The 144179-nt window shown below is 37.0% G+C and overlaps 2 protein-coding genes, 1 long non-coding RNA gene and 3 pseudogenes across 14 annotated transcripts; 4 read left to right on the plus strand and 2 right to left on the minus strand.

Annotated features, from left to right (window-relative positions):
- The first annotated feature begins 5479 nt into the window (after positions 1-5479).
- On the plus strand, positions 5480-36106 carry LOC114274084 (uncharacterized; annotated as a pseudogene). The gene is made up of 7 exons (XR_014336778.1): positions 5480-5585; positions 6342-6463; positions 12030-12038; positions 12440-12470; positions 12776-12817; positions 13532-13608; positions 35280-36106. The product of XR_014336778.1 is annotated as an uncharacterized LOC114274084 (transcript).
- LOC114274117 (small nucleolar RNA snoR137) lies at positions 11874-12011 on the plus strand (annotated as a pseudogene).
- Positions 36107-36748: 642 nt separating the features above from the next.
- Positions 36749-77149, plus strand: LOC114260986 (putative inactive histone-lysine N-methyltransferase SUVR2; annotated as a pseudogene). Its single transcript, XR_014336779.1, has 12 exons — positions 36749-36949; positions 37724-37782; positions 38714-38951; positions 39149-39184; positions 39529-39913; positions 50192-50403; positions 50555-51381; positions 51752-52011; positions 52717-52783; positions 52900-52950; positions 57316-57412; positions 76989-77149. The product of XR_014336779.1 is annotated as a putative inactive histone-lysine N-methyltransferase SUVR2 (transcript).
- A 1828-nt stretch (positions 77150-78977) lies between these two features.
- Positions 78978-87714, minus strand: LOC114292644 (uncharacterized). Of its 9 annotated transcripts, none has more exons than XM_028236643.2 (8): positions 87485-87710; positions 87271-87358; positions 86424-86519; positions 85150-85221; positions 84481-84531; positions 80749-81559; positions 80342-80591; positions 78978-79495 (listed from the first exon to the last, which is right to left on the minus strand). In XM_028236643.2, the coding sequence occupies exons 6-8, from the start codon at positions 81543-81545 to the stop codon at positions 79304-79306; spliced, it is 1239 nt and encodes a 412-aa protein (XP_028092444.2). In that variant the 5' UTR covers positions 81546-81559; positions 84481-84531; positions 85150-85221; positions 86424-86519; positions 87271-87358; positions 87485-87710; the 3' UTR covers positions 78978-79303. The 9 variants fall into 9 exon arrangements, with proteins under 9 accessions (XP_028092444.2, XP_028092446.2, XP_082735102.1 ...); XM_028236645.2 differs by lacking the exon at positions 85150-85221 and adding an exon at positions 85009-85085 and having other exon boundaries at positions 87485-87702; XM_082878976.1 differs by lacking the exon at positions 85150-85221 and adding an exon at positions 85009-85090 and having other exon boundaries at positions 87485-87702.
- Positions 87715-98857: 11143 nt separating this feature from the next.
- On the minus strand, positions 98858-111271 carry LOC114292642 (uncharacterized). Its single transcript, XM_028236642.2, has 4 exons — positions 110234-111271; positions 105533-105823; positions 100008-102014; positions 98858-99427 (listed from the first exon to the last, which is right to left on the minus strand). Exons 1-4 carry the CDS (start codon positions 111147-111149, stop codon positions 99069-99071), a joined length of 3573 nt encoding a protein of 1190 aa, XP_028092443.2. The 5' UTR covers positions 111150-111271; the 3' UTR covers positions 98858-99068.
- Positions 111272-125723: 14452 nt separating this feature from the next.
- Positions 125724-128597, plus strand: LOC145794725 (uncharacterized). 2 transcript variants are annotated; one of them, XR_014334655.1, is made up of 3 exons: positions 125724-125896; positions 126634-126943; positions 128218-128597. It is a non-coding gene; the product is annotated as an uncharacterized LOC145794725 (long non-coding RNA). The 2 variants fall into 2 exon arrangements; XR_014334656.1 differs by having other exon boundaries at positions 126634-126678.
- Positions 128598-144179: the final 15582 nt, after the last annotated feature.

Here is a 144179-nt window from a genome sequence, read left to right on the forward strand (position 1 = left end):
ACACAATTCATTTTTGCATTTTCGATGGGCATTGATGGCAGGAGTTTTTTCCTCTCTCCCTCCATGTGTATAAAAGGAGGCCCTCTTTTTCCTTTTCATGACACAAAATGGTTATTCTTCTTGTCTTCAAAAGTTGTCCTCCAATTTTATTTTCTTCCTAGAGAGAGTGTGCTGCAAAGTTCTATTCGCCGAAACTACTCAATCGGTGCATTGCTATAGCTGGTCCAACCGTCGTATCCTGAGAGATAGACGTCGAACAACCTCCAACACCTAACCGGTGAGGCAGCAAATCTGTTTTAAGGACACTGTCTGGTGCAGGCTTCGGTTTGCTTTCCTTTGCTATTTTATTTTATTCTGTATTGTACTTTTCAGCATGGTTTGCTTGTTCTGAAATGTCAATTATCAATTATGAATCTATTTGGTAATTTAATTCCATAATTTATACAAAACTTAGGAAGACAGGAACAACAGCAATTTTTAGTAACCAGAATGAAGGAGAATGTTCTTCTTTTATACACATGGAGGAGATAAGGAGCCTTCTGCAACAAATGTAAGAATTAATTTTGCATTAACTTGAATTAATAATGCAAAACTGATGGGTTTAATTCCATCATCAATAGAGGAGTTACCAGCTATACAAACATGGTTTTGTGTATATATTCCTGCAGTTCAAACATCTGACTTAGCAAAGATTAAGATAGGTGGACCAAGCCCAGCCCCCACACTCAATCCATTCCAACAAGCCCAAGCCTAAGTCCCAAGTCCCAAGATCCATGATCCACGACCCATGAATCACAGATCACGGACCCGGAGACGACCCCATCCAGACGAACGGGCGGACGACGCGCGCTTGCGCGTGTGGCAATTTTTGCATAACCAACTTGGACCATAGTCTTGGCCCAAGTCCATCCTTGAAACATCCATAACTCCCGTCCTTCGAAAAATTTGAATGCCCCATAGTGCTCTTAAAACAGATTCATTGTCTCACCGGTTGGGTGCTAGAGGTTATTCGACGTTTGTCTCCCAGGATACGATTATTAAACCAGCTACAACAAAAGCACCGACTGCATAGCCTCGACAAACAAAACTAAGGTAGCACTCTCTCACTGGAAAGAATATAAAACTTGAAGGAAAAATTTTGAACACACAAAGATAGCAAAATTACATGTTTTGAAGAATGAACGAGAGGGTCTACTTTTATACATATGGAGGGAGAGAGGAAAAGGCTCTTACAACAAATGCAAGAGATTTATTCTTGTAAAACTCCCAATTGATGACAAGACTTAATTTTGCAAAACTCATAATTGATGGCAATTCAATCCATCATCATTATAGAGAAGTTACACTCATTTTATATAGATGTGTAGTGTGTACAGTTCTGCAGTTACCTTTCCCAACACCCTTTTCATGAGGCCAACTTAACGAGTCAATTTCTCATTCAAATTTTAATGGTTTTTGGTCATTCTTTTTGTAATGTAAAGAACATAAAACAAATAGATTCATATGGAACGAACAATTGGAATTTCATAAACAAGAACATGGTGGAATTTACAGAAATTCATAATAAAATAAAACTAGAAAAAGGAAACAAACCGAAGCCTGCACTAGACAGTGTCCATAAAATAGATTCATCGCCCACCGATTTGGTGCTAGAGGTTGTTCGACATCTATCTCCGAGGATATGATGGTTGGACCAGTTACGCAATACACCGACTGAATAGCTTCGGCAAACAGAACTTTGCAACACTCTCTCACAGAAAGAATATAATATAAAAATAAAGGAAAATTTTGATAAAAAGAGCAATAACTTTTCTGGTGTAGAATGCTGAAAGAGAGAGCTTCCTTTTATACACATGGAGGGAGAGAAGAAAAGGCTCTTGCAACAAATGCAAGAGATTTAATTTTGCAAAACTCTCAATTGATGGCTTTAATCCATCATCAATATATAGGAGTTACAACTATTTTATACACATGTGTAATGTGTATAATTCTGCAGCCACCTTTTCCAACACCTCTTTCACGAGGCCAACTTAATGAGTCAATTTCTCATTCAAATCTTAATAGTTTTTGGTCATTCTTTTTGTGGTGTAAAGATCTCACTACAAAGAATCCAAATCCACTTTACTCCACCTCAATTGAGGATTGACACCCACTTTAATATTGCATTAAAGTCACCAAAAAACTATTTTTTTCCAACAATTCCCCACGTGAATAAAAATTGATAGAATAACAACAAACGGACAATGCTTAACAACAAAGACCTGGAGAGAGTGCAACGGAATAACCTCGGCATCAGAAAGGTAGCTTTTGGCTTTGAACCCCTCCTAGTAAACTCTATCGGATTTACTGGCTGTCCAGTGAACACAAAGTCTTGAATTGTTTTGCCGTTTATGTAAACCAAGACAACAAACCTCACACAGGAATTACTCCAACTATTGTTCTGTTCTCACTATTGTGTCCGGTTGTGGGGGTGTCTTGCAAAAGTGGCAGTGCCTGCACCCAAGTGAGTTCGGATAGGACCGAAGTCAGTGGATTATGTATTCATTGGATATGTACATAATAGCAGTGCATATCGATTTCTTGTGTATAGGTCTATTATTCCAAATTTATACAAAAAAACTATCATGGAATCAAGAAAGGCATCTTTCTTTGAAAATGTATTTCCTTGTCGTCTCCAAAATGAGATTCCGAGTTCCGTGAAAGATATTGAAGGTGACAATGATCACATAGCTGATCAATCAGATGATCACTTAGATGATCAAGTTGATGATCAAAGTAAGGACGCAGATGAGCCAAGAAGGAGTAAAAGGGCTAGGACCGCAAAGTCCTTTGGTCCAGACTTCTTGACTTATATGTTAGAGGGATAACCTCAAACTTTCCATGAAACTGTGACTTTATCTTAAAGTCCATTGTGGAAAGAAACAGTTAAGAGTGAGATTGACTATATCTTTCAAAACCATACTTGGGAGTTGGTTGATCTAACCCCAAGCAGCAAGGCCTTGGGGTATGAATTTTTTAGTTCGAGGTTCTCCTTCTAACATATAAGTCAAGAAGTCTAGACTAAAGGACTTTGCAGTCCAAGCCCTCTTATTCCTTCTTGGCTCATCTACATCCTCAGCTTGATCATCAACTTGATCATTTAAGTGATCGTCTACTTGATCATCTACAACCTCTTTCATGGAACTCGGAACCTTTTCTTGGATATGACAAGGTAATACATTTTCAAAGAAAGATGTATTTCTTGATTCCATGATAGTATTCTTGTGTATATCTAGAATAGCAGACTTAAAACACAAGAAATCGATATGCACTGCTATATTGTGCATAACCGTTGAATACAAAGTCAACGAATTTTTAGGCTTATCCTAACCCTCTTGGGTTTAAGTATTACCACCTTTTGTCTGACACCTCTACATTTGTAGAATTTATACAAAGGCTTTTAGCCTTTTTCAAAAATTTATACAGCCTCTTTAAACAATTCCTTGTGTCACAATGATTATGAAACTCTCAAAATCATGTCGGAGAAAATACATTACCAAAATGTCATCAGCCGAATTAGGCACCCAAACATATTTGGTCCAACCTATCACTCTGAAGCCAATAGTCTTACTATTAGAAAACACAAATCCAATGTTCAATAGTCTACTATTCGGAACTTCATAACATGGCTAGTAGTCTTATCATTAGGAATCACTAATTTCTTAGCATGTGGTCAGTGGACTTTCTATTACTAGAAATCACAATGTTTTAACCTATGATCAGTAGCCACTTTACTACTAGGAATCACAACGTCCTGACATAGGATCAATAGACTCTTTCATTACTAGGAATCATCATGTCTTGACATATGATCAGTAGCCTCTCCACTACTAGGAACCATCATGTCTTAACATGTGATCAGTAATTTGTTCACTACTAGGAACCATAATCTCATAACTGTGTAGCCAGTGGTCTAACACCTCCTACGAACGACCAGTTTTCTATCTTTGTGATCAGTGATCTTGTACTCACTAGGAGCCACCAATTTAAGAATATATTTGGAATTTCAAAAAATTTCAAAAATATATTCACCCATCCTAACGGGTTGTCTCATCTTTGCTTTCAAGCAGTCACATAGCAATCATATATGCTATAATTGACACAAGGATAGCATACTAACTATCTCTGATTAATTCAGAGATATTTTCTTGCAATCTTATGATTTCCTTTAATCACACTTGATCTCTCTAGATCTTCTTTTAAGGACCTCGCAAGGCTTAAGGTTGTCAGATGGAACAACATTTCTGTTTTCATCTCTTGAAGCCATTTCTAAAAAATCACAACAGAATTTCACTATTCTATTTTTCCAGAAACTAAACTTAACCCCAGAAAATCCAAAGTTTGAAATTTAATTCAAAACTGATCTCACCACTTACCCTAGAATCAAACATGATCAGGAAAGTTTCCAGGAAGACTGGAAAGGTCATGCCGGTCCCACTTAAGACTTAGTTAACCTTAGATAAAACTTTCAAAAGCATGTTGACTACTAGTCCATGAGAAACAAATTTAGAATTAAGTTTTCCAAGGGATAAACCTAGTTAAAACCCACAAGAATTACAAACATTATAACTCCCAAATAAATTACAAACATTATAACTCTAAAATTAAATCAAAATTAATTGACAAGAATTTTAGGAAATTATTGCACAATAATCATGTACATAAATATAGCCAAGTTACAAAAAATTTATAACTCCAAAATTAAATTAAAATTAATTGCCATGAGTTATAAATGAATTTAATTCACAATAAATATGTAAATAATTCTAGCAATTAAAATCATGCAAATATATTAGAAAATTAAAAACTAATTAGCATTTCATGAAAATAAATTTAAACACTTATGAGCATGCACATTACATTATAAAATTACAACATAATAAGACATGCAAAGCATGGTAACAAATCATGAATCACGCTCACAAAATAAAATTATACTAAAATAAATAGCATAAAATAATTGTGACATCCTAAAACTAGAAGCACGCAATTTCTGTACACAAAATACACACTACTATGATACTATTATGATGACACACAAAATATACGATGGCAATGTGAGATCCAACAAAGAGTACAACCATGATACTATTATGATGGCGCACAAAATATAGTAATTTACTAACAAGGATGAACCTGAGCAAGAAAACATGAAATGTGTGCAAGTATATAAGGCATATATTAATTTAAATAAGTTGAACCAGTAACCTATCTATATAAAGTCATTGAATATGCAATTATAAACCGTAGCATGTAAATTAGGACCGAGGTCAATGAACTATATATTTATTGGATATGCACATGATAGCAGTACATATCAATTTTTTGTGTATAGGTCTGTTATTCCAGATATACAGAAGAATACTATATGGAATCAAGAAATGCATCTTTCTCTGAAAATGTATTTCCTCGTTGTCTCCAAAGAGGGATTTAGAGTTTCATGAAAGAGGTTGAAGGTGACAATGATCACATAGCTGATCAAACAGATGATCACTTAGATGATCAAGTTGATGATCAAGCTAAGGATGTAGATGAGCCAAGAAGGAGTAAGAGGGCTAGGACTACAAAGTCCTTTGCTCTGGACTTCTTGACTTATATGTTAGAGGGAGAACCTCAAACTTTCTATGAAGCTGTGACTTCACCTGAAAGTCCTTTGTGGAAAGAAGCAATTAAGAGTGAAATTGAGTCCATCTTACATAACCAAACTTGGGAGTTGGTTGATATACCCCCAGGCAATAAGGCCTTGGGGAGTAAGTGGATCTTTAGAAAAAATATGAAAGTTGATGGATCAATTGATAAGTATGAAGCTAGACTAGTTATCAAAGGATACAGGCAGCGAGAAGGCCGAGATTACTTCGATACATATTCACTTGTGACAAGGATTACATCCATTTGCATGGTGATTGCGATAGTAGCTTTACGTGGTTTGGAGATACATCAGATGGATGTAAAGACAGCTTTCTAGAATGGAGATTTAGATGAATAAATCTACATGGAGAAACCCAAGGGGTTCTTAGCTCTAAGACAAATTAAGAAAGTCTGTAAGCTTGTCAAATCATTGTATGGTTTGAAACATGCTCCCTAGCAATGGCATGAGAAGTTTGACAACGCTATGTTGTCAAATGTTTTCAAAATCAATGAGTGTGACAAATGTGTACATGTCAAAGACACTAACAAAGGTTATGTCATTTTGGGTCTATACATAGATGACATACTCATTGTTGGTAGTAAAGATGAGATGATTCAAACTACCGAGAGATTGTTAAACTCTAAATTTGACATGAAAGGTATGGGCCTTACAGATGTAATTCTAGGTGTTAAGATTACCAAAAGATCTGATGGTATTGTACTTTCTCAATCTCACTATGCTGAGAAGATACTTAAGAAATTTGATAAATCAGATACAAGTGTGTCTAGGATACCGGTAAAAGTGAGTCTACATTTGACCAAGAATAATGGTGAGAGTGTTTCTCAACTAGAATATTCTCGAGTCATTAGAAGTTTGAGATATATGATGAGTTGTATAAGGCCGGATATAGCCTACTCGGTTAGCAGGCTTAGTAGATACATGAGTAATCCTAATGCTACTCATTGGAGGGGCATTATGCGGGTGTTAGGTTATCTACGCTACACCCAGGGTAATGAGCTGCATTCCTAAACCCTAAACCCTAAAAAACCTTAAGCCCTAGACCTTAAAAAACCCTAAAAAACCCTAAGCCCTAAACCCTAAATCCGAAACCCCTAACCCTAAATCCCCAATCCCCAATCCCCAATCCTAAATCCCCAACCCTAAACCCTAAATCCTAAACCCTAAAAGCCCTAAACCCTAAAAACCCTAAGCCCTAAACCCCCAACCCTAAACCCTAAATCCTAAACCCTAAAAATCCTAAACCCTAAACCCTAATCCCTAAACTCTAAACCCTAACCCCTAAACCCTAAGCCCTAACCCCTAAACCCTAAACCCTCATTGTGAAATTATATATATAGTTCTACTTCGAATTGGGTAGTTGAAGACAAGCTTGTCCCTGCAGTACTCATCTCTGCTGCAGACGCGCCCCGAGGGCCTCATGCTACAGTTTGGACTCAAATGTCACGGTTCTAAATCTAGTCTCGCAAAGTGCAATGCAAGACCGATAAATCACCAAAGAGTCCAAATCCGGCAAGTCGTTTTGGAAAACTGATTTTTGTAAAGAAGTGCCAAACATGGACTACTTTGCCAGATACAGAGTCGCCACCTAAATATTTTATTTTTGGGGAAATTTAGGAAACCTTGACTCGTTGCCTAAGGCCACGTGTCCGTCATCACCAAAGTTGCCTCGACTCGGGAACTTGGGTACGATTAGGGAAGGTCATCTATGAGCACCCCCACTCGCCTGATCAAAGATCGGCCACTACTAAACATGATATCTTGTTTTTGAAAACACATGCGCTCTTATTCCGGTTAATTAGCTAGAATTACTATGTGATGCGCACAACAAAACAAGTATAGACTAGATCGCCTAATTTAGAACAAAGCATCGCATATCCGTTTGTTTGGAAAATGGTTTGAAGTTTGCTACTCATAAGTAAGCTAAAATGCGGATTTCAATGAATTTTTTCAATTCAAGCAATCCAACCTTCACCCACAGGCGTTCAGGCAGTTATATCATATAAGCAAATAGCCTCATGGCAAGCATGCTATCATAGCAGCACTCACACTCATGCAAGATGCTAAAGCATAAACACTTATAGTGTACTCCAAGCCAAAACAGAAACTAGTTAGTAATCAATTCATGATCCTAGTTTATGTTTGAAATGTCTAATGCAACACATACAAGATGCAATTAGAAATAGGCTCGGCTTATTCTAAAATGGCATGTGAGATGCAGCAATTGATAATCATGTATTCAACTTGGAATTGAAATACAATGCAGTTAGTATGATGCGCCGAGCCCAGTGCATGCAATACGGATGAATGATGCAAACATGCATAGCATAAGGATGCTATTTGAAAAATGACCTAGAACTAACCATCAAAGCAGGTAAGTAAAAGGGAGAAAGACGTGGGGTTGGAAGACATTCACACACTCACGCACACTTATTACAAAATTGGCCCTCTCAATGGAGGGTCCGAATAAATAATACACGCCGGCTAATTAACTAACTAACAAGATAATTAATTATTACATAACCGAATGAATAACTAGCTACGACTAATTATTACAAAACTTAATTAATTAACAAATTAATTAACTAACAAATGAAAAACAACAAATAAAGCTGCTCCAGCTCTGTTCACAGAAGCAGAAGGGTATGCATGCTCGCATTCGGTTTCTCGCCTCGATAAGCTCTCTGGTTGCTCTTTAGAGGCTCTGTCTGTAGGGTGTCCTCAAGGAATTCCTGCTGAACCTTACCAAAAACATGCTGGGGAGTGCATCAGTGGCCTGCCGGCCATGGGTAGCCACTGCCGACCAAAAATGAAGGGGTGCCAGCCAATAACAAGGCACTGCCGGCCATCTGCAAGGCACTGCCAGCCACTGATGTGCTGGGACACCAAGCTGCAGTAGAGCACAAAACAGAGAAAATGGAGGGTCTCCCAAGGGTATGTACGCACTATGCCACCCCATATCACCTCGAAACATCAAGGGAGAGGCATAGTCGGATCCACGACCATCAATCACGCATCCCGATACATGATGGTCAAAGATCCAACTTGTGCAAATCAATATGAAATGAATGCACAAATAAACACATAAATGCCTAAAACTCTATCATGAATCATCAAGAGCATCGACGGCCGAGAATTGAGACACGTTTCATCACTTGAAGTATCAAACGCCCCTCGTTCCTCGTGCTCGGATTAACACTTAATCCAAACAACAATGCAACACAAGCATGGCAAACATGCAATATAACTTAAGCATGCAAACATGCAATGCAATAACTCAAGCATGCAACAAGTATATGAGCATGATGCAATGCAACTGACATGTAATAAGCATACAATCCTAAACATGCAAACATGCATAGCATGCAACAACATGCAAAATGAAGCAAACATGCAACAACATGCAAGACAAGCATGCAACAACATGCAAAGATGGACTTAAACCAAAATGGACAGGTCTCGAATAGGCCCAAATCAGTGGCCATAAGTGATGAATTGATAGTATGAAAAGCATGAAAAGGCAAGGCAAACATGCATGCTAATTGGCTCAAGGATTAAGGCACAAAGATGCAATTCTTAAGCACACTTAAAGAGTGACAAGCATGGATATGTGACAACAAGTTAAGCTCTAAAATCTCATGTAAATTGATGCCAAATCAACTAAACAATGCAAGCATAGCATGTTAGAAAGCTCAAAGCTCAAAACTAGCAATAAGACTTAAGCCATGGCCATACAAAGCAAGCCCCAAAGGGCTAAGGGAACCTAAAACAATCCCAAGGCAGGTCCAAGCAAGACCCAAAACAAGCGCGAAGCTAGCCAACATAGGCTAGAACACAAGGCCAAACACATGGAGCATGCAAGGCTACAAAAGAAGCAATGCACTAGACCTATTGAAACAAACATGGCATGACTTGGACAGCATAAAATAGAGTTACATCATGGTATAACAAGACCAAAAATGCACTGATATGATGAGCCAAAGGCTTAGGCTTAATGGCATGCACAATGATTCATTCATGAGGCATAAAGAGCCAAACCTCCAAGGCATTCAAAGCATGTCAAATGCAGGTATATGACCACATTTCATGGACTGAAATAACATTTAAAATGATGGCAAAGCATGCAAACATCACATGTATGGCATGGTAGGGGCCTCAAAACCCAAGACTAGCTAAAGCATTTACACTATAGCTATACAAAACATGAGTGATATGACCATGGCAGCCCAAAATAGTCCTAGAACAGCCCAAAATAAGAATAAAATCATGTTGGAGCAAAGCCAAAAAATGCTGGAATGATGAGTCAAATCAACATGCACATAAGGCTAGTAAGCAAGATTTGTTCTACAAGTATCTGGAGCATGCAAAATATGACCAAACCAGCCATGGACAGAGTCATGAAATGGAAAAACATCACCAAAAACATGCTGAAATGGACTCAACATAAGCTAGGAAAACATGCTACTTTGATGAGCCACAAATGGGATTACACTACACATACAAGATGCATGCAAAAAGTGACCAAACCAGCCATGGACAGACTTAAGGCAGGTCCTAGAAGTCACAAAAAAGTGCCTGAGCTAGGCCTTAAAAGCATAGAGATGCAAGCTCCTTTGGAAGGCCAACAAAGCAAGCAAACAAAAACAAAAAGAGATGGGGTCACCCCCTCTGATTTGAGGCCTCAAAACCACATGCCTAATACTGAAAATCCACTATATTTCAGTGGTTAGAAGGCCAAATCAAGGCTAGCTCAGAGGCCTTAAGGCATGGCTCAAAATAAGGCCAAACAAGGCATACAAGAGGGTTGAAGACCCTTAACAGCAAAAAGACCTTAAACAACAACCAAAAGCACTTAAATACAAGAATTTTTTCAATATGCAAGGATGGGAAAAATGAGGTACAAAAAAGTGCTAAAAAGGGGAAGAAACTTACCCTTGAAGATCAACTTCGAAACCAGCAACTTCAGGGGGTAAAACCTCACTTTCAGAGCTCAAGTAACCCTCCCAAGAACCTCAGTCCAATGATGGTGGTGTATCTCTAAGTGTTATAGTGTAAAAGTACAAGGAAAATGGACTTCAAGGCACAAATCAACAACAATATATATATATATATAGAGAGAGAGAGAGAGAGAGAGAGAGAGAGATATTTCTTCTCAAAAATGGCTCAACCCCTGCTAAGGAGGGAGAGCCTCTCCTTATATAGAAGAAAACAATGCAAATCTTCTCAAACAAGCTTGGCAAGAGCTTCATCCCTCCATACACGTGTATGGAGGAGAGATAAGAGGATTCCAGCTGGCTCAAAAGATCTGGAGTGAAACCAGTTAAGACAGGGGTTCTGCCGGCCATCAGTGGTGGCCGGCAGTGGCTCATTGATGGCCGACAGGCTTCAACAGTGACCGGCAGAAACAAAGGCAAGGCCGGCAGTGCTAGACCATGGCCGGCAGTGCACCAAGAAAAGCATTCTGAAAGGACCAAGTCACGGTCCAAGAATGGGGCAGAAAGGATACAGGGTTTGGAAAGCTCAAACCTGTGATGTTCTGCCACGAAAATCGAATACCTGACGAGCAATCGAGCTAGTGGTTGGATGTACCTGCAAGCACAACCGAGTCTTGAGGACAGTCAAAAATGGGGTGTCTACATCTGCCCACACAAAAAAATATAACTATCTCATTTATGAATTAGGAGTCAATTTTGAGATCCTGCTCAGAAGGTGTGGTAATGCATTGGTAGCACTTGCTAATCTAAGTAGAGGTGTATGGCTTTTTTCAAACTCAATAAGAATCTTATTTCAAGTTGATATAATTTATTTTGATTTATTTATTTATTTATTTATTTATTTTTTGTGATTTGATTTTGATTAATTATCTGCTTCAAATTAAATGTTTCATACAGTATATAGAATTTTGTTAAGTTAATTAATATTGTAACTCATAAGTCAATACATTGACAGACTATTTAATGTCATTCTATATAGTCTCAAGTTTCATTGAAGTAAATATATTGTATATGTTTGTTTTGCTCATGTGTCCTCTCCCCCTATTTTTTGCTACTCAAGCATCCTATGAATCTTGCTTGCTTGCTTTTGGGTTAAGTTTTGATGAATACTTGATTATGTGTTTTTAGCTTTGTGAGAGGTTAAATTTAGTAGCTCGAGTTTTGTACTTTGATTTTTCTTACCCTTCTTTGAGGTTGCTTTTTTGAAAGGCGAATGACTATTCTAAAAGTTGGTCAGTCATATCGGGAAGCATATATAAAGAATGTATTGCCAGTTTTAAACAACATATTGTTCTTCTGTTGCATTGTGTTACCTGTCACCTGGTAAATTTTACTTAATATTTTTGCAGGTGAAATTGGTAACTATTAGAATCCCCCTATTCAAATCACAATTAAATTTGTGTTTATTTTAGAATCAACTAAGCTGCCTTAAGAAAGTTGGTAATTATTTTATTATTAGTCTTTCTACATGCCTAATCTTTATTTCTCATACAGCGAGATTTCCAAATTAAGGGGAGAGATTATTTTTAGTGTTTGCATGTGGTGCATTTGAATCCACATTTTATTTAATTCTTATGTAGCTTGATTGTATTTTTTTGGGTACCAAATTACCAATAAAGTTATGCTTTTTGAATCTAATGTTGTGTAGTTTTTTGGGTTATGGATCAATTGTGTAATAAGTAACTGAATGGTGTTTCTTTTTCTTTTTTTTTTTCTTTTTTTGTATAATGGCTTGAAATTGATTTTGCAATTGTGTTAGATTTTTGGATATTTCTACTGGAATCTTGGCAGTATGTGGCTTTAATTTTTTTTCTTTTGTTTTTCAGTTTTTATAATTCCCAAAGTGGGGGCATGTCAAGTAATATGACATAAATGTAATATTTATACGATCTATATCATAGACTAGTATTATATTTCTTTTTGTTGCTATTGGAAAATAATAAAACCAACCACTGTCATTGTTTATAATTGGAATGAGGTGTTGCTATCAACTTATTGCTTATTTACTTGCTTCTTTTGGGAGCTCTAAATGCAAACTATTATCTTATTCAGTTCTTCTTTTGGAAATGCCAAACTTATGTTTTTGTGTGTGCAGATAACGCTGGTGTCATTGTGAATCCCAATGGAGAAATGAAAGGTACTACTTACATGTGATGATGTATTTGATAGATGTGGTAAATGTGGCCCTCATAAATTCCAAGTGAAAACCAAATTGGACCACTTTGTTGAAGTTATGTTGGCACATGAAATTGGCAGAAGTTATGTTGTGGCCTGTGTTAAACTAGAAATGAAGTTGTGTGTTTACCTAGATTTGATTTGTGATAGCTTTCAGGTTGCAATTTTGAATATTTGAACAGTTCCATTTGCCTATATGGTGGAATATGCCTCTGGCTGAGATGTTCTTAATTCCTTACTGAGTTAATGACATATTTTTGGTGCACTCAGGACTTTTGTACAATTACCTTCATTGTTATCTTTGTAATTTCAAATATTCATTCCATGCTTTCTTTGCTTCATGTTGGTATGGAATCTCCATTAACTTGATTGGTTTGTTACTTGGGTTTTGTGATTTTGGTTGGGGAACCACTTTAAAGTTATCATTGATCAAGGGAACCATTCACTTTTGATCATCCGACTTTGGACCAGGGGTTATTAAGGAACTATCTCGTTTGACCCATCATATTTTTTTTCCCTATAGGTTGTTTGAATAACATCAATGATCATGAATCATGATCATATGCTTTTACGTCAGGACATGATTAATATTGAAATTATCTTGTTTCCATGAAACCAAGCCTTCATATTTTGTGTCGATGATTCTCATTTGGTTTTTTTGCATTGGTGTTTGTAGGTTCTGCAATAACAAGTCCAATAGGAAATGAGTGTGCTGATCTTTGGCCGAGAATTTCTAGTGCTGCAAATGCTATTGTTTAGGAAGTTGAATAGCAACTGATTTGGAACAATCAATTTTGTTTGTCTAGGTGTGGTATCAGGCTTGGTTGTTTTGGGCCTGTCAGAACTAAGATGTTTGGTTTTGAGCTTATTATGATGTGATGCTGGATTTGGCTATGGCTATTTTTGTTTGTGGCCTGAAAAGGTTGAACAATTTCTTAGTATCTTTAGTTTCATTGTGCTACTTTTTTTATTTGTTTTTTTTTGTTTTGAGTAATTATTCATTAATTTTGGAATATTATGTGTTTTACATGGCTGATATATGTCATAGTGTCGGATTTGATCAGTTAGCATCCTCACCCCATTGCTCCTTATTAATGTGTTAAGGTGCACACCCTCATAGCTAGTAATAATTTGAAAATATTAATTATTGTTTTATACAGTAACCCCATTAATGGCCTTATTGTTTGAGTTATGAGATTGGCTTATAATATAAATAAACTGTAAGATATACCAAATGCAATGGGTAAAAGGATTCAAGCCATACCTTAGGTGATGGAATCCGAAACAATGAACCTTGTGGGTAAATCACGTGCTTATTTAATCACGAACTAAGAACACCTAGTAATGGAGTGATACCACAGTATGAGTATCACCCACTCTAATCACAGTGCAAAGGCTGGATCGTTCTCTGATATGGGAGAGAGTTAGAGAGAGAGTATGAGAAAAATGTTATGGGTGAAAAACCAGATAACGTATCTGATGATCTTATATCATTCAGATACATATATTCAAATATATATCCATATCCCATATAACGTATCAGATATATAGGCTGAGTATATCATCTATCCATATCAGTTGATATGATAGATATAGATATAGATATCAAGAATGGGTTATCCAAATAGGTTTTGAATTGAAATTCAAACTTACATGGATAAGGTTCAAAAGGGTCATGGGTCATGCCACATGAGTGCCCAATTTCTAACATCTCTCACTCACACATGAGTTAGCATGACACTGCCACATCTATATCTTAATCTCCCCCCAAAAAAATGAACAATCTCATACTAGCCAATGAACCATGTGACCGCTGAGAACACCTGCATGTGAGAGCTCTATACTAGAAACTCAAAATGAGCCAGCATAGGGACATCAACCCAAAAAGAATAGAAATAGTGTCTCATATACCCCAGACCCATCTAATTACACTAATCCAAAAAACATCTCTAATCCCTCAAAAGAGCATGTTTGACCCTCTCAATTCTTGCAACATATTCGCACTCAATCTGCTTCTCATACAGAGCGATGTGAGTTGCCGACAGTGAATATACAACAATGGTATAATACTAGATGATCTTCCCTTTGCCCCTATGCCATTTAGTTTAGGATTGACCGCCTTCCTAGTGATGTCCCTTAAAGCCGAATCATACATGACCGTAGGCAACATACCAAAGTAGCAGAATATCAACCCCTTACCTTATGACATAGTCAAAGGTCACAAAAGGGTAAATAAATGAAAGTCATATCAATAATGACACGTAAGACTCACACAGTGAGGAAACAGGGATCCATTTTCTCACCTCATTACTTGGTCGCCAAGCACATGTGTAGACACCCCATTTTTGACTGTCCTCAAGACTTGGACGTCACCGTTTGAACACTCGGCGATCATCCTTGTTTGTGTTCATTTGAAGTTTCCGGGGGTCTCGGCTACGCGCCCTGCCTCAGGATCTCCGAACTTGACCGTTTTGTGTCTGGTTTTGCACCAAACACTTGTGTTTTGCCTTGGAAGGGCAGGGAATGCCTTGTGAGGCATCCTCACACACCACCGGCAGTGGCTAGAGGTCACCGGCTGGTTTTTGCTGCCATCGGCACTTTTTGTTACCGGTCGGCACTATTGATGGTCGGTCGGCATTGTGTTTGGTCGGCCGGCCACTGTTTCTGATCAATCGGCCACTTTTCCTAGCCGAGACCTTTTCTTGAGGGAGCTTGACCCTCTTGAACCTTTTTTTAGCTTCTTGAGGAAGCTTGAACCTTTTTAGCTTCTCCAAGAAGCTTGACCCTTTTGAACCTTTTTTTAGCTTCTTGAGGAAGCTTGAACCTTTTTAGCTTCTCCAAGAAGCTTGACCCTTTTGAACCTTTTTTTTAGCTTCTTGAGGAAGCATGACCCTTTTTAGCTTCTCCAAGAAGCTTGACCTTTTTTTTAGCTTCTCCAAGAAGCTTGAACCCTTCTAAGCTTCCAAGAGAAGCTTGCACCTCTTGAACCCTTGTCTAGCTTCTCCAAGAAGCTTGACCCATTTGCCTAGCTTCTCCAAGAAGCTTGGCCCTTTTGCCTAGCTTCTCCAAGAAGCTTGGCCTTCTTGGCCCTTTTGCTCCAAGCATCTAAGAGAAGCTTGGCCTTTTTGGTCAAAGCTTCTAAGAGAAGCTTTGCCCCATTGGTTTCTCTATATAAGGAGAGCCTCTCCTTCCATTAGAGATGTTAGAAAGATATGATATATCACATATATATCACTCCCTCTCTATATCTCCCTCTCTCTCTACATTTGTGTTGGTTAGAGGGTTCAAAAGGGTCTAGTTTTTGGCCATTTGAACCACAACTCTTGGCCTAACACCTCCATCATCAACCTAAGGAGCTTGGAGGCCATTTTCAGAGGTTGAGGGTTGCATTTTTGGGTCTAGAGGCTGCTGTCCCCTTTTGGCTACAAAGGTAACCCATTTTCCCTCTTTATTCCCCGTTTTTGCACACCATTTTAGCATGTCTTGCTTGCTGATTTGAGCTTTGTGTATAACATAAAATGTTCTGTTTTTTTGTGTTTAAGATACTTCATTAAGGACACTTTTGTGTTTGGGGTCGTTTACCCCCTCTTAGGCCTTGTTTGGCCCCATTATGTGCTATTTTTGGTGAACTTCGGGACCACCTTGCTTGGGCCTCCTCATCACTGAAATCTTGAGGGATTTCAGTGGTGAGGATGGTGGTTTAAGGTCCTAAGAAGGAGAGGGCCATCCCCTCTCCTTGTTGTCTTCAAAAAGTGCCATTTTAGCCTCATGTGTGAACACCTTTTTTAAGTTCATGTTGGCCATGTCTTAAGTAGTATTTGTGCTTATTTTGCCATGATATAGAACTGTTTTAAGTTGGTTTAGACACACCATGCTTGCTTTGCATACTTGTCTTGTAATGCCATGAAATTGCCTTAACATGTATCTAGCATTTAGACCACTATGCTCACTTGTTTTAGCTTAGCTTTGTGAAGCTTTTGTGCATGTTTTAGTGTGATTAAGGTCTGTTTTTGGTCATTTGGGCCATCCATGCTTTGCTTTGTATAGCTACCATGCAATCTCCCTTGTAGGCCTTGAGTGTTGACCCCCCCTAGCATGCTTTACTTGCTTTGTTTCAGTGGTTTGGAACCATTTATCATGCCATTTCAGACCTTATAGCATGCTTGTATGCTTGCATTTGATGCTCCTTTAATGCTTTAAAAGGTTGGTATCTTATGCTCCATGTTTGGCCCCTTTTGTATGCTTCCATGTATAGGCCATTTGGATGCCATCTAAGTGATCTTTAGGCCTTGTTTTAATATGCTAAAATTCTGTTTTTAGTCATTTAATTCATGCCATGTGTGGTTGCACTAAGTGTAGTTCAATACTTCTTTGGTGGGCCTTAGGAATTGGACCATATTTGCATGCATGTTTGCATGTCATTTTGCCCTTATTTCATAGCATTATGGCCACTGTTTTGGGCCTAATTAGAGCTGCCCAAATCATGTTTAAGTCCATCTCTTTGTTTGTTGCATGCTCTCCTTGTATATTGTATCATATTGGTGAGTTGTTGCATGTTTGAAATCACATGATTGAATGAAGTCACATGTTGGCTTGCATGCTTGAATGCCTACATTAGCCTTGCACACTTGTTAGTCGCATTGCTCTATGCCTTGCATTTCTTGCATACTCATTTGCATTGTCGTATTGCATGCCTAGTTAACATGCTTAGGTTGCATTGCATTGGCATGCATGCTTGGCCTCTTGACTATCCATGATAGAGGTTAAGTCCCCATTGGTTTGATTATTTGCATTGCATTTGACATGGAAATGCATAACTTGGTCTCTTGGGCCATCACGCATGGAAATGCGCGATTGATGGTCCGAGAACCAAGGAGCATGTCCCTTTGAGTCACTAACATGATAAGGGACATGATTGGTGCATATATGCCTTGAATTGTATTGCCATGCTCTTCCTTGCCCTTTGTTGCTGTCAATTGCAGATTCTGCAGGAACTTTCTGCCGACCGGCAATGCTAAGTGCCAACCGGCAATCCTCCCTCTGCCGATAGATTCACCAATGGCCGGTGATCACAGGCCACTGCCGGTGGGCATTCTGCTCAGCCGATGGCATTCCCCAGTATCAAGAGAAGTAATCCTGAGGTTCTAGCAGCCTCCAGAGGAGTACAGCAAGGAAAACAGAGGCAGCCTATGCATGGCGGTGCACTTCCGAGCAAGACCCGAGCACGTATTGCATCGAGCTCTCTTCCCGAGGCGGTTTACTGTTTTTCCTAGCTTAGTTAGTTTGTTAACTAATTAAGGCAATTTGTAATAATTAATTAGCTTGTAGGTTAATTATCTGTAATATTTATTTGGTCCCTCCGGGCGAGGGCAAATCTGTAATAAGTGTGGGTGAGTGTGTGAATGTCTTCCAACCCCCACTTCTTTCTTCCCTTTTATTTACCTGCTTATCATGGTAAATTAGGGCATGTTTAGATTAGCATACTTTATGCTATGCATGCGTGCATCCATACATTTGTTTTGCATGCACCGGGCTCGGTACATCATTCTAACCGCATTTGTATTTCAATCCCAAATTGAATACGTGCATTAATTGGTTGCATTTCACATGCCATGTTTAGGTTAGCCGAGCCTACTCTAATTGCATCTTGCATGTGCTGCATTAGTCAACTTGACATGAACTAGGATCACGCATGTTTGCTAACTAGTTTATTGTTTTGGCACGGAGTACGATGTAAGTATTTATGCTTTAGCATCTCGCATGCGTGTGAATGTTAACATGATAGCATGCTTACCATGTGGCTAAGTGCTTATGTGAAATAAACTGTTTGAATGCCTGTGGGTGAAGGTTAGATTGTTTGAGTTGGAAAAACTCGTTGAAATCTGTGTTTTAGCCTACTTGAGAGTAGCAAATTCCAAAGCGCTTTTTCAAAACAAACGGATATGCAATGCTTGTTTCCAAATTAGGCAATCTAGTCTATACTTGTTTGCTGTGCGCATAACATAGTAATTCTAGACTAATAAATGGAATAAGAACATATAATGTTTTCAAAAACGGATATCACGGTTAGTAGAGGCCGATCTTCGGATCGGGCGAGAGGGGGTGCTCATAGCTGACCTTCCCCAATCGTACCCTAGCTCCCGAGCCGAGACAACTCTGGTGATAACGGACATATGGCCTTCGGCACCGAGTCAGGGTTTCCTAAACTCCCCCATAAAAAATATTTAGGTGGCGACTCTGTATCTGGCAAAGCAGTCCATGTTTGGCACTTCTTTCCTAAAATCTGTTTTCTCAAAACGATTTGCCAGATTTGGACTCTTTGGTTCAGATTAAGAACCGTGACAACAAATCGAGTCCGAACTGTAGTAGCGGGGCCCCTCGCGGGCGCGTCTACAACATGTAGTATGAATATATGCTTCAGTGGAGTTACTCTTCCAAAAGAGTGACGTCATACTCAATACACCGTACAGATCTTAGTCTAGTGGCTTTCTAGCGCCTATCCTGATTTCTCTATTTGCTCGCCTTCTAGGCCCCAAACGAGATCCGCATCTGGCTAATCATAACAGGCACAACATGGAAAGTGGGTACTAACATCCATGTTTGGTGCTTAACACGACCTCATATTGGTTGTAACCAAGGCGACATACATAGTGGATAATTTAAGCCTCACTTAGCTCCAAATAAAAATAAACCACTAGTCTCATCTATGCTCCCTCCCAAGCGCCAAGGGCAATTGCTCGTGTGAGTGAGCCAATCTTGCTTGCTGACATCATCATCTGCTAATCATTATGACACAAACCATAATAGTGTCAAAGTCCTATCATCTCACAACAAATAAGTGATCGATTTAAAAAACCCGACCACAGTCTACGCAATTCTAGATTCCAAGCATAAGCCTTATCAGCACCTCTTGCGATAAGCATATACAACGGAATCCTCCATGTGCGCCTCACATGAAGTGATTCAACATCACTACCTCTTGCGCAACTACCTCTCTAAAGATATTTTGGTGACCAATCTGCATTCATTCAAGATGCGCCCAACTAGCGCATTAAATCTTACAAGGGGCAAATTTATACGCTACTAGTAAAGCATTCTATCCACAGTCTAATGAGCAAGGTCAATGTCTGAACTACTCAGTCAACCATTTACCAAAGATAACACTTATCATGTCGAATACGCCCACATAGCGTACTTCAGGCTCCCATAACAAAAAGAAAGATCAAGGAATATAGGCCATCTGTTTCTCCCAAAGACAATCCGAAGATTCACTTAATAGCTAAAGCTCTAGCTTTTACCGATAGGTAAGTCAATGGGTTTGTAATTTTGCATCTAGAATCATTCTAGGATATTCCTTATGTAAGTCATCAAAGACAAATAGGGAATTCTCCCAAAATAATCCCTAAGGATCGTACATCTGAGTATACAAATTACATCACCCATGTCCATCATATCTAAAACAGAGGACTGTCCACCCTAGGTGGCGACAACCTTATAAATTCCTGGCTTGTAATGACTAAGTAAGGAAAAACTTCTTTTGGACCATTGATCATGCCTCAGTGGTCTTCATCGATCATCATTGGCCTATCATGGCTTGACGAAATCTAAGAACCACTATTTGGATAACTATTTTAGGCTGTAAAAGATTTATTGGAACTAGCAACCTTCTGCGATCCTAACTTTTCACCATAAAAGCAGAAGGTAATTCTCTACAGATCTACTTATCCAATTCTCCAATAAGAAGTTAGGTTACAACGTCCACAAATCAATGTTCTGAACTTATGTCAATCATAGCCTAAGTCGAAATAACCTCACTCCCCAAGTGGAAGTCTTCTCATGGTCTACACATTCCTTAATGGTGCGACTTTTCGATATCTAGCGAGCCTTATGCCTCAACAATGACTATCCAAATTGTGCATAACTTTAGAATAGTTTCGCGTCATAATGGAAAGTCAACCAAATTATAGAAATGGTTAATCCTCAAAGGCTTTGTCTTAAACAGTGCAACATTGATCCATTTTCTAAAAACAGGCGACTAGAGCCTTTGGCATTATCCTAGGCTCTTTATCATCTTGCAGAGCAATCATGAAGGTTTCCCTCTCAATCACCCAGTGATGATGTGAAAAATTTTCACATTCGCTACCACACAACTAAGAATGTAGAGTATTCTTCTCTAATGGAGTAATCCATTAGTAAGCACATCGCTCCCACTGTCCCTAGGATATTGGAAATTTCTTTCCATTCTCAACTAAGCTACATTGAGAGCTATGCTTAGAATTCTCTATCTTATAGAGTTCCAAAACTCTATTCACGTCACCTTTACTAGGAAAACTTTATGTGACTTTGTTACACTCCCACAAAGCTACTCATCTATAAGCACATAACTTAGAGGGTTTATATGACAGCATACAATAATGCGCCGCATGACCCTAAGTGTTTACAAGACAGCATAGAATAATACGCCCTATAACTCTAGGTCTTAACTTCGTAACCTTATGAGAAGTAAAATAAAGATAAGCTGCTTAACGGTTACAGATCGCCCATAGATGGCTCTCCGCTAACCTATTACTCAAATGGAGTGCAAAATCTAATATGGAGGGCACTTAGTTAGGGATATAGGCAACAAACTAAAGTGTAATTCCCAATTGGAAAACATTTTGCGCCATCATCCACCTAACATTAACAATACTTAATTCCTTATCTCTACTACACCATTATGTTGCTGAGTACTGGGAATAATCAATTTTCTAAGCATCCATTTCTCTTCACAGAGCTTTCTAAAATAACTCAAATAGATACTCGCCACCTTGGTCAAAACTAAAAGCATGAAAGCTGTTATCTGATTGATCTCGACCTCATATGTGTAATGTCAAAAATCATCTCAAAAACTTTTGACTTACGGGAGATCAAATAGTCTTGACTAAGATGCTTATCATAATCTATAAATGTGTCGAGATAGCTATCATACCCTTACACATATCCAGTCACAAATATTATAGTGGACTAAATGCACCAATACAAATGCCCTTCTGTGGCTTTCCTACTTACTTATGTGCAACCATTGCGAACAAATTTACACATTTATATGAGAATAGGATGTCACAAGCGAGTGGGCCCGAGAGGGCCTACTCAAATCATCCATGTCATCTTCTCATTAATGTGATTAAGTATAATAAGCCACCGGTTCATGACCACTGTCATAAACTAATTCCAATCATCCTAATATGTGAGTTCTCAAAGACAAGTTTTAAAGGTTTAGGTCCAACTCGGTAATGACTCACAATTAATTCATATTCACTAGATCATAAAAGGATGTCATGGAGATATCAAGTGCACCTAAGTCACAAATTTAACTAGTAAGTGCTAATCCCCTGCACCTTCAAGTCAATTTTATTCTCCATACACTTTACTGCATCTAGTTAAAAGATGACGATACTCCTCTTGCCATCTCTGTTTCTTGCTTCATAGTTACTTGCAATTAATTCTACTATCCACAAGAATGAAAGAATAAGCTATCAATCTATGATAGCTTCTAAAGTAACTTAAGCGCGAATTAGGCTAAAGAGTCTAATTCAACACAATGCTCTCACAAGATATGCATCAAATTCTTAGAGTCATAACAACCTTGTCGGCCTTGACATTTTCATTACTATGCTGTAATGTTTGCGCTTAGTGGTAAACATTATTCAAAAAATGTTAGCCTAGCTAAGGAATCATACAAAGAAGCACCTCCTCATATCTCATACCCAAGTGTGGAAACAGTAAGTGTCCAGACTTAGACAAGTTGGCAATGCTGATAGATTTTGCAGCTACTTGGCGCTAATTTTTTCACTTAGTGTTAATGGATTTTGGTGCTACTAAGCGCTAATCTTTTAACTTCAAGTGATACTTTAATGCACACTATAATAGTGCGTGAAATTTTGCTCCATCCACTCCCAACAGTTGGATAGAGAGCAAAACACTGCTCATACTGGCTACTTGTCTTACACTTAATGTCGAATTCATTTAAGCTCACATTTCCTGGATGACGTGACTCTTGAATGTTACTTCATCCAATGATACAACATTATTACAAGTCAAATTACAAAGTCAATCTGCGCAGCTCAATAGTCAAGATCATATACAGATCTATTGAGGGCTTACTAATTTCATAACTCCAAAATTCTCCAATCAAAACTACATAGCATGTCGCCAACCGTAAGGCACACATCAGTTTTTATTGTGCCAAACAAGGTAACAAAACCATGGTAACTTTGAGTCATGTTTCCTTACTTTGGCGCAATTAAGGTCTGACCTAAAGTCTCCAAGACTTTTTGCTCATCTAAATAATAGGATTACATTGTTCACATTTGAACACTTCTAGTACATCTACGTCAACCAAATTAACTTCCATAAGCTAAGTCAATTTAGAGAGAAATTTGCATTGGGATTAATTTAATTAGCATAATATAATTTTGCCGTAAAAATCTAAATTAAATAGTGACAATATTACACAAGTTGCAAGATCGAAAATCCGCTATGCTCGTAATCATCTCTTGCACCACAAGTGACAATTATCCAAAATTTAATTTAATTCATGCGCAAAATTAGTTTTCGGGAGTAAATCTACAAAGATTTCTCTCAACCGAACAACCTCCAACTAGCTATGGCATGTCTAAAGCATGATAAAATATTTAAATCCACATGATAATATCTCAATGTAGTTCATAAAAGAACATATGTTAGAATATTTAATCATGAAATTAAAATTCACCAATATAAATAAATCATGCTATAACAATATACTATAAGTTGTAATCATTTCAAAGAACTTAACATGCTATATACAATATTTAAATAATGCCATAACATATTTTTATAATTTCTGCAATTTTATGAAATTTTTTAAAATTACAAGTAATTAATAATTGCACAGAAAATTAGAAATAAATATTACAGAATCTGAAAAAATACAAAAATTATTCCAGTAAATAAGGTTACATAACAGTAGTCTACTGTAAAAATTTCAAGTCCAGAATTCAAGTCATGCTCCCCCAAGAGAAATTTAACGTAAAAATATTGGATTTTTCATTAATGAAAAATATTTTATTTTTCATAAAATTCTGAAACTTTAATATCTTGTATAAAAATTAATTACAAACCCAATGGTATAAGCCATGCTTCAATCAAAATTATAACGATTAATTTAGAAGCAATTAACGTAGTTTTAAAATTAAAACAAAATAAACAGGGCCTTAATGCAGTTGCCTTTCGCGGCTTGGCTCAACCGGCAGCTTGTGTGTCACGATGACATCAGCGTGCAGCAATTTTGTCTTCTTCTCCATTTTATTCAAGTCTCGCCTCAAATTAGGACTCGAGTTTTTTTCTAAACCGTAAGTCGGAATCAAGCCCATAATATACCGTTTTGAAGGTATTAAAACAAGGATTCCAAATATATTAATTTTCATAACTTAAAAACAAAGCAAGTAAAACCAGCATGCAATCAAAGTTACGAAAATTAAATATGAATCTCCATTTTTCTCAAAATTCGACCGTTGGATTTTTATGAAACTTGACAAATATATTCTAGATGAAATATATTACAACATATATAAATTTCGAGTTGATCGAAGAAATTTCAGAAAAATAGTAATTTTTTATGCATATATCATGTGTATATATATATAATTATATACATATTTTAATGCATAAAAAATAAGCACAAAAATATCCATTTGAAGCTTTGATACCAATGTAAGATATATCAAACGCAGCAGGTAAAAGGATTCAAGCCATACCTTAGGTGATGGAATCCGAAACGATGAACCTTGTGGGTAAATCACATGCTTCTTTAATCACGAACTAAGAACACCCAGCAATGGAGTAAAACCACAGTATGAGTATCACCCACTCTAATCACAGTGCAAAGGCTGGATCGTTCTCTGATATGGAAAAGAGTTAGAGAGAGTAAGGGAAAAATGTTATGGGTGAAAAACCGCATAACGTATCTGATGATCTTATATCATTCAAATGCATATATTCAAATATATATCCATATCCCATATAACGTATCAGATATATAGACTGAGTGTATCATCTATCCATATCTGTTGATATGATAGATATAGATATCAAGAGTGGATTATCTAAATAAGTTTTGAATTCAAATTCAAACTTATATGGATAAAGTTCAAAAGGGTCATGGGTCATACCACATGAGCGCCCAATTTCTAACATAAACTAAATTTGAATTTATTTTGTAACTTGTTAAAATTTTAAGTTTAGTTTTTAATATTTGGCTGACTTTCTTTTGAAATCTTACATATGGTGAAAACTGGATTATACGGTGACTATTAAAAAAGTAAACATATGCATGATTAGAGCGAATCTGTTTAGATATAACATAGATATCCAATGTGGTAAGCTTCTCGTTCAAAATACTTGCACATAAATAGATTTTATTTGAAGTCTTATTTATTGTATATTTGTTCGGGATTATTTTTTACTTATTATATATATGTGAGTCTTATTTATTGTATAGAATTTTTTATTTTATTTAAATGAGTTGTATTTGATCTATCACGAAATCAAAGTAATATGATAAAGAATAGGGCAAATTACATATACACCCCTCGAGGTTTGGCTAAATTACAGATACCCCCTGAGATTTCAGAAATTACATCCCGCCCCCTGAGGTTTGTATTTTCATAACAAATTATCCCCTAATTTCTTATGCAAATATAGCATTCAGGGGGGAATTCGTAATTTCTCAAACCTCAGGGGGCATCTGTAATTTAGCCAAATCTCGAAGGGTGTATATGTAATTTGCCCTAAAGAATAATATTATTTCTATTATGGGGGTATCATGACATTTATGCGTAAAATACAACTTTAAGGTTAATATAGGTTTGTGTTTGTTTTTATTGAAGATAATATAGGTGTGTTTGGTTTGTGTTTTGAGATAAATTTTAAAAAAAAATTTGAGGAAAAAGTTTAGAAATTTTTTTTGATTTGTTTGGTTGTATATTTTGAAAATAGTTTTGGAGTTTGGGATGATTTGATATTTTGTTGTAATTGAGTATATGTATGTGAGAGAAAAAGTGATTGAGAGAGAGAGGAGAAAGAAAAAGTGATTGATTGATGTGTAGAAGAGATAAAGTGATTTTGGAAAAAAATTTCAAAAAATTTCCAACCAAACAAAATTTTGAAAATTTTTCTCAAAAATTGTATTTTGAGAGTTAAACCAAACAAGACCATATTTTTTGTCTACTATTTGATTTAATCTAGTAAAATAATATAATAATAAGATTTAGTTTTTGTAAATTAGAGTGATCAATTGAGTTGAAATCAAATATTGAATAACTTCATTCAATAAAGATTAGTATTACTAAATTGACTCGTGAAATTTTTTTTAAAAAAAAAATCATATAATTTTTAGTTAATGGTGAGAATTTTTTACAATAACATGTTAACGTGACACGAATTAGACACGGATCGAAAATGATACAATATAATAATACAAAATAATAAATGAGTAACACAAAATAATAAATTAATTGGTTAGTATTGAAGTAATTGTGATTTAAACCTGGAATAGCACGACCATGATGCAACATGTCATGATGCCCATTCTTAATTTCTAGAAAAAAAAAATTCAGAAAAAAAATTAATAATAATAAAAGCAACTTAGGTTTTTTCATATGATTTTCTGTTTTTGGATATAAATAATGTTTGAAAATCCAAAAATATATTTTTGTGTATTTATTAGTTTATAATTATAATTTTGATTTTTTCTCTTATTTTGTTGGAGATTCAGTTTAAGTTTTTGTAAAATTTACACCTAATCCAATTGAATAGAGCCAAATTGTAAGAAAATGCTTATCAATTAAATTAATGTTTAAGTAATTTTGATATGAATATAAATGACACGACATAAATACCATCTACAATGACATGTAGTCCAGTCAAAATTAATTTGCTGAAAAAAACATAAAAGCACTTATTAATTTTCATATATATTTTTTTGTAGGCATAATGTTTGAAAATTAAAAAAAAAAAAAATCTCTTTTCATTTTTTTTGTTGGCAAACAAATTTTAAAATTTTGTTTTCATTTTTTTTAAACTCTTCAAGTCGAGTCGGATTATTTATTTGTGTGAATTGCTGGTTTTTCAAGTAAAGTTTTTTGTCAAATGCAAAGTTTTTTCTTTTGGGATTAATGGGAGAAACACACTTTTTTTTGTGTGTGTGTTATTGTTCTCTAATGTTTGTTGAAAGGAAGAATGTAAGGTCATGGATTTAAATTGTAAATTTGATGTTTTCAATTATATATATATATTTTGTTTCCGATCTGGTAGTTACAAAGTTAATGATTTGATGTCAATGAGAACATAAAAAATTTGTTTCTAAGAAACTGTGAATATATTATGATAGACAACTTGTAATTTAACTTCAAATTTGTTGTCAACTTGTGATTTGGCTTCAAATTACAATGTGAATTTTATAAACACAAAACTCAAAATATTTAACTTTATTATAAATTAGTGAGAATTTCCCAAAACCAAATATTTAACTTCAAATTTAAATAATTTCATAAATTTTAGTCCCAAATTAGACCCAAAAATAGATGTACCTGAAAAATAAGTTGAAAATTTGTCCAAAATAGTAAAGCCCAAACTTCCAAACTGATGCGCGCATCCTTCCACCAACTTGCACAAGCTGATCAATTCTCATCTGCTAACTAAGCGGATGGATGTGGATTGATTTTTCTCAATTCGCCTAAGTTCAGACGGATGATAGATAGGAGGCCACTCGATCCGTGAGCACCCTTAGTTTTAATTCTTGTGGAAGCTACTGTGGAATTGAATCGAATTATGTGTAACCTGGAGTTATTTTTATATCTATGTAGTGTTATAGGCCACTTTAGTTTGATCTATGTAAGGTTTTTTTTTTTTTTTTTTTTTTTAATGTGCTAAGCATTTTCGAATGATGCATGTAATTTGCCTGATGAATTGAATTTTCATATGATCTCCATTCATATTTCATACATTGTTAATGTATGTTATATATTCTGAATTTGAGATGGTAGATGTGCATTTTTATTTTCAAACTGAATGCCTTAATCTCATTTTTTTTTTTCAGTACAGTATGCTTGAAAGGGATGCAACTTAAATTTTATTTACTTTTACACTTTAATCAACTAATTGATAGTGTTTGGTACTTGAGGAAACAAGGCTTTGTTTTGAAGTTTTTAACATTGATTGTCCATGCCACAATGCTTCTTATTCCCTTCTTTCTCTAATGAAAATTTCTTTTTAAAGATGATATGCTGACCACTACCTATTTGAATCGTAATTAGAAAGGTTAAGTGTTCTAATATGATAGGTATAATTGTTGTATAAGGAGTTAAATTGTAATCTATTATAGCTTATGATTTATTCTTACTCAAATTTTTTATTTTACTTGCATAGGTGAAATCATTCAAATTTATTCTCAGTTATCAAAATAAATCCCTGGGATCCACAGACAATAGTCAAATGGCCCTCTCCAGTGTTCGTACTGCTTCATCTATGTGAGAAATTGGGCGCCCATGTGGCATGATCATTTGAACCTTTTGAACCTGAACCCTTTGAACCTTATCCATGTAAGTTTGAATTTGAATTCAAAACTTATTTGGCTAACCATTTAAGATATCTATATCTATCATATCAATAGATATGGATAGATGGATAGATAGATATTGGTTGTTATATATCTGATTATATATTTTAGATAATGTATTAATACATCAGATACGTATATCAAATACGTTATGTGATTTTTTACCCATAACCCTTTTCCCAGACTCTCTCTCTAACTCTCTCCCATTAAACAACGATCGAGCCATTTTGTATTGTAACTTGTGTGGGTGATACTTATTTTGTAGTATCACTCCACTGCTGGGTTCGTTGTTCAGATTCTGGAAGCACGTGATTTACTCACGAGGTTCTATCACCTAAAGGTATGATCTAAATGTTTTTCCCGTTGCATTATAATACTTTGATTTACATTGGTATCAGAGCCAATATGGGTATTTTCGTGCTTATTTTTATGCATTAAAATATCTGTATATTTTTATATAAATATATATAGATGATATATGCATGAATATTAATAGAGGAGGAAGTTATCCGCTCTCATTAGATTAAGAATATAAAATACTTCATTTTTATGTTAATTAAATGTCATTTTTAATGCCATAAATGTATTTATTTTGAAAAATAGAGTCCGGCAGTACCAAAATTAGACCAAAAAACACGCTGGAAGGGGGCGCGTGTAACTCACGCGTTATATAACGCCACCCAGCGGCTCCACGTGCATGCACGCGCTGTCACGCGCCAGGGCGAGCTTTGCCACGCGCTATCGCATCTTCCATGCGCGCGCTGTCCGCGCCCTTCCATACTCGCGCGTTAACCGCGTCGCTTCAAGTCGCGCCACGTACGCAGCCACGCACGCGCCATGCGCCGCGCCGCGTTGAGCCGCCTTGCACCGAGTTACACTGCGTTGAGTGGCGACGAGCCGAACCGAGCCGTTTTTCTGCACTGGCTTGGCTCTAAGGCTCTGTTTGTTTTGTTTTAAATTTTGAATTACGTTAAATGGTCATAAATAATTCGTTATAGCTTTGTTTTAAGCATGGTTAGTACTGTTAGACTCAGAATTAAATTTTCTATCTTATGTAAAATTTTCAAAATTTTATGAAAATAAAAAATATTTTTTCTGAAATAATAATTCATTATTTCTGCTTTAAAATGCATCTAGTGTTGCATGATTAAGTTTATGGGGCTGATTTTTTTTTATTGTAGACTACTGTTGTAGTTTAATATTTACTGGTATGGTTATTGCATTTTACCAGATTCTGGAATATTTATTTCTAATTTTATGTGTGTTTATTAGTTATTTAAAATTCTAGAAAATACCAAAAAACTTCAGAAGTGATATACTTTCTGTTTTGGCATTATTTGAATATTAAATACAATATATTTTTGTTTTTTGCCTAGGGTTTCTAATATGTTGTAATTAGAATAGCATGATTAATTGTTATTTGTTTAAATTCCATTATTAATTATAACATAGCATGAATTGGTTGTGAATCTACATTATGATGCTATTGTATGGAATTAGATTTTTTTATCATGCTTTTAAAAATGCCATAGTCAGTGGGAGGTTATTCGGTTGAGAGAAATCTTTGTAGATTAATTCCCGAAAACTAATATTTTGCGCATAAATTAAATTAAATTTTTGGATAATTGTCACCTGTGGCACAAGAGATGATTACGAGCATAGCGGATTTTCGATCTTGCGACTTGTGTAATATTGTCACTATTTAATTTAGATTTTTATGACAAAATTATATCATGCTAATCAAATTAATCCCAATGCGAATTTCTCTCTAAATTGATTTAGCTTATGGAAGTTAATTTGGTTGACCTAGACTTAGTAGAGATGTTCAAATGTGAACAATGTAATCCTATTCTTTAGATGAGCAAAAGTCTTGGAGACTTTAGGTCAGACCTTAATTGAGCCAAAGTAAAGAAACATGATTCAAAGTTGTCGTGGTTTTGTTGCCTTGATTGGCACAATAAAAACTAATGTGTGCGCTATGGTTAGTGGCATGCTGCATAGTTTTGGTTGGCGAGTTTTGGAGTTATGAAATTATTAAGCCCTCAATAGATCTGTTTATGATCTTGACTATTGAGCTGCGCGGATTGACTTTGTAATTTGACTTGTAATGATATTGCATCATTGGATGAAGAAACATTCAAGAGTCACGTCATCCAAGAAATGCGAGCTTAAATGAATTAGTCATTAAGCATAAGATGAGTAGCTAGTATGAGTAGTGTTTTGCTCTCTACCCAACTATTGGGAGTGGATAGAGCAAAAATTTCACATATTATAATAGTGTGCATTGAAATATCACGTGAAGTGAAAAGATTAGCGCTTAGAAGCTGCAAAATCTATTAATACTAAGTGAAAAGATTAGCGCTTAGAAGCTGCAAAATCTATTAACACTAAGTGAAAAGATTAGCGCTTAGTGACTGCAAAATCTATTAGCATTGCCAACTTGTCTAAGTCTGAATACTTACTGTTTCCACACTTGAGTGTGAGACATGAGGAGGGGCTTCTTTGTATGATTCCTTAGCTAGGCTAACTTTTTTTAATAATGTTTACCACTAAGCGTAAACGTTGTAGCATAGTAATGAAAAGGTCAAGACTGACAAGGTTGTTATGACTCTAAGAATTTGACGCATGGCTCGTGAGAGCATTGTGTTGAATTAGACTCTTTAGCCTAATTCGCGCTTTAGTTCCTTCAGGAGCTATCATAGTTGATAGCTTATTCTCTCATTCTTATGGATAGTAGAATTAATTGCAAGTAACTATGAAGCGAGAAATAGATATGGCAAGAGGAGTATCATCATCTTTCAACTAGATGCATTAAAGTGTATGGAGAATAAAATTGACTTGAAGGTGCAGGGGATTGGCACTTACTAGTTAAATTTGCGACTTAGGCGCACTTGATATCTCCATGACATCCTTTTATGATCTAGTGAATATGAATTAGTCGCGAGTTATTACCTAGTTAGGCTTAAACCTTTAAAACTTGTCTTCAAAAACTCACACATTAGGATGATTGGAATTAGTTTATGACATTGGTCATGAACCGGTGGCTTATTACACTTAATCACATTAATGAGAAGATGCATGGATGTTTTGAGTAGGCCCTCTTGGGCCCGCTCACTTGTGACATCCTGCTCTCATATGAATGTGTGACTTTGTTCGCAATGGTTACGCACGAGTAAGTAGGAAAGCCGTAGAAGGTCATTTGTTTTAGCGTATTTAGTCCACTATGATATTTGTGACTAGATATGTGTAAGGGTATGATAGCTAAGCCTCAATCTCGACACATTTATAGATTACGATACGCATCTGAGTCAAGACTATTTGATCTCCCATAAGTCAAAAGTTTTGAGATGATTTTTGACATTGCACATATGAGGTTGAGATCAATTAGATAACAGCTTTTGTGTTTTTAGTTTTGACCAAGGTGACAGGTATCTATTTGAGTTATTTTAGAAAACTCTGTGAAGAGAAATGGATGCTTAGAAAATTGATTATTCCTAATACTTAACAACACAATGGTGTAGTAGAGATAAGGAATTAAGTATTGTTTAATGTTAGGTGGATGTTGGCGCAAAATGTTTCCCAATTGGGAATTACACTTTAGTTTGTTGCCTATATCCCTAACTAAATACCCTCCATATTAGATTTTACACTCCATTTAAGTAATGGGTTAGCGGAGAACCATCTATGGGCGATCTGTAATCATTAAGCAGCTTATCTTTATTTTTACTTCTCATAAGGTTGCGAAGCTAAAACCTAGGGTTCTATAGCGCATTATTGTATGTTGTCTTGTAAACACATAGGGTCGTATGGCGCATTATTGTATGCGATCATGTAAACCCTCCAGGTCATGTGCATAAAGGTAAGCAGCTTTGTGGTAGTGTAACTAAGTCACATAAAGTTTTCTTAGTAAAGGTGACGTGAATAGAGTTTTGGAACTATAAGATAGAGAATTCTAAGCATAGCGCTTTTATGTAGCCTAGTTGAGAATGGAAAGAAATTTCCAATATCCTAGGGACAGTGGGAGCGATGTGCCTACTAATGGATTACTCCATTAGAGAAGAATACTCTACATTCTTAGTTGCGTGGTAGCGAATGTGAAAATTTTCCACGTCATCACTGGGTGATTGAGAAGGAAACATTCATGATTGTTCCGCAAGATGATAAAGAGCCTAAGATAATGTCAAAGGTTCTAGTCCCCTGTTTTTAGAAAGTGGATCAATGTTGCGCAGTTTAAGACAAAGTCTTTGAGGATTAACCATTTCTATAATTTGGTTGACTTTCTATTATGAAGCGGAACTGTTCTGAGGTTATGCGCTATTTGGATAGTCATTGTTAAGGCACAAGGCTCGCTAGATACCGAAAAGTCGCACCATTGAGGAAAGTGTAGATCATGGGAAGACTTCCTCCTGGGGAGTGAAGTTATTTCGACTTAGGCTATGATTGACATAAGTTTGGAACATTGATTTGTGGACGTTGTAACCCAACTTCTCGTTGGAGAATTGGATGAGTAGAGATTTGCCTTCTGTTTTTATGGTGAAAAGTTAGGAGCGCAAAAAGGTTGCTAGTTCCAATAAATCTTTTACAGCCTTAAACAGTTATCCAAATAGTGGTTCTTAGATTTCGTCAAGCCATGATAGGCCAATGATGATCCATAAAGACCACTGAGGCATGATCAATGGTCCAAAAGAAGTTTTTCCTTACTTAGTCATTATGAGTCAGGAATTTATAGCGTTATCGCCACCTAGGGTGGGCAATCCTCTGTTTTAGATATGATGGACATGGGTGATGTAATTTATTGCTCGGATGTACGATCCTTAGGGATTGTTTTAGGAGAATTCCCGGTTTGTCTTCGATGACTTACATAAGGAATATCCTAGAACGATTCTCGATGCAAAATTGCAAATCCATTGACTTACCTATCGGTAAAAGCCAGAGCCTTAGCTATTGAGTAAATCCTCGGTTTGTCTTTAGGAGAAACAGATGACCTATATTCTTTGATCTTTTCTTGTTGTGGGAGTCTAAAGTACGCTATGTGGGCGTATTCGGCATGATAAGTGTTATCTTTGGTAAATGGTCAACTGAGTTGTTTAGACATTGACCATGCTCATTAGACTGTGGATAGAATGCTTTACTAATAGTATATCAATTTGCTCCTTGTAAGATTCAAAGCGCTAGTTGGGTACATCTTGAATGGAAGCAGATTGGTCACCGAAATATCTTTAGAGAGGTAATTGCGCAAGAAGTAGTGATCTTGAACCACTTCATGTGAGGTGCAAATGATGGATTCCGTTGTATATGCTTATCACAAGAGATGCTGGTAAGGCTTATGTTTGGAATCTAGAATTGCGCAGACTGTGGTCGTAAAATCAATCACTTATTTGTTATGAGAGGATGGGATGTTGACACTATTATGGTTTATGTCATAATGATTAGCAAATGATGATGTCAGCAGGCAAGATTGGCTCACTCACACGAGTAATCGGCCTTGGCGCTTGGGAGCGAGTAAGGATGAGACTAGTGGTTTATTTTTGTTTGGAGCCAAGAGGGGCTAAATTATCCACTATGTATGTCGCATTGGTTACAACCAAGATGAGGTCGTGTTAAGGACCAAACATGGATGTTAGTACCTACTTTCCATGTTATGCCTGTTATGATTAGCCAGATACGAGATCTCATTTGGCGCCTGGAAGGCGAGCAAATAGAGAATTCGGGTTAGGCGCTAAAAAAGCGACTAGACTAATATCTGTACGGTGTATCGAGGATGATGTCACTCTTTTAGAAGAGTTACTCCACCGTAACATGTATTCATACTATATGTGCTTGGCGACTGAGTAATGAGATGAGAGAATGGATCCATGTTTCCTCACCGTGTGAGTCTTGCGTGTCATTATTGATATGACTTTCATTTATGTACCTTTTTGTGACTTTTGACTATGTCATAAGGTAAAGGGTTGATGTTCTGCTACTTTTGTATGTTGCCTGCGGTCATGTATGATTCGGCCTTAAGGGACATCACTGGGAAAGCGGTCAATCCTAAACTAAATGGCATGAGGGCAAAAGGAAGATCATCTAGTATTACACCACTGTTGTATATTCATTGCCGACAACTCACATCGCTTTGTATTAGAGGCGGATTGAGTGTGAATATATTGCAAGAATTGAAAGGGTCAAACATGTTTTTTTTTTTTAGGAATTAGAGATGTTTTATTGGGCCGGTGTAATTAGATGGGTTTGGGATATATGAGACACTATTTTTATTCTTTTTGGGTTGATATCTTTGTGCTGGCTCATTTTGAGTTTCTAGTATAGAACTCCCACATGCAGGTGTTCTCAGCAGTCGCACGGTGCATTGGCTAGTATGAGATTGTTCATTTTTTGGGAGATTGAGATAGAGATGTGGCAGTGTCATGCCAACTCATGTGCGAATGGGAGATGTTAGAAATTGGACGCCCATGTGGCATGACTCTTAGAACTTTTTGAACCTGAACCTTTTGAACCTTATCCATGTAAGTTTGAATTTGAATTCAAAATTTATTTGGATAACCATTCAAAATATCTATATCTATCATATCAATAAATATAAATAGATGAATAGATAAATAGATATTTGTTATTATATATCAGATTATATATTTTAAATAATATATTAATATATCATAGATACATTATGTACTTTTTTTTACCCATAACTTTTTTCCTAGACTCTCTGTAACTCTCTTCCATTGAATAACGATAAGTCATTTTATACTATGACTTATACGGGTGATACTCATTTTGTATTTTGTAGTATCCCTCATTACTAGATTCGTTATTCAGATTCTGGAATGACCTAAATATTTCTCAATACTTTGATTTACAATCTACTCTCCTTGCCAAGGTCCTCCACCCAACTACCGGTTCCTTCAGCACATCCGCCAATGCATACGACTCGCTCACTCACACTACACCATCTCGCAAGACCGCCATGATGATGAACCAACGTTCACAGCTGATCTGAGTTCCCAAATCGGGAGCAGCATGCCAATCTCAATGATGCGAATTGGGACACTGATCCACATTGAGATGAACCTCGGTCAGGGCGGCAAGCTAGTCAGGGCTACTGGGACTTCAGCAAAGATTCATAAGGAGCCAAAGGCGTCAAGGCACTGTTTGATCAGGCTGCCCTCAGGGAAAGAGAAACTGATCGATTCGAGGTGCAGGGCCACGATAGGGACCGTGTCGAACCCCGAACACGGAGCGAAGAAGCTTAGGAAGGCCAGGCATAGCAGGTGGTTGGGGTGAAGGCTGGTGGTTCGTGGTGGGGCCATGAACCTAGTTGATCATCCTCATGGAGGTGGTGAAGGAATGAGTAAGAGTAGTGGGAGTCACGGGAGGTCTTCGCAAACACCGTGTGGTAAGCCTTGTAAGAGTGGGTGCAAGACTGGACCACTCAAGAAAAGAAGGTAGAGTTTGTTTTGGGTTTCATCTTTTTGTTCCCATTTTGATTGTCTTGCTGGATTGTCTTAAATTTGATGATACTCCGTGCTTGAAATGGATCCGTCACTGTTTTTGTACAATGCACACCAGTCGTCTAACTTTTTCCTGGAATGTAAGCACCAAATGGGTTAGTTTTTATTCCTTTAGTTTTTCATATGTTAAATAAAATGTAATTGTGCAAAGCCCGCATATTTGCTGAAACTGTTAATGACTCGATACGCACCAAGATCTTTTGCAGCAGAGAGGCGAGGCAATGATGATCCTCATCTACAATCACAATTCTGCAAGCGAGCATTGTAACCAACCCTTTGGGTCAGTGTTTCCAATGACAAAAGGCATTGGTAATCAGTATTTTTATTGTTCTTTCATTATTTGTTGAATTAGGATGATAATTGATGAGGTTGTATTATTATGATTGGCAATAGATTCATATGAAATATATTGATGAATAATAAAGAATCTTGTTATCAAGAGACTAGTTATGCTGCCATTGATGACCCCCCCTCAGTGCTTAAAAATCCCTTGGCTCTAAACAAATGTAATTAGAACTGTCTTTTTGGCCAATCTAATGATGTTGATTTCCTCTTGATTTTTACTAGAATAACTAATTGACAGGAACATTATTTTATTTATTTTGTCTAATTTGTTTGTTCATTGTGAATTTCAATTTTTTAGTGAAAAATATTTTTTTGATTTTTCATGGAAAATATATTTTCAAAAAACTTTTATTTATGTTTTGTGGTGGTGGGACAGAGGTAGAAGTGATAGTGGCGGCGGCGGTTGTTATGGTAACGGAGATATAGTGGCGGTGGCGGTGGTGATGGTGGTGGAGGTGATAGTGGCGGCGGCGATATTGTGGTGACATTGATAAAATTTTAGTCTGTGACATTGATAAAGCTGGTAAAATTCTAGTCTGTGATATCGCCCTCACTATCGCACACTCTCACTTCACTCCGTTTCAAATCGCTCTGAAAAAAACTGGTTAGTTTCGTCTTCGATTGCGTCTCAGTCTCTACATTTCTTCAATTTTCAGAGTTTCTTCTTCCTTTTTGATATCCCGATTATTAGTTTGAATGAAAAAAGAAATCAGTTTGTGTTATTTTATAATAATTTATGGGTTTTAAACTGTGAAATGTGTTTCAATCACTACCAGTTGGTTCTTTCTTTCTTCTAGGGTTTGTTTGAGCTTTGAATCGCCAAATACATTGCTCTTGTTTAGCTATATTTGGGGGAAACTTAAATGTTCCTCACATTTACAGTTTTGTTTTCTCTTTGCATGGTAAATAAGATTAGCCTTAAGAAAAATAAGATTATTTTTTTTTAATTTATAAATTTTAGTGCTGCATTGTGTTTATTTAAGCTCTATTTATCATGGAACCTAAAGATTTCTTTATTTTGGGTTACTAATAAATTATTGAGCCAGTCTTGCGGCCATCATATAGCGATCATGATTTCTGCTCCGTAATTGAAACTTATTGGTTTGTACATTAGGGAAAAAAATAACCAAACAATAATTTTTTATTTTTATTTTTTTTAAAAAAGGAAGAAAAGAAAGAAATAGTCAAAACAGTCAATTATGTTATCACTCTGAGAAAAATTTAGTTGGTAACTTTAATAATCCCAGTTTATTGTTAGTCTCGCTACTGAGAGATTGGTTTTTAAGTTTTGTAGTAATTGGAAAATCTGTAGCTAGCAATAATCATTTTATCTGGATATTTGAAGCCTTTCCGCATCATGGTTTTCTTGTTTTGTCAGGTTTTGATAGCTTGAATTATTCTCTGAGTGCTTCTCTTGGTGGTTCATTGGCAACTCAGGTACATATATATATATATATTTAAAGTTTTATAGCTTATTTATTGGAGCTTGAGGTTTGGAGTAAATTTCATGCATGGGGAATGTTGGGTGGGGTTCTATTCACAATATTTTATAGCATTTCCCTTTTTTGTAATTAATAATTGGTAATTATATTGTTCATCCATGTTTTTATTAAAGAAAAGGGGACTAAATTTTGTTTGGTTAACACAAATGTTGTAACTTGCATTGTGGTAGTTTAGATGATTTGTAAAGGTCTATACATGCCAAAGTGGAAGTGCTAAAAATGGGTAGTTCAAATAGAGGGCTGCCAGGGAGTGGACTTGGTGAAGATGGCGATGGGTATTTTTTCTTCAATACAGAAAAATGAGGGCATTTTTGTTTTTAACACAAAAATGAGGGTATTTTTGCCTATTATGCATGGATTTCAATCGTGTTCATGTCTGTATATATAAAATAAAGGCCACCTAAGCAATTCATTTACAATCAACTTGCGAAAGGGAGAATCATGAATAGAAAATTGAACTAGATGGGAGGTCAGTGTCATTTAAAAAATGGTAATTGTGGTTTCTAGAATTACCATGAACGTCAAGAGAGGTCAATGTAATTTATCTTCAACTTCTAATGGCAATTGATAGAAATATTTACATTATTTTCTTTCTCCTTCCTTCAAGATGTGTAGTACCTTGACAAAGTCATTATTGCAATTAAAATTTGCTCATCTATCTTTCATATTTGGATTAAGTATGATATTTTTTGCATGGTTCGTAATGCATTTTAATTTTGATGGAATTATGTGATGCATTTTTTTTTTTTTGATGTTTCTATCATAGGAAATCTGTTTTCGTTTTGTTTTTTGTTTTTTTTGTCTCAATGCATCTTATGTAGTTTTCTCCCACTGTAACCTTTCTCACAAAATCTAGGGAAATGTAGATGCATTAGAATATTTGGAATTCTGTTTTATAAAATATTGACTTGGAGATAAGCAATGGCACCAAATCCAAGAGTTGCGAGAGCATTTCGTGCTATGAGGAGTATTGGCATCATTGAAGAAAAAGTGAAACCCGTCTTGAAAAATCTTTTAAAATTGTATGACAAAAACTGGGAACTTATTGAAGAAGAAAATTACAGAGCCCTCGCAGATGCTATATTTGACCAAGAGGAGACACAGGTGCGTCTCTCTCTCTCTCTCTCTCTCTCTCTCTCTCTCTCTCTCTCTTTCTCTCTCTCTCTCATGTGCGTGCTTTATCTTACCTGACAGCCTTCTTTTTTTGTTTGTCAGACTGTTTGGCTCCTTTATTTTTATTAGTTTATTCCATCGGTTTATTTTAAAATTTTTGAACAAAGTTCATTTAATTCATCTTTCAGACGTCAGAGCAAAAGAAGAAACATGAAAACACTGATGTATGTGGCCTATCATCATATTTGTACTGATTCAAGATGTTGTTATCTCACTTCCTCATATGATATATTCACTTACTGGTTTTAATTATTGACTATTTTTTTTCTCTTTTTTTCCCTCTCCTTTTTTTCTTTTTTTGTTTGAGAATAGCAAGAGGAAATGGATTAAGAAGCTAAGATGCATGAGGAGCCCGAACGTCCCCTAAAAAGGTTGCGCTTAAGGAACCAGAACGATCATGTTTCACCTTATTTTGGATTGGGTGAAACTTCATCAAGAGGGCCACCCAAAGTGGAGGAGGCTAATCTGCCTGAGACTTGTCCCGAACAACAGTCACAGGATATGACAGTCACCACAGCCACTTGTTAGAAACAAAGGAAAGCAACCTGTCTTGCCAAAGCCCGTGTCAACACAAAATAGTTTTGAGCCATCTCAGCCAGGTGCTGCTGACAGAACTGAGCCATTTGCTACAAGGAGAACTGAATCTGATTTCGTTTCTCCTCTAGTACGTCACACAGGAAAAGGAAAGGAACCTCTCTTACCTCAAATTGCTCCAAGAATTTCTGTGAGGTCGCCTCATGCAGTGCGCTTGAAAGAACCAATGGTTGACACTGGCATTGTCCTTTCACCCAAGCTGCACTTACATGATTCTCGTGCTTTGATCAAGCCTAAAGATGAGCCATTCACTGATGACATACTGCAGTCAGAGGTTCCTAGTGCAGTGATTCATGGAGGTACATCTTATTTCCTGTGGTTGACCTGTGATAATTTTAAGTGCTTATTGATGACTGGCATCTTATAGCAGAATGATAACTTTCACAATATCTCTGCTGGAGGACTAGTTAAAAATTGTGTTATTTGAATAATGCATAAAGTTATACCATGGATCTTATAGCTGATCTGTACCCTTTCAAGCTTATTCAGTGGACTTGTCTCTGGGCTTTGTCACTTAAAAGTTGTTGGCCTTTGTTTTTCCATTGATTATTTTAAAATAGTAGGAATGAGTCTTACTTGAAGTTATCAAATATTTGTGTGAAATCTTTCATTTTTGAAGACATATCTGTTGGCATATTATAATCACCGAAAGTCACTTAGCATATTATATTAGCCGAAAGAGTCTGTAATCATTTTTTTATGCACTCAGGGATTGTAATTGTCTACCTTGTAAACCCTAATCTTTATTTATAAATAAGGGATGATATCTCATCATACCCTAAGCTGTTACTCAAGCTTCATGGTATCAGAGCCGAACCTATAGGGTTTCGGTTCACCCTCGTTGGTAGACCTTCTTCACCAACAACACTCTAGGGTTCGAAGCTTACCTGGGTGGATCGTCTTCCTCAGCCGTCTTCCTCAGTCGATCTCCGCAACTCAGTCGATCTCCTCAGCCGTCTTCCTCAGTCGACCTCCTCGCCTTCCTCTGTCGATCATCACTCAGCCGTCATCTCCTCCAGCCATCTCGGCGATCTCCTCCAGCCATTTCGTCCCTCGTCTTCTTCGTCACTCGTCTTCCTCAGACTCTGATCTCACTGTGGTATATATAAATATATATATATATATATATACATATATATCCTAATATTTATATAAATATAGCCTGATATAGAGATATTTATATATATAAAGACATGTATCCATAAATAACTCAATTTAAAAAAAAAAAAAGAAAAATTAATTAATTAATTAATTAATTAATTCAAAAAAAAAAAAACAAAAAAAAAAAAAAAAAACAAAAAAACAAAAAAAAATTAATTAATTAAATGGTTTCGTAATTTTGTTATGTCTTTATAGTGGTCATTGTACCTGATATCTCACTTCCACCTTCTGGGTTTGTGATTTCCACTAGTTTGTTGCGGGTTTTGTTGATGCAGGACAGATTCGAAATAGGCCTGAGTATGAGCAAAAACACAAATAACAGGGCTGTTTTGGGGGTTGTGAACAGTAAATATGAACAGTAGACGTGAACAGTGATTTGTAGGAAGTAGAGGAAGGGTTAAAGAAGGATAGATCTAGATATCACACCTAGAAAACCCAAGGCATCACACCAATGGGCTCTTTAGCATCACACTAAAGAAAGATTGCATCAGCACAATCATAGAAGCATAAGCTTAATTTTCATTCATTCCATTCATAAATTGCCACAAGACTTACAATATAATTTATACTCACTTCATCTTGATTCTAAAACTTTCCAAATTAAATGACATGACTAACTTAGACTCCCTAGGACTCTTTAATGCATTAATCATGTGAAAGACTCTAGAAGACTCTTTGACCAACTAAATAACCCAAAGACCTTGACTAGAAATTTAAAGACATTTGACTTGAGAAACTCAAAAGACACTTTTAAATAAATAAATCCCAAATCTAGTTAATCTCCCAAGTAGGCCCCACATCATCTAGCATATGCCAAATTAAGGCTTGGGCCTTAGAACCGTTGGATCCACGCCTTTTATAGACTTTAATTGGCTGCTGCCATTTTCCATCAACTCTGCCCGGCTTGAAAGAACTCGACCCCGTCGAGTTAAAAGCATGGAACTCTTCATAAAGGTCAGGGTTGAGGCGCCGAAACTCCTCATCAGTAATCCAAGTGCAATCTGACAGTGAACGTTTCTTCCACTTAATGAGATACTTTTGATAACCTCCATGTTAAGTTGAAACAATTTGATGATCAACCACGTCTTCGATTTCATCTTGAAAAATTTTGGGTGCTGGGAGAGATGCCACAGGGTCAGCCCAGTTACTGCTCTTAGCATGCCCAGAATATCGAGTGAGATCCTCAATATTGAATACATTACTTATGCTCATGTCATCAGGTAATTCAAGCACATAAGCATTTGAGCTAATCTTTTTGAGAACTTTAAATGGTCCAGCACTCTTCGAATGAAGTTTCTTATATACCCCTTTAGGATACCGTTCGGGTTTGATTCGAACCATGACCATGTCGCCCTCATCAAATTCAGCAAACCTCCGCCGCAAATCAGCATGTTGTTTGTACCCCTCATTGCTGATGGCAATCTTTCGTCGCACTTCATCATGGATATCACGGATATGTTGACTAAAAGCTTCAGCTTCAGCACTTGGGCGAGCCTGAATAGGTAGGGGAACCAAATCGATTGGTTTCCTTGGAAGCAAACCTGTGACAATTTCGAAAGGGCTGCGACCTGTAGATCTGTTCACAGAGCTGTTGTATGCAAATTCTGCCATAGGAAGTACCTGATCCCAGCTGCCAACATGATCACTAACAAGGCAGCGAAGTAGATTACCCAAACTGCGATTAACAACCTCCGTTTGACCATCAGTTTGCGGATGAAAAGCCGAAGAAAATTTCAGCTTTGTATTCAGCAACTTCCATAGCGTTCGCCAAAAGTAGCTCATAAATTTTGAATCACGGTCAGAGACAATGGTCATTGGCAGTCCATGAAGTCTGACAACTTCTTGAAAGAAGAGCTTAGCTATGTGGACTGCATCCAATGTCTTTGAACACGGAATAAAGTGTGCCATTTTGGAGAAGCGATCCACAACCACAAGGATAGAATCGTGCTTTCGAAGGGTTTTTGGTAATCCAAGGACAAAGTCCATACTTAAATCTTGCCAAGGTTCGTGGGCCACAGGTAATGGAGTGTATAAACCTGTATTCTTCTTTCTTCCCTTCGAAAGTTGGCAAGTACGGCATCGTGAAACAACCTTGCCCACATCTCGCTTCAGCTTTGGCCAATAAAAGCGATCCTCGGCCATTGCAATTGTCTTATCTCTTCCAAAATGACCTGCTACTCCTCCGGAATGCAATTCCCAAATCATATCTTCACGAATTGATGTGTTGGGTAAGCAGAGACGAGTTCCCTTGAAGAGGAAGCCATCATGCAAAGAAAACTCACCATATCCTCCCTGCTGTCCAGCCAGCAACTGAGCATGTATAGAGCTAAAATCCTTACAAGAAGGATAATCTCTCTTGAGCAAGTCAAAACCCACCACCTGTAGAGTCATGGAAGAGAGAACATACACCACTCGGCTAAGAGCATCAGCAACTTTGTTCTCAGAGCCAGCTTTATGTTTGATAACAAAAGAATACTCCTGCAGAAATGAAACCCATTTACCATGTCGATGATTCAGCTTCTTTTGACAGTTGATGTACTTGAGTGCTTCATGGTCGGAAAACAACACAAACTCCTTATAAAGAAGATAGTGTCGCCAATGGCGAAGAGCTTGAATCACTGCATAAAATTCCTTGTCATAGGTGGAATACTTTTGCTTGGTTTCATTGAGTTTTTCGCTGAAATAGGCAACTGGGTGCCCTTCTTGACTCAGCACACCCCCAATCCCAACATTGGAAGCATCGCACGCCAACTCAAATACCTTTGAGAAGTCAGGAAGGTGTAGAACAGGAGCCTCAGACATCATCTTCTTTATGTCTTCAAAAGCTTTTGCTGCTGCCTTTGTCCAAACAAACAGTCCCCCTTTCATACAGTTAGTGATAGGTGCCATTACCGTGCTGAAATTCTTGATAAACCGACGATAAAAAGTCGCCAGCCCATGAAAGCTGCGAACTTCATGCCAGGAGGTTGGAATTGGCCACTCTAGGATAGCTTTCACTTTACTTGGATCGACTTCCACTCCTTTAGACGACACAATGAAACCCAAAAATACAACCATTGGATTCATGAAAGAACACTTCTTTAAGTTAATGTAGAGCTTCTCTTGACGGAGGACCCTCAAAACTTGTTGAAGATGAAAGATATGTTCCTCCTTGGTCTTGCTATAGATTAGAATATCGTCAAAATAAACAACCAGGAAGTGACCAATGAAAGGCTGTAATACCTGTGTCATAAAGCGCATGAATGTACTTGGGGCATTTGTTAGACCAAATGGCATGACTAGCCACTCGTAGAGGCCATCCTTGGTCTTGAAAGCTGTCTTCCATTCATCTCCTGGCCTTATACGTAACTGATGGTAGCCACTTTTCAGATCAATCTTTGAGAATAGACAAGACCCAGCCAACATGTCCAACATATCATCAAGCCTCGGGATAGGGAATCGATATTTGATTGTAATCTTGTTTATAGCACGACTATCTATGCACATGCGCCAACTACCATCCTTCTTGGGTGTAAGCAAAGCTGGAACAGCACAGGGACTTAAACTTTCACGAATGAACCCCTTAGATAGTAGCTCATCTACCTGCCTTTTAAGCTCTGCGTGCTCCCGTGGATTCATGCGATAGGCTGGAAGATTAGGCAATTGTGATCCAGGAATGAGATCTATTGCGTGCTGGACATTGCGCATGGGAGGTAATTCATCTGGGAGTTCTTTGGGGGCAACATCAGAAAAATGGGACAGCAACTTGGCTACTTCTGTCGGCAATTCAGAGACAGATTCAGCAGCTAAATCTGACACTTCTTTCACCACCACGGCATATATAACTCCCAGTTCCATACTCTCAGCTTGAAAACACTTCTTGGTGAGAATATTGAGAGATTTTGGCTTATTTTCAGTGACATCCTTTGGCTTCTTTTCCTTGAATTTTTCCATTTCAGCTGTAGTCATTGGCTTCAAAACAATCTCCTTGTTCTTGAATGAGAAAGCATATGTGTTCTCTTTTCCAGAATGCTGCACATCTCTATCATAAAGCCATGGTCTTCCAAGAAGGATATGTGTGACATTCATGGGAATTACATCACACCAGATAGAATCATTATAAAAACCATACGAAAAAGAGACTAGGCAGCGCTGAGTTACCGGAATGGACGTGTTATCGATCCAAGCTACCTTATATGGATGAGGATGTGGTTGAACAGGAAGCTTAAGACGCTCCACCATGGTTGCAGATACAACATTCATGGAACTACCACCATCGATGATAAGCTTCCTAGCTTGGTTTCCGCAGCGAACCAGCATTTGAAAAATAGAAGTACGCCTCCAGTCTTCCTTTTCAGTTTTTGGCGCTGCAAGGATACGCCTGACAACAGAAATCAGAGAATTGTCCACCTCTTCATCTTCTAAGTCATCTGTATTTAGTACCCCAACATCAAAGGAATCATCATTATCATCATTGTTTTGTTGATCGAATTCAGCTTCTTGCTCCACTGCCATATGTAAACTCCTCTTTGGACATTGAAATGCCATGTGACCAGATTCACCACACTTAAAGCACTTGGTTTCCTTCCTGTTTCCTTTGTTAGCTGCATAATTCTTCCCTTTTGGGTCAGCCGTATTGACAGAAGTTTGCTTTGAAACATTGGACCGGAAACGATTTGCATCATTGTACCCCTTAGTTATGGTTTCCCCAACTTGAGACACAAACTTTTTAGAAATTGGGTAGTTCAAATACTCCTCCATATCCAAAGCAACTTGGAAGGCATGTTCGAGACTGTACAAGGGTTGGCGAAGCAACTCCCTTCTTATGTCGGGCCTCAAACCAGCCTTAAACCGAGCAAGAGCTTGACTTGAATCTTCCATAATTTGACTCCTCATCTTTAGCTCATCAAATTTCTGCATATATTCAGCCACTGTCATGCGGTTTTGCTTTAATTCAATCAGTTGTTCACACAACTTCTCATGGTAATTTGATGGCATGTATTTCTCCTTTAACTTGGCTTTCATCTCCTGCCAAGTACTAATTGGTGGCTGCCCCAACCTTCGAATATCACCTTCCACACCCATCCACCAGATTTTTGCTAATCCAACAAGCTTCATTTTAGCAAATCTCACTCGCCGATCGTCAGCCATATCGTACCAGTCAAAGTACTCTTCAATAGAAGCAAGCCAATCATGAAACAAAGTAGGATTGACCTTACCTTCAAAATCTGGAGCCTCCATTTTAATCTTCTTAGTGATATCTCCGGCTGAATCATAGGTCTCATATTGGTTCCTTTGCAATAAATCATGGGCCCAATCAGACATGGAATTTTGCTGCCTTCCCTGATTTTGGCCAGCCCTTAATTGCTGCCTTTGTAGCGGATCTACACGCTGCTCTTCCGTGCGCTCGCCTTGATTTTCGCCATTTTCATTAGTATTGTTATTCCCAGAGTTTTCGCCTTGTTCACCATCGTTAGGTTGAGTTGTTTGGCCTTCCAAAGTATTGATGCGCAGACTAAAATTATCTATCTGCTCCACAAGCTTTAGCAGAATCTCGTCACGCTGGTAATCAGTTAATCTTCCCCTAAATGGCTTTCCGGATCGTGTAGACATGATGCTACTCTCGCTTTGATACCAAGTTGATGCAGGACAGATTCGAAATAGGCCTGAGTATGAGCAAAAACACAAATAACAGGGCTGTTTTGGGGGTTGTGAACAGTAAATATGAACAGTAGACGTGAACAGTGATTTGTAGGAAGTAGAGGAAGGGTTAAAGAAGGATAGATCTAGATATCACACCTAGAAAACCCAAGGCATCACACCAATGGGCTCTTTAGCATCACACTAAAGAAAGATTGCATCAGCACAATCATAGAAGCATAAGCTTAATTTTCATTCATTCCATTCATAAATTGCCACAAGACTTACAATATAATTTATACTCACTTCATCTTGATTCTAAAACTTTCCAAATTAAATGACATGACTAACTTAGACTCCCTAGGACTCTTTAATGCATTAATCATGTGAAAGACTCTAGAAGACTCTTTGACCAACTAAATAACCCAAAGACCTTGACTAGAAATTTAAAGACATTTGACTTGAGAAACTCAAAAGACACTTTTAAATAAATCCCAAATCTAGTTAATCTCCCAAGTAGGCCCCACATCATCTAGCATATGCCAAATTAAGGCTTGGGCCTTAGAACCGTTGGATCCACGCCTTTTATAGACTTTAATTGGCTGTTGCCATTTTCCATCATTTGTAGTATTGTATCCCATCATTTGTAGTATTGTATCCATGACAGATTCCACTAGTGTGTCCTCTTCGTCTCAAACACCAAAAAGTGAGAGTCTCATTCTACCTACTACCATGACTGAGAACTCCAACCCTAGTTTGAAAATCACCACCTCTCTATTTAATGGTCAGAACTACCTAGCATGGTCTCAAAGTTTGACTTTATTTTTGAAAAGCAGAGGGAAGATGGGGTATGTTGATGGCAGGATACAGGCACCTAGTACCACTGACTCAGGTTATGACCAATGGGAGATTACTAACTCTTTGATTATGAGTTGGCTTATCCATTCGATGGTTCCAGAACTTGGTGAGGGCTACTTGTCTATGGAGACTGCCCAGGACATTTGGGAGGCTGTGGCTGTTACCTATTCCTGCAAAGGAAATTTTTCACAGGCATTTGAGTTGCGTCGCTCTATTGAAAGCACACTTCAGGGGGAGCAGACTGTTCTTCAGTACTTCACTTTCCTCACCAACGGCTGGAAACGCCTTGACCACCTGGAAGACTATAAGCCCGTTTGCCCTACTGATTCTGTCGGGTACAAGAAGTTCATCGCACGGGAACGGGTCTTTAAATTTTTGGCCGGCCTAAATATGGAGTATGATCCAGTTAGGGGTCGAGTTCTGAGTATGGACACTCTTCCTTCACTACAGGAGGCATTTGCCTATGTACAAAATGAGGAGAGTCGTCGGTCTGCTATGATGTCCCCTGTCTCTACTGACCGTTCCGCATTACTGTCTACTCCTCGAGATGGCCTCAGCCTGCCTCCTCCATCTGCTGCTAAGGAGTCTGTATTCTGTGATTATTGCAAGAAGCCGCGGCATACTCGTGAGACATGTTGGAAGCTTCATGGGACTCCATCTGGGAGTCGAGGTGATCGGTCTGGTTCGCGAGGAGGTCGGTCAGGCCACTCTCGAGGACGTGGTTCCTATTCCCGGGCTCATCAGTCTAGTGCCGTTGATACCCTTGATTCTAATTCCACTTCTGTTACCCAAGCTTCTGATACTGAGCTGGAGGATGCTTTGCGCCAATTGTTGGACCGCCGATCTTCTACTACTCTCAGTACCGCTTCCTCGTCCTTTGCCCGCTCAGGTAACTTAGCATCTTCTCCTTGTACTTTCCTGTGTCATACATCTTTGCCTTGGATTATTGATTCTGGTGCCTCAGATCATATGTCTGGCTCCTCTGATCTTTTCTCTGCCTATAAGCCCTCTTCAGGTCAGGACAAAGTTAGGATTGCCGATGGAACTGTTTCTTCCATTTCTGGAAAAGGTTTAGTCCAAGTCACTCCTACCATGCATCTATCTTCTGTTCTCCATGTTCCCAAGTTTTCTGTTAATCTGTTATCCTTAAGTCGTCTTACCCAGGATTTGAATTGTTGTGTGACGTTTTTTCCTGATCATTGTCTTTTTCAGGACCTTGTCACGGGGAGGACGATTGGCAGTGGTAGTGCAGAAAATGGTCTCTACTTCCTAGATCAACCGGACAAACTTGCTTATTCTTCCACCACGTCTTCTACTACCCCCGCTGATGTATGGCTGTGGCATCGGCGTCTTGGGCATCCCTCATTTCATTTACTTAAGCATTTATTTCCTTCTAGTTTTGCAAATCATCATGTGTCTGACTTTCTTTGTGAGTCTTGTCAACTTGGAAAACAACATAGAGCTTCTTTTGCTCCCAGTTTGAATAAAAGCTTAGTTCCTTTTTCATTAATACATTCTGATGTTTGGGGTCCCTCTCGTGTTCTGTCTGTGAAAGGTCATCGCTGGTTTGTTACATTTATTGATGATTTTTCTCGTGCTACTTGGGTGTATCTCATGAAAGATAAGAGTGAAGTTTTCTCTGTGTTTCGCACTTTTCATAAGATGATTTGTACTCAGTTTGGGGCCATTATCAAAATATTTCGTTCTGATAATGGCGGGGAATACATAGATTCTGGGTTAGGGCAATATTTCTCTACTCATGGCATTATCCATCAGACCTCTTGTACCAATACCCCTCAACAAAATGGGGTGGCTGAACGCAAGAATCGGCATCTTCTTGACATAGCTCGGTGCATGTGTTTTTTTATGAACGTGCCTCGACCCTATTGGTGCGATGCCGTTCTCACCGCTGCCCATCTTATTAATCGTCTCCCTACCCAGGTCTTGGACAAACTAGTATCTTTCAACAAAAGGAGTACCAATACCCCTATACAGATGCTGACTGGGCTGGGTCAGTAACTGATAGGAGATCAACTTCAGGGTATTGTACATTTGTCGGCGGCAACCTAGTTACTTGGAGGAGTAAGAAACAGAATGTGGTTGCCAGGTCAAGTGCAGAAGCTGAGTTTAGAGCTATGGCACAAGGTGTGTGTGAACTTTTCTGGATCAAATTATTGTTGAGTGATCTAGGTATTGCTCAGACGGACTCCATGCGGTTATACTGTGATAATAAGGCCGCCATCAACATTGCTCCCAATCCAGTTCAACATGACAGGACAAAACATGTTGAGATTGATCGCCACTTCATTAAGGAGAAACTCACTAGTGGTACCATTTGTACTCCTTTTGTTCAGTCTGGTGACCAACTTGCTGACATTCTCACCAAGGGAGTTGGGAATAAACCGTTTCACGACATATTAGGCAAGCTGGGCATGAGAGATATCTTCGCACCAGCTTGAGGGGGAGTGTTGGCATATTATAATCACCGAAAGTCACTTAGCATATTATATTAGCCGAAAGAGTCTGTAATCATTTTTTTATGCACTCAGGGATTGTAATTGTCTACCTTGTAAACCCTAATCTTTATTTATAAATAAGGGATGATATCTCATCATACCCTAAGCTGTTACTCAAGCTTCAATATCTATCCCAACAGAACCTTGTCCCAACATATTTTGATATGTTGCTAACATACATAATTTATTAAAATTTATATTGTTTGATGGTGATATGTTGATGAATTTATTGATAATGTCGTTAGTGTGTTCATATCAATGAAGGTCAGTTATATCAATATTGTTCAGTTATTGGATATAACAATTTATAAGATTAGTAAATTTTCCGTCTCTCTCTCTCTCTCTCTTGGTGATTAACAAACACATAGACGACTAGTATCTTTCAACAAATGATGGTCAGCTTTGTTTCTTCAAATTTTACAGAGCCATTAAGCAAAGAAAATTCTTCTAGTGCAAATGGCTCAATCGGAGCATCTGATGGTCCTGAACATATTGTATCCCAATCTGTAGATGGGGAAGCTAGAAATGATGGCGTTCTAGCTTCATCAAATGAAAGGAGAACTGCTTGCAAGCTTGCAAACAATGTGGATGGGTCTTCTTCTAACTTAGATGTTGCTTCCTCACACTATGGAGAGGTGAAAATTTCTTTGACCTGTAATTCTACTCTTGGAAAAATCTGCTTTCAAAATGGTGGACGATAAATGTCTTAGTCTTAGATCATATGAAGTCCAAGACCCAAGTTTTTATGTGATTAAACTAATGAAAGATATGCTTGAGTATTTTCAGGAACTGGGAACTGACTCTGCCAATAAATCACAGGAAACAATTATGCCAGCTATTGATTTATTGAAACAATCTAATGCACTGGATGCTTTGGGTGCTAGAGTAAAGCCATTTGGTGCTTCTAATGGATCAGTCATTACCCCCCATGTGCTGTTGAAGTAGCACAGTCTCAAATTCCAAGACTTCCATCATCATCCAATGGGATAGATGACTGCACACAAACTGATAAGAATACTATTGAGAACATCGGTGAAATTGATGAGGAAAAGGAACAGAATAGTCTTGAGCATGCAAATCCTCATAGTCTGTTGGTTCAGCAGCCTGATGATATATAGTCTCTTCATGATGCTAATGACATAGCCAAAGGACAAGAAAGAGTTGTGATTTCATTGGTAAATGAAGTCAACAATGAGTGTCCACCATCCTTTCACCATATACCCAAAAATGCAGTTTTTCAGAATGCTGATGTCAATTTCTCTCTGGCTCGGATTGGGGAGAATTGTTGTTCGATTTGTGTTGGCGATTGTTTATCATCATCGACACCTTGTGCTTGTGCAAATGAAGCTGGTGGTGATTTTGCATACACCTTAGAAGGCCTGGTTAAAGATGAATTTTTAGAAGAGTGTATTTCGATGAATCGCGATCCTCAAAAGCACTGCCACTTTTATTGTAAGGAGTGCAAACTGGAAAGATAAAAAAATGATGATATTATAGAACCATGCAAAGGTCACTTAGTGAGGAAGTACATAAAAGCGTGTTGGGGGAAATGTGGCAGCAGCAAGCAATGTGTTAATAGGGTGGTACAGTGTGGTACAAGTTGCAATTTGCAGGTGAGAATTTGAGCCAAAAATATCAGGTTTATGTATTTATTAATTATTATTATTATTATTTTAAATTGGAGTTTTTTGAGAACTTTGAATTTTGAAAAAGAGTAGTAAACCTTACCAATTTTAGCACTTGAACCATGATATGAAATGAGTCGATAAAGCATAAATCAAATTTCTAAAATAATAAAACAGGCTATAAATGCACAGTATGTGACTCTCCCAAGGCAAGCTCTTGAAGCAAAAAAATCCAAGATTTTAGTTTTTTTTATGAAGTTTTGTAAATAAACTTGCTTCAATAAGATCTTCTTGTTAGTTTACATGTAATTCTATGACTAGTGCGCTCTGTTTTGCTCCCCCTATCCCCAGGTTTCAGGTGTTTATGACTCCTAGAGGAAAAGGATGGGGTCTTCGTACCCTAGAGGACCTCCCAAAAGGTGCATTTGTATGTGAATATGTTGGTGAAATATTAACCAATGCAGAGCTCTTTAAGCAAGCCTCGAAAAGCCCCAGCAGTGAGGAACATGCATATCCTGTGCTGCTCGATGCTGATTGGGGTTCAGAAGGAGTCTTAAAGGATGGTCTTTGTTTAGATGCAACACATTATGGAAATGTTGCAAGGTTTATTAATCATAGGTAAGTTCAACAAAACACAGAACCGCATATGCCCTTGTGGCTTCCTCTTAATTATTACTGTGTTCTGATCCCTGCTGGCCGTTCTTGAGTCGTTAACATATTGGTTTTACACTGAAATTATCATTACCGATGTGTATATGTATAATAAAGACACTACCTGGATCCTTATTGATACAAGGAATTTTAGATTATGTTTCATGACTTGTAATTTTTAACTTCACTTTACAATAGAAGAAAGGGAATCGGTCTCGGTACTTGCAATAAAGAAAAATTCAAACAAAGGAAAAGGAAAAAGAAAAAGAAAGAGTCCAAGGTAAGATATAGAGAGGACCAAAAAAATAATTATGGGTGGCAACAGATTGAGTCTTTAACTAATCTGGCTTTTTCATGTGATGCCCCTATGAATTAAGCCTTGAGCCTTTGGAAGTTCAATTTATATCTGGTGTTGAAACATACCATTTCATGACTTGTAACTATCTAGATTTCTAGATTTTCTTCAAACTGTATTTTTGTTCTCTCTCTCTCTCTCTCTCTCTGTGTGGCACTTGCATTTAGATTGCATCCTATCATTTTTTGCATTTACATTTTAGTTTACATCTCTGTCATCTCTCTCTGCTTATCTTCTTCTACTTCTTTTGGTGTTTTCTGAAGTTGAATCTTCATTTGGGTTTTAATATTTCATAAATTTATTTCTTATTCCTCTAGATGTTTCAATTCAAACTTGGTTGAGATACCTGTGGAGGTGGAGACCCCTGACCATCATTATTATCATGTATGGATCTCAGATACTTCTGCACATCCTTCTCCCTCTGGCCATAACTTGTGGTGCTGACCTAATCATTTATAGTCTGGAATGTAATATAGTTTGTGCGTCTTCCCTTTATGCAGCTTGCCTTCTTCACAAGCAGAAAGGTGCAAGCATTGGAGGAACTTACGTGGGTAAGTTAGTTTTCATTAGATTATGTTTTGAAGTTATTCATGCCACAGTGTGGTTGCGTACTTTCACTTAATATATTTTTATATATATGTTAAAATCCACCTACTCTCCACCTACTTCACCCACTTAAACCTACTCCACTAAACCTAACCCACTACACCACTACCACCTCACCTACTCCACTAAACCTAACCCACTACACCACTACCACCTCACCTACTCCACTAAACCTAACCCACTACACCACTATCACCTCCACTTCACCTACTCCTTACCTACTACACACTCACCCTCTTCTATATATATAGGAATCATGAATCATTGTAATATAGATCAACTACAACATTATATCAATCAATAATAATACATACAATTTATTCTCTCTCTTTCTCTATACATTATTTCTTACATGGTATCAGAGCTGGTTTAAAACCTAGTATTTTCGCTTCCCCGGCGGGCGGCAACCTCACCTTAGCCGCCCGCCGGACCTCAACCTATTCCGCTGATAAAATCAACAAAGATTTGTGCAACTGTAGTCATGTGTGAGGCTGATGAAGAAGAATTCTTCACCTCATATGACGAGACAGTCTGGAACTGGAAACACTGCAACATTCTGCTCTGGAATTCTGCAGCAGCTAGATTATAGCTTGGTTGAGTGCCAAGCTTTGGTTCTTCCACCCACTCTTGAACTTGCCCAGCAAAGTGTGAAGGTTCATGCTTGTGTTGGAGGGACTAGTGTGCGCGAAGATCAGCGCATTCTCTCCAGTGGGGTTCATGTTGTTGTTGGTACTCCTGGTCGTGTGTTTGACATGTTGCGGAGACAATCACTTCGCCCTGTTTACATCAAAATGTTTGTCTTGGATGAAGCTGATGAAATGCTGTCACGAGGTTTTTAAAAATCAGATCTATGATATTTTCCAGTTGCTGCCACCCAAAATCCAGGTTGGGGTGTTCTCAGTTGCTGCCACCCAAAATCCAGGTTGGGGTGTTCTCTGCCACAATGCCACCAGAGGCTCTTGAAATCACCAGAAAATTCATGAATAAGCCTGGAAAGAGAAAAAGCTCATGCTAGGATTTGCGAAGTGATTCGCTGCAGGAATTTTGGCTTTGGATGAAACCCTTACCATACTCCACTCATTCTCTCCAACTGTTCTAACTTTTTATTTTTATTATTATTATTATTATATCAAATAATCAATGCACTCATGTTCCCCACTAACAGTGTCCACTTTTGACCCAAACTATTTTCAATCCATCATTTCTCCTTCACCTTTTGCACCCCACTCACCGACTCTCTCTCCACTTTATCACATGGGTTTGTCCCTCTCTCTCCTCCATTTGATTTCAAAAATCACTTATTTTTATTTATTTTTTCCAAGTCACTTTTCCTCTTTTTTAAATACCCCACTTTATTTTGAAACAATCGCACTGATGTTTTTCATATAATCCATCTATAAATATTTTTTATCTATTTTCTTTCTCCCTTGTCTTCTTTCATTTTATTTTATTTTTTCAACAAAACACTCCCAAAAAAAAAAAACAACATTTTACAAACTTGTCATTTCTTCATGCCAGGGATCAACCCCGATCAGCATTTTACACCATAAAAAAAAATAATAATAATAAAAAAAAAATAAAAATAAAAATAAAAAAACACAAAACAAAACAAAACACAACCAACACAAATCGGAACAGTGGGATTTTTCTTCTCGCCTATTCCGCCGGTCTTTTCTTCTTGCCACCGTCTTGGGCGGCCCTTGCCGGTGTTGCCTCCGTGTTTCCCACTCCACTGGGCATGATCACTACTCCCTGCTCCTCCACTGCAGCATATGGCGGCCCTCCAAATCGGAACATAAAACTGGCCTTCCGCTTCAGCTCCTTGTTTTCCGCCTTTAGCACACTTATCTCTGCTTGCGCATCCTTATACATGCGTTGGAGCAGAGCCAGTTGGGCGTTTAACTGCTGCACCTCATTTGTCCTACTCTGCAGCCGGTTCGACAAATTTGTAACCGCAGTCATGGTTTCCACACATGACTTCAAGGTATACTGATTGGCCTCCACATCCGACTGCACCGCCATTTTTTGCTCCACCGACCGTATCGGAAAGTTCAACGGAGCAAAACCAGAGGTGTTTGGTTGAGGTTCATTGGCCACCGCACCAGTTATTTCTCTTGTGGGCTCGTTCAGTTCTGGAAAGAGCGTGAGCAGACCACGGGAAGAGGAGGCCATGTTTTAGGTAGCTGGACGGGAAGAAGAGGCCATGTTGCTAAGTGTTTCAGAGACGGGTTGGTTACAGAGTATTACAGAGTTTCTCTCTCAGGCAAGGAAGAGTTTTTCAGAAGTTTTTAGCAGGTTTTCTGCCTCAGCCTCCGCATTGATTTATATAGAACATGACGAAGAGGCCGACACGCGCACTGTCGCTCACGTGCCTCGCCGCGTCTCCGGCTCACCTTTTGATGGCTCGACGCTTTCTGTCGGGCACGACTTTTGATGAAGTGGGTGCACCTTTTGAGGACGCAACTTTTGATGGCACGCCTTTTTATGGATTGGGCACGCCTTTTGATGGCACGCCTTTTGACAGATTGGGCACACCTTTTGAGGGTGCGACTTTTTAAGGGTCCGACAAGACTCTGTAAACTGTCCCGACATTGATTCCGGTTAGTTTCTACAAGGGTCCGACAAGACTCTGTAAACTGTCCCGACATTGATTCCGGTTAGTTTCTACAAGGGTCCGACAAGACTCTGTAAACTGTCCCGACATAAATTCCGGTTAGTTTCTACAAGGGTCCGACAAGACTCTGTAAACTGTCCCGACATTGATTCCGGTTAGTTTCTACAAGGGTCCGACAAGACTCTGTAAACTGTCCCGACATTGATTCCGGTTAGTTTCTACAAGGGTCCAGCAAGACTCCGTAAACTGTCACCACAACTATCACAACATTGTCTTCTACAACGGTCCGACATGACCCCATAAACTGTCTTCTACATCGGTCTGACACCACCATACAGTGTCCTCTACCACGTTATGACACCACCATACAGTGTCCTCTACAACGTTATGACACCACCATCCAGTGTCTTCACCAATGGTCTGACACGACCATATAGTGTCACCTATCCTTTTTTATTTTTATGTATTTTCTTGTTTTGTTATTCTCTCCAAACTCAAGTTGGTTAGTTCTTATCCCCCTTGAGTTTGCGGGGGGCTGTTAAAATCCACCTACTCTCCACCTACTTCACCCACTTAAACCTACTCCACTAAACCTAACCCACTACACCACTACCACCTCACCTACTTCACTAAACCTAACCCACTACACCACTACCACCTCACCTACTCCACTAAACCTAACCCACTACACCACTATCACCTCCACTTCACCTACTCCTTACCTACTACACACTCACCCTCTTCTATATATATAGGAATCATGAATCATTGTAATATAGATCAACTACAACATTATATCAATCAATAATAATACATACAATTTATTCTCTCTCTTTCTCTATACATTATTTCTTACATATACATACTAGTAGGCGTGCACCACCATATCGGTGTGCTTAAAATGGGTAGTTAGAAATCTATGGTGTAGTTGAATCCAGCAATTGCAATTGTAGTCATAGAAGGGCATTTTTTATTTGAAGTAAGCGAACATATTTTCATGAGGTTAGGCTTTGTTTATCAAATTGTTTTGAAAAGCTGAATGTGCTGTGAATTTGGAAGTAGTCATCAATGTGGATGATCACAATTATGGAGGTATCCCCATCAGTACCTTGTTTAACCTATCAGGCACTCACGACTTCATCTCCAAAGAGTCTAAAATATGCTTGAGGTATCTAAAAGAATCATTTCCCTGAAGACCCTGAATGTGTTCAGGTGGATGTGTATTACCATTTACTTGATTGATGAAGTTACGTAAAATCTTCTGAAGCTGTGAAACATAGCCTAAGCTTTACTATATATGTCATATAAGAAAGAGGTTGGCAGATGGCACAAACATTTTGACATGTTCTGGCATGCCGTTTATGAATTGTATGACTCTTATCTGATTGTGAGGTTTAATTAATGGTTTCACAAAAAATGGCCTGTTATTGTTGCCTGTATTGCACAGTACAAATCTAGTCCGCTTGGAATATTTGCTAATGAGTTTATACATCGTGCTACAAGAGCATACATTCAGTTTTCCCTCAAAAAATTTTTCAAAACCAATTGTGTGCTTGTATACTTGTTTACTTTGCTTGGAACTCAAATAACAAATTATCGATGCTTATTATTTAAGCTTGGTTGATGCATAAAAAAGAGTTTTTGGGGATTTGTTTTTGTTTTCTTTGTGAAGCTGATAAATGTGATGTGTCTGCAGGATTATGGTATCGATTTCGATGATCATGATCATCCAGTCAAGGCATTTAAGTGCCGGTGTGGCACCAAGTTCTGCCGAAACATCAAACGCTCGAGTAGTAAGTGCTTACCTGTTGTAATGCACGAAGTTGTGTTTTCTTCTTTTTTTTTGGCATGACTAATTTGGCCTTGTTTTCTCATTTGAATGATAAAATATCTTTATAGTAGTTTGCTTGGGCAAGCTTGTGAGCATAATCTAGTCCACTTTGGTCCTTAAAAAAATGATCCTCCCACTTTGGTCCTTGCACTCCTTTTATCTTCTATATATATGTACGTAGCGTAATGTTGCACTTCTTGACGTGCCTGTGTTCTACTTTATCTTTCCATACTGGTAGGGCTGCAAATGAACAAAGCTGTTCGTGAACAGGCTCGAGTTCGGCTCGGTAGGAACTTGTTCGAACTCAGTTCGTTAATTTTTTTTTTGCGTTCGAGCTCAAGCTCGAGCGCGTTAAATTTTTAATAAACAAAGCCTAAACATTCCAAAGCTCGGCTCGTTAGCTGGCTCGTTTAATATTTATTATTTATATATTAAATAATATAAAAATATGTATAAAAAATAAGATAAATATGTTATTTATGTATTTAAAAAATATAAATATAAATAATAGTTAACTATAGATAGTACATTTATATAATAGTGGTAGTAGATATTATTATTTTAGTAAAATATAAACTTTTTTTAGTATGTTTATATATATTGTATATATAATTATATAATCAAAGTTTTAATTGTAACTTTAGTCTCACATGCAAATATGATGGGTCGTTGAACACACCAACAATAAACCCTAAACTACACCAAATTCTTTTAGAATAATGACAAGCTCAGGTATCGATCCACAGGGACAATTGTGAAATTAAGCTAATTTAATTGTTAAATTCCTAAATTAATTTTGATAAAAAGATTGATTGTTCATAGCTTAATTTAATAACAAATAAATTAAACTAAGGAATTAAATTATCAATAATAAATGAAATTGGGTTTACTGAATTGAGGGAAAAACTAGGGCAAAGAGTCCACCACGAGCCACGTAATTAGGGTTTCCAATTGAAATCAATTATGCAATGGTTTGAACGGATTAATGCTTCGCAACTACAAGTTCAAAGCATTTAACAAGAAAATCACCACATTCAATGTACGAGCACGAACCATCTCAAGTAATACGAATCGTTCACTCTAAACTAAGGTAGTGATACGACTTGTTCCTCGTAGTATGGTTCGTCTCATACCTTAAATGTAAAGGAATAGAAAACTCTTGCATGGATAACATTCAACAATCACAGAAAGTCAAATATTCGAAGAAATAATGAAAATATATAAAAGAAACTTCTAAATCACCATACAAATGTTCAAACCTTTACATAATTAAAAATCAAAAAGAAAACTAAATAATTACATGGCTAGGGTTTTGATCAAAACCCTAGAAAAGGAGATTAGCCACTCATGGAGGAGTGGAAGGAGGTAGATGGCGAAGAAAACACCATGAGAGACATCCTTGAAACTTTTTGTTTCTCTTCCCTTCCAAACCCTAGCCTCTCTCTTTAGGTCAAAACAAGTTCCGAACCCTAATCCAGCCTTTTCCTTGCCTTTTTATACTTCTGATCCCTTCTAAACAGGTTTAAAATGTCGGGCACAGTTTTCTAGAAAAAGTCAACGCACGTGCGGGAAAGTCAACGCACGTGCGGCTTGGTCAACTCTCTCCAAATTCTGTCTTTTTGCCCACTTTATGCTCCAACTATGTACAACCTGCTTGACATTCAACACATAAAGTATACGGTTTGACCAGCAAGTGAAGTTAAGAGATTCTAATTAACAGTCTCAATGATGTACAATTCGGCCTTAATCACATCCCCCAACATACTACTTGCTAGTCCTCAAGCAAGTAATAAAAATAAAATTAAATTAAACAAAATCTAACTAGTTCCTCTTTCGTGGGATAACTGTTGCATTTAGCATATGCAACAAGCCTTTAAACCACAAAGTTACCCCAAGTGGACGAGTAAAGTCTCGTGAGGGTTTCCAGAAATTATACCCACAAACATTTACAATTTCATGTATACTCAACAACAAATGACCACACTACTCTACCTAATAACAATCAACTTATGTGCCACTACAGTGTGATATTAAAACATAATAAGTCATTAAAGGCATAGTGGACAAGCATGAAGGAACCTATTGAGTCAAAACCACAATTCAGTTAATATAAAAGTAAAGTCCCCTGTACTTGCGCATGCTAGTAGACAAGTCATGAGTACCCTCGGTGTAAAGTGCATTCACCATATTAGTTAACTGTCCACTATAATAGTCCAGTGTAACTCATAATAACACCCAGCATATACAGAAAAACTAACCTGTTGCAGTCAAGATTCTTATTTTTTTTTTTTTTTTAAGATGACTCTGCAATGCCTTGATCCATTAAGCTTTCTAATCAACCCATGTAGCAAGTATTGGGTCAATGACTCCCAAACCAGACGGTTTTAGGGCACTAGTGTAACAAGCCCAAACGCCCCGGGAGGAATGAGCTCCCGTTCTGTTCATTTTGGGGTCACTACAGCTCAGGACTCTCCAATTTGTCACGGTTCTAAGTCTGAACCAAAGAGTCCAAATCCGACAAATCGTTTTGAGAAACAGATTTTTGAAAAGAAGTGCCAAACATGAACTGCTTTGTCAGATACAGAGTCGCCACCTAAATGTTTTTTTAATGGGAAATTTAGGAAACCCTGACTCGGTGCCAAAGGCCACGTGTCCGTCATCACCAAAGTTGCCTCGGCTCGGGAACTTGGGTACGATTGGGGAATGTCACTTCGTGAGCACCCCTGCTCGCTCGATCAAAGATCGGCCTCTACTAACCATGATATCAATTTTTGAAAACTTTGTGTGTCCTTACTCCGGTTATTAGCCTATGTTACTATGTGATGCACACAGCATATAAGCATAGACTGGGTCGCCCGAATTGGAACAAAACATTTCATGTTTATTTATTTGAAAGTGGTTTGATGGTGCTACCCGCAAGTAGGCTAAGACGTGGATTTGCCACCCTCGGGTGGGCTTAGAAAACATGATTTTGCCACTATCTAGTGGGCTTAAAACACACATTTGATGAATTATTCCAATTCAAATAACCCAACTTTTACCCACAGGCATTCAGGCAGTTATATTACATAAGCACATAGCCTCATGGTAAGCATGCTATTCATGGCAGTCACTCACACGCATGCGAGGATGCTAAAGCATAGAACTTACCGAGTACTCCAAGCCAAAATAGGAACTACATTAGAAATCATGCATGATCCTAAGTATACAAAAATGCTTAATGCAACACATGTAAAAATGCAAACTATAGCAGGCTCGGCTATTCTAAACATGGTATATGAAATGCTACAACTATCATGTATTCAGTTTGGAATTGAAAGTACAATGCAGTTAGTATGATGCGCCGAGCCCGGTGCATGCAATACAGATGAATGATACAAACATGCTGTCATACTGTATGCTAATTTAAATATGCCCTAATCTAACCATCATAAGCAGATAAATAAAAGGGAAGAAAGACGTGGGGTTGGAAGACATACATCACACTCACGCACACTTATTACAGTTGTGCCCTCGCGCAGAGGGTCCGAATAAATAATACAGTCCCGAATAAAAGAATATTACAGTCCAAATATTACAGTCCAAATAATATACAAATTCCTAATTAATTAACAAATTAACTAAGAAAATAAATAAAACTGGCATGCAAGCCAGGGACTGCCTTGCTTCTGATGGGTGATGCATGTCCGGGTTGTCTTGCGCGGAAATCCACCGGGATGCCCCAATTAGCCTCTGTTTAGCAGTTATTCTTGGAAAGCGTGCCAAGCTCCGAAAAGTTGCTGATTCTTCATTTTGCTGCAACAGAGAGCAGGAAAGGGGCATAGCAATGTATTTTCACAAATATATGCATGCCTCGATCCTCGTGCCACCAATCACGCATATCGATGCATGATGGCAGAGGGGTCGAAATGTGCAATTCAATATAGGATGAATGCACATGAAAACACAGCTAAAACCTAACTCCATCATGGATAATCCGGAGTGTCGGTGACTAGGGAATTGAGACGCATTCCGTCACTCGGAGTACGAAATGCACCTCGTTTCCCGTGCCCGGGCTAACTCCTATCCCGAACACGATGCAATATGCATGATATGCATGAATGCAACTAAGATACAGCCTAGCATGCACAATGCTATGAAAATGAGATGTCTCGAAATGCGTGCACACAGGCACGCAAACCGAGAAAATGCATACGCAATGCAAATGATATGGAAATAGGATATGGGCTTACACTAACATGAGAGAGCCTCAGCCACACTCACATAAGAGGCCGGTGGATGAAAATGAAGTGCCTCGAAGTGTGTGCACGCGGGCACGCAAACCGAGGCAATGGCATATGCAATGCAATGGCATGGAAATGGCATATAGAACGCAACATGGACTTATACTAACATGAGAGAGCCCCAGCCACACTCACATAAGAGGCCGATGGATGAAAAAGAAGTGCCTCGAAATGCGTGCACACGGGCACGCAAACCGAGGCAATGGCATATGCAATGCAATGACATGGGAACATGATATGGGCTTATACCAACATGAGAGAGCCTCAACCACACTCACATAAGATGCCGATAGATGAAAATGAAGTGCCTCGAAGTGCGTGCACACGGGCACGCAAATCGAGGCAAGGGCATACGCAATGCAAATGACATGGGAACATGATATGGGCTTATACCAACATGAGAGAGCCTCAGCCACACTCACATAGGATGCCGATAGATGAAAATGAAGTGCCTCGAAATGCGTGCACACGGGCACGCAAACCGAGGTAATGCAAAAATGCGAACTATGGCATGGGAAATGATATGCAAACATGGTAATAGAATTTAAGCACTGAAATGTGGGGGAAAACAGCCTCGAAATGTGGCGAAAACACACCCGATGCACGGAATGGTCCCGAAACATGAATTTTGGCACCCGAAATGGCCTATAGCTATACCAAATATGCAAAATTGGTACATGGAATGTAAATACAGAAGCAAGGCAGTCCCAAAATGAGCACTTTTCCAGTTTAAAGCATGGCCAAACAGTGGACAAAAGCAGGGCAAAACAAGCATGCAAAAATGGGGATTAAAAGGGAGATAAAGAAGCAACTCACAGCTGCTGTCCCCAAACAGGTTCGGGCCCTTCAACAACATTGAAGAGGGGCCAAAAATAAGCATATTTTCAGAACTGTAAAAACCCTAAAAACAATCATAGACAAGGCTAAGTTCTTATGCAAGAAAAAGGGCCAAAAGGTGGCCAAAGAGGCAAGTGGTATATGCAATGCCCAAACTGAAAAATTCCCTTCTACAACATTGAAGAGGGACCAAAAATAAGCTTGTTTCCAGAACTGTAAAAACCCAAAAACAGTATACAACCATGCTAGAAATGCAATGCAAAATAAGGCTCAAAAGAGGCTATAACATGAGGTATGCAAAATATTCTACAAACAGCCAAAGAACCTTAATGAAACATGTTAATAAGGTCAAAATAAGGCCATCTCTAGGCCTGTAAATCGTCCAAAAATGGAAGCATAGTGGGCTGCCAAAGCATGCAAGAATGGGGACCAAAAGAGGGATATTGAAGCAAGTGCATCATGGAGGCATCAAATGGTGAGGGGCCCTTCAACAATGTTGAAGAAGGGCCCAAAATAAGCACATTCACAGATTACATCATGCTCAAAAACAGATTACTCATGGGCCAAAAATAGCATGCAAGATTATGACATATAAGAGGATCAATGAAGCAAGTGCATCATGGAGGACTCAAACAGGGTTGAGTCCTTAATGAAAAGTGAAAATGAGCTCAAAAGAGGGTCACTTTCAGTTAGGGCCGGAGCTTGAAACAAAAAGCATATAGGGCTTATAAATGGATCAAGAAAAAGGGTCAAAAGAGGAGAAATGTCACTCACCCTTGAAGACTAAAGCTTTTGTTGCTTCTTGGACCAATTTGCAGCTCCTTTAGCCTTTGAGAAGCCCTCCTTGTTGCTGGAAATGAAGTGGTGATGGTAGAGCTTGGTGGTGATGAAGAAAACAAGGTGTAGGACTTAAGGTTTTTTAGGGAAATGAGAAGGATGGAGGGAGATATGGATCTTGAGGCTTGAAGAACAAATTTTCTAACCCCCAAAATAAACAATGGCAGCTGGTTATAAGGACCAAAAGGAGGGTGTAAAGGTGGGGCAAAAAGGAGGTAAGCTTTCCCCCACAAAATATCCCCCGGATTGGGATATTTTCTGGGGGAAACAGCTGCACAGCTGTAAAGTACCAAGCATGAGGAACATGGCCGGCCCCTTACTTTTGCTGCAGGTGGCCGGCCGGCCACCCCCCCTAGCCGGCCAGCTAGGGGTCAAAAAGGTCAACTTGAAATAGTGGCTGGCCACCACATATTGGTGGCCTCCCAGGTCTCCTCTTCACAACCCTGTGGTTCGAATTTGGAAATTCTAAAACAGGAGAGAGAACAAGCCAATTTTAGGAGGGGTTCAAAAGGGTCAAATGGAATTAATGGCCGGCCATAAACTTTTAGGGTCCTCCCATGTGTGTACAACACAAATATGTGGTTCAAAGTTCAAGAAAGTGGCCCAAGGGTGTTCAACATTGGCTCGGAAGGAGGGGTTCAAAAGGGTCAAGAAGCATTAGTGGCCGGCCATGAACTTTTAGGGTCCTCCCATGTGTGTACATCACAAATATGTGGTTTGGGTTTGAAGAAAATGGCTCCAAGGTGTTCAACATTGGCCCGGAAGTGCGAAAAACGGGTGTCGGAGGGCGCCGGAAGAGTAAAGAACTGGTTGTTGAAACAATTGCTGGCCTCCCACCCTTCCATGACCTTCCTAGTGATGAAACAGAGGTACCTGCCAAAAACGAATGAAAACCGATGCAAAACGAATGTTCGGGGGCCAAAACACGCAGTTTGGGGCCCCGGAAACTGCCCGTTAAACACCGAAAGTGGCGTTCGGCCACGAAGTGGGTTTCTCAGACCCCAGTGTCCCTCAAAAGGGAGAAAATAAGATGTATGCCAAAAATCAGAGCAAATGGAGATGGTTAAGCGGTCCCGAACCGGGGCACATGGCCAACGATCCCGAAAAACCGAAAACCGGACTCCGAAATGGGCAAAATGGCCTGCGGCCACAAAATGTAGCCCACGGCCACTGAGAGATGGTCTACGGGACCCCTCCTTCCCCTCAGGAAAAGAAACAGAGAAAACCGAGTCTGGTTCGCAAACCGAGGCAAGGCATAGAAGAGGGTTCGAAAGTCCGGAGGCAGGGCTCGCAGTCGCGACTCTGAGACTTCTGAACAAGCACAACATGCAATATCACCAAGTGCTCAACTGGTGACATCTGAGTCTCAAGGTCGGTCAAAAATGGGGTGTCTACAACTAGGTGTAGAGACACCCCTATGGGCTTAATAACTCGAGTTGAAAAGGTTACGAATCCGAACAAGTCATTCTTCTTATTTTTCCTTAACTGTGTAATGTTCAAGTCGCTTAAGCTTTCTAATTAACCCATGTAGCAAGTTTTGGGCCAATGACTCCCAAACCAGACGGTTTTAGGGCATTAGGTGTAGAGACACCCCTACGGGCTTAATAACTCGAGTTAAAAAGGCTACGAATCCAAACTATTCAAGTGGTGTGTTTTTTTTTTTTTTTAAAGAATCTTGGCTCATCATTTATTCTTTTCTGCAACTCTAGCTATTATCAATGATGTACACTAGGGATTATAATAAAAAGATCACTGCTATGATAGTGTGTTCATGTGAATTAAGGCATACTCATGACAAGTGTACTAATACCACAAACACAGACAATTCTCATCGTGCAAACATCACATGCAAGTATCTACCCAGTAAAACCTTTTCATACAAGTCTACTATGCTCTCCAATAAACATATGCAAATATCATCACCCTACTAGTAAAAAGTCACATCAAGTGAAGTAATGCAATCAAGTGAAACAGGTATAAGCATGAATTATAAGCCAAATAGAAATGCACAAAAGAAAATATAACTCTCATCCCCCAACTTGAATATGACATTGTCCTCAATGGAAAAGTAAAGAGAAATGAGAGAATATTACCAGAATTGTAGGTGCACATCCAGGTAGACAAAGAGTAACATATACACACATCACACATTTTTTTTTTTTTTTTGAAGAAAAGAAAGAACTAAACAGAAAAAGAAAAAGAAAAGAGACAAAGCAATATACAGGCGGGTACTATGGAGAAGCCGGTGGCGGTGGTGGGAAATGCTGGGCAAACAAGGCTTGTATCAAAGAGCGTGTCTCAAAGGCCTTATCTTGAACCCGTTGCTGGATGGCGAGGTTGTCGGCATGTAGCTGGTCGAAGGTCGCCTGAGAATAGTCTCGATGCGCCTGAAAATCCGTGCACAACTCCACATGACTCTGGTGGTGATCACGAAGAGTACTGTGGACCTGATCCATAGAGTGCTGAAGCTGTAAGTACTCCTCGCGAGTCATGTAGAGTGGGTCCCCTTGGGGAGGCACTCGGGAACAGGATAAGGTGGGTGGCCGTGTACGGGGTCCTGGGCCTCATCAATTGGGGCACCAACTGGCTGCGGGATGCAAGATATGCTATGTTGCCATTCCCGCTGGCCGAAAGTCGGATACCCTCTATCAATCTCCTCATCCTTAGCAATGGGGAGGTGGTTTAGCTCAAACACAACTGTCAACAAATTGGCAAATGGTAGTGGCCAAGTCAGGTTCTGCATAGGATCAGGCTGAACTGCCTGTCGTAGAAATTTTCGTAAATGCATCCAGATGGTATGCGCAAGCGGGACCTGATAGCCACACTGATGCCCGTGTAAAACCCGAACAAACTCCAAACGACGATCAGCTCGATGCCCAAGTGGAAGGACATTCTTATGGACCACGGAATCAATGAGTAGCAAGCGGCTAGGCAGCTTGCTCCGCCGCAAGCATGTGAAACTGAGGTCACCGTGGGCCCCCGGGAAGTATTGTTAGATGAGGCTATGTATGGGCTGTCGATCCTCAACTTCCGGGAAGGGCTGATATTCCGGCTTGGCGAAAAACCCTAACACTGTGGCAATCATGGATGAGGTGATGTGGACAAGATGACCATCAATGATAGAGAGCAGTCCATCCTCGGTGGGTGTCTCATACAGGTTCTAGTAGAAGAGTCGTACCAGACGAGGATAAGTTGGCGCTATCACAGAGCAAACGCCCAACTGTTGCCGGAGTCGGAGCTGCTCAACGGCCCAAGTAGTGTCTGTGTCACGCTGAAAAAATGACATGTTGAACTGCGTGAGCTTGTGAAGAGGGCGTGAAGCCCACTTCGGCCGTGGCAAGTCACCCGGCGGTGGTGGTGAGGATGGTGGTGGTGGTGGCGCCGAAGAGGTGGAACCTCTGGCCTTTTTGGAGGCCCGAGCAGATACACGTCGACTCATATCCTGCACACACTAAAAGCAAATAGACACAAAACCCGTGGAACCAATCATGTGAATAAAATAAAATATGAAAGCACAAGTTTGCCCACTAATGTACCACATGAAATTTTCCCCTTTTTTTATTTTTTATTTTTTTAAACGAAATTAATTAAATAAATGAATAAAAATGACATTAAATTAAATTAACTAAACTAGAAAATAAACTAAGCTAAACTAAATTATAAAAGAACTAAACTAAAAAAGAGACTAAAGTATGGAATAAAATAACCTAAACTAAGCATTTTTTTTTTAATTTAAAGAGAAGAAAATTAAATAAAATAAAAAAAATAAAAACTAAACTACTTAATAATTAAATGAACAATGACATCATAGAATCAGATAGAAATAAAATCACTAATTACACAAGTATAATAAAAATAAAAATAAAAATAAAATCCAAAATCCACTAACTAATTAAACTAATCAGAATCACTACGAAATAATTTAAACTAAACAAATATAACAAATAAAAAAAAACTAAATTAAGATTATTATTAGTACCATTATTGCTGAGTTTTTTTTTTTTTTTCCCGAATGAACACTAGATCAACAATACAGAAAAACAAAAGCCAAAACTCCACAAATTGACTCCTACATCCACAAATCTACACATAAAAGAAAAAAAAATAAAAAAAAAATACCTTGAAAAAGTGGAGGAAGAGAAAAAAAAATGGAAGTTCGCCAGAAAAAATGGTGGTCGCCGGAGATTCGTTGGACGGAGAGGGAAGTGATGCCAGCGGTGAGATGATGGTGGTGAGGAAGACGAAAGAAGAAGAAGAAGAAGAAGAAGAAGAAGAAGAAGAAAAAAAAGGAGGTGGGATTGTGGGGTTGAGAGAGAGAGATTGTGGGGTTGAGAGAGAGAGATATGATGAGAGGTAAAGAGAGAGGGATTGGGAGAGAGAGAGTTAGATGTTGATAAGGTTTGTGTTTTTTTTTTTTTCTTTTTTTTTCAAAATTTTTTCGGACTTGGCCCCGCACCTGCTTATTAAGCAGTGTGCAAACTCACAAATTCACAATTTCCCGCACGTGCGGCGATTTCCTCGAAAATTTTTTTTTTTCCCCCCGAAGAAATCGTTGTCCCGCACGTGCGGGAGTCAAGCCGCACGTGCGGCATGGTCAACGCACCTGCGCACTGCACCTGTTTTTAAAGCAGTGTGCAAACTCACCATCACCAAATTTCCCGCACGTGCAGGGCCCAGGCCGCACGTGCGGCGATTTTTTTATTCGCAATTTTTTTATTATTATTATTATTATTTTTAAATAATGCACGACGTTCTGCACGTGCGGGGCCCATGCCACACATGCGGCTTGAGCGACGCACGCCACTCCCGCACCTACTTATTAAGCAGTGTGCAACTCACAAAGTTTGGGAGTTCTTCGCACGTGCGTGGGTTTTGCCGCACGTGCGGGATTTTTTTTTTTTTAACAAGTACAACACAAATTTTTGTTTTTTTTATTTTTAAATGGAACAAGTATAACACCCCTTTTTTTTTTGTTTTTGTTTTTTTTTTTTTTCAAAGAAAACTCACTAGAAAGAAAAAGAACAAAACACAAGGTTGCCTCACTTTAAATAAAATAATGCCACAAAAGCTTAAGCACCTTAAATTGCTCTTAAATATGAATGAGACCACAAAGAGCTAAGCATCTCATAAATTACTTAATAAGAGATGTGCCACAAACTAAAAATAAAAACACACATCAATGCCTTACGCAGGCTACGGAGGGTCTCTTCCACCCACACGCATGCAATGACCTTTTTCTGCTACATTGCAACAGCATAGTTTAACAAAAACAAGAAGCACTCGCAAGCATACATGCTTCAAGAAAATGGAAAACTAACTCTCAGCACCTAACAAAAGGCACCAAAGTTATGGCATAAAGTTGCCATTTCAGAATTCCCTAGGTAATAAAACCCAGAGTAGTTTATAGCCTTCAGGCTAGTACAACCCAAAGTATACTTAACATTTCTACCTTCAATTGACATCCGAAATAGATATAGCACATAAGAAAATAACGGAATGCCCACTAAAGGTATAATCTTCACGCGAAAACCACGGGTACTACTTTTCTCCCTAACTGTTTTTGTAACTTTCCCTATTCTCCAACAGGGTGACAGACTAGGTTGATTCGGTATCCAGAATCGAGGCACATAAAGCTACCTCAACCTATGGGGCTGCCATACAGAGTTCAAGCCGAGATAGTTTTGAAGCAATCTCCACACCCCTGGGTATTTAAACCAGACTCTAGTCTCGGAAATCCCAAACCTTTGTGTTCTAGGCTTTGCCATTCGAACTTTAGTTTCCACCGTCTCAGTTGGTCTCCTAGGAACTCACTACAAACACGGTTAGGTGGCTATACCAGACCGTCAGATGCTGTTCGGGCACGGCTAACACCAAAGGAATTACACCTTTAGAGGATTTAAAGTCTCCTAGATGCAAATAAAGCATAATGAGAACAAAGAAAAACAGAATAGCATAGAAGGGAAAGAAAAGAGAACAAGAAATCAATCTGTCTATCATAGTAAAATGGGTCCATCAAAGCAATGGACTCAATCATATCTCCATTCCCAATCCCCTCTATATATGGTTTCAATCTTTGGCCATTCACTTTGAAAGTGAGGCCAATCTTTGGATCTCGCACCTCAACGGCACCATGAATAAATGCCTCAACAACCACAAAGGGGCCATTCCATCTTGATCTTAGCTTACCCGGAAAGAGTCTCAATTTTGAATTAAAAAGCCACACTTTTTGGCCGGGTTCAAAGGATTTCTGTTAATGTGCTTGTCATGAAATTCTTTAGTCCGAGCTTTAAAAACTCTCGAACTCTCATATGCATCATTCCGGATTTCCTCCAGCTCATTGAGTTGCAATTTCCGGTTGAGCCCAGCCGCAGCCATATCGAAGTTAAACTTCTTTATGGCCCACAATGCTCGGTGCTCAAGTTCAACCGGGAGATGGCAAGCTTTGCCAAACACCGCTCTATATGGTGACATCCCAATGGGTGTCTTATAAGCAGTTGGGTAAGCCCATAATGCATCAATTAACCGCTGTGACCAATCTTTCCTGTCCGGCCTCACCGTTTTCTCAATTATGTGCTTTACTTCCCTATTTGAGACTTCCACTTGGCCATTAGTTTGAGGGTGGTATGGGGTGCTAACTTTATGAGTGATAGAGTATTTCTTAACTACCGACTCAAAGAACCGGTTATAAAAATGTGTACCCTGATCACTTATTATGGCTCTAGGAAACCCAAAACGACTAAAGATGTTTTCATGCAAAAATTTAATTACCACTCTATGATCGTTTGTTCGGGTAGCTATTGCCTCCACCCACTTAGACACATAATCCACTACCAAGAGAATAAACTCAAACCCGAACGATGACGGGAATGGGCCCATAAAATCAATCCCCCAAACATCAAATATTTCTACCACAAGAATAGGGGCATTGGCATCATGTCACGCCAAGACATCGAACCCGTTTGCTGACAGTGCAAACAAGTTCTACAAAATTGATGGGCATCTTTAAAAATTGTGGGCCAATAAAACCCACTCTGTAAAATCTTGGCGGCCGTTTTATGCCCACTAAAATGACCGCCACATGCAGAAAAATGACAAAATGTAAGAATGCTATGCACCTCACTCTCCGGCACATGTTGCCGGATTACTTGGTCGGAGCAGTATTTAAACAACTCCGGATCCTCCCAAAAGTAATCCTTGACTTGCGAAAAGAATCGGTCTTTGTCTTGCTTAGACCAATTCTGCAGAATTTGCCCAATGGCCAAGTAATTCACAATATGTGCAAACCACGGGGGGCTCGCTTGTGACAGCTCAAAGAGTTGTTCGTTCGAAAACGAATCATGCAAAATAAGAGGGTCACTAGTATACTCAACGAGGATTCGGGAGAGGTGATCCGCCACCACATTCTCGGATCCTTTCTTATCACGGATCTCTAGGTCAAATTCCTGAAGCAATAAAATTCATCTAATCAACCTAGGTTTGGTCTCTTTCTTAGATAGTAAATACCGCAAAACGGCGTGATCAGTGAAGACTATGACCTTGGAACCTAGGAGATAAGACCGAAATTTGTCTAAGGCAAAGACCACAGCTAGCAACTCTTTCTCGGTGGTAGTGTAATTCAATTGTGCATCCGAGAGAGTGCGACTAGCATAGTGTATAGCAAATGGTGCCTGGCCCAACACAGCCCCGACAGCATAATCCGAAGCATCACACATGATTTCAAAGGGAAGCGACCAATCTGGTGATTTCATGATTGGGGCGGTGGTCAAGGCCATTCTCAGTGTTTCAAATGCCTTTAAGCATGCCTCATCAAAGACAAAAGGCACGTCCTTAACCAGTAAACTACACAAAGGACGTGATATCGTATTAAAGTCTTTGATGAACCTACGGTAAAAACCTGCATGCCCTAAGAAAGACCTAATTTGACGCACGAAATTGGGTGGAGGAAGGCCTGCAATGAGGTCAACCTTAGCCTTATCAACCTTTATACCTCGAGGGGACACAATGTGTCCCAACACTATACCCTCACGAACCATAAAATGGCTCTTTTCCCAACTTAAGATTAGGTTTGTCTCAGTACATCGTTCTAACACTCTAGTCAAGTTCCTAAGGCATTCCTCAAAAGACAGTCCAAACACCGAAAAGTCATCCATAAAAACCTCTAAGAATTTCTCCATATCGGAGAAAATGGCCATCATACACCGTTGAAAGGTCGCCGGTGCATTACATAGCCCGAAGGGCATGCGTCTGTAAGCAAAAGTGCCAAAAGGGCATGTGAATATGGTCTTTTCCTAGTCAACGGGGTACACCGGGACTTGATTATACCCCGAGTAGCCATCAAGAAAACAATAAAAATCCTGCCCCGCTAACCGCTCTAGGATTTGGTCAATGAAAGGTAAGGGAAAATGATTCTTCCTAGTCGAGGAATTTAGTCTCCTATAATCAATGCACACTCGCCACCCAATAGTGGTTCGCGTGGGGACTAACTCTCCTCCCTCATTCTCAACAACGGTGATGCCCGATTTCTTGGGCACCACTTGTGTGGGACTCACCCACTTGCTATCTGAGATGGGGTATATGATACCCGCATCCAACAATTTCAATACCTCATTTTTCACCACCTCTTTCATATTAGGATTCAGTCTTCGTTGCATTTCGCGAGAAGGTTTGGTGTCCTCCTCTAGGTGTATATAATGCATGCACACAGAGGGATCTATCCCTTTCAAATCAGCCACTGACCACCCTATAGCACTCCAATGTGCCACGAGAACACTCATTAACTGACTCTCCTGCTTTGCAATCAAGTTAGATGCAATGATGACTGGTAAAGTCTCCTGGGGCCCTAAAAATGCATACTCAAGTGTGGCCAGGAGTGGCTTCAACTCAAGTGTAGGTGGTATGACCAAAGATGGTATGGCAGGCTCTCTCGACAGAGAAAGAAGTGACTCAAACCGGGCTTTCCATGGAGGAAAATCCGGTGTAGAAGAAGCATTAAGCAAGACATTCACCTCCTCAACTGACCCATCAATATTAAAATTTTCAAACCCAAAATGAGTTAGACAAGCCTCTAAAGAGTCCTCTACAAGAATGGAGGGCAAAGCCACCTCCACAATCTCATCCACAGCATCCACTAATAAGCACTCCTCTCTCTCATGAGGTTGTTGGGACGCTTGGAAAACATTAAGTTTCACTTGCATGTTACCAAATGAAACTTCCATAACCCCGGTCTGACAATTAATGCATGCATTGGCCGTAGCCAAAAAAGGTCGACCTAAGATCACCGGGATTTGTTTCCTAGAACTGGCTACCGGTTCCATATCTAATACCAAAAAGTCAACAGGGAAGTAGAACCTATCAACCTTAACTAGCACATCCTCAATCATGCCACGTGGCACTTTGAGGGACCGGTCAGCCAACTGAAGAGTAACAGTAGTGGGCTTCAACTCGCCAAGCCCAAATTCCTCGTACACAAAGTACGGCAACAAATTGATACTAGCCCCTAAATCTAATAAGACCCTATCAATGAAATGGTCCCCTATAATGCATGCAATGGTTGGGGCACCCGGGTCCTTAAGCTTAGGAGATGTGTCATTCAACAAGATGGAGCTTACTTGCTCCGTGAGTAGGGCCTTTTGGGACACATGTGTCCTAGATTTACGCTTTTGCGCACATAGGTCCTTTAGAAATTTGGCATATGATGGTACTTGTTTAATCGCCTCCAACAGAGGGAGGTTGATTTTTACCTATTTAAAGACCTCCATCATTGCCTCTATTGATGCCGCCTTCTTATTAAAAGGAGACGGTGTATCAAGGCATTGGGGAAAGGGTGCCTTAGGCACATATGATGCCTTGGGCTCAAGTGAAGCGCTAGGGACTAAGTCATCCCTCTTAAGTGTTTTCCCCTCACCCTTGCTCTCATTAGGTGAACCACCGTGGTCACCCTTCTTAACTCTAGTTGCATCAGACGTAACTGACTGAGGTTCTAACTCCCTACCATTTCTCAAAGCAACCACCGCTTGCACTTGCTCATGTTGCTTCCCATTCCCACCCGAACTCTCGGCCCCGTATTGTCCCTTAGGGTTGGCCACAGTTTGACTTGGTAATTTTCCCTCCTCTCTTCGATTCATGTTGTTAGCCATTTGACCCAATTGGGCCTCTAGCTTGGCAATAGAGTGAGTGTGGGAGTGAACTACCGGTGCTAACCCCTTCAGTTCTGAGAGAACTTCCAAAACCTGAGTCTGAAAGGCAGAGTTGCCCTGAGGAACAGGCTGGGGTTGTGGTTGCCGGTACGGTTGTGGGGGTCTATAAGGTTGCGGTGGTCGGTAAGATGATTGGTTGGCAAAATCATTGAAATTCTGCCTTGGTGGTGGAGGATTGTAAGAAGTGCCTTGTGAAGGGGGTCTCCATGAGAAATTAGGGTGATTTCTCCATCCCGGATTATATGTGTTGAAGAATCCTTGAGCCGCATTCACATGCTCTTGGACTAACTCCGGAAATTGTGATGCCGATGGGCACTCACTCAAGTCATGAGCAGGGCTCGTACAAGTAACACATGCCTCGTGAAATTGAGGCTGATCTTGCTGGGTAGGGGCATGGCCCGTAGCTAACAATTGGTCCATCTTGCGGGACAATGCCTCTACTTGTTGGGCTAACTCTAGGTTTTGCCCGACCTCATAAATGCCTCCTCTTTTCGGGGCTCCAACTGCTGGTTGCTGGACTTGCCGGGCTGCGGAGGCATGGTGAAGGGAATTATCACTTAAGTTCTCAAACAATTGCCATGCCTCGGCATCATTGTTAGACATAAATGTCCTACCACAGGACGAATCCACCATTTAGCGGTGCGGCTTAGTTAAGCCATAATAGAATGTTTGAACAAGTTGCCAATCAGGCAGTTTGGTGGTGAGGATACTGTTGGAAAAGGTCCACGTCTCATGGAATTGCTCGCCATCCATTTGAGCAAAGTTTGTGATGGCTCGCCTAAGTTGGCTGGTTTTACCTATGGAAAAGTACTTCTCCAAGAACTGTTGCTGTAATTGGTCCCAAGTTGTGATTGAATTAGGAGGTAAAGAATTTATCCAGTGTTTGGCTTTATCCTTTAACGAGAATGGAAACAATCGCAACATTAAGGCCTCATTTGTGAAATTCTGGATCCTCACTGTTGAGCAAATTTTCAGAAATTGATTCAAATGCTTATAAGGGTCATCATGAGTTAGTCCATAGAATGATAGGAGCATTTGTATGGTGCTGGCATTTGTATGGTGCTGGACTAATCTCATAATAAGCAGCAGTGGTGTTGGGTAATTGGATGCATGATGGTGATGTATATGCAGTGGGTGTAAAATAATCCTTAAGGATCCGGTTAGGCACATTCGGGACATTAGGATCTGCCATCTCTAATGGCTCAATGTATGAATATGAATATTCAAGCCTAGAAACACGAGCAGAGGCCCTAAATCTCCTAAGAGTCCTTTCTAGTTCAAGGTCCAAACTCCACAATTCAGGGCGACAAGAACAGCGCCCGTGCATACACTACCCACACACACACAAAAAGTTCGACTCTGTGCACTAAGTTACGAAAGCAGAATGCTAAAGGAGAAATACTCACAGCGGTTCAACGAAAACGCTTTACTCGTCTTGCGGATGCTTAACGTGTAGACGTTGTCTCCAACCTCTATTTGAGCTTTGAGTTTCGTTTTAGCACTTTGGTGCTTTGCTTGTGAGTGGTTGCTTCTGTTTACTCACTTTAGTGCTGCGGTTTTTTTTTTTTTTTTTTAAAAGCTCGGCTACGCTCCGCTTGCACTTCAATGATAGCTCCAATTTCAAACGCTCTGCACACTTAGCAACACAAAAGCATAAAATCCTAAACTAAAAATTAAAGTAAGAATGTAACTTTAAATTAACTAATTTCGCCAGAAGTCCCCGGCAACGGCGCCAAAATTTGATGGGTCGTTGAACACACCAAAAATAAACCCTAAACTACACCAAATTCTTTTAGAATAATAACAAGTCCAGGTATCGATCCACAGGGACAATTGTGAAATTAAGCTAATTTAATTGTTAAATTCCTAAATTAATTTTGATAAAAAGATTGATTGTTCATAGCCTAATTTAATAACAAATAAATTAAACTAAGAAATTAAATTATCAATAATAAATGAAATTAGGTTTACTGAATTGAGGGAAAAACTAGGGCAAAGAGTCCACCACTAGCCACGTAATTAGGGTTTCCAATTGAAATCAATTATGCTATGGTTTGAACGGATTAATGCTTCGCAACTACAAGCTCAAAGCATTTGACAAGAAGATCACCACATTTAATGTACGAGCACGAACCATCTCAAGTAATACGAATCGTTCACTCTAAACTAAGGTAGTGATACGACTCGTTCCTCATAGTATGGTTCGTCTCATACCTTGAATGTGAAGGAATAGAAAACTCTTGCATGGATAACATTCAACAATCACAAAAAGTCAAATATTTGAAGAAATAATGAAAAATATATAAAAGAAACTTCTCAATCACCATACAAATGTTCAAATCTTTACATAATTAAAAATCAAAAAGAAAACTAAATAATTACATGGCTAGGGTTTTATCAAAACCCTAGAAAATGAGACTAGCCACTCATGGAGGAGTGGAAGGAGGTAGATGGAGAAGAAAACACCATGGGAGACATCCTTGAAGCTTTTTGTTTCTCTTCCCTTCCAAACCCTAGCCTCTCTCTTTATGTCAAAACAAGTTCCGAACCATAATCTAGCCTTTTCCTTGCCTTTTTATACTTCTGATCCCTTCCTAACAGGTTTAAAATGTCGGGCACAGTTTCCCAAAAAAAGTCAACGCACGTGCGGCTCGGTCAACTCTCTCCAAATTCTGTCTTTTTGCCCACTTTATGCTCCAACTATGTACAACTTGCTTGACATTCAACACACATAAAGTATACGGTTTGACCAGCAAGTGAAGTTAAGAGATTCTAATTAACGGCCTCAATGATGTACAATTCGGCCTTAATTAAAATATGAATTTATAAATTTTTTGGCTCGTTAAGGCTTGTGAACAAGCTTGACCTCGAGTCGAGCCTAAGCCAACTCGGCTCGAGCTTGATTCGTTAAATTTTTATTCAGCTCGAGCTCGTTAAAATCTTAATAAACAAGCCCAAACATACTAAAACTCGGCTCGGCTCGGCTCGTTTGCAGCCCTACATACTGGTATGCCTACATAGTTGAATTCCATGGTCTAATCTGGGATTGAATAGGCGGTACTGTCTGTTTTGGATAGCACATTGAAGCATGAGATTTTGATTCTCCTCTTGTCCTGTTTCATGTATTTATTTCCCAATCCATTGTTGTCTCATCATTGTCCTCATTGGCCTTTGTTTTCATATGTTATAAATTGGCTATCCCATCTACACCTAGGCTTTGTTGTGTGATTCACTTAATTTAAACTATTGGAATTAAGGCAGGATGTAAATAACCTCATAATGAGTAATATATTATTTGAGTTTTGGTCAATTTTTGCAGCCACATCTGGTATAAGATTATCTTCATGTTTCAGCTACTGCTAACTGTGATTGTTATCTGGCACAGGATCTAGATCTGCCGCGAGTAGAAGATGAACATGTGGGTTTCAGGAAGCCATTCACTATTTTTCTTCCCTCGTTGAAGTAAATTTGGTTAATGAGACTTTGCTCCCAGAGGTTATAATAACCTCTCAATTGACTGGATTTTGGGGTTATAATGAAAGACTTTCGGGATGCTATTTTTAATGGTGGCACAGCTTTAACTTGACAGATACTTATAAGCTTGTGTGTCCCATGCCTATTATGTTGTATTCGTAGCATAAAGTAATTTGCTGGAGAATAAGTGTTGGCTGTGTCCATTTCCCAGATTCAGGCTACCTACACTAAGCAAAGACTGGATAAAAAAGTCGTATTTAATTTGCCTTTTCTTATAAAAGCTTGTTTGCCCCATTCATATTGTGTATTTTATGTAGCAGAGTAATTTGCTGAAAACTATGGTTGGCCATGTTGGTTCCCTGGCTTTAGGCTTACCTTATTTGGCTTTTATCATTTATCAGTGATGGTGCTTGAAAGGGTGGTTTGCCCAACGGCAAGGCTTATCGTCAGTGTCTCTAGTGGCTTGCGTGGGTTTGAACCACAGAATCGTCTCTAGAAATGGAGTTGTCTATCTTGGACTTTGTTTTAGCAGGTGTTTTGTGTATGGTGTCGTTTTTTTATTTTTCAAGCGACGAAAGAGCTGCTTATATTTTAACTTTTTTATAGGTTTGGTCTTCCTAACTTGTTGCTTTTTTAAGCACTCCCCCCTGATTGAGTCTGATTTTAGTGGTCGATGTGAAACTCCATATTCGAATACAAGACAAGGGGGAAGGGAAAAAAAGTAGCTTTCTTTTACTTTTTATTTTTTCTGTCTCCAATTTTAAATTCAAATATAGTATTCATTTCGTTGATGTTTTTATCTAGAAATTTCATGTCTAAATTATCATATTTAAAATTGAGCTATTTCAAATTAGTGACCTAATTCTTTAATTTAAAATTCATAAATCTCACTGTAAACTTAGGTAGAAATATATTTGCTTGGTTCCATTTTTCTAAAAACACTTTTCAGAAAATTTTACTTCCTTATTTTTCGTATTTCTTTTTACTAAATTTTTTTTAATATTTGAAGTAATTTTTTTACATTTTAGACACACCTAACATAAATACGCCTAAAAAGTTAAAAAAAAAATGTAAAAAAAAATCTTTTAAAAATTTACTAAATACCAAAAATACAAATAAAAATATAAGAATTCAATACATTTTTTATATTTTTATGTATTTATTAATTTTTTAAAATATTTTTTTGACAAATTTTTTACTTTTCAGATACATCTAAGTAAGGTGCATTTAAAAAAGTAAAAAAAATGTTTAAAATTTGAAAAATATTCACTAAAAACAAAAAAAAACGAAAACCAAAAAACTCATTTTTCAAAGAACTTAATCCAAAAAATTCAAACCAAACAAACTGATTAGACTCAAATATTGACTTTCAAAGGATATTGTCAAACACTAGGTGCAAAAAATATCAGATTATTTTACTCTCGTTATTATTATTAATAAACTTCAAAATATACAATGACAACATGTGAAAGTAAATATTTGAATACCACTCTACCTCCCGAAGCCAGTTCGGTGCAAGATTCAAGTCAATTTTCTTTGTCTTCCAACCAAAAAAAAAAAATTCAATTTTCTTTTCTCCCACTTCAAAATGCTAAAATATTTAAATAGATATAAACAAATTGGCAAAACCAAAGCCATTTTTCAGCTTACGGGTGTCATTTTGCCCTTTTTTGGCACCGTTACTCCAATAATGTAAAAGTAATTTTTTTTTTTTTTTTAATTTTTTATTATCACAATTACCATTCCTTTTCGGTCATTAGATCATCTCACCATAATCACAACCAATTGATCACAATACAAAAACTGACAGATTTGCCTAGACACAAAAGTTAGCAGAGCCATTATTTGACCAGAAGAAGAAAAATAAGAGAGGCTTTGAGAAGCATTTTGGCCAAGAGAGTAGCAAATACAATCGATATCTATTTCATTGTTGGCAGTTTACATATTTTACATAATTTCGGTTTCTACTTTTATCAACAGGCAGAAAGCCCTCTATACAGGTTGTGGAGGAATGTTTACAGCATATAAACCAAACCAAGCCTTAAGTCCCATGAAATGGGATTGGCTACGTGAATCATTTTTCTCTATTCGACTCTATCAAAAGGCTAGCATCATATACAACAACAAATTCACAATGTGCAGTAAGGCGGGTTATACATCTGAATTACATACTGAAAGCAAGCTTAAGGTGAGTAATACATCTGAATTACGTACTACAAGCAAACTTTATGAAACAAGTGCCTGTACATTTTTATCTACCGATGACAGAGATGCCCTGTTGTGAGGTTGAGAGAGGAATTCATGCTCGCAGCCGGAAGGCATGACAGGTCGAATGCTGCTTGGATTCAGTGGAAAAAGAATGTTGTAGTAACCATCCATAATTGCTCCAAAATTGCAAGTTGCTGCAACCTTTGGAATCTGTTCAGGAAACGAACGTTGCAAGGTTAGAAGTAATGAAATTTCAACAGATGTGAGACGCTCTGAAGATTATAATATCTAACAGCTTCATTGCCAAAGAGCTTATTTTCCTAGATGGATGCTCTTTCATGGGCGTAAACATATGCCAGTTTTACTACTATGGATTATCAGCAACTATGAATCATTAACTACTACATTTTCTGCTTGCTTTTTGTTTGAACTAAGAAAATACGAGATCTTATTCAGTTAGATAATCCTGTTGAAGGATTAATATTACACACATACTAGAAGGTTGTGAGAGTATCAATGAAAGCAATGTGGTATTCTCTTTCTCCCCGTCCCTCCCACTGTTAGGCTGGTTCTAAACTTCGATATTGATGTGCAGATGAAGCAATTAAAGAAGGTTTTATCCTGTTGCTCAATAAATGGAATAACTCGTGCTCAATTATGTGTATTAACACTTTGCAAGGAGTTCATTCACAAAAAAACATGGTCTCCATGCCAAATAAAACAGTGAACACCAGACCGATCTAGCACAGATGATGAATTGATGATTGTTGAAATCACCAAAATTCATGTACATCATCACCAACTTGTTCTCTCACCCAGATAGTCAAATATGACAAATCTAATAAAACCCTTTATTTATCAAGAAAAGAGAGAATACAAAGCCTCTTCCAATCAGCATTTCGATCTTAATTAGATTTGCTGTTTCTACTCAATGAGTCCCAGGAACATTGAAATGGGTAAGTTGTAGATTGCAAGCTAACATAATAACCCTATATATCAGATATTCCACACCATTTGACTATTTAAGAATATAACAGTCACAGCACGAGTTGGTACCTGATAGATATCACACATATACGCATGAAGGTTTGGATATTCAATCAGCTTCCTCTTCGTGCATTTGAACAGAACATTATACACAAGATCAAACCTAATCAAAGTTGTAAACAAACATATATCTGCTAGGGTCAACACATCACCACATAAATACCTAAAACTGCCCAAGTGATCATCTACCATGTCCAATGTACTAAACAACTCAATCACTGCTGAATCATACGCCTGTTGACTCTGAGCAAATCCACACCTGCACAATGCAACCACCATACAACCACAATTCAATATGACTTGTACACAAAATTTCAACAATCCTCTGGCATCAATCAATCATAAATCCGATATATATTTAAACAAACAGTTTCAATAATTCTTTGAAGTCCAATGTTGAATCATATGCAATATACCTATAGACACCATTGTTAACATTAGGGTATATGATCCGATTCCAATCCTCAATCTTTTTCTTCAACGATGGCGGTGAAAGATCCAAATCAGGATTCTTCGCCAACCGATTCAAACCCGAATTGAACAATTCAATTATGTCATAGCTCTCATTGCACACAACCTCCTTCCTCTCCACATCCCAAAGCATCGGAACAGTGGACCGGCCATCATATCCCCCTCTCTGAAGCCTATAAACCTCCCTAAGGGTTTTACGGCCATTTGCATTATCCAAACCAGGGACAACCCTATCCCCATCCGGGATATCCCTATGCTGGAACTCCCATGACCCGTCCAGTCCCGGCGAGGCAACCGAGACCGGCACGGCATCTTCGAGGCCCTTGAGTGCCCAAACGATCAAAGTCCGGTGCGCCCAGGGGCAAGGCAGGCCCACGTAGAGATGGAGAATGCCTGGTTTTTGGCAGGAAAATTGGGTGGAGCGAAATTGGGAGGTGGGTCGGGTGTAACGGCCGGTCGGGTCCGAGGGGGCGAGTTGGGACATCATGAGGTGCCACACGGCGGACCAGGTGGAACGGACGGTGGAGATGAGGAGTTGGGGTGGAAGAGACCGACCCCATAGGAGCCTGGTGAGGGTTATGAGGGGGTTAGGGTTCGGGGGTTGTTGGTTCAGTGACATTCTAGGGCTGACATGGCGTGTTTTGGAGTTGGTTTTGGTGTTGGTGAGCTTTGTCGTCGTCGTCGTCTTCGTTGGGATGGGTAGGGCTGAGGGCAGCAGCGCAATGCAGTTGCAGGACATCATCTCTGGTTATCGACCTACACAGTCAGACCAAAAAAATAAAAATTAGTTGGGTCCATTTGTTTAAAAATATTAGTTTTAGTTCTTGCATTATTTAATTGAATTATGATGAAAGTTTAAATATATGTTTTTTATGACTTAAAATCAAACATTTGTTAAATGCCCAAATTTGTTTTCTTAATAATTCACATTTAAATGATTATAAAAAGGGTTAAATTTATTTAACACTCTTTAAAATAAAATTAATGAATAACAGCCCATATATATTGTAAGGGAAATAGAGTGTATGCCTTACAAAAATTTTAAATTAGTGATAAATTTATAAATATTAATAACTAAAATTTTTTAAAAATTATTAACTTATAATTATTTTGTGAAACTACCATTTAACTGTAATTTCTACTATATTAGATTAAGACCTTTTTTGGGGAATGAACGAAAAGTCATTACAAGTTTTTACATTATTCTGTTCACTTTTTTACATTTTTTTTTTTTATAAAAATCAAAAAAGTAACTAAACTAGTAAATTATCAAACGAGCCCTAAATAAATGAACTCTGTTTGGGGAGTGACTAAAAAGTCATTATAAGTTTTCACATTATTCTCTTTTCTTTTTTACATATGTTTTTATAAAAATAAAAAAATAATAATTAAAATAGTTCATTATCAAACTAGCCCTAAACAAATAAATTTTGAATTTATAATTTTTTTTTTTAAGATTGGGTTTGGATTTCATTTTATTGGGCCTGATATCTAGCGAAGCCGGGGCCTTAAGGTGCAAAAACAATCTGGTCCGTCCCACACTGTCATAGTGTTAAATTATGGAAGTACCCTTCTATCACTTTTGAGATCAATGGTCCGACTGTGTAGGCCGATAACCAGAGACGATGTCCTGCAACTGCACTTCGTTGCTGACCTCAGCCCTACCCATCCCAACGAAGACGAAGACGACAAAGCTCACCACTGCCAAAACAAACTCCAAAACACGCCACGTCAGCCCTAGAATGTCACTGAACCAACAAAAACCATGAACCCTAACCTCCTCACAACCCTCACTAGACTACTACGAGGTCGGTATCTTCCACCCCAACTCCTCATCTCCACCGTCCGTTCCACCTGGTCCGCCGCGTGGCACCTCATGATGTCCCAACTCACCCCCTAGGACCCAACCGGCCGTTACACCCGACCCACCTCCCAATTTCGCTCCACCCAAATATCCAGATAAAATGATTACTGCTAGCTACAGATCTTCCAATTACTACAAAACTTAAAAACCAATCTCTCTGTAGCGAGACTAACAATAAACTGGGATTATTGAAGTTACCAACTAAATTTTTCTCAAAGTGATAACACAATTGACTGTTTTGACTATTTCTTTCTTTTCTTCTCTTTTTTTTTTTTTAAATTTTTTTTTTTTTTATTGTTTGGTTATTTTTTCCCCCTAATGTACAAACCAATAAGTTTCAATTACAGATTAGAAATCATGATCGCTATATGATGGCCGCAAGACTGGTTCAATAATTTATTAGTAACCCAAAATAAAGAAATCTTTAGGTTCCATGATAAATAGAGCTTAAATAAACACAATGCTTCACTAAAATTTATAAATTAAAAAAAAATAATCTTATTTTTCTTAAGGCTAATCTTATTTACCATGCAAAGAGAAAACAAAACTGTAAATGTGAGGAACATTTAAGTTTCCCCCAGATATAGCTAAACAAGAGCAATGTATTTGGCGATTCAAAGCCCAAACAAACCCTAGAAGAAAGAAAGAACCAAATGGTAGTGATTGAAATACATTTCGCATTTGAAAACCCATAAATTATTATAAAAATAACACAAACTGATTTCTTTTTTCATTCAAACTAATAATCGGGAAAACAAAAAAGAAGAAAATTTGAAAATTGAAGAAATGTAGAGACTACGATGCAATCGAAGAAGAAACTTACCAGCTTTTTTCAGAGCGATTTGAAACGGAGTGAAGTGAGAGTGTGCGAGAGTGAGAGCGATAGGGCACAGAGACAGAGAAGAAGAAGAAGAAAAAAGGGGGAAAATATTTTAGAGAGAGAGAGAGAGGAGGGGCCCGGAACTCTCTTTGGACGCGCCATCAAGCTAGTTAGGAAATATTTCAAGTACAAAATCCTAAAACTGTAACGAAATAACTCGTTTTTTATTTTATTAATTTTAATTTTAATTATTTTTTATTTTTGTCAAATCAAATTGATAGAAAATAATATTTAAATTATTAAACTTAATACAAGTATATATTGGGTTTGAATTATCTTAATTTTGTCATTTAATTTTAGAGAGCAATTGGAATTAGTAACTCCATTTTACGATCGACCTCGATAGTTTGATTCAAACTATTTAATTTTTAGAATTTGTTAAGTATAATATTTATACACAAATTTAACATAATTGAACATCAATAATTTTATGTTTTAAAAATTCAATGGCAAAATAAACTATACCAACTTTATAATTTACATTTTACTTTACTTATCGCCTCGGCCTCACACAAAATGGATCGTGGGCACAATGTGTGTGATAACACTACAACATATAACACCTTTGGCGACCAATTATTTTGATCCCTAAAACCATTATTTTGGTCTCTAAATGGTTTTCGTGACAAAATTAAATTCATCACTAAAAAAGTCACTAAAAGTGCGTCCAGAAAAGTCTTTAGTGACCAATTTTTGAAAATGTTGCTGAAAATGACAATTAGCGATCAATTTTATATTAAAGTTACCAACTAAATTTCAAGCTGACTGAAGTATGCATGTCAGATGCGCCAAATAACTTGAATACTTCCAAATGTGTAGAAATATAAACATGTTGATGTTAGGTAGTTAATTATTTAAATTATTTTGCAAAGAAATATTACTAACCAAAGATGATCCATCTCACTGGGGGGGGAAAAATCGAAGATTGTTTACCTGTGTTGCTGATAGTGATTTCCTCACAAGTTCTTTCAGAATGAGGTGTATCTGAGGAAGAAAAGAAATAGAAACTAGGATTTATATTTGAAGAGGATGCTCTAGAAAGAACTAAAATGTAAATAGCAATTACATTTCTTAAATCAAAGCTATGTATCAAGAGACATTGCAAATAAATTGACCCTTTTTGGTTTTTCCTTTCCTTTGAGAAGAAGTGACCCACACTAGGAGGCAGAGGCAGGGTATTGCGCAGACAATACCAGATTTATTAGAATCAAAAAAATTCCAAGGGTTAAAAAAAAGTGGGATCCTTAATTCCTTACTCTAAATGTTAAAAAGAAATAAAAACATTCCCATCCATGACGGTAGCTAGCAAAAACATATTTTGCAAGTAAGGTCTCCAAATTCCCTAAAGAAAATGACCCATATTTGATGAAAACACTACCAAACCTTCATAAAATATTTAGCTATGTAAAAAGCAAGAAATTAGATGGATTATGTAGGATACTAAATAGCAAGCAACATTACAGCATCAACAGAGGCTTCAGCTGGGCCTTTGAAATAGCCGAAATTTGCAAATGATATATGGTCTATGCCTTTTTTTCCTGAACTATAAAAAGAAAAAACAAATAAATATGTATGCATATAACATGGTAGAGGGCAGCCTACTAGAGCATCCAGAATTGTAAATCTTCAAGTTTCTGTTTCAAAATGTGCTCTTCTGACTTCAACTGTTTTACCCTGAAGTAAGATTGTATAACATGGACAAATAAGCAAGCTTTAATTCTAAAGTACAAATGAATGGAAAGAGTGTATACCGTTTGAACTGCTTAAATATGAGGCCATAAATGATATCACAGAAAACTAGACACACGAAAAATACCTTAACTCTCTCCTCTTCATTAGTGTCCATAATATATGCCATATACGTAGGACATAACAAATAAACTTGATCAAAAGGCGCAATTAAATAAAATAAGGGACCAGCCGTGTCATAATCATTAGATATTGAAATGCTAGAAACAACATATTCTGAATAATGATCATCATCCGTCTAGAAAAATACAATAAAGTCAATTAAAAAATAAGATGAAAGTTGTGATATCCAACACTGATGAAAATTCTCAAACAAGATTAAGGCCTATACTCTATAAAACGAGCCCGCAATTTATTCATTGTTCTGAACAAATAGGATTTTGGAGTTAGTTAACTAAATCTCACATACTTACTTGGGGAAGGTAACAAATAAAAAAATGGGAATAAACATCATGGAGTATAGAACTAGACAAAACCCCTTATGCATAACAACAAATGTTAACAGAGCCATGAATGATATGTATAATTCTAAAATTATTAAAAACTTGACATAAACAAGGAAAACGAGGAAAATAACGAGACAATGTGCGCCGCAATGGATCCTCATTGAAATCAATGGAGCAGACACTTTTTGTGCTAAACATTGAGGAAATTATGGATTGCACTGAAAACAAAGAGAAGGAAACACAGGATATTAAATCAAAGGGCAACAAGAGAACTTCACAGGATATTAAGTTTGTGGAAGTTAGGAATTTAGAGATTTATTAGTTTAATTTGCTATAAGTTGCTGGCACATGTGAAGATTGCAGGTTTTTTCAAGAAGTTGTTTCCATCAGATAAAGCATTAAAAAAAATAATAATAAATAAATTTAACTACTTTTACTTTAGTCTCGTTTCCTATCTGTTCTTATTTCATTTTGCTTTCCCTCAATAAATCTAAGATCCAAACATGGCCTAAAGTTACTTTAAGGATTCTATAAACTATAAAAAGGCAAACCACAATAAAGAAAATTCACAACCTTAAAATATCAGTCAAAGCACAGCAAAACATTTGCAAACTTAAATTATATAAATATTTTAACAATGAAAAAAGATGCAAATTCAAGATGAACCTTAGGTAGAAGTACCTGTTTCTGAAGATTCAATAAAGTCAATATTTCTTTTCTCAACTCAAGATGCTTTGCACATACAGCTTTGGTTGGAACCTTTGGTTTTAAAGTAACCTATGAAAGGAAAGGGCATGATTGCTTATTAAGAAGCATTTTAATGGAAGACAATGTGTAAGAAGTGACACCACAAGATAGCAAATTTTGCAACATCTAATGAAGAACAAATATGTTTATTATTTCTTGAAAATTTAAAAACTATGTTAGGCTTTGGAGCAATAAGGAAACACAAAAAGAAGTATCTGAAGCTTAAGTTACACAAAAAGGTGCACCTCAAGCAAGCCAACTTGAGCAACTCAAGTTATAACTCTCACCATAGTATAATAAGTGTAAAACCAACAATTAAAGCAACTATGTGATTCATATCTATGGAACACACTCATTATTTTCACACTATCATCATTAGGCATATTGTCAAACACATGGTGAGCAAAATATAAAATTATAAAATTGTAGTCGTTCAATCAAACACCAATAAGATAGAAATCCATCAAGAAAAAAGTGAGTAACAGATATAATATTATGAAGTTTCTGATATCAATCAGTCAATGAATGGGAAGGAAAAAAAAAATCATTCATCAAATCCATCAGGTAAAAAATTATAGAAAAATTCATATATAGAAACTCGAACAACAATCGCAAAACACAAAAAGATATAAAAAAATTTTTTACAGAAATTAAGATCAGAAACTTCATATACAAAACTCTGATACAGAGTTTACTTGGTCCCTATATATTTAGAAATCAGAGTTTCAGAGTTTTAAACTTCATATATATCAATAATTTTAACAGTTTAGAGAGTACTGACCAAGGGTTTTCGATACCAGGTGACAGAGAACTCGGAAGAGAAGTAAATCGACAACCGAGATTCTTCTTCAATGAATCGATGATGAAATCTTCCATTGATTGAAGATTGTGATGTAGAAAATGATGAAGAGAAAGAAAAAGAGATAATCAGATCAATATTGTTAACCATATATATGTGTATAGGCGCAGAGAGAGAGAGAGAAAGAGAAACGCACCAAAATTTGAAGAAGATTGAGCAAATCTGCCATGGATGCTTCCAATCTGTCTTGGAGCTCTAGAGAGAGAGCAAACCCGTTGAAAGAGAGAACGAGAGTTGCAACTTTTTGATCGCTAACCCGTGAGGGCTGAAGTGAGTTCCCGACTTTTCAATGGCTAAAATGAAAAAAATATGAAAAATGAGTGGGAGCTCTACCATTACCCACTGTCACTCGCACTATCACTGTTTGTTCTGTTTATATATATATATATATATATATATATATTTTTACCTTTTTAATGGTGGATTTAAAAAGGTGGATTTAAAATCACTAAATTAGTGATCTTTATCATTATTATAAAAATATTTGGTCATGTTTTTAATTAATAATGATAAAAATATTTAGTCTCTAAAAATGTTAACAATGTATTAGTAATCAAATTTATTAGTCTCAAAAAGTTACTTAAATATTAAGTGAGAATATTAAGGCCAAGTTTGGGAAGACTAAATAAGTGCACTTTTTGACTTTTTATGAAATATGGGTTGGATTTGGGTTGGGTTTGAAGTAATGTGTTAGAGAGATGATGTGACTTAAATAAGATGATGTGACTTAAATAGGATAGTGACTTTTTGACTTTTTAGATTTTTTGGAGGATGCCAAACTAATTGTAATAGTTATTTTTACAATCTTATAAGTAAATTATCATATGTTTAAATTTGGTGATTATTTAGTATCGTCGGAGTATAAACACGTGATGTTCCATAAGATTTTGATTGGTAGAAAGACACAAAGGCCCACGATTTATGTTGAGTAATTGGTGATTGGTTTGGAGTATGGACACAAGCCTGAAATTTTCATCCTCTTAACATGAGTCTCTCTCAAGCCTTAAAAATGTTGCTAGAAAAAGGGTACCTAAAGCTCCTAAAACCTCGACCCCTCTAAAATCCTCTTCCACCAAGATATGACCCCGCTAAATACTATACCTATCCCTATCATCAACAGCACGGTCATGATACAAACCGTTGCATCTGCTTCCATCATAAGATTCAGGATCTTATTGACGAAGAGATCATAGCTCCACCAAAAGGATCTCAGGCCACCACTAACCCGTCACCTCCACATCTTAATCTAATCCATACACTGCCATCCACCTACAACCCCAGCATATACATCACCCCAGCCCATTTACCCAAGCCTGATGTGTTCATTCCAGAAAGCACGAACTTGTGTATGATGGATGCACTTGAACCTCAATCATCTCAAACCCATGAACCCACTACTTCTGAGCTAATAAGCATGATTGAAGATCTTCAAAGAACTGTGTCAAATCTAGCCTTTGGGATATTGGCTCTATCATGGACCACATCACATACCAAGAATTTCATGTCAAATGGCTCCCCAATCTTGGGACGGGCTGGATTTGAAGAAGGCCAATCCCTTGGCGAAGCTAAAGCGAGGGGCAAGAACAAGGCCGAGGCAAGTATCGATCCTAATGCACATCTCTGACGTGCTATTGAGGCTTTAAAGGTCAAAGGACTGAACAAACAGTAAGTGCTTGCAGTTGTTGCAAAAATTGTGGATGACACTTTTGTCACTCAGGTTGAGAGCATTCCGAATCAAGGGGCAAGTCATAAAAAGGGCTGCCGTATCAGAAACACCCCTTTCAGCTCCAATCCTACACTTGTTGGAGATCATCAAACCTAGTCAACACCTGTTGTCAGGACTGGTAACCGCACTATCAATCCCCTTTATATGACTTTATCCAAAGCTCTCCAAATCCTCATAGGACAAAGCCATCTCAAACCCTTTGACCCTCGGCCTCTCCCTGATCCCCTTTCAGCTAGGTATAAAGCTGCGAAGTACTACGCCTTCCATCAGCAAACCGACTATGACACTAACGGTTGTTTTTGTCTTCGCCATGAAGTTCAATATATGACTGACAATAAGGTCATCACCCCACAAGGTCCTATAAAGTCTATCGGCGCTGGATCGATGAACTTGGGGGATAATGTGACTATGCGATCAGGGATGAACCACCTGTTAATGCGCTTATTTTACTCTAGATGTAGTGCATGGCACGCACTATTTTAGCGCTTTGAAAATATTGTTTATTTTACTTTTTACTTTTTGAACTAGGTATTATGCCAGTCTTGTTGTATTAAGTCAGTCTTGTTGTGTCAGAGGTTGGTGTTTTCGGGGGTGTTAACTCGGACATCACTTCCTTGTTTGTTTTTGTTTGTCTTTTGACTCTTTCTTTTGCGTCCATTTCTGTCATTGAGACAGTCAAGCCAGAAGATCTGAATGAATGAAAGTAATTTTCACTTACTTTTTTGTGCCTTTAAATCATTGTATTAACCAAAGTTTTTCAAAACTATTTCCAAAACTGTGATGAAAACAAAGAGGGGGGAATTCCTCGGGATTTGAAAAATTTGATTGATTGAGAATAAGAGAGGCGTGCTAAGCCCCTAATGAATGAGATCATGTTTGTTAAAATGAGTACTGAGAAAGATCCTGGCTTGATCCAGATTGGTTCTATATTGTCTTCAGAAGAGCATGAGCGACTAATTGCTTTATTAAAAGAATTTCAAAAATGTTTTACGTGGTTCTACGAAGACATGCCTGGAATTGATCTTGAAATTGTATAGCATAGGATCACTCTCAGCCTCAAGACTCGACCCCTTTGCTTGCAAACCTTGAACCTTAATTCAAAATGTTCAACAATTAACCACAATGTGAGGCTTACATAGCCGATTCGAAACAGCCCTTGAACTAGGGGTAAGACGGTCGTATGTCATCAAAGAAAGCTTGCATAGTTAGATGAGAAGCAACCTAGAGGAATAAAACATGAACAACAATACAAAATAATGAAATCCGAATCCAGAATATCAAATGGGTCGGGGTCTTAAACCAGAATCGCTATAATAAATTTTTCGCGTGAATAAGTTTTTATTATGAGATCCATGAGAAAGATAGTTTAAATCATCTATGTGTGCCCAACTTGAGGCTGCCCATAAAAAAAAGCATGGTGAAGTTATGAAGAGATGAAGTATGGAGCGTAATTCCTCCCACTGTATATCAAGGGCTATATGTTCATATAATTTTAACAAATTCTTATATTTTTTTTTATTAACTTCATTCCATGTCAATTTAAGCCTTTTTTCCTTCCTAATATTTTAATTTATGGTTATCAACTCTTTTCCAATCATACTGGTTAACTAAATTCTAATTCTCTAAAGTAAAAAGGAATTTTCATCTAAAAGGCTCTATGAGCTCTAAGACATGATAGTAATGCTAAAATCTACCACTTAACATGATCCTACCTAATATTTTATTTAGTTTTTTCCTACGGCAAAAGTCAATGATTAGTTGTTAGATTAGTACTTATGGGAATTAGTTTCCCCACCCTTGCAAAATATCAAGTTCTTGTTTACTAATTCAACTCTCCCTTATGGAGAGTTAAATGGGACTAAAACCTTAGGAGAGTTATGGTGGCCAACTAAGTTAAGCCTAGATGGTTTAATATTATAGGGTTTATTACACTTTGTATCCTTAAATTATCATTATACTATCTATTTAGTCCCTGAACTATCAATTGTGTCTGTTAAGTCCCTAAAATATATAAATCAAATCTAGTTAGTCATTAAACTAACAATTGAATCCATTAAGTCCTTAAAATATTTAATTAAAATATATTTAGGCCAAGTTTGGGAAGATAAGAAAAAGTTAAAAAGTTAAAAAGTTACTCAAAAAGTTAAAAAGTTAACATTATTTATCAAAAGTCAACAATTACGACTGCACAACTCCCAATCCTAATTTTCCCCCACAAACCAATTTTTATAATTTTTTAATACATATTTTTTTATAAAAAATAAAAAAATTAACCCAAACATCCATATTTTTTTTTCTCAATTTTTTAGTCCAAAAAGACAAAAAGTACACTTATTTAGGACACCCCAAACAACCCCTTAGCCCCTAAAAAGATTATAAAAATAAAATATAAATTCATAGATATTATAAATTAGTAAAACACCCTATTTAGTTAAAATTTTAATTCAAAAAAAAATTTAAAATTTTTATTCTGTCTTTGAAAATTGGGTGCCAATCCATATATTGAATTTCCTTTATAAGGATAAGAGTAATTATTTATAGTATTTTTTTACTTATCTTCTACAATAGATAAACGCTTGCCTTAATAACTAATATTATATGTTAGATTTCATTTATAATTTCTAATTGATTATTTTTAAATTTTTCGCTAAGTTCTTTTTATTACTTAATTAATGTATTATTTTGCTCTATTACTATTTGTAGAGAAGTGCAATTTTTTAAACTATCCAGTTCTACTTCTTCAGTATATCTAATATTCATATAATCTATTGGTAAGACTAGAAAATCTTACTCTAATATTAATTTAAACACACAACAAAATAAAATATCTTTTAAAGACAAAATAAAAATTAAAAAAAAATTATGTAATAAAATCTTAATTAGAGAGGGTTTTTTACTAATTTATAATACATATGGGTATATATTTTATTTTTTGAATTTTTTTAAGGACTAAATAGGTTTGAATTAAATATTTTCGGGACTTAATAGATTCAATCAATAGTTTAGGGACTAAATAGACTTTGATTTATATACTTTAGGGACTAAATAGATTCAATCGATCGATAATTTAGGGACTAAACAGACAATTTGATAATAATTTAGGAATAGAAAGTGTAATAAACCCAATATTATATTTAGTTAGTATATTAATTAGTACACTAATTAGTGTTCCTATCATTATTATTAATATAAACCCCTTAATGTTTTTTCAATGTTAGGAAATACATATAGCAAACAAATATTGGTCTAATCATATCTGTTTTAACAATATTAATGAATTAGAATTTCGTTGAGCCATCATCTCGTTGTTTAGGTTTGAAGCTTAAAAAATAATTTATGGACTAGACTGATCTAGTCTTTTCCTACGTTTTTTATACTCTTTCACATGATTTTTAGCCACAGTTTTAGCATATCAGTGACTGTTTTAGGGCTGTTGTAATTTATTTAATTAAGGTATGCTTTCAATATCTAACTTGTTGTGTTGGAAGTCTTCATATCTAGCTAGTTGTATTGTGTCACTCATGTTTTGATAATTTTTCTTTGGCTCATTTTCATATCAAGAGTCTCATTTTAAATAATCAATTTTGCATAAGTCATTTATGCTACCTCTCTCTTCTTTCTTTTCTTTTGTTTGAGAGTTACTTCAACCGATCGACAATTATTCAAGGCATGGGAAAGAGACCTGCGCTCAATGGCTTAATCTCTACGGAGGTTCATCGTCAAGGCATAGGCTCTCTTTTATGCCAAGAATCACTTCTCATTTGAAGTTTCTTCTCATTTAGTGGACTTAAACATCATCTTGGACAAATTGATTAAAGAATGGTAAAGACTAATGAAATCTGCTTAAAATGAACTAAACTGACATAAAAAAAAAATGCTTAGAGTTGGTTGGATTTGGCTGGATGTTATGCCAAGTCCATCGGTCTAAGAATTGCCACGTATCAATTCATGATACGTTAATAAGACATAAAGCTTGTCTACTTCCCTCTTTGAGCCTTCATGATAGGAGGGAATAGTGGCTTTTCATCACATTTATCAATTTTTTCCAAACATGCTCAAGATCATCAAGCCATCAACTTGCGCTAATTGATGGTTTCAAATGCAAATTTGTTCTTCTCTTGAGTTTCTTATGACAAAAAGGGGCAGAAAGGACAAACAGGGCCTAGAAAGGCTTTGTCTGCACTGTTCTCACCTCAGAGCACAAAACACTTTTTGGCATAAAATTTGGTGCCGTCGGCACTATTTTGGCCCGGCCGGATCTCGTTGGGTGCCAACCAGCTCCCAATGTTTGGTAAGCAGTGAGCTTTTGGCAGAAATAGATGGCAAGGGCGGAAGGTAAGGCAGAGTAGTCTGGGTAGACAGAACAGCTTCTGGGCACTGTGCATGCGATGACTCATGGTTGCTTAGAGTACTATTCTCATTGGTATTGTTGCAATTATTGTAAATAATGCTTATTGTCCTTGTTGCAATTATTATTGATATAATGCATTTGTTGTAATAAATTAGATGGTTAGTTAAATTAGCTTAGCTAGTTTTAGTTCAATTTATTCGTGTGGTTCTACAATAATTAGTTAATCCGAACATTTGGACACTTATTCGGACCCTCCTGCGCGAGCGCAAAAATATGTAATAAGCGTGTATGTCTTCTAACCCCCATTTCTTTCTCCCTTTTATTTGCCCGTTTATAATGGTAGCATAGAGCATCATGTTTACTTAGCATTCTCATGTTTGCATACACTCGTATCACAGGCATTTGGGTTCGGTTCATCATACTAACCAGTGTCAAAATTCAATTTCATTGCTTAAATACGTGATTTATTACATGTTTTGAATCGGATCATATGCCATGCTCTCATAGCGAGCCTATAAAAGTTGCATAAATGTGTGCATTGCATTAGTCACATTGCATTGTTTAGGAACATGCGTATTTTCTAATTATTTTACTTTGTTTGGCTTGCCTTGGAGTACTAGGTGAGCATTTATTGCTTTAGCATCTTGCATTGCGTGTGATTGTTGCCATGTCAAGCATGTTTTCCATGAGGCTAAATGCATAAGTGATATATCTGTTTGAATGCCCGTGGATGATGGCTAATTGCTAAAATTGGGATAAATTGATTAATGTACATACAAACTCATCTTTTCAAGTGACAAGTATCAAAAATAATTTTCAAACAAACATGAAGTCAAAGCGTTCTAATTTGTGCAAATTAGTCTATACTTGTGTGTAACACATAGTAATGTTAGTCTAATAATCGGAACAAGAGCATATAATGTACTTAAAAATCGCATCATGATTAGTAGAGGCTGATCTTTGATCGGGCGAGTGGGGTGCTCAATTCATGACCTTCCCTTCTCGTACCTAAGTTCCCATGTTGAGACACTTTGTTAATGACGGATAAGTGGCCTTTGGCACAAGTCATGGGATTCTTAAATTTCTCAAAAATATTTAGGTGGCGACTCTGTAATCTGGCAAAGTATTCTATTTTTGAAATTTAATTCAAACATCGATTTTTCAAAAGATTTGCCGGATTTGGACTCATTTGTGTTTATCTATTTCACATTACCTTTGTGAAATTAGATTCAGAACCATAGAAGTCCGAACTGTAGGGCTAGTCATATTTGAAAGGAGAACGAAAAGCAAGCTACAATTTGCACCCGTTGGGTTGAGTGAGTTGAAGATTCAACTCAAAGAATTGTTAGATAAGGGCTTTATCCATCGTAGTACATCGCCTTGGGGAGCACCAACTCTCTTTCCCAAGAAAAAGGATGGCACGTTACGACTTTGTGTTGATTGTCAAAAGTTGAACCGGGTAATTGTTAAGAACAAGTACCCACTGCCTCGCATAGATGACTTATTCGACCAGTTAAAGGGGTCTTATTGCTTTCTAAGATAGACTTGAGGTCGAGTTATCACCAATTGAGATTGAAGGAAGAGGATATCCCGAAAACGGCATTTTGTACGCTGTATGACCATTACGAGTTCCTAGTGATGCCTTTCGGGTTAACCAAAGCACCTGCCATGTTTAAGGATTTGATGAATCGGATCTTCCTTAAGTTTTTAGACCGTTTTGTGGTTGTCTTCGTCGACGACATTTTGATTTACTCACCCTCTGAGGAGGAGCACAAGGAACACTTGTGAGTTGTTCTTGAGTTGCTTAGAGCTCACAAGTTGTATGCTAAGTTCGAGAAGTGTGAGTTTTGGTTGAAAGAAGTGAAGTTCTTAGGCCATGTGGTATCCGAGAAAGGAGTGATGGTAGATTCTTCCAAAATAGAAGCAATACAAGATTAGGAACAACCTAAGAACGCCTTTGAGATTTGTAGTTTCTTGGGGTTGCTCGAGTATTACCATCGATTTGTGAAAGATTTCTCTAGATTAGCCTCACCTTTGACCAGACTAACGAGGAAGGGGGGTACTTACCAACGTATGATAATTCTGGATACGTACCGGGTACACAAAACACGTACTCAAATTTTTCCTTCTTAATTTTTGGCGTACCCAGACATATCTAGTATATACCCAAGTCATGTTATACCTCAATGAAAATAATATTTTCTCCTACTACAAAGACAAATTTCTTTCACTAAACTTCTTTTTCGTTTTTAGTTTTGTGTTTCGCATGATAATAAAATTAAGTTATGGTTTGTAAGTTATTTAATATAATAATATTTAATTTTGACTTATCTTATACTTGTTCTTTTGGCATTAAATGCCAATTGTATGTTGGATTTAAAAAATTAAGCCCATTAATTAATTTTTATATTATTCTAGATTAAAAACAAATATTTTTTTACAAACATATTAAACCGTACGCGTACCCTACTTTTTTGGATTTTACCATGTCAATGTACATGCATCTTACCAATACCCAAACAAGTGCTTCATAGGTCTCAAAATTATCTCGAGTTGATCCTAAAGAAACTTATTGAATCAAAAATTCCTTGGCTACTCTATGTGTGTGTACGAGTACAAATGTAACTAGTTTATTACCAAAATTAATTTCAATAGAATTCATCGACTAATAGTAATTTCAAAATTGAGTGGGAAAAAAATTTCAAAATTCGGTAAGTACCCAGTACGGGTACGATATGTTCGTCGAAGTATCCATGCTTCATAGTCTCAAGATAATTCTAAATGAGGATTTTTATATTTTTTTTTTTGCAAATTAGATATTATTTAAAATTTAATTTTTTTCATTATTGAGATAAAAAATAATTATTAAATATTTAAATTTAATTTTTTTTATATTTGGGGGGCAAATTGATTTTTAAGGTATAGTTTGGGTGGCAAAGTTAAATTCCAAATGAACTTTGGTGCCACGTCAGCACATTTCATCAAATTGTAGATGGAATGTGATGGTTGGTGCCAAATTGATCAAAATTTCGAAAGTTTGAGTGTAAAACTGATATTAATCGAAGTCTGGCGGTCAAATTGAAAAATGTGTGAAAGTTTGAAGGGCAAAACGATATTTTCTCTAGCCAATAATCAAAAGATTTTCAACTTACACAATCTCAACAATATCCCATTTCCTTCATTTGAATATAAAATTTCAAAACAACTCACAAGTCCACCTTTATATACATTTCTACTCAATATCATCTCAATTTCATGATTTAAAGTCCAATTGAATAAAATTTTATCATTTGAAGAAAATTGAAAAGTTAGGGCTTGGAAAAAATTAGGGCTTTTTCCCTCATTTATGATTCCAAAGCAAATACTTATCACCAACATCCATAATCATCAAGAGTAATTCCAAATCAAAAGATTTTCAACTTTCACAATCTCAACAATATCCCATTTCCTTCATTTTAATATAAAATTTCAAAACAACTCACAAGTCCACCTTTATATACATTTCTACTCAATATCATCTCAATTTCATGATTTAAAGTCCAATTGAATAAAATTTTATCATTTGAAGAAAATTGAAAAGTTAGGGCTTGGAAAAAATTAGGGTTTTTTCCCTCATTTATGTTTCCAAAGCAAATACTTATCACCAACATCCATAATCATCAAGAGTAATTCCAAATCCCTCAAAAATTTGAGAAAAACGCCATTTAAATTCATCAAAACTCATTTATTTCAACGTAATCATCTCATACATACATAAAACTAAGAAAATACTACATACATATCTCAAATCACAAATCTACTAAGTTAAGAGTACCTCTACCTTAAAGAAGAGTACTAGAATATGAAGGAAGACCTAATAAGAAATGAAAATGCGATCCAATCGATAAAATGGTTGATCTCCACTTCCTCTTCGCTTTTGATACAAGATTTAAGTTGAACTCTTGAATAAAATAGGTGAAATCAAGGGTTTAGGGTTAGGGTTAGGGTTTCACGGATAAGAAGAGAGAGAGAGAGAGAGAGAGAGAGAGAGAGAGAGAAGGAAAAGAAAAGGAAAAAGTAAGAAAAGGAAAAGAAAAAGTGAGAAAAGTGAAGCAAAAAGTGACTTTTAATAGACTGGACCCAAACAGACCGCTCGAGCCTCACTCTTGCACTCGAGTGAAGAAAGAAGGCTCCCAGAATCTCAGGCGTGAGGAACAGACTACTCCATTGCTCATTCTTGTGCTTGAGCGAACTGAGATTTGTTGGACAGATACAGCCTCCCAGACTCAGGTCCTAAGGCACTCCTTACACATCAACCTTATTTTCATTTGTTACCATTTAAGTAAATGTTGGATTCAAATAAAAATGCAAAATAAAAAAAATCCAATTAAATCAAAAAATGGTTCCCCAGTTTTAGTAAAAAAATAATTTTTCTCCAGAAATTTTTAAGTTTGATGTTGAAGTAAAGGGGTTAATACTTCATAGAAAAATCCCACAAAATCAAATTACACTATTTAATATATAATGAACAATTATTGCCAAAAATTTATTTTCAAACTCGTAAGTTTTGAAAAATCCAATTTCCGCACTTAGAAAATTTTCAGGCTTAGTCCAATTATGACAGAAAACCTTTTCTTAATGCAACTATCTTTATATGAAAAAGAAATGAGGGTTCAATCTCAATCTGTGCAGTTACACTTGTGTTCGAAATCAAGTAAAGAATCACATTTTTTTGCTTTTATTTCATTCACTTCTATATTCTCTCCACAAATCTAAGATCCAAACACGACAGTAAGAGTTTGTCTATGTAGTGTTTACTCTTTTCATATTGTTTATTGTGCATATTGAAGTTATGTTGCTTACTTTCCAGAATTTATTTGTTGTCTATTGTAGGTTTTAATTGTTGATCTTTTCTGAGTGGTTAATGACTGGTGATTGCTAAAAGAATTAAAAATTGGGCACATTTTTGGTTTGTAGCAAGCTATTTTACTGCCTTCATGAATGTGCTCAGATTTCTTTTCACTTTTATACCATTTTTTTTTTCTAAGGAACCTTGGAAAGTCATTTAAGCACTCAGCAAGGTTAATTTCCTTTCCTCTTTTGGATACACCTTATTGTACAGGTTGACAAATCTTGTACATTGCTTTAGTTCTTTATTCAATTTTGGCAAAATATGTCTTTGCACAAATAAGGTGGTCGTAGTGCTAGTAGTAGTGGTTGGATGGTGGTGGCGACAATGACGACGGTGGTGGTCGTGGTGGTGATGACGATGATAGTAATTTTATAATAATGTATGTCGATACTTATGTTTAGTATATATAAATTCAATCATAATTAGGTAAGTTTCATATTATTTTTAAAAAAAAATTAATTGTTAGCATACATTTTAAGAGGCACTTAAACTTTTAAGTGATATCAGTTATGGCTATCAAAAGAGCTTAATTGATTATCACTTAATATATTTAATTTTTAGTGTTGATTTAGGTTATTAGAAACCACCTAAGTTGACTAACACATACTGATATATATAGGCTGCAAAAAAGTTTAAAGCATACAAAATTAACAATCCAAGTATTAAATAATTATTACATACTACAGATGCATCTGGTTGACTTTTTTTGAATGTTGTAATTGGCCAGACACCAAAGTCCATATTTTCTTCCTTCAACTCCTTCTACAATTTGCTAGATACCAAAGTTTAACTTTTTTGAGTGCTGCGAGAACATCTTTCATATTGAGCCTCTCCCCAGGTAATTCTGTAGAACAACTTAAAGCCAAATCCATGATAGATGATACGCACTGCAATACTATTGCATTGAGGTGTTCTTCCTCTGGCTTAAGCAAGTTAGCATCTATAACATGAGAGATTGCATTTGGTAATGACTCTCTCATCCAACGTCTCATCGTCATGTCTTCCAAAAACATTTCATCAGTAGGTTTCACTCTTGTGAATGCTTCCATAAGCAGGATTCCATAACTATAAACATCACAGCTTGTGGATACTAATCCTTTTGATCCAAACTCTACATACAATCAAAAGAAATGTTATGTCAAGAAAATTATAGAATTTTGGTGGTGGCAAGTTGGTATGTGTCGGTGGTTGGATTTGTGGTGTGCAAGAGGGTGGTAGTGCTGGAGGGGTATGCAATGGTGGTAAGTGTTGGATGGGTGAGTTATTTTGGGAAAGAGGGTATGTAGTGGTGGTTGTGTGGAGAAAAAAGAAGAAAAAAAAAAAAAGAAGAGTGATTTTGTTATTTGGTATTATTGTTAAATTTGAGAAATAAAAGGTATAATGTGTAAAAGCAAAAAAGTAAATTACTTATTAAAGTTAACATGGTTAATTTTTCTATTATTGAAGGGAGGTCAATATAATTATGTTGAAATTGTGGAATTTATTGTATTTTTATCATTATTCAATGGAGATCGGTGTAACTTACCTTTTAAAGAATCAACCCATTGTCAACAAAATCATAAAAATTTCTATGCAAATTATATTTAAAATTTTATGCTATAATATGAAAAGTGATGTTTGTATATATAAATTGGAAACATATATAGAAAACACAAAAAATGTGAAAATATAAATTGAAAAATGGGAGTCACCTGGTGCAATATACCCAAATGTTGCTATGGTCTTTGTATGTGTGACACTCTCCCCAAGATCTAATAATTTCGCAATGCCAAAATCACTCACATGTGCAACCATATCATCATCTAACAGGATGTTGCTGGGTTTCAAATCACAGTGAACCAAAGGTATTGAATAACCATGGTGAAGATACTCCAAAGCACAGGCCACGTCTATCATTATGTCTAACCTTTGCAACAAATCTAAAAAATAGTTGTAAGAATACAACCATCTTTGAAGACTCCCATTAGGCATATACTCGAGTACTATAGCTTTGAAATCAAGGTTTGAGCAGCTACTAATGACCTTAGTAAGATTGCGATGCCGAATGTTTCGCATTATCTCACACTCTATGTCAAAACTCTTGAATGCACCTTCTACTTGCAAGTTGAATACCTTTATAGCCAAAACTGTGGTATCTTTAAGGATAGCTTTGTAAACTGAACCAAAACTTCCCATACCAAGCAAGTTGCTCTCCCTAAACCCGTCAGTTGCTCGGAAAAGCTGTTGGTATGTGATTCTTGGAGGTGTTATTATTGGTAAGAGATCAACATTGGATGGAGTTTGATTTCTTCTTCGACTTTTTATGAACAAGAACACAAAGGTCGTAGCAAGTAGTATGGAAGCAATAGGTAACAAAATATATAAAGCTCGAGCCACTCTTTTTTTCCTCAAATGATGAAAGGAACTTGTAGGGCACGGTGCGACTTGAAACTTTGGTGCACCGCATAATGCATCATTCGACAAGAAAGATTGAATGGTGAAGTTTGCAAAAGGTCCCCCATTTGGAATTTGTCCTTTTAACCTATTGAAAGAAATGTTGAGATATGAAAGATGAGACAGTGTCTCTAAGGACTTGGGGATCACATCGGAGAGGTCATTATATGATAGATCTAAGAATTGCAAGCTCACCATGCTTCCAAATGAGTCAGGTATAGATCCTTGTAACTTGTTGTGCGCCAAAGAAAGATTAACCAAGTTTTGCAAACCTATAATTGTACTTGGGATTTTTCCTGTGAATTGGTTCATTGAAAAATCTATTAGTGTTGCAACTTTGAAACTCCCAAGTTGTGGTGGCAGATTGCCATTTAAAGAATTCGAGGATAGGTTAATTTCCAAGATATCTTTAAGATTGCCTAACCTTGTAGGTATGACAAAAGTTAGTTTGTTGGAATTGAGGTAGAGATACCTTAGAGATGTAATATTCCCTAAGCATTCAGGAATCAATCCAAAAAGTTCATTTTGGTTTAATCGTAGATCACCCATGTTCTTGAGTTGGCATATATCATCTGGAATGGACCCTTGCAGTCTATTGTCGGAAAGATCCAATATTTGAAGCTTTCCCAATGCTTTGATTGTGGAGGGAATGAATCCGATCAAACCATTGTGTCGCAGAGACAAGAATGCCAAATTGCTTACATTACCAATTTCACTAGGAATGTTGCCTCTGATTCCACAAGATTCTGCCCGAATGTTCTCAAGGGAAGAAGAGAGATTTCCAATGGTTGTTGGAAGAATGCCGTCTAGAGGATTTTGATTTATGATCAAATCTGTTAAGTGTTTGCAATTTACCAAGGAATTGAGGAAGCTCAATTCTGTAGAGGAAGCAGATGATCCACTCGTCAAATTGTTGTTTTCCAAGTTGAGAATTTCGAGTAGTCGTAAATTGCCAAGCGATTTTGGAATTGAACCCGTAAATGCATTGCCATCGAGGTCTAACAGAGCGAGGTTAGAAGCATTTGAGATTGACTCGGGAATAATTCCAGTGAGTTTATTTCCTCCAAGAAAAAGGCTATCAAGATTGGGTAGCCAAAGCCCTATACTTGATGGAAGATTGCTTGACAAGTTATTTTCCGCAAGTGACATACTCTGAAGCGATGAAATATTAAAAATTGATGTTGGAATGGCACCCATTAAGTTGTTAACAGAAAGTCTTAGCTCTCTCACATTTGGAAGCTTACCAATCTTATCTGGTATCAGACCTGCCAAAATGTAAAAACACATAAACTTGAAGAAAAAAATTCAATTGAAACCAATTTTTTTAAAACCCCCCCCCCCAAAAAAAAAAAACAAACTTCGATAAGAAAAAATATTAATTAAGGCATTCGCCTTGGTAACTAACATCAAGACAAAATATTCTAACTTGTACAATTGACATCATTTTTTTCTTTCTCTTGGTGGAGTTATATCTACTACGAATGGTTGGATTTACGAATGGTTGGATTCACATAACCCGTCATTTACCTTGTAGTAGTACCTATTAGTATTTTCCATGTACTAGATGGCCAATTTAGAAGATCATATATAGATGAGAAACCTTTTGATTCCTAATTGACATTTCAAGATGCCTAAATATTGTGGGATGAACATGTAATTCAATGTTCAATTTTGTAACATATAAATATGACAAGATGTTATAAAGGGTGCAGGATGAAAAATAAGGATACATTACACTAATATTTCCTTATGTTTAAAGAAAATATAGCAAATTCATAGTTTTAGCATAATTACATCAAATTTCTTTTTTAGTAAAGCTAAAGAGATCAAAACTAATGTAGATAGTGTAAAGATATAAGAATAACCAAGGTAAAATATATATTTTTGTGTAAAAGAGATGATAACATCATTTTTTATTCGTATGTCTAGATAATTACTAATGAAAAAAGGGCTATGTGTTATATAATCCTAAAGGGACCCTAGTTAATTATATCAAACTTATGGGTTTTATTTTTTATTTTTTTTTTCAAATCTTAGATGAGGTCAATGTAATTTATCCACAAAAAAAAAAAAAAAAAATTACACTCGTGTAATATATCCCAAAAAAAGAAAAAAACAAGAAAAAAAAAAGAACGAAAATGAACTGTAGAAAAGAAAAAGAAAAGATCTACTCAAAATGTACCCTGTTCAGTTTTAATTTTACAAATCATTTTTTTTTTAAAATAGAAATTAGTTTGACAAAAACAAACTATAAAAATATTTTTTTGAATATCTAAAATTTATTTTGGCCTTAAAAAAATGTAAAACTATATGAACTGATGAGTGTTTTGTATTTATTATGATTTTTTCACTAAATTAGTTTTAGGTTTTTTGAATTTTTTTTTTTTAAAAATCAAACCAAATATAGTTGAATCTTCACTTCAATTGGAACAAGTGTAATACCTGTGTTATGCATGAAAATAAATAACTTATAAAAAAATAATTTTAAAAATTAAATAATAACATTGAATTTGTTTAGAATATGTAGAAAAAGTAATTTAGAATTAATTAAATTTTAACTATTTTCATACAAGTTACACCTAAGAGTAGTTAATAAAAAAAATTTTAAAAAAAATATATATTAATGTCCAAAGCTCATAGAGTCTTTCTGACAAAAGTGACTTTTACTTCATATATAATATAGATTAGGGGAATTAGGATTTAGTCTGCCATAGAATGAGAAAAGAGTTAATCACCATAAATGAAAGGGAAAATTAGTAAAACATCACTCTTTAATTTTGTGTAGTAGAAGAGATCCAAAATATTTTTTTATTAACTAAGATCCCTCAACATTTTCACAAAGAAAATTTGACTAAGAGAAATTTCACCCGACTCAAAGAAATTTTGAAATTTCCCAGGTATAATCACAAAGAAATTTTGAAATTTCTTTGTGAAATTAGATAAATTTCTTTGTGAAAATCAAAATTTCTTTGAATCAGGATGAAATTTCTTTAAGTTGAGAAAAAATTTCTGAATCGAATTTTCTCAATAGAAAAGAGACTTTAACTATTATGAAAATATTGTATATCCTTTATATTATAAAATCTTAATATTAGGGACCTTAAAAAAATTCCCCTAAATGAAAATATTGTAGAAGGAAAAAGACTTCAACTATCTTAGAATAAGAATAATAAAACATATATATATATATATATGAATTTGTTTAAATCATTTGAGTATATAACTCTTGATAGAACATAATGTAGAAAAACATTTTCATATAATCGATCTTATTTGATTGGGACACAAGACTTAGTTTGATTTAATCATAATTATAATGCTACTATGTTTTTATATTTAAAAAAAAAAAATAGCATACAAACCGAATTTTTAGTCTTCCATTCATGGGATGGGATGATGGGATTGCGTTAATTATTTTATTTTCCTTTCTCATATTTTGGATTATTTTTTTGCTCTTTTATGTTGGTTTGGAGATGGTACTAGAGATAAGACTTGTACTATGAATGGCTTACTTATGATATGGATGGATGAGAAACATTATGGTACACATATGCAAGTTATGTTATTTGAGAGTTTAATTATTACAAATGATATAATTTAATGATATGAGAGTCATAACTAAGAAAAAAATTTGAGTTATAACTGAATATCACATGAAAATATAATCAGACAACTCTTGGATCATAGTTAAAATTTTGTTATAACCAATATCACAATACAGTAGATTATAACCAATAACTCAAAAATAATAACCAAAGATATATGTGGTACACACCATAAAAAGGGCGTGTGCTATAGAATTTCCCTGGATGAAGTAGTTTCCTTGTTAGGCTTGGGTTAGATAATTTTATGTGTTGCCCAAATGAGTTGTTAATCAATGCATATAAGTTTGCAAGGCATAGATATATCTTGGAAATCATATGATGTATTGCTATAACAACACGACTTGTTTGGGTGGGTTGACTGGTTGTTCAAATCCAAGCACAAATTATGTTGAGAGTTACTCAAGTCCATATTGTAACTCGAAATTGTCTTTTCAAGTCCGACCCAAATTAAATTTGAATTGTCTGAATTGTTCAAATTACACATAAATTTTAGTTTTTTTTTTTTTTTCATTTTTTTAGTGCAGCTAAGTTATTTAATTACATTTCTTCTATACAAATTATTAACAATATCAAAACAATTAATTTATATAATGTATGAAAAATATTGTTATAGTGGTCTTTACAATTTATGAGTTTTTTTTTTGTATTGTGTTATTTGTGTGAATAATATATATTCAATATGATCTAACGATCAAAATTATTTTAACAGCATCCCGTGGATAATAATTTATATGTATGTTTAATTCGAGTTTCGAGTTGCTCGAGTTATTTGATATATTTGTCCAAGTCCGTCCAACTTTAGTTCGGGATTCTGAATTTTTGCTCAAGCTCGTACCGAATTCAAAAATATTTTGCTCAAGGAATAAAAAAAATTCGAGTTGGGTTCGGGTTGTTCGCATTGAGCCTGCCCAAGTTGCATCCCTAAATTTAATTCTTATAATTTGAAGGAATAGAAAAGTTTTTGAACACATTAGGATTGTGTTTGAATTATGAATTGAAATAAAGATTTAAAAATAGAAAATGAAAAAATGAGAACAACATGAATGAAATATAAATTAAATATTTTTTTTTCTATTTTTTAAAAATTTTATTCAAAAAGTAGTGTTTAGTGTGATAAAGATTAGTGCCCATTCCCTTCCCAAAGTTAGCAACTAGAGTTTGAGAAATGGATGGGTTACCTGTCAAGTTATTTTCATCAATAACAAATATCGAGAGCCAGGTACAGTTGCCAATTGCTCTTGGAATGTTTCCCATCAATTTATTTGTCGGAAGATACATAATTTGGAGCGAGGAATGATGCAAGCACATATCCCTTGGTAGACTACCAAATAAATTATTGGTGTGTAGATTAAGCATTTTCAATGAAGAGATGTTAAAAATAGAAGATGGTATGAGACTAGTGAGGTTGGCAGACTCCATAGCTAACTTCTCCAAACTATGTAGACTACCTAGTTCTTGTGGAATTTCACCTGCAAAAATAATAAGGTGCCGTTTGGTAACACTTTCGTTTTCTGTTTTCTGTTTATATTTACAAAAATTTTAAAAACTCAAATAAAAACTTGTTTGGTAAAATTTTTGATTTATAAATCAGTGGTCCCAATTTATAAATTTGGCCAAAAAATGAAAACAAAAAAAATGTGTTTTCATTTTGAGTTTTCAGTTTTTTTTTTACCACCCAACACTAGCCACCACCTGCCACCATTTTCCACCACCGTCTTCCGCCGCTACCACCCCCCACCCACCCCCCACCACCACTCACCACCCATCTACCACCACCACAACCTGCCACCCACTCGCCACCATTACCACCGCCCATCACCCACCTGCCATCCACCCGCCACCACCCACCACCTGCCACTACCATTCACCGCCCGCTACCACCACCTGCCACCTACTTGCCACCACCACTCACCACCCACCTGCCACCACCATCCACCACCTGCCACTACCAGCCACCCACCACCACCAGCCACCCATCATCACCACCACCACTACCATCACCCACCACCCACCTGCCACCCACCACCCACCATCTATCACAACCACCCACTCGTTACCCCCTACCACCCGCCACCATCACCCACCCACCACCACCCGCCACCTACCCGCCACCACCAACCACCACCCACCATCCGCCACCCACTTGCCACCACCATCCGCCACCACCACCACCACCCACTCGCTACCACCCACCACCCGCCACCCACTACCGTTACCCATCACCCAGCCGCCACCGTCACCCACCCACTCACCATCACCACCACCCGCCACCACCCACCATCCGCCATCCACTTGCCACCGCCACCCACCACCCGCCACTACCACCGGCCACCGTCACCCACCATCACCACTTACCACCCACCACCACCCGCCATCCGCCATTCGCCACCCACCTGCCGCTACCACCCACCACCCGCCACCACCACCCACCACCTACCACCACCACCCGCCATCCACCACCCACCTGCCACTACCACTCGCCGCCACCACCACCACCACCCACTCGCTACCACCCACTACCCGCCACCGTCAGCCATCCACCCACTACCACCACCCACCCGCCACCACCCACTACCACCAGCTACCCACTACCCACCGTCACCACTTTCCACCACCGTCTTCCGCCGCCACTTGCCACCACTTGCCATTTCTTACTCTTTTTTATATTTTTAAATTTTTTAAAACATTTTATCAATTACCAAACACGTTTGTAGTTTATGTTTTTCTAAAAATAAACAAAAAATAAACAAAAACCAGTTTATAAAATTTTTATAAATATAAACTGAAAACGTAAACGTTACCAAACACACCATAAATAATTTACGAATTGCCTACAAAGTTTTGTGTAGTATCAACATATATACATCAAAATAAAGCTATTTTTCAAATGGGCAAGCAGACATGTAGGTTTTTTTGGATAGGCAAATGTACATATTTTGGGCACAAAAAATAAAAACAAAAAAAAACCTCTTTTTTTGAATTTTTTTGTCTTTAGTTTTTTTTTTTTTTTAATTATGTTAAATTTTTTTACTTTTCTGGTCCATCTTGTCAAGACAAATCTAAAAAGTATGGCTCTGTTTGGTAAGCAGTTGAAATTATAGTTTCATCCATTAATTTGAGTGTGTTTGTTTGTTTTGAGCTTTCAAATCATAATTCTACACCTATTTTTCAAAACTCAATTCAAAACATAATCATTACTTTTCAAAACTCATAACCAAACACATAATTCAAAACTCTTTTCAAAACTCAATTCAAATTAATATTTTAATTTTTAAAATATTTTAATTTTTTTAAGATTTTAAATATTTTAATATTTAAATATGTTACGATTTTTAATTTTTTAATTTTTTTGAATATTTTTAAATATTTTAATTTCAAAATATTATGATTTTAATTTTTTAAATTTTAAAATATTTTATAAAAATAAATTCAAACTCTATTTTATAAAAATATTTTTAAATATTTTAATTTTTTTTGTTATGTATTTGGTTACGATTTGAGTGTAGAGTTGTGAAAGTAGTATGGAGTTTCGAGTTATGTGTTTGGTTATAAGGTTTAAAAATTATTTCTTAATTGAGTTTTGTTTTATGTGTTTGGTTACGATTTGAGTGTAGAGTTATTTTTAAATTTAAAATATTAACATTTTAAATTATTTAAAATTTTTGAATATTTAAATTTTTACGATTTAAATTTTTTGAATATTTATTTTAATTTTTTACTTATTAAATTTTTTAGATTATTTAAATATTTATGATTTAAATTTTTTGAATATTTATTTTGAAAAAAAATTATTTCATTTGTAGTATTTTCAATTAAAAAATTGATTAATGTTATTTTCTGTTAATAATAAGTTTTTTTAATTAAATTTTAGAAAGAGTTTGGTTATGAGTGTTGGTCAGAATTTTCAATAGCGTGGGAGTAGTGTGTTTTGTTATGAGTTATAGCAATTTAAATTAAGTTTTGAAATTTTTTTTCAAAACTCATAACCAAACAAATTTTCTTACTTCACATGTCAAATCAAACTTTCAAAACTCAATTCCACACTCAATTCAAAACTCAATTCAATATTGTATTCAAAAACCATAAGCAAACAAATTTTCTATACTCAAATCATAATTCCACAACTCATAAACTCAAAATACAACTCATACTCTCAAATCATATTTACAAAACTCTACCAAACGCAACCATAATTTTTTTTTTAAATTCAAAAAAATAAAATCACAAAAGACGAAAATAAGCCAAAAAAATATTGCTTATTTTGGTTTGTTTTTGTATTTTTTTTGAATTTTTTTAAAAAATTATAATTTTTTGATTTGTCTTGTCGAGTTGAATTTAAAACCTAAACCTTTTTGAAAATTTAAAAAAAAAAAAATCACTATAAACAAAAATAAGTCAAAACAAAACGAAACAAAAAAAAGCACTTCCCAATGTACATATATATATCGTAGTGGTCAAATTTTGGTAATCCTTTTTAATACTATTTTTGCGTCTTGAATTTGTTAAAATAAAGAACAATAATTACTTCTACTTCTTCAATTTTTATGGCAACCAAAAGATAAAAAGAAATTTAATTGTATTGAATTGACGTCACATAAAATTTTAGAATTCATTGTTTCAATCAATCAAAAATTGTAATAAGAAATTAGGGGAAGAGATTCGTTTAAAAAAAAAAAAACAAACAAACTTTTGTTTCATCCATTTTTGCTTTCCTGTCTTTTTGGTCCATTAACCTCTTCACAAATTTAAGATCCAAACATACTCTTATGCTGTGTTTGGTTGGGGTTTTTGGGGTGGGATTTGGAAAAGGAATGAGAAATGTAATCCTATTTATGTTTGGTTATAATAAAAAATATATGGGAAAAGAAAGGGGGTGAGAAATAAATAAAGAAATAGGAGACCTTTTAGGACATCAATTCTATTTTATAACCAACACAACCAAACATAGTTGGGATTTGGAATTCTATTAATTCTTTCTCCTTTTCCTTTTATTTCCATTTCCCTTTCTATTTCCCTTCCCAAATCCCCCAACCAAACACAGCGTTAGTATTTTCCAAATCAATCATTCTACGATAATCATATTTATGTACCATATTTTGTTTATCATCTTTAGTATTACTATTGTACTAGTAATAGATATGAGTAGTAGAGCTCGTTATACCAACAAAATCTAGTAAACATAATCCTCAAGGGGTGTTAAGGTATATATATACATAAAAAAATTGAGTTAATTTTGATAAATTATTAATTGAAGATAGTTTTTTATATAAGCATTAGTATTTATTGAAGCAACACTTAGATACTTGCAATGAAGAAGAGGTTGGGGGTTCAACACATAAACATTTTGAATTATTAACTTATTCTCAGTATATAATAAGTGTTTTGGGAGAAGTATTTCATGATGGGGAAAAAAAAAAAAACTAACAAGCTTTATCACCAAACACGACATAATTAAATCACTTTTAAATCGTAAATACAAAAAAAAAAAAAATAATAACTTATAGCCAAACACGACATAATCAAAGATCTCATCGGTTGTAATTAAAATAATAACGACAATAAGTCATAACCAATATATTACAATAACTTACAATCAAGCCATAAGTAAAGATTATAAACAGGTGCCACATGAGACAAAATTAAATATTTCTTTGGACATTAACAAAATAAAACTATAAGAGATTATAATTAATATTACAATAAGTTTTAACTAAAATATAACTAATACCATAATGAGACAAAGGTCATAATTATGAATATGGTGGTATACACCAAAAAAAGAAAGAAAAAGGTTTATATTATGAAAATTTTCAAATCTTCTTACTTTGAATATATATCAAATGGAACCAAAGTGAATAACAAGTGAGAATGAATCATACCTTTATAGTTGTTACCACCAAGATACAAAATCTGAAGCAAAGTCAAATTCCCAATTGCCTTCGGAATGAAACCACTAAATTTATTGTACGACAAAGATATGATTTGGAGCTCTCTGCATTCACCTAAAGTTGATGGAATTTGGCCATCAAACTCATTCCAGGAAAGAGCAAGAATTTCAAGTTTAGGAAGAAAAATACACAAATCCTCCGGAAGATTACCAGACATCATATTATGTGTGAAATCAATCAACTCAAGTGAAGAGATGTTGAAGATGGTTGGCGGAATAGGCCCTGAAAAATTATTAAATCGCATGCGTAACCACTTCAGTTTAGGAAGATAACCGATCTCTTCAGGAACACTTCCCTCCAAAAAATTGAACATTAAATCAAGAGACTCTAATGTTGATATGTTGCTAATGGAAGCCGGAACCAAACCCGTGAAACTGTTGTTTTTGAGATGCAAGTACTGAAGCTTGGGTAAGTTTCCAAACCATGCTGGAACATCTCCACCGAAATTGTTGACACCAAAGTCGACAACATTTAGGCGATGCAATCGAGCCAACTCACTAGGAAGATGACCATGGAAAGTGTTGCTAGTGATGTTGAAGTAGGATAGAAATGAGAGGTTTCCAATGTGGGGTGGGATGGTGCCTCCAATACCCATGTTTGGGAGATTCAAGGCCACCACTCTGTAGTGGCGCTTGCCGCAAGAGACACCAATCCAGTCACAAACTGAGGTGGCTGAGGACCAGTTAGTTGCCAATAAGTGGTTAGGATGGTCGAAAGTGATATAGGATTTGAAAACTAAAAGAGCAGATTGATCAGTGGTGGAGTTGGGACCATTCATAGCCAAGCAGGCTAAGAAACAGTGTGCCAAGGCCACTGCAGTTAAATACAGGAACCAAGTTTTCTCCATTAAGATAACTTAGATATGGAAACAAGGGTGACAGTGAGTAAATAGCTTGAGTTGGAAAATCAAACGAGCATAATTTATATAGACATCATGTAGAATAATGTTGTTTCTTGTTGAACTCATTTGAAATTGAAATTTGATTTATAACTTTTAAAGGGTAAATTATATTGCTAGTCCCTCTACTTTAGCCCTTATGTCATTGTAGTTCTTGTAATTTCAATTAGATCAATTTTGATTTTGATTTTTTGATTTTGTCTCAAATTAGTCTAATTACTTCCAATTATTAGTATTTTTATGAAAAATGTACACATGAACGGCATGTGTCATACTTTTCAGAGTAAAATTATAAATTTAGGGGTTGTTTGGAATGTCCTAAATAAGTGCACTTTTTGATTTTTTGGACTAAAAAGTTGAGGAAAAAAATATGGTTGTTTGGGTTAACTTTTTGACTTTTTATGAAAAAATGTATATTAAAAAATTGTATAAATTAGTGTGTAGGGAAAAATTAGGATTGAGAGTTGTGCAGCCGTACTTGTTAACTTTTTGTGAATAGTAATAACTTTTTAATTTTTTGAGTAACTTTTTGACTTTTTAATTTTTTTTCAACTTGCCAAACTTAGCCTTAATCAATTTAGTAAATTTTTTTTTTTTTTATCAGCAAAAAAAGGAACCTTTATTGATAAGAATCAAGGTAGAACCTTACAATCAACATCAATAAAGGAGAAGAGCAAAAACTGGATCATGCTACAAGCATCAAAACAAAAATTTCGATCCCAATTAGGTTTTTTTTTTTTTTTTTTTTTCGATCACGATCTCAATTAGGTTGGCACCAAAGAGAATGCACAATCACCTTCAGCACAAATCAGAGGTTGAGGAGAGATCAACCAAAGCTGAGAGAGGATGACCTGAAAGAGAGAGAAAGCAAAAGAAGGCAAACAAACAGGGGACAACACCCAACCACCACATTCCAATATGGAAGCCAGATTGTAAACCGGGTCTGACACAGAGAAATCCACATTTTGAATCTTATACTTAGTCCATAGTGCTAGCCTGATCTTGATTAGTTCCCCCAACTCCTCCCTGGTGACATTGGTGCCATTAAATCTTAGCTCATTCCTTGCCTTCCAAACTGACCACAATACAGCACAAGCGATTGCCCTCCAAATCTTTTCAAGCACTTTTTTGAATTTGAAACCCCTCCAACTTAGCAGCCCATCAATTCAGTGATTTAACTTCAATCAATTCAATCAAAATTTTATGTCAAAAACCTTAATGACGTTATCAATTAAACTAAATTGATGCAAAATTTAAAATTAAATGTTAAAATTGAGACAATTGAAATTGTAGAAACTAAAATGACAAACAACAAAATGTAAGGACTACCGATATAATTTACATTATTTACATGGTGTAATTAATAAATAAAAAATCAGAAATAGATTTTTTTTTATTTTTTTATTTTTTTATTTTTTTTTTTAAAGACAGTCGATTGAGAAAACCAGCAACAGACTAAGCAAACGAAGCTTTTAGCCGAACTAAAAATCAGAAATAAAATTAGGTCTTTCCAATATCACCATCTGAGGTTTTCTAATTGATTAGTGATTCGACCAATATTTTACATTCATTCCATATTCAAACACCATCTGCGATGTTACCTCACATGATCGCACTAATGTCTTTCACTAATTCTTTCCTTTCTAAAAGAATCTTAATGGTGAAGAAAATGGAAAATCCATGGCTGCACTAATCACATCATGGGTTTTATATTTTTATTTTAAAATATAAACACTATATTTTAATATAATTTTTAAAAATATATATATATATATATATAATACATTAAAGAGAAGGAATTTGATCAAAACCGCATCATAATAAAATTTTAATGTATTAAGAACAAGCACACACATTTTTTTCTTGAAAAGTCTAGCACACAACACTATTACCAAAATATTTTTAATGAGTAATTTAATATTTTAAACTTAAAATGATATAACTTTGGGCAAATTACACTAGCGGTCCTTATATTTTGCCACTTATGTCAATTTGGTCCTCACACTTTCAATTAGCTTAATTTTGACCCTTAATTTTAATTTTTTTGTCCATTCGGTCTAATTGATAATGTCGTTAGTCTTTTTGACGGAAAATAATCATCAAATTGGTTGAAGTTAGCACACTGAGTTAAGTAAGTTTATAATTATGCTCCCAAAATTATAACACATGACATTTATACGCGTATATCTCATAAAAAATGCTAAGAATTGCAGTCAATTAGACCAAATTGAAACGAAGTCATAAATTTAGGATTAAAATTAAGCCAATTAAAATTACAACGATCAAAAGGACACAATGACCAAAGTACATGGACTATTGTTGTAATTTATTTATTTATTTTTTTTGATGACCCGAGAACCTCCAAGGCCGGGCCTATTTATGATCCGACCCTACAAGCCAACTCGAGAGAGGATGTCAAGGAACCCACCCCTTACTCCCCAATTTTAGTCAAAGGCTATAAGAAGGTTGGTATTGGTTTCAAACCTAGAACCTTGGGTCATGCAAGATTGTTACCTTACCAACTCATCCAATCCTTGGGATCACTTTCGTAATTTGTCCCATCTCTTTTGATCTAGATAGTTTTTAATAAAATTTATATTGTTAAAATCCTCTCATTAAAATCTATCAAATAAAATTCATGTTAACCATGAATTTTTTTTTAAAAAAAAAATTAGCAAAATTTTTATCGTCGAAATTAATTTAAACAGTAAAATTTTATGATAAACTACCAATAGGTTCTAATGGTTGAACTTAATTCTCATTACATGCTATTGAAAGTTAGTCATAGTGAAATCATTGCTAAAAATAAAGGCTGTGTTTGGTATAGCTCTGGAACTAACGTTCCAGAGTTTAATTTGAATATGGCGTTTGTTTACGAATTTCAAAACTTAATATTACGCTCACTTTTGAAAACGCGGTCAAAAGCGGGAAATTTGGATTAACCGGACGTCCCACTGGTCGTCCAGCTGATTGACCGGAACAGTACAATATATTAATTTTTATATATTCGAAAAAAATATTTTTCGATTTTTTTTAAAAAAAATTGTGTTTTAATAGAATTTTGAGTTGTATGTTTGGTTATGAGTTGTAAGTTTTTGTATCAAATATCATATGTCACATCAAAAATTCTCCACTCTTTTTAAAACTCTTTCACCAAACAAATTTTCCATTCTCAAATCATAATTCCAAAACTCACAAACTCAAAATACAACTCCTACTCTCAAATCATAGTTAGAAAGCTCTACCAAACGCAATCAAATTTTTTGTGACAATTTTTTGCTATGTCGCTAAAAATTGACAATTAGCAACTTTTTTTGTCACAATTTTTATAAATTGTCGCTAAAACTTACAATTAGTGATGTTTTTCGGTGACGATTTTTTTTGGATTGTCGTTGAAAGTTAAAAATAAGTTGTTTTTTTTTTTTTTGTAATGATTTTTTTAAATTGTTTCTAAAACTTATAATTAGTGACATTTTTGTGGTAATTTTCAAACTATCACTAAAAATTAACAATTCGTAACTTTTTTTTAATATTGTTTTATGAAAAATGCCATTAATTATTACAGAACCTATTGGATAATAAATCGACCTATTAAGACCTACAGATAAGTATCCCAAAATTTACTCTACATCATAGTTAAATTTTACCATACAATTTTAACATTTAAATTGTGAAACGCCATCTTCCCACTAGAAGGTCAATTGGAACACAATAATCAATTAGAAAAACATATCTTCACTATGAATTCACAAACAAATCACACAAAAACACATTACCAAAGTAAAATTTTTACCGTCATTATTTGAATAGGACATCAATATATTTATATAATAAATAAATAAATAAACATAGTACATATTACTAGAGCAACCACAACAAACAAAGATAAATTATATCTCAAACAATGATCGAACGAAACTCCAACTCTACCTCAAACAACAATTGAATGAATAACAATCTAACAAATGTAGTATATATATATATGTGTGTGTGTGTGTGTGTGTGTGTGTGTAGGTGTTGATTTTCGACCACACAATCAAAAGGAGAACTCAGCTGGAGAGCGCCGGCAGAATAGATTAAGCCTAACAACCTGTAACAAGAAGATAAGAAATACCGTGACGGTTCGCCACCCGGGAGCACTCTGACGATCAAATCAGTAATCAATATCTCTTATAGATAACAAATAGTACTCAAAACTTACAAGAAAAAACTTACCCCAGACCCATGGGGGTGCCTTACTTTTATAATCAGCAGTGACCTGATCACCTAGAAGCCTTACTTCATTAGACTCAGGTTCAATGCTTATCCTGGAACCTTGGCTAGATAGGGATAGACTCCTCATGAGCCTTATCCTTATCCAAACTGACACCCTCCCCTATTCTAGGACTCTTGGCCCTTATCCACTTATCCTAGATTCCAGCATCCCCGCAGATAACCTCGGCCTAACCGAGATTATCTAGGCAAGCTTGACCAGGCCGTGTGGCACCTCGGCTAACACTTCGGTGTCACCTTAGCCACGTGCTATCATTCACAAAATACTTCTCCACAACTGCCCTCTAGGTTCTATTACCTCGGCAACTTGAGGTGATGGAACCTACATCGTTAGGCCACATAACATATCGGCTAAAAATTCGTTCATCTCTCCAATCGAGGTCATGACTTGTCAGCTTCAAGTAACCAGGACTCAGTACCCATTTTATCAAGGATCAAGAACCAAGAATCAAGTTTTTTAAGCATCCCAACCGAGATCGCTCCTCTAGCTGAGGTTATTGCCTCATTATTTCAAGAATTTCAAGAGTCCGAACTATGCATGACGCACTATCAAGTCACGTCCGCGCCGCCTAACAAACACGTTGCCCAAGGCTAATTCATTATGGTTTGCTGCCTTTTCAAAATTTGACAAAACTCCCTCTTCTCTCTCTTTGTCTCTTCACTTTTCATTCTCGTATTCCCTCTCTACTCTCAGACCTTCTCTCTCTGTGTTTTCCTTATTCCACCATTTTCATCCTCTTAAAGCTCTGCAACTGTGCTCTGTTCACCACTTTCGGCGAAGCATCCACATTTATCTGATTCCGGTGAACCTTACTTTGGCGTCCATTTCGTCGGCTTCATTTACTAAGTTCTCAATTTCTTCACTCCACTTTCAATTTTGTACTGTTCTTGAGAATGACACTGCTGTGAACCATTTGCATTCTCCCACCATTCAAATTCCACACTTATTCCCTGATTTGCTTGTCGTTTTCCATGCTTTAGACATTGCGAATTAATTCCTATTCTTGAATTTGTTTATTTGTACTGCTTGTGGTTCTTGCACATTACTCTACACACACCCACTCAGAGTATACGAATTTATAACTTTCCACATTCTTGGATCTTTGTTGCTTTCATGATTCTAAATTATGTTCATTTTCTATTTTTCTTGCTTGTTGCCAGATCTGTTGCATTTGATTCTTGTTTTTGCATAGATTTAGGTTTGGAATTTGGTAGAAACAGTTGCTTTAGAAAAATTGAAACGAGTCCTCATTTAGATCCTCACCACCCTCATCCTAGTACTTAACCAAGGTTTTGAAGAAGTCTTCAACCCACATCAACCTTTTTTTCTCTGAAACTTTTCACCAATTTACCTTAAGCCGATATCATGGGGATGTTTAGGTGGAAGGTAGATACCCCTGCCAAGCTAGAATACTTTAGGCAAGAGTTCTTCATTCTAGACAACGTTCAACTTCGGTTGGCTGGAGAGGAAAACTCTATCATGCTTAGAAAGGATTACATTACTTTTCCAGTAGTCTTCATTATTGAGGGCAGAATCAAGTTTTCTCTTGGCATCCTCTTTAGGGAAGTCCTCCATTACTACAAGCTCAATCCCATGCAACTGGTTGTAAACTCCTTTAGGATCATCAATGGCATTGCCAAGTTGGCACGCCAATAGAATGCTAGAATTACCCAATTTGATATCCAATACTACTACACTATGTGTAGCCTCAAGACCAAAAATGGCTGCACATACTACCTCAAGCCAAGATCTACACAGTACAAGTTAATAGCCGGCATTCCAGACTCCAATAAGGGTGCGGGAGACGACTACCTAATTATCTCGGGCAATTGGGAGTTCGCGCCAAACGATGAGCTCCACCTTTTCCCATTGCGCCGTGAAGTCTTTAGAGATGATAAGGGTAAGGACTTAGTCCTTTCCAAAGTCCTTTCTCTACTACCTCATATAGCAATCTTTCTGTTTATCTATTCTAATGTTCTCTTTTTGTCTTTACAGCCCTTCCTTAGCCAGAAAAGAACTTTCGCCACTCTTACGTGCCGAGCAAAGACTTAGTTCGCCTTCTTGGCTTACCAATTGAAGTACACAAGGCTCGAATCCTTCTTAACTACATACCGACGTACTGGAGCCCTCTATCCGACGTCCCTAAACAAAGTAAGACTCCTTCATCTGCTACAACCCTGCCAGCCTCCTCATCAACAAGGCCAGACCAGGCCTCCACATCTGATCCAACAAACCAGCCATCCACTTCTGCCCCCAATTGATTCCTCCACCCCAACGCCAACGCCAACGACTAGCTCCTTCGAATGCTCTTGCTGGAAGAATTCGCAGCCGCAAACACCAAATTTCAGTTTCTTCGGCCACAGACCCCTCTAACCCTCTTATTGCCTTGCCAGTGATTTATTTTGGCCCCAGAGTCACCGTTGCCGCTTCCGTTGATGAAATGGACCATAACAAAATTGTTCCAGAGAACCTTCTCGCCGATATCCTTGGCTTGGTGTCAGCCCATTCTTCTTTCCCTCCTCAAACCCAACCCAAACCCAAAGTCAAAAGGGTGAAAAGGGCTAAGGCAAAAGCCACTATCACAGAAGTTGATTCAAAGGATACCGTGCCAATCTCTAAGTTGGCTGAAATCGAGAAGCGTTCATCCGTAGCCAAGAAGAGGCCTGCTGAGGCTGGGTCATTCGACAAACCTTCACCAAAAAAGTCAAGGTCATGGGGCATAGCTGCACTTGGTGTTTTCTACGCCGATGAGACCTGGGCCCCACGATTATGGTCGGGGACAGTTCACTTAACAGTGTGGAAGTCAGTGCCGCTTTCTCTACTACCATTCTACTGACGATAGACATCAACCATATGGCCGAATTAACTGAGTATGAGAACTATCCGTTAATGATGCAACATTGTGTTTTGGTAAGTCTGCATACTTTTATTTTTTTGTTCAATTTCAATTCTGGTTTTTTGTACTTAACCAAAATTTTTTGGTTTCGTTCTCTTCTTTCAGGCCATTCAGCAAGGTCACTTATTCGCAGCCAAAGTCGAGGCATTTAAAAAGGAGTTGAAGAATAAGACTAAGGAGGTAGCCAAGCTCCTCTTCGCTGAATCAGGCCGAGGCTCACATCTATGGTCTGTTGGACTAGACTAAGGCTGCCCAGGCGGCCCAAAGCAAAGCCGAGGGTCATACCGAAGCGGTAGAAAATGTTATCGAGGTCGTTAAGGTAGAAGCAAAAGAAGCCATGGAGAAGATGAACCAGGCCCAAAACGAGCTTCAAACGGCGCTCGCCACGAAAAAGGCCAAAATCAAAGCGACCGACGAAAGGCTTATGTTGAAGGGGCGGCTAACGTCCATGATGCCTATAAGAAGCAGGTCAATCTGGAGCGCAATAAGGGGTGCACCCTTGGCTGGATGGCTTCTCTAAAGGAGTTGTCCATCCCTAACGACTCGCCCCTTTGCAACGTCAGCCGACTTGCTATGCCATTCCCTTCTACTCCAAGCCAATCTGAGAGTGATGTCGAAGCCGACATGACTGAGGATGTAGTCGCCGAGGTCAATGCCGAAGAAGTTGAAGCTGCTGGGGCTAAGTCCCCAACTTCGAATGATCAAGTCCTGGACTTGACTCAAGATGAAGAGGAAGATGAAGTCCCCAAAGATATCTCTATCTAGAAGGCTCCCCAAAAGACAGAGATCTAGTCTGCTAAGAAGAGTCTTGACCAGACCCTACTCGAGATCGACGCCGAGATTGAGGCTGAAAGATCTGCCTAGCTTACTGCCAAGGCTGAAACAACACCAATTGTTGAGGCAGGGCAATCTGAGGAAAACATTTAGAGACCCATGTACTTAGGGTTGTTTCTTTACTTTTGTACTTTTCTTTGAACTTGTTTTCTTTAGTGATTGAAATCTTTTTGCTTTTGTTGGGCCGAAGTGTCATCTTTGTAATTGGACAAGATATCTTTTATGTTAAGCCGATGTGCCTTTTTCTATGACTTGAACAACTTCTTCTATGAATACAAATTCCCTTTTTTCTTCTAAGTGTTGCATGTTTGTCTCTTTGTGCTTGATCTACCTTTATTGTCTTGTATCTTTCCATACTTAGAATTTTTTTGATCGTTCCAAGTCTGGCAACTTGGCACCTTATCTCGGGTCCCCAGACCTCGGATAAATTCACATCTCAGAGTTGAATATACTAATCACCTCAGATAACAACTATTACTAGTTATCTCATCCAAAACAGCACTTAAAAATATGTCGTCAAATTTTTACAAATGTTGTTTCTTCACTTGTACTTGTTGTCTTTTGGCAAGACTTCACCCTTCCAAGTCTAGTACATTGGTTGAGTAACTCATCTCAGATTAAATCATCTCATATAATTCCAATGGTCTCGGATAATTTCAACTTGCAAAATTTTTTCAAAATTTTCACAAGTACTATGTTTATTCCTACTGCCTGCCCCCTAATGTGAACGTAAGTACCACTTATGTTCACATTGGTTGCCATCGCCTGACTTAGGTAATTCTGGTCGAGGTTTTTGACCTCAATGTCTTTTTGCAATCTAACCAGATCAAACTTAGTTCAACTCTACCATCATGGCAAGTCTAAGTTATTCGTCATGTTTCATTCAGAAACATCGTCAACTTAGTTCAACTCTACCATATGGCAAGTTTTAATTCAACTCTACCCATATGGAAACTCTAAGCTATTCGTCATTTTTCACACCGAAACATCACAAACCTAGTTCAACTCTATCATATGGCAAGGATTAATTCAACTCTATCATATGGCAAGTCTAAGTTATTTGTCATGTTCACCATGGGAAAATCACTATAAGACTGTTCAGTCCTATCGTACAAACAATAATTCATAAAAACAAAATTGAGCTAGCATTTTATTAAAATATCAGCTAATTAAATCATTACATTAATCTCAAAAAACAAAAACTAATGGTAGAAAAACTTCAGATTGTTTGTGTTCTACGGTCTTGGCAACTCCTTGCCATCAGTGTCTTCCAACTGATATGCGCCATTGCAGGCGACCGAGATGATCCGGTACAGTCCCTCCCAGTTTGGGCCAAGCTTGCCCTTCTTGGGATCCTTCTTATTGCCGACAACTTTACTAAGGACGAGGTCCCCAATCTTAAACTCCTTTGGATTGACCTTTTTATTGTATATCCTAGCAAGTTGTTGCTGGTATACCCCCAATCGAATTACTGCTCTCTTACTTTTCTCTTCTATTAGATCAAGATCTTGGGCAAAAAATGCCTCATTTGTTCTGTTTTCCACTCCTTGGGTTCTTATTCTAGTGATGACGATCTCTAGTGGGTTGACTGCTTCAGTGCCATATGCCATGGCAAAAGGAGACTCTCCAGTTGATTTTCTCGGCATAGTCCGATATACTGACAGCACATTGGGAAATTCTTCCATCCACTTTTCCTTGGCTACTTCCAGCCTCTTTTTGATTCCATCCAAGATGGTTTTGTTGAATGCCTCTATCTGACCATTGCTCTAGGGAAGTTGGGAGTAGAATAATAGTTTTTGATCTTATATTTTGCATAGAAGCTTTTGATCAGCTTACTGTCAAACTGGGTGCCACTGTTTGCCATAATGGCTCTTGGAATCCCAAACTTGGTGATTATGTTCTTCCAGATGAAGTTCTTCACATCAATATCTTGAATCTTCGCAAGGGATTCAGCCTCTACTCACTTTGTAAAGTGTAGACACCCCATTTTTTACCGATCTCAAGACTTGGACATCATCGGTTGTGCACTCGATGATTGTGCTTGTTTTGAGCGCCCGAAATTCTCGGCGGAACGCCTTGTCTCTGAGCCTCCAAACCCTTTTTATTTTGTGCTAGTTTTTGGGCCAAACCTTGTTGCCTCTTGCCTGGAAGGGGGAGGGGCCTTATCAGCCACTTTTTGTTTTTGTCGACCACTTGAAGTGGCCGGTCTGCTAGTTGAAATGGTCGGTTGGCTACCTAGAGGAGTCGACGGCCACTTTTAGTGGCTAACGGCCATTTGTCTCATTTTTCAGATATTGTTTGCCAGTTGTGCCAGCTGTATGGAGGGATCAATACAAGCCTTAATCTTGTTTTTCTATATATAGGGGATGCTCTCCCCCATTTTGAGGGGTTAGAAATTTTGGATCAAAATTTTCTCTCTCTCTCTCTTTAGATTTCTCTCTCTCTAGATTTCTCTTTCTCTCCTCTTATTTTGTGCCTTATAGTTAGATTTTTCTATACTTTTGCACAAGGACCCTCAACCAAACATTCTCACCTTGGAGCTGAGGTTCTTTGAGGTTTAGTTTGAGCTCTTGAAGGAGGTTTGAGCTGGAATTTGGACTTGTTTAGTGTTGTGCTTCAAGAGGTATAAGACTTACCTTGTAGGCTTTGTTTTAATTACTTGCTTTGCCACCTTTTTGTACTATTGTTGGACTGGTTTTCTACTACAAAAAACTCTAATTTTTGAGCCTTAATATGATAGTTTGAGATCATTTTTTGTAAAGGGGTAGTCTACCATTCTTGTTGCCTAATTGTGAAGCTTTTTATACCATTTTTCAAGGCATTCAAATCAAACTCTTTGGTCCTTTAAACCACTGAAATTCAGAGTTATTTTAGTGGTGGAAAGCATGTTTTGAAGCCCAAAAATGGAGGGGTTAGCCTCCTCTCCTTGTGTCTTACTTGCATGCCTAGTTAACATCACATGGTAGCATGTTTTTGTGGCTTAACTTAGCTTATTTCTAGCATATTTTTGCCTTCAATTTGGAATGATTTAGCTCTGTTTTAGGCTGCTTTGGTCATATGAGTCTTGTTTTACATAGTCGTAGTGCAAATGGCTTCACTAGTTTGGTGTTTTAGGCCTTCAAACATGATTTTCTTGAGATGGTTGCATGTTGTAGTGTCTCTTTACATGTAATTTTAGTGCATATAGCTTTGTCACATGCTCATTTGTTTCACTCTTTCATTGCTTTTTGAGAGTTGTTCTTGAGTCTTGTTTGCAAGCTAACATGTGAGCATGTTTTTTTAGCATTTTGTACATTAATCTCAGCATGTTTTTGCCACTGTTTTGACTGGTCTTAGCTTTGTTTTGGGCTGGTTTGGTCCTTTTAGGCTTACTTTGTATGCTTGTAGTGCAATTGTGCTTAATAGTCTAGCTTGTGCTATGTTTTGGCCTCTTATTCTAGCTCTTTTTGGCAAACTTCAAACATGTTTTAGGACTTCTTTTAGGTTGTTTTAGGACTGTTTTGATGTGTTTGTACCTTTTGAGCTTTGTATTGCATGCCTATAGTGTGATGGCTTCACTAGCTTGGTGATTTAAGACCTTAGATACCACTTGCTTGTGTTGGTTGCATGCTTTAGTGTTGTTTTACATATAATTTCAGCACTTTAAATCTCTACAATCTTCCTCTATTCTTCACTCTTTCATTAGTTTTGAAAGGAGCTTTGAACACCTTGTTGGCTAGAGTATGGAATTGAGGCCCTCATGCCTAATGATTTAATTTCTTCAGGAGTTCATTACCAACAGCAAGAGGCCTCTTTCATGCTCAAGGTACTTGTGGTTTAAACCCTCTTTGGGTTGGAAGACATGCACACACATACGCACACTTATTACAACATTTATGCCCTCGCGAAGGAGGGTCCGAATGAATAAGATAAGCTAATTATTACAAATTGCATGTTAGATTAGATTAGGGACATTTTATTTATCGGCTTGCATGTTTACATTTTATTTATCTGCTTTCGATGGTTAGATTAGGGATATTTTCGATTAACATACCTTATGGTTGCATGTTTGCATCCATTCATTTGTCTTGCATGCACCAAGGCTCGACGCATCATTCAAACTGCATCGTTAATTTCAATACTTATTTGAATACGTGTTTAAATCGCATGTTATCAAATTGTATCATATGCCATATTAGTAGCTGGGCCTATTAATTTCATATTGCATGTGTTGCATTAGGCATCTTATATAGTTAGGATCATGCATTGTTTCTAACTAGCTTTTGCTTTGGTTTGGAGTACTAGGTAAGCTTTTACGCTTTAGCATTATTGCATGAGTGTGAATGATGCCATGTTTCGCATGCTTGCCATGAGGCTATGTGCTTACTTGTTAAACTGCGTGAATGCCTGTGGATGAAGGTTTTGTTGTTTGAACTGGAATAATTCAACGAATGTGAGTTTTAAGCCCACTTTGCGGAGTGGCAAATCATGCTTTAAGCCCACTTGAGGTGGCAAATCCGCATTTAAGCCCACTTGAGGGTGGAAAATTCAAACCACTTTCGAAAGCAAACATGAGTTGAATTCGTTCAAATTCTTGCGATTTTAGTCTATACTTGCTTGTGTGCGTCACATAGTAAAGTTAGCTAATAATCGAATAAGAACACATGAGGTTTATAAAACAACATATCATGATTAGTAGAGGCCGATCCTTTGATCGGGCAAGCGGGGGTGCTCAATTCATGACCTTCCCCCCTCGTACCCAAGTTCCCGAGCCGAGGCAACTTTGGTGATAACGGACACGTGGCCTTTGGCACGAGTCAGGGTTTCCTAAATTTTTCGAAAACAAAATATTTAGGTGGCGACTCTATAATCTGGCAAAGCAGTCCAATTTTGACATTATTTGATTTAAAATCGATTTTCCAAAATGATTTTCCGAATTGGACTCTTTGGTGTTTATCAGTTTCATATTGCACTTTGTGAGATTAGATTCAGAGCCACGCGAGAGTCCGAACTGTAGGACCAATTCGAGCTTCCGAAAGGGGGCGCGAAAAAGTCGAGCTACATAAAGTAGTTTATGGCTACCAGCAAGAACTTTCTCTGTCCAGTTGTCTAGGGCAGTTGCCCCACTAGATCCATGCCCCACTGGGCAAATGGCCAGGGACTGGACACTGGGTTCAGATCTGCTGCTGCCTGATGTATCAAAGGTGTAAACCTTTGACACCTCTCGCACTTCCTAACATAGGCTTCGGCATTCTTCTGCATGTATGGACACCAGTATCCTTGGGATATGGCTCTGTGGGCAAGTGACCTACCCCCTACATGTCTTCCGCAAACTCCTTCATGGATCTCATATAAAAAGTCCTTTACCTGAGAGGGGTGCACACACTGCAATAGAGATCTAGTGAAGGATCTCCTGTACAGATGGCCTTCTGTTGACAGGCAGAACCTGGTCGACTTCAACCTAGTCTTGTGTGCCTCTTTTCAGTTATCTAGCAGCTTGTCATCCCTAAGAAACATCACTATCGCATCCATCCAACTTAGACCCATCTCCACGCACGTTGTCTCATACTGCGATATCAGAGGCTGGACACTTGGTCTGGTCAAATAATCAACCATGATTGTCCTTGGTTCCCCTAACTTTATTGCACTAGCCAGGTTTGTCAGGGCATCAACATGACTGCTATTATCTCGGCTAACTTACTACAACTAACAGCTTTGGAAGTATGTTAGCAACTTGACAACCTCCTTCACATAGGCAATCATCCTATCATTCCTAGCAGCATACTCACCTATTGTTTGATTTACTGTAAGCTGAGAGTCACCGAAGACTACCACTTCATCTACCTCCATTGTCGCTGCCAATTTCAGTCCAGCGATCAGTGCCTTGTACTCAATTTCGTTGTTTGAGGCATTGAACCCCAAATGGATAGACTGTTCTATCATTCGCCCATCCGGCGATATCAACACTATTCCCACCCCTGCTCCCTGCCGGTTTGAGCTTCCGTCAACATAAAGCCAGAAGAAGTCATCAATGTAGATATCGTAAGGCTTTGGTCTTTCGTCCTTCTTTTGCTCCGCTGGTGTCGAGTTGTTTTGTAAAGGCCCCAAAATGCGTATAAGAAATCATTGGTATTTAATTATGAGATGAGGTGTTTTAATTTAATTATATCTTTTGGAATTGAAGCATTATCTATTGAGTTACGGATTGAAAATTGAAATTACCGACCTATGTGGGTTCAGAAATCAAAATTGAGTACTTGGATATGTTAATGGGAATTTTTGGAACTATTTGGGACAATTAATTGGAAATCTAATTTGTCTGATTCGTTAATGCACGTTTGGGTAGTTAACTTTATACTGCAAATTGAAGGCATTAGAGGTTTCAGAAACCAGAACAGGGGACATATTTATGATCCTCATAATTTTTAGAGTTATCTGGGAAGTTTAATTGAAATTTGATTTCGTATGAATCGTAAGGCCACGTTTGGCTCTCTCTATTGTGTTATGTTGGTGTGTATGTTTATACTTATATTATGGGTGCCTTATGAGTGGATGGACTCATCTCTTAGAATCAAAAAAAATATCTAGAGGAAAGGGGGAGCCACGTGAGAGAGGGAGAGATAGAGAACTCAAGGAGAAGAAGGAAGGAAGAGCTTGAGAATGAAGAGGAAAGATGGGGAAATTGATGGAATTACTTCAAGAGATTGGCTCTAGGTATGTAAAATCAACTTAACCCCTTAAGATTGATCTATTACTAGTTTAAATTCATGATCTCAAATGAAGAGAAACCACCTAATTGAGTTAGGGTTGATAGATATAAGTTTAGATGAACTCTTTTCATGAATTGAACCTTGATTCCTTAGGAGTTGGTTAATTGAAGAATTAAAGTCATTATATTTGTTTATTTTGAAGTTATGATGTTTGATGGAGAATAATAATGTGAAATTGGTCATGTATTAAAGGGTTTTGGGCTTTGATTTACATGTAATTAAGGTTTGATTTTGAAAATGAGAAGTCCCAAATTTTCAGCCATTTTCGGACTGCAAGCTGTCCAGGGCCGCACGTGCGGCACTGTTTCCCGCACGTGCGGAGACAACTCTGTCCAGCCAACTTTGAACAAGCATATCTTTTGCATCCAGACTCCGTTTTGAGTGATTCTTGAGCCTAAAATCAAGCCCCGGAAGTCTAGTTTCCAATGGTGGTGGTCTCACTCCCAAGTTCTAAATACAAAAATAGTTATGCCCAAATTAGTGGCGACTGTTCACTTTCTGTTTACCGATTTGTACCGTTTCTTCGTCTGAACCTTTCTCCTATCGATTCCTCCTATCTTATGAGGCATAGATTATAACCTATGGAGGAATAATGAGTCTAGAACCACCCTAGCTATTGAGTGAAGAATAAAAAGAGATTGGTTTCATTCTCATAATCTGTTATATGCATTGTGTTTGTAGGTCAAGACGAGGACATCGTTCCATCGCTATCAGAGACCTACCGCTGTGAGTAGTAGTACTATAGTCGCACGTTCAAGTATTGTTAATGATTCTCATTGTTAACATTCTGTCACTTGCAAGTAATTAAGTTAACAATATGTTGATTGGAAAATCTAGAGGCATTATTGAGCAGTCCATTCTGTTTACTGTTGACAATGAGTACTAACTTTATGTTATTTGCAAGATAGCTATAGTGATTCATGACGAACAAATAGAACGTAGGAGGATTATGGAACTATGGTATTCCGGTATCTCTGGAATCATTCAATCGGTAAAATGTGTTTACCTTTCGTTAATAATTATCAAGAACGTTCTGTTAAACTTAAGTTAACTGCATTAACTCATGTGAATGATGCAATGGTTACCATTAGTACTCTGTTAATTGCAGGTCAACCATGTTAACATATATGAACGATTAAACAAAGGTGTATGTTACTGATTAATAGCTCAAGTGAACCATGTCATTTCTTGATGAATAAAGAGAATTTGTGTTCATCTTCGAAGAATCAGAATAATTGGAAAGTTATGTGAATCCATATGAATTTGAAGTTATTTTGTTATGTTACATATGAACTCGAAGTTATTCAGAATCTACGACATGAACGCAAAAGTTTAACATCATTATGTGACCCACATAAGAATGTGAATTATTCTATTTTGTTAAGCGCACGGTAATGACATGATATACCAAGAAATGCTCTATTTTATGATATGTGACGCCATGAATTAATGAATGATTATCCATATATGTAAAAGTATTCATGGCATCCTTAGCACAAGGCCCTTACCCGGGGGTAATAATACCGTGGTCTTATGGCCCTTGCCCGGGGGTAATAATACCGTGGTTCAAGTATGTTACAAGATATCTCTTGCCACCGACGGTCTTGTACGGGTGGGTTATGTTTTGCCATCGACGGTCTCGTACGGATGGTACCACCGACGGTCTTGTACGGGTGGATTATGTTTTACCATCGACGGTCTTGTACGGATGGTACCACCGACGGTCTTGTACGGGTGGGTTATGATCAAGCATGAACTCTGATTTCTGTTTCTGATTCAAGCATAAGTAAGAATATGTATGAATATGTTTCTATTTATCCGCTCCATTTATGCTATGTTATAACACGATATGAATTGATCGGTCTTTAAGACCTAATGATTTCTGGTATGGAACAAAGTGCTGTACGGAACTAAGTGCTGCAATGCGAGTCACCTCTAGAATCTGCACGAGCCACCTCTTGAGTCCATACATATGTTCAAGGGCTTAACGCCAACTTTTCAAGGGCTTCATGCCATATGTACAAGGGCTTTATGCCATATGTTAATATGTTCAAGGGCTATCGCCAATCCATTCAAAGGCTTAAAGCCATAATGTTTCAAGATTGGGCCTAAGGCCGTTCTGAAATTAGTATAGAATCAGATTAATTAAATGATCTCCGCATTTACATACGCATTGATATGTATTATGATTAAGTTGAATATTGAATCATTTATATACTATTATTCACTGAGCTTCGCTCACTTTGTGTTATGTCTGTTCTGTAGGTAATTACTTTGGGAGTCCGTCTTAACCCTTGATGCTTACCCTTCAATTGTCAACCTCAGTATGCCCAGACTCCCAGACCAAGCCCATGCATTTATGTGAAGTTTGTTAAGATTTTGGCGTGCACTTTAATTATTTACTTAAGGTTAAAATGTATGTATATACCCCATTTCTTTACCAATGTTCGGATATACGCTCATTTATATGTATGGGTATGTATATAGATAAATGGCTCTCACGTATGTGATCCTGGCATGTTGGTTTTAGCTCAATGGATGTTATTCTATGTTACTTTGTAATATTAAATGCTTCCGTTCAGGCCCCGTATATTATGTATATCAGGTCATGTGTCCGTATCTGCATAGGTCATGCCCGAACTTTTAGGGGCGAGTTTGGGGCGTGACATGTTTGGCCCTAGCAAGATCTCTTCCTGCTTCCCTGGACATCCCAGGCCGCAGCTCACTGGTGCCCACCTTGGGATTGCTCTTGGGGCGAACTCTGCCAAGAAACCAATCAGGACCTAGCCCTTGATTGCTATTGTAGGCTTAAACTTTAGGTCATACTATCCCAGTACTACTGCCCATCTAGCTATCCCGCTTATTAAGTCCCTGTGCTGCAACGGGAACTTTAGGGGATGTTCAGTCAGCACTACAATCTTGTGGGCATGGAAGTAGTGATTTAACTTTTTGTAAGCCATCACCAGGGCAAGTGTTAACTTCTCCAGGGACAGGTACCTAGTTTCTGCACTTTCCAAGGTCTTGTTTACGTAGTATGCTACCTTCTGTTGCCCCTCCTCTTCACGGATTACCATCGCGCTGACAGCGTGGTCTAATATCGCCAAGTACAGGAATAGTTCTTCTCTAGGTATTGGATTTGACAACACCAGCGAGGTTGTCAAATACCTTTTCAAGTCGACCAAGGCAACTTCACACTCTTCCGTCCATAGGAAGTCTGAGGCCTTTTTTAGCAGCTGGAAGAAGGGTTTGCACTTATCTAAGCTTCGGCTTATGAGCCTGTTCAAGGCTACTGCCTTGCCGGTCAGGATCTGGACCTACTTTGTTATTGTTAGGCTCTTCAAATCAAGGATCTCCTTGATTTGATCTGAGCTCGCCTCTATTCCTCTCCTAGTTACCAGGTAGCCCAGAAACTTGCCAGAGCCAACTCCAAATGCACACTTCGATGCATTGAGTCGAAACCGGTAAGCCTTCAATATGTCAAAGACCTTTTGCAGGTCTACCAGATGATTCCCTGGTTCCTTGGTCTTCACGACCATGTCATCGATGTAAACCTCTACTGTCTTCCCAATCAAATGCTTGAACATCCTAGTCACCAATCTCTGGTAGGTCACTCATGCATTCTTCAATCGAAAAGGCATTAGCTAGTAGCAGTACAACCTTTTGGGGTAATGAACGTCATCTTCTCTTCATTTGGGGGATACATTGCTATCTAGTTGTATGCCCTGTAGGTATCCAAGAAGCTCATCCTCTCATACCCTTATGCGGTATCCACCAGTTGATCGATCTTATGCAGAGGGAAGTTGTCCTTAGGGCAAGCCTTATTCAGGCAGGTGAAGTCCACGCAAACCCTCCACTTGCCATTCTCCTTTTTCACTACCACTGTGTTGGACAACCATGTAGGGTAGTTTACCTCCTGGATGGCTTGGGTTTTCAATAGCTTGTCCACTTCCTCCTCGACTGCCTCTACATGTATCAATGTTGGCCTTCTTGCTCACTGGATGGCAGGTTTAGCTGGCCTGTCCACATTGAGCCTATGACAAGTGACCTCGAGGTCAATGCCAAGCATCTTATAGGGCGTCTAGGCAAACACTTCTATGTTTGTTCGTAGGAAAGTCTCCAACTCCTTTTCTTCTTCCTCGGCTAATCCTAAGTCGAGAAGGAAGAAGTGCTCATCTTCACCTTCTTGGACCAAAATCTTCTTCAAAGCTTTCTCACTGTCTTCCTCGGCTAGCTGGTTTTTCGCCGACATCATCTAGGATCTCCCTGTCCTTGTCTTCCATTTCCACTATCTCTACTTCTCGTACGTTGCAGGTGGATTTCATTGCTGCCATGGAGCAATGTTTTGCTTGCACCTAGTCTCCTCTGACCTCCTCAATCCCCTATTCGGTTAGGAATCATAACAAGTGGTACAGCATTGAGGGAACAACCCTCATTGCGTGCAACCACGGTCTTCCAAAAATAACATTGTAAGGAGAGGAAGTGTCAATTATTGTAAACTCTGTGTTTACCTCCAAATTTGTGGCTCCAAGAGGCCATATCAGCGTCCCGTTGAATCCAACCATCAAGTTGTCAGATTGTTCTAGATCATCTGGGTGAAGGCCCAGCTCCTTGTAACATCTAATGTACATGATGTCAGATGAACTAGCTTAATTAATCAGTATGCGTCTCACCTGGCAGTCTCCAATCTTCAGTGTCACCACAAGGGCATCAATGTACAGATGCTGCACCATCTCTAAGTTGGCCTTAGTGAAAGAAATAATTTGTCCCTAATATTTACTTTTTCTTAGCTTTTCTGTTGGACCCGATATACATGTTACAGGTTCTTTACTCTTTGGGTCTCCCCTCATATTTTATTCTCATTCACCTTCGAGTGAATCACATTGATTATCCTAGGTCCATTTGCCTGCTGCGGTGGTAGTGGTGGAGGTGGAGCTACTGGTGCTTAAGGAAGCCTTGCATGCTCTTCCCTTGTCCTGGCCTCATCTACTAGGTCTCTCAGGTGATTCCAAATGTGTCTTTAGAGCCTTGTATCCCTAAGTCAAGTGTCCATCCTCATTATGGTAAGCACAATGCTTCCCTATGCTTCTTCCCATAAACTCCCCTCGGATCTTATCTGGCACTTTGTAGTACGACTGGTTCTTAATCCTCTCCAAAAGTTTGTAGATCGGGATCCTGAAAATCATGTTCACTGCCTGCATAACTCTTGTTCTTATTTCTTGCATGTCAGCAATGACATTCTCTCGACCTCGCTTCAGCGAGCCATTTCTCCTTTCTTGCTTTGGAGTCTTGGCTCCCTATATGTCTTTATCTTCTTTGGCATACTTCTCAATCTGCACCATGAGCTCTTTTATGCTCTTCGAAAAGGTTTTTGCAAGTGATTTCCGAAGCAAGCATTTATCATCCAGGCCGTTTTTGCAGGATACGACTGCCACCTTCTGATTACAACCCAGAATTTGATTGTACACCTCGTAATATCTCTTAGCGTAAGCCCTGAGGCCTTCACCATCACTGATTTTCAAGGCCAATAGGGAATCTACCCTCAATGGCTATGACTTGTTTGTAACAAACCTGGCCATGAATATCTCGACCAAGCCTTCCTAACTCTTCACAGTTCATTTCGACAACTTATGGAACCAATCAGATGCTATCTTCCTAAATGATGAGGGGAATATCTTGCACAGTAGCTGTTCATTCTCGCTCCACAAAGCCATTGAATTTAAATACAAACCAACATGAAAGTTAGGATCAGGCTTACCATCATAAATCTGAAACCTCGGCATGTTGAACCTCTTTGGTGCCTCAAACGTATCCAACTCCACCGAGAATGGTGTCCTCAACTTGACTGGGGACATGATCTCGGCATTGAGTCTCTTCCTCTATAGGTAGTCTCTTAAATCTTCCTTCGTCCTACCGAGAGCTTTGCTATCGCTAGACTTCAGTCTCTTCGGCGCGCTACTCCATGTGAAGTTGTGTGTCCTCTTGGACTTCCCTTCATCCACTGCATCAAAAGAGAGGCCTTGCCCGTGGATCTGCTGAGACCCTCGGATATAGGTCCTTTTTGTTCATGGTGTCCTCTGCGACTCACCTCGTACTGATTCTATATGCCCGACATCCTTCAATGGTCGATGTAAGTTCCTGTGTCCCTTGCCATCATGTGGGACAACTAGAACTGCCTTCTGTCCTCCTTTCTGGGCATCAACCTAGGCGACTAGTGACGGCGTGTCCTGCAACGGGAATGATGATTGCATTCTGTTGTTCTGCATCATAAAGTTGACCACTGATTGAAGGTCGGCCAACTTGTTTTCCATTTCTTTCATCTCCGCATCCGTCCTCAAGCATCTATTCTTTCATAGATGAAGGCCACCTTCATTGTAGTATTCATCCCAGCCTCCTTTCTTTGGGCCATTGCGCCCTTTGCCGGCGTCATTCGCCCCAGGATTCGGTTACTGTACTCTTTCATTACGGTTTTCTTCCTTAACATTAGGATCCACATGCACCTCACTCTCATTGTGGATATTGTCCCAAATCTTTTCTTCTTGCCCGCTATTGGCCATCTATTCTCCTTAAGTTCTCACAGACGACGCCAAATTGTGGGTGTTGATTTCTGACCACACAATCAAAAGGGGAACTCAGCTGGAGAGCACCGATAGAATAGATTAAGCCCAACAAACTGTAACAAGAAGATAAGAAATATCGCAATGGTTCACCACCCGGGGGCACTCCGACGATCAAGTCAGTAATCAATATCTCTTACAGATAGCAAATAGTACTCAAAACTTACAAGAAAGAACTTACCCCAGACCCACGGAGGTGCCTAACTTTTATAATCGGCAGTGCCCCGATCGCCTATAAGCTATTGGACTTAGGTTCAATGCTTATCCTGGAATCTTGGGTAGATAGGGATAGACTCCTCATGAGCCTTATCCTTATCCAGACTGAGACCCTCCCATGTTCTAGGACTCTTGCCCCTTATCCGCTTATCCCGGATTTTGGCATCCCCGCAGATAAGCTCTGCCTAACTGAGATTATCTAGGGAAGCTTGACCAGGCCACGTGGCACCTCAGCTAACACTTCGGTGTCACCTTAGTCATGTGCTGTCATTCACAAAATGCTTCCCTACAATATGTATGAATATGTGCATGTACAAGAAGATGTATATGTATGTGTGCATTTTGCATTTGAAAAAAAAAAAAAAAAAAAAAAAGACGAAGTCATTAATGTCCTAAAATAGCTTCAAAAAATAATAAAAATTTAAAAACAACACACAGATTTTACATACAAATATGCATGGAATTATCAAGAAATGAATAATAAGTTGCTTTAGAAAAAGAGAAAAGTGAATAAGATCAGAGGACAAGATCGTCCATAGAAATATAGAAACAAATTATTTTGTCTTTGCGGATGAAAACACTACTTTTTGAGAAAGTTTACAAAGTAAAATAGTTGGGATTTTTTTTTTTTTTTTCTTCATTGAAAAGGGACTCAACTAAGTGATTTTTCCTATAAAAAAACCCTTACGGGACCACTAACACGCTTATTGAAAAGGGACTCAACTAAGTGACTTTAAGTAGTGATTTAAACACTATTTTTTTTTTTTTTTTTGGTGCTCCAACAAGTGCCATTATAAAAAAAGAGAAAATGTTTTAGATCTTAAATATAAAAAAATAAAAATCTCTCATAATATATCCATATTGACTTGTTATACATCTAATAATATAAGGCCTTACCCTTTTATCACATCATTGTGGATGGATTTGTTGATTAAAAGTGTGAATCTATAATTCACATAAATGTATGGTTTTAGTTTAGGTAGATTAAAAAGTTGTTTGGTTTCAGTTTGAGTCGAGTTGAGTTGTGTTAGTTGAGGGTTGCTGAGGACAGTATAAATTTGACTTGAAATTCAAGGTTGTTTATTCAAGATTAATTTGAATTTGGCGTGAATTGTCTTAATTGCCTGAGGTATATATATTGCAGCCACGTTAATTAATTTGTTAAACTTAAATTCTATTAGCATTTTTTCTTTTGTTTTTGATAAAATTATTAATGATAAATAATTGAGATAAATAATTGAGAGACATGGAGAGAAGAGAGAGGTAAGAATTAAAGAAGGGATGCGCTTGTGATAGCTTTTGCAACCACAAGTTAAAAATAAATAAATAAATAAAAGAAAAAGATTTCGTATTGTATTATTTATGTATATAATATATATTAAATAAAGAACATTGACAATAAGTCCAATTTATGAATGGTAGTGAGAAGTACGCACTTTGTGAAATATTATGGTGAGAAATATTTTTGTTGTTTTGGATGACATTTTGTTTTTTAATTTTGCCCTTTTATGTTTGAATTTTTTTTAAACTATTTGTTCAAATTGTTCAAAAAAATTATTTGTTAAAATTTCTATATGTTCAAATTATCTATTGAAAAAAATCTATTTATTAAAATTATCTGCTTAAAATTCTATTTGTTGAAATTCGCCATTCTTATTTTTTTATTTGTTAAAATTTATCAAGCATATTTTCCTTATTTGTTGAAATTTATCAATTTGAACATATCTAAGCCTTTTATCTTTGGAAATTTTAGTTGCTACAACACAACACACAACAAAATCACAATCAATTCCCTATTTATTTCTCCACATATAGAAACTCAAATACCCAATTTCCTGCACTTCATTCGTTTCACACTATGAAGATTATGATTGAAATCAAAGTCAGTATCCATAGATAAACAATTGCCTTATTCTAACTTTAATCATTCCACAACAACAATTAATTACAAATATATATTTTATTTTCATATATAGAGAGAGAGATGAGAGTTAATTTGAGAGTGAGAAAATGAATTATGACTAGATCCATAACTTGCAACATTTGTCATCATCATCATTATCATCATCTTCTCATCAACCCATATTTGTCCATATATACTATAGTCAAAGCTGTGAGCATTAATTTGTCGTCATCGTCATCATCATCATCTTCATCTTCTCATCAACCCATTGTCCATAGTGTAGTCAAATCTGTGAGCATTAATTTGAGAGAGAGAATAAGGGCTGGTTTGGCGAGTCCAGATCCTCTGTCATGGTTTCCTGTCTTGATTTTTGCAGTACGATAAAACGATGTCATTTTGTTTATTTTTTATTTTTTATTTTTTTTTCCAAATTCTTTGGGTTTCCCCCTCTTTTCCTCTTCTTTGTCATTTGCATAGTTTTGTTCCTCACCAAACCTAACAGAGAGATGAACTGAGAGAGAGACAAACCCAGCAAGCAAATCATGTTTTCCTCTTCAATAAACAACATTGAATTAAAAGCAATACTGTTAATATGTTTTCCAGCTATTGCAGAAGGGAATTACTTCACCAGAAAAATAAAAAATTATTTGGTAATGATTTTTTTTTTTTTTGTTCAAGTTCAGACCCATTTCCCCAAAGTCGAATTGAGTATGAAAGGAATTCTACATTTTCTCATAAAGTAAATAGATTTGAGGGAAGAAGAGGAAAATTTTTATTCATTTTTGAATCATTTGTTCGGCAGATCTAATTTGTGTTTTTTACCAGGTGAAGCCAAAACCATTTCCCCTTTTAGATCCTTCTATCCTTGTTCAAGCAGCTTAACCCAACACACACACACACACACATACATGCTAGTCACATAGAAAAAAATCTTCACCAAGTATTTTCATATTTATCAAGTATTTTATCTGTGTATCTTCAGAAACGCATGAACTCGAAAACCCCTCCATGCATTCCGAAAACGTTCTTCGGGTTTAGTCTATATCTCACATGTACAGTTTCATACACGAATTTCTGGGTTACACCCAGGATCAAAATCAAAGCTAAATTTGCTTCACAGACCCAAATCGAGACCCAAATAAGAGCTTTTTGTTGTTGTCCCTCTTTTATCTCTATGAATACAAACAAGAAAACAACTACCAAATAGAGGTTGAGAATCCAGTACCGTCGCCTCACCTCACCTCGCCTCGCCTCTTCGTTTCATTTCTCTGTTTTTGTTTCGTCGGGGTGGTTTAGGGTTTTCAGCCTCTGAGAGAAGAAACCAAGGGGAAAGGGAAGAAAAAAAAATGGCCAAAACGACGTCGTTTGGTGCCACAGCAGGAAGCATTGCAGGGAGCCACGGCAAAGGATCTGGACTTTGGTTTCGCATCCATGAAAAAAAGACAAAAAGCCAAAAAATCACTAAAAATGTCAAAAAGTTATCACTATTCACAAAAAAAAATATATAAAAAAAATAAATTTACAAAAAAAGTACAAGTCAAAAAGTGTATTGAAGTGATGTGTTGTCTGCAGTACTGCTGGTACACATTACATAGCCGGATGTACTTCTTATGATACATAGGACAATGTTGTTCGGCCCGTGGGGGCCCATCACGGGTTCCGTTTTAATAACCTGAACCGTTGAATGTCTAGAACTCACGAGTACTATATGCTTATAAAAAATCACGTTGATCGGATATTGATAACTATATAATCAAATCAGTTTTGTATAAAAAATAGACGGTACACAAAGTAATGGTTGACAAAAAAACTTGTCCGATTAGATAGCTATCGATATCCGATCAACGTAATTTTTTACAAACATATAGTACTCAACGAGTTCTACACATTGACGGTTTCGATTATCAAAACGGGACACGTGATTGGCCCCCACGAGCCGAACAGTACCGTCCAATCTGAACAGCACCGTAGACAATCTGGTCCTATACATCTTGCTGCCAACCGTATGCATGACGGTAGCATCACTGTCAGTAGGCAATTATATATTTAGGGGTAATATGGTAATTTTGCTATTTTATACAATATTTTAATATACATTTTTTCATAAAAAGTTAAAAAGTTATCCCAAATAAGCATCTTTTTTTCTCTATTTTTTAGTTTAAAAAGTCAAAAAGTACACTTATTTAGTTCATTCCAAACAACCCCGACTAGATCAATGACTTACAACACTTGTCATCATCATCTTCTTCAACCCATGCTCGTTTTGGGGTATGGACTTATTATGAACTTATTTTTATAATTTGAATTATTTGTTTTATAAGGTTCGTCAAGTAGTTTATACATATCAAAAATTATATTGATTGAATATTGGTAATTACGTGATCGGATCACATTTTTTTTATACTACTTCAAAAGAAAAATAGATTGTTTGTTTTTTTTTAATGATAAATGCAATCCGGTTACATGGTTATCGAATATCTGATTAATATGATTTTTGACATGCTTGAAATACTCGACGAGCCCTATAAAATGAATAATTCAGATCATAAAAATAAGTCTATAACAAATTTCAAATTGAGACACAACAGTTATTGCCCTCTTCCCTTTGGGGTATGGGGTTGATGCTGTGTCCTTGAGATCAAATTGACATATGGATTAAATTATAAGAACCAAATTAAATCTTGGCAATCATTACCAAAATTTTAGTATTGTTTCCTTAATTTTTGTGATTGTTATTCGTAGAATTATTTTTTTCTAATTGGAACCATGGTATATATGGTTATACATACCAAACTTCAAAGATTTCTATAATTATATTTAAAAAATTTAAGAGATTTCTATAATTATATTTAAAAAGTTTAAGAGATATAACAATAGAGAGAGTGTTGCACGTTTGGTTTTCAATTTTTTGTTTTCGTTTTTCTTTAAAACACAATCACAACATAATTCTTTAGGTATAGAAAAAAAAATACAATAATGTTTATTTAAAGATTTTAATTTGAAAAACAAGCGAATTGTATATATTATGAATATGATTCACATATTTTAAATTATGGATATTGATATTATCTATTTAATATAAGTTGTTGTCGGATTATTTTAGCCAATTTCTTTGTATATATCTTTTTTTTATTTTAATAAACTTTTTTTTATATTTATTTTTGTATAAATGAAAAAAATACAAAATATAAAAAAAAAAAAATCATTTTTATAACTAGCTAAATTTAACTTCGGCACAACAAGAGCCCCAACCTGCATCTTATAGATATAACAAAGTGATAATAATCTTGGAGTTGACATCCTTATAATAATACATAAGGGAATCACAAGGAACATGTCTAATTGAAAATAAATTATAATAAAATCGTCATTAAAAATAATTTTTTGTAACGATTTTTTACATATTATTAAAAGTTGATAATTAATGATTTTTTTCATCACAGTTTTTATAAGTTATCGTAAAAATTTATAATTAGTGACTTTTCATGTGACAAATTTTTTAAATTATTGCTTAAAGTTAAAAATTAGTGACAATTTTTTGTGATAATTTTTTTAAGCTATCACTAGAGGTTGTTTGGGGTGTCTTAAATAAGTGCACTTTTTGTCTTTTTAGACTAAAAAATTGAGGAAGAAAATATAGGTGTTTGGGTTAACTTTTTGACTTTTTTGTGAAAAAATGTATAATAAAAAATTGTAAAAATTGGTTTGTAGCAAAAAATTATGATTGAGAGTTGTGCATCCGTAATTGTTGACTTTTAATGAATAGTGTTAACTTTTTAACATTTTGAGTAACTTTTTGACTTTTTAACTTTTTCTGAACATGTCAAACTTGGCCTAAATCTTGTAATTAGTGACATTCTTTATGACAATTTTTAAACTGTCATTGAAAATTAACCGTTAGTGATTTTTTTAAAATAATATTTGATAAAAAAAATGCCAATAATTCTCACAGAATCTATAAGATAATAAGTTCATCTATTAGTATCTACACGTAAATCTCTGAAAATTTTATCTATTAAAAATATCTATCAATTGAAAATTTTATCCATTAAAATTCACCAAACTTATTTTTTCTCTTATATATTGAAATTTATCTAGCATATTTTCCTTATTTGTTGAAATTTAACAATTTGAACAGATCTTCTAAGCCTTTTGTCTATGCAAATTTAGTTGCAACAACATAATACACAATATAGAATAAAGAATACACAATGCAAAACAAAATAACGATCAATTCCCTATTTGTTTCTCTCTCCACACATAGAAACTCAAATACTTAGGGTCTGTTTGGTAACGTTTACATTTTCAGTTTATATTTACAAAAATTTTATCTGATTTTTGTTTATTTTTAAAAAAACATAAACTACAAACGCGTTTGGTAATTGACAAAATATTTAAAAAAATTTAAAAATATAAAAAAAAGTGAAAAATGGCAAGTAGTGACAAGTGGATGTGAAAGACGGTGGTGGAAAGTGGTGACGGTAGGTGGTGGGTAGCAGGTGGTGGGTAGCGGGTGGTGGTGGGTGGTGGCGGGTTGGTGGTGGTGGTGGGTGAGTGGGTGACGGTGACGGGTGGTGGGTGGTAGGGAGTGGGTGGTGGTGGGGGTGGTGGGGGTGGTGGTGGTGGTGGCGGGTGGTGGTGGCAGGTGGGTGGCGGATGGCAGGTAGTTGTGGGTGGTGGCGGGTGGGTGGTGATGACAGGTGGTGGTGGTGGATGGGTGGGTGACGGTGGCGGGTGGTGGGTGGTAGCAAGTGGATGGTGGTGGTAGCGGGTGGTGATGGCGGGTGGCGGTGGGTGGTGGCAGGTGGGTGGTGGTGACAGATAGGTGGCTAGTGGTGATGGTGGGTGGGTGGGTGGATGATGGTAGTGGGTGGTGGGTGGTAGCGAGTGAGTGGTGGTGGTGATGGTGGTAGTGGTGGGTGGTGGGTGGTGGCGAGTGGTGGGTGGTGGATGGCGGGTGATGGTGGGTGGTGGCGAGTAGGTGGCAGGTGACGGTAGCGGGTGGTGGGTGGTAGCGAGTAGGTGATGCTGGTGGGTGATGGTGGTGGTGGTGGTGGTGGTGGCGGGTGGGTGGCAGGTGGCTGGTGGTGGCAGGTGGTGGATGGTGGTTGTAGGTGGGTGGTGAGTGGTGGTGGCAAGTATGTGGCGGGTGGTGGTGGCGGGCGGTTGATGGTAATGACGGGTGGTGGGTGGTGGTGGCGGTGGTGGTGGTGAAGGATGGGTGGTGGTGGCGAGTGGGTGGCAGGTGGGTGGTAGTTGCAGGTGGTGGGTGGTGGTGGCAGGTGAGTGGTGAGTGGTGGTGGCAGGTGGTAGTAAGGGGTGGGTGGTGGGTGGTGGTGGCGGAAGATGGTGGTGAAAAATGGTGGCGGGTGGTAAAGAAAAAAAAAAAACTGAAAACTCAAAACGGAAATATATTTTTTGTGTTTGTATTTTTTGGCCAAATTTATAAACTGAGACCACTGATTTATAAATCAAAAATTTTACCAAACAAGTTTTTATTTGAACTTTTTAAATTTTTGTAAATATAAACAGAAAACTGAAAACGTAAGTGTTACCAAACGGCACCTTAAGATGTGTTTAGTTTGTGTTTGTAAAATAATTTTTGAGATAAAAAATACGAAAACTTGTTTGATTTACCTTTTTTCAGAAATAATTTAAAAAAATTATTTTGGAGAGAGAATTTTAAAAAAAGTGATTGATTTAATGTGTATGAGAGAGAGTGATTTTGAAAAATAAGTAATCAAACAAAATTTTAAAATTTTTTTTGAAAAAATTTATTTGATTTGATTACTCTTAAAAATTTATTTCTAGAAAAATTTTTCTAAATTTTTTTTTTTTAAAAACAAACCAAACAAGGTGCACTTCATTTGTTACACACCATGAAAATTATAAATGACATCATAGTCAGTATAAATAAAAAACAATTGCCTATTCTTACTTTAATCATTCTACAACAACAATTAATTACAAATATATACTTATTTATATATAGAGAGAGAAAGAGAGAGAAATGAGAGTTAAGGGTTGTTTGGATGACTTAAATAAGTATATTTTTTGTCTTTTTACGAAAAGATGTGCAAAAAAATAGAGAAATGATGTGATGAAAAAAAGATAAAAAAATAAAAAATGCGTACTTATTTTGAGTAGCCAAACTTTACCTTAATCTGAGATAATGAATCCATGACAAGATCCATAACTTGCAGCACTTGTCATCGTCATCTTCTTCAACTCATTATTTGTCCATCTAGGACTAGATTCATGACTTGTAATACTTGTCATCTACATCTTCTTCAACCATACTTTGTCCATGGTGTAGTCAAATCTGTGAGTTTCATTTGGGCAACGCACCACCAGCGAGAAGCTTCTGAATCTGTCTGTCGGCCAGATCTAGTGGTTGAGGGTTCAAATCCTCGTCGTTTCGGAAGTCGATCGCCGCTCCGACAACTTCGAATCCATCATGTTGGCCAGATCTACCTCAGGTACGACTTGTGTCTTCACAGATCTCCAGAATCACAACCTATGAGAGGCTCTCGGAGTCCATAAGGCTGAGCTCCGCCGAGGGCGGTGGCTTCCATCGCCAGAGGAAGAGCCGGTTAGGGTTTAAGGGGGAGTGGAGAAGACAAGTGAAGAATAGAGATATGTATAGATATACTAGAGAGAGAGAAACAAAAACTATCAGAGAGAATATTGTTGGAAAATAATCACCATGTTTAGTTATCATTTTTTAAAATTAATTTTTTTAAAATTTTACTTTTTTATTTTTCGTGTTTTTTTGTTTTTATTGAATTTTTTAATATTTTGAGCAATTTTTTTAATTTTTAAACAAACTTAACATAAATATATTTAAAAAGTAAAAAAAATTTGAAAAAAATCTTTTAAAAATTCACTAAATACCAAAAATATAAAAAAAATATGAGAATTCAGTATATTTTTTATATTTTTATGTATTTATTAATTTTTAAAAATATTTTTCACAATTTTTTTACTTTTTAGATACATCTAAGTAAGGTGCATCTAAAAAAGTAAAAAAAATATTTAAAATTTTAAAAATATTCACTAAAAACAAAAAAAAAATACGAAAATAAAAAAACTCAGTTTTCAAAAAATTTAATTCAAAAAACTCAAATCAAACACACTGAATAGTTTTTCAGCAACTTTAATTCGAATTTAAAGTGGGGCCTAACAACCAATTGAAGTAGGTCTGAGTGGTTTTTTATTCTCTCAAGTGAGAAAATTAAAATATAAAAATAGTGAGTCGAAACCATTGAGTTGTGAATGAGAATTGTCTCATAAAGTGGGCATCAATAAAATTGGGTTTAGATTTTAGTCTTAGTTTGGACTGAGCCTAGACTTGTGCTTGTGCTTATGCATGTGTTGGGTTTGGTCCTGAACTTAGCCTTGGACTTAATCTTAAGCTTGGGCTAAGTTATGTCATGTTGGGCTTAAGTTGTGCATGTGTTTGAGAATTGGGTTTGGATCGGGTTGTGACCCAACGTTAGTATCTATTTTGTGACCCATCTAGTTTGTTTATTCAAACATCATTATATGCATATTTATTTGTATATATTAAGTACATGGGAGGTTTAGACCTTTGTAACTCTCATCTTTTGATGATGTAGTTGATGACCATATTATTGGCCATAGGTTTTTAACCTTTATAACTATAACCCAAATGACTAGAGTTGATGGCCTTGGTTAATGGTATTTGATGGGCCCTATTGATGTATAACTTTTATGGTTAGAGATTCCCTTACTTTTATAAATAGAGACTTTTCCCCTCCAACTTGGAAGAAGAATTTTAGAGAGATTTTTGAGGGAAAATAGATATGATATTTTGAGATAAAAAAAAGTTGAAGATGATTTTTTATACCAAAGAAATTTTTTCTTATCTTCTTTTGCTAACCCCTTCTTTAGTTCTTGTTGGAGAGAGTGCAACCACTGTTAAGTTCATCGAAACTATTCAAAATGTGCTTTTGCATTAGTTGGTTTTGACTATCGTATCTTGAGAGACAGACACCAGCGTATCTCCAACACCCACCAAGAGACGGTGAATCTGTTTTAAGGAAACTGTAGTATCACACAGGTTTTGGTTTACATCATTTATCTTTTATGCTTCAAAGTTTTAAATTTAAATAATCTCTCGCATATTATTTTACACGTTTATTTGAATCTATCTTGTAATATGTTCCACGGTGTAATCAAGTTTATTCTTATGTTTTTTTTTTTTTTTTTCTATAGTTATTGTATATTTCATTCTTTAATAAAATAAAAAAAATTTATTTTGTCGTTTCTATTTAATTTATTTTAAATATTTTTCTTGTATTATTATGAAAAAATATCAACAATCTTAAAACATATTTTTTATAAATAGTTTTTGGAAAAATAATTTAGCTTTTTATTTAAATTTATCCTAGTAACTCTTGGAATTAAAATTAATTTAATTTCCTAGAGTTATTGGATTGTTTTGATTTGTTTATTTCTAATAATTTATTCACGCAATTTATTTTATGTTAATTAGTTGTTATTGCATGAGTTATTTGATTGTTAGTGTTTAAATAAAAAATTTATTATGTACGATTCTTACTATTTTATTTGTTTTGTTTGATTGTTTTCTTTTGTAGTTAAATTTCTTTACAGGCTTACCTAAGCGAGAAAGGATTCTTACTTATGATTATGTTGTATTATAAGGTGAATGGATCCTAAGAGGAATTAATGCATGGTGGAATAATTTTGCATAGGGGGCATTAGTGCATAGTGGAATAATTTTGCATTATAATTCTATTAATTAATTGTTGTTTCAGTTGTGAGTTTTTCCATATCTTGATGTGTATAATCAAGTGAATTACTCCAAACATAATTGTGTATTGACGGAGTCTAACTATATTTTTTATAAGATTATTTGCTCATAGTTAGATGGTTGAAATACCAATATTATGGTCGTAATAGTCTTATATATGTAGTTATTTCATAGCCATGAAACTCATGACATTCTTGTAACTGTAATGCATCTATAGCATTTAAATTACACATTGTGAGTTATAACTGAAATTACTTATATTATATGAGTTATTGGTTTATTAACTCATTTTGTATCCAAGTGTGGATATAAGCAGTGAGCATGGAGGTTTAGTGGCAACATGGATAAAGTTTTGTACACATCCCCTTTACATAGAATAGAGCACTTAGTTTATTTTTTGTATTGTACTTTATACAAAGATAAGCTGGCAATTCAAAAGGATGGTTTCAAGTGGAGGAGTGTGTTCTTAGCTAAACAGACCATTTCGGACGCAACCATGAATTTTGATTTTGCAAATTTAGATAATTTGTAATTGTAACAGCTGCATTTCCTTTTGTAGTAGTTTTAATTACTAATTTGTAATAGTTTCACCATAGTGAAAGGAAATGGGGAAAGAAAAAAATTATAAACCTTCGGGTTTAGAGAAAGTTTTTGGAATGAATTTTATTATTCCCAAAAACTAAGATGGATTTGGTTT

The sequence above is a fragment of the Camellia sinensis genome, chromosome 7 (genome assembly GCF_055761805.1).
Source record: "Camellia sinensis isolate YWXY chromosome 7, ASM5576180v1, whole genome shotgun sequence".
Lineage (NCBI taxonomy): Eukaryota > Viridiplantae > Streptophyta > Magnoliopsida > Ericales > Theaceae > Camellia > Camellia sinensis.

Bases quoted from the DNA above. Each gene is read 5' to 3' on its own strand.
- LOC114292644 (XM_028236644.2), bottom strand. From the start codon at position 81,545: ATGATGTCCTGCAACTGCATTGCGCTGCTGCCCTCAGCCCTACCCATC. The intron at 80,592-80,748 runs GTATATTGCATA...TGCATTGTGCAG, and splicing joins GTTAACAATGGTGTCTATAG to GTGTGGATTTGCTCAGAGTC. The intron at 79,496-80,341 runs GTACCAACTCGT...TTTCCTGAACAG, and splicing joins ATATGTGTGATATCTATCAG to ATTCCAAAGGTTGCAGCAAC.
- LOC114292642 (XM_028236642.2), bottom strand. From the start codon at position 111,149: ATGGAGAAAACTTGGTTCCTGTATTTAACTGCAGTGGCCTTGGCACAC. The intron at 105,824-110,233 runs GTATGATTCATT...TTATTTTTGCAG, and splicing joins TGGTGGTAACAACTATAAAG to GTGAAATTCCACAAGAACTA. The intron at 99,428-100,007 runs GTGACTCCCATT...GATTGTATGTAG, and splicing joins ATTTGGGTATATTGCACCAG to AGTTTGGATCAAAAGGATTA.